The sequence below is a fragment of the Oncorhynchus masou genome, chromosome 8 (genome assembly GCF_036934945.1).
Source record: "Oncorhynchus masou masou isolate Uvic2021 chromosome 8, UVic_Omas_1.1, whole genome shotgun sequence".
Lineage (NCBI taxonomy): Eukaryota > Metazoa > Chordata > Actinopteri > Salmoniformes > Salmonidae > Oncorhynchus > Oncorhynchus masou.
The window spans coordinates 1,011,855-1,156,033 of NC_088219.1; the positions used below are offsets into that span (position 1 = coordinate 1,011,855).

Genomic DNA, 144,179 nt, shown 5'->3' on the forward strand with positions numbered 1-144,179 from the left:
GTTATTGAGTCAATCTGTCAGCCAGTCATTCAACCATTCAGTCATTCAGTCATTATGTAATTTTGTCAGTTAGACAGTCAGTCATTCAGTCAGCCAGTCAGCAGTCAGCCAGTCAGTCAGAAAACCAATCAGTCAGCCAACCAGCCACCCAGTCAGTCAGCCACTCAGTCATTCATTGAGCCAGTCAGTCATGCAGTCAGTCAGTCAACCAGCCATTCAAGCAGCCAGTCAATCAGTCATTCAGTCAGCCAAGCAACAGCCAGTCAAGCAGTCAGTCAGCCAATCATTCAGTCATTCAGTCAGCCAGACAGTCATTCATCGAGCCAGTCTGTCATTCAGTCAGCCAGTCAGTCAGTCAGCCATTCGGTCAGCCAGTCAGTCAAGCAGCCAGTCCGTTTCTGAATTAATCAGTCAGCCAGTCGGTCATTCAGCCAGCCAGTCAATATCTCATTCGGTCAGTTAGACAGTCAGTCATTCAGTCAGACAGTCAGCCAGTCAGTCAGAAAACCAATCAGTAATTCATGCATTTATTTAGTCAGTCAGTCAGTCAATCAGTTAGTCAGTCAGTCAGTCAGTAAATCAGTCTGTCAGCAGGTGAGCCAGCGAGTCATTCAGTCAGCCAGTCATTCATTCAGCCAGCCAGTCATTCAGTCAGTCAGTTAGCCAGTCAGTCAGTCATTCAGCCAGTCAACCATCGGTCATTCAGTCACCCATCTAGCCAAGCAGCCAGTCAGTAAGTCATTCAGTCAGCCAGCAAGCCAGTCAGCCAGCAAGCCAGTTAAGCAGTCAGCCAGTCAGTAAGTCATTCCGTCAGCCAGCCAAGCAGCCAGTCAGCCACTCAGTCAGTATGTCATTCAGCCAGCCAAGCAGTCAGCCAGCCAGCCAAGCAACCAGTCATGCAGCCAGCCAGCCAAGCAACCAGTCATGCAGCCAGCCAGCCAAGCAGTCAGCCTGTCAGCCAGTCATCCAGCCATCCAGGCAGCCAAGCAGTCAGTTAGCCAGCCAAGTAGTCAGCCAGTCTGCTAGCCAAGCATTCAGTCAGCCAGCCAGCCAGCCAAGCAGTCAGTTAGCCAGCCAAGTAGTCAGCCAGTCTGCCAGCCAAGCAGTCAGTCAGTCAGTCAGTCAGCCAGCCAGCCAGCCAGCCAAGCAGTCAGTCAGCCAGCCAGCCAGCCAGCCAGCCAGTCTGCCAGCCAAGCATTCATTCAGCCAGCCAGCCAGCCAACCAGCCAGCCAAGCAGTCAGTCAGTCAGTCCTTCTATGAGATAATACTGCAGCTTTCTAACAACAGCCAAGCAACCAGTCATGCAGCCAGCCAGCCAAGCAGTCAGTTAGCCAGCCAAGTAGTCAGCCAGTCTGCCAGCCAAGCATTCAGTCATCCAGCCAGCCAGCCAGCCAAGCAGTCAGTTAGCCAGCCAAGCAGTCAGCCAGTCTGCTAGCCAAGCATTCAGTCAGCCAGCCAGCCAGCCAGCCAAGCAGTCAGTTAGCCAGCCAAGTAGTCAGCCAGTCTGCCAGCCAAGCATTCAGTCAGTCAGTCAGTCAGCCAGCCAGCCAAGCAGTCAGTCAGTCAGCCAGCCAGTCTGCCAGCCAAGCAGTCAGTCAGTCAGTCCTTCTATGAGATAATACTGCAGCTTTCTAACAACTAAGAAATGTTTCTGTTGAGAGAGTGACACAGAGATAGAGACTGATATATACAGTTGAAGTCAGAAGTTTACAGCTAAGAAATGTTTCTGTTGAGAGAGACACAGAGATAGAGACTGATATATACAGTTGAAGTCAGAAGTTTACAGCTAAGAAATTTTTCTGTTCAAAGAGAGAGACAGAGATAGAGACCGATATATACAGTTGAAGTCAGAAGTTTACAACTAAGAAATGTTTCTGTTGAGAGAGTGACATAGAGATAGAGACTGATATATACAGTTGAAGTCAGAAGTTTACAGCTAAGAAATGTTTCTGTTCAAAGAGAGAGACAGAGATAGAGACTGATATATACAGTTGAAGTCAGAAGTTTACAGCTAAGAAATTTTTCTGTTCAAAGAGAGAGACAGAGATAGAGACCGATATATACAGTTGAAATCAGAAGTTTACAACTAAGAAATGTTTCTGTTCAAAGAGAGACAGAGATAGAGACCGATATATACAGTTGAAGTCAGAAGTTAACAACTAAGAAATTATTTTATTTCTTTCATCACATTCCCAGTGGGTCAGAAGTTTACATACACTCAATTAGTATTTGGTAGCATTACCTTGAGTTGTTTAACTTGGGTCAAACGTTTCAGGTAGCCTTCCACCAGCTTCCCACAATAATTTGGGTGAATTTTGGCCCATTCCTCCTGACAGAGCTGGTGTAACTGAGTCAGGTATGTAGGCCTCCTTGCTCGCACACACTTTTTCAGTTCTGCCCACAGATTTTCGAAAGGATTGAGGTCAGGGCTTTGTGATGGCCACTCCAATACCTTGACATTGTTGTCCTTAAGCAATTTCGCCACAACTTTGGAAGTATGCTTGGGGTCATTGTCCATTTGGAAGACCCATTTGCAACCAAACCTTAACTTCCTGACTGATGTCTTGAGATGTTGCTTCAATATATCCACATCATTTTCCTGCCTCATAATTCCATCTATTTTGTGAAGTGCACCAGTCCCTCTTGCAGCAAAGCACCCCCACAACATGATGCTGCCACCCCCGTGCTTCACTGTTGGGATGGTGTTCTTCGGCTTGCAAGCCTCCCCCTTTTTCCTCCAAACATAACGATGGTCATTATGGCCAAACACTTCTATTTTTGTTCCATCAGAGCAGAGCACATTTCTCCAAAAAGTACAATCTTTGTCCCCATGTGCAGTTGCAAACCATAGTCTGTTTTTTTATGGCAGTTTTGGAGCAGTGGCTTCTTCCTTGCTGAGTGGCCTATCAGGTCATGTCAATATAGGACTCGTTTTACTGTGGATATAGATACCTTTGTACCTGTTTCCTCCAGCATCTTCATAAGGTCCTCTGCTGTTGTTCTGGGATTGATTTGCACTTTTCGCACCAAAGTACGTTCATCTCTAGGAGACAGAACGCGTCTCCTTCCTGAGCGGTATGACGGCTGCGTAATCCCATGGTGTTTATACTTGCGTACTATTGTTTGTACAGATGAACTTGGTACCTTCAGGCGATTGGAAATTGCTCCCAAGGATGAACCAGACTTGTGGAGGTCTACAATTTTTTCTGAGGTCTTGGCTGATTTCTTTTGATTTTCCCATGATGTCAAGCAAAAAGGCACTGAGTTTGAAGGTCGGCCTTGGAATACATCCACAGGTACACCTACAATTGACTTAAATTGACTCAATTAGCCTATCAGAAGCTTCATACTGCATCCAGACATCAAAGCTCACCTGGACCTACTGCATCCAGACATCAAAGCTCACCTGGACCTACTGCATCCAGGCATCAAAGCTCACCTGGACCTACTGCATCCAGACATCAAAGCTCACCTGGACCTACTGCATCCAGACATCAAAGCTCACCTGGACCTACTGCATCCAGACATCAAAGCTCACCTGGACCTACTGCATCCAGACATCAAAGCTCACCTGGACCTACTGCATCCAGACATCAAAGCATGGGTGGAACGGAGGCAGGAGAAACAAAAAGAGAGACATGATCACATGACCACCACACAAGAGAGACAGTTAAAATCCACAACTTCACAAGCTGCCACTCACAGTCAGTCAGTGAGGTAGTAAGGCAGCCAGTTATTCAGCTAGTCAGCTAACCAGTCAGTCAGTCAGTCAGCCATTCAGTCAGTCAGCTAGTCAGCCAGTCAGTCACTCATTCATGTATTTATTAATTCAGTCAGCCAGTCTGTCATTTCATCAGCCAGTCAGTAGGTAATTCAGTCAGTCAGCCAGTCAGTCAGTCATTGATTCAGCCAGTCAGTCAGTAATTAAGTCAGCTAACCAGTCAGTCACCAGTCATTCAGTCAGTCAGCCAGTCATTCAGTCAGTCAGTCAGTTATCCATTCATTGAGTCAGCCAGTCCGTCATTGAGTCAGTAAGTCATTCAGTCAGTAAGCAAGTCAGCCATGCAGTCAGTCAGCCGGTAGATTCAGTCAGTCAATCTGTCAGTTTGTCAGCCAGTCAGCTAGTCATTAATTAATTCAGTCAGCCACTCAGTCAATCATTCAACGAGCCAGTCATTCAGTAAGTCGGTTATTCAGTCAGACAGCCAGCCAGTCAGTCCACAAGTCAGCCAGTCAGTAAGTAATTCAGTCAGCTAGTAAATCATTCAGTCATTCATTCAGTTAGTCAGGTAGTCAGCTAGCCAGCCATTCAGCCAGTCAATCATTCATTCATTCAGCCAGTCAGTCAGTCATTAATTTGGCTTTTTATTTTCAACCAGTCAGTCAGTCAGCCAGTTAGTCAGCCAGTCAGTCACCCAGCCAGTTAGTAGGTCAGCCAATCAGTAATTTAGGCAGCCAGTCAGTAAGTCCTTCAGTCAGTCATTCGGTCAGCTAGTTAGCCGGTCAGCCAGTCAGTCATTCAGTCACCCACCAGCCAAGCAGCCATTAAGCCAGTCATGCAGTCAGTCAATTAACAGCCAGTCAAGCAGTCACTCAGCCAGTAATTCAGTCAGCCAGTCAGTCAGTCAGTCAGTCACTCAGTCAGCTAGTCAACCAGCCAGCCAACCAGTCAGTTATTGAGTCAGTCATTCAACCATTCAGTCATTCAGTCATTATGTAATTTTGTCAGTTAGACAGTCAGTCATTCAGTCAGCCAGTCAGCAGTCAGCCAGTCAGTCAGAAAACCAATCAGTCAGCCAACCAGCCACCCAGTCAGTCAGCCACTCAGTCATTCATTGAGCCAGTCAGTCATGCAGTCAGTCAGTCAACCAGCCATTCAAGCAGCCAGTCAATCAGTCATTCAGTCAGCCAAGCAACAGCCAGTCAAGCAGTCAGTCAGCCAATCATTCAGTCATTCAGTCAGCCAGACAGTCATTCATCGAGCCAGTCTGTCATTCAGTCAGCCAGTCAGTCAGTCAGCCATTCGGTCAGCCAGTCAGTCAAGCAGCCAGTCCGTTTCTGAATTAATCAGTCAGCCAGTCGGTCATTCAGCCAGCCAGTCAATATCTCATTCGGTCAGTTAGACAGTCAGCCAGTCAGTCAGAAAACCAATCAGTAATTCATGCATTTATTTAGTCGGTCAGTCAGTCAATCAGTTAGTCAGTCAGTCAGTCAGTAAATCAGTCTGTCAGCAGGTGAGCCAGCGAGTCATTCAGTCAGCCAGTCATTCATTCAGCCAGCCAGTCATTCAGTCAGTCAGTTAGCCAGTCAGTCAGTCATTCAGCCAGTCAACCATCAGTCATTCAGTCACCCATCTAGCCAAGCAGCCAGTCAGTAAGTCATTCAGTCAGCCAGCAAGCCAGTCAGCCAGCAAGCCAGTTAAGCAGTCAGTCAGTCAGTAAGTCATTCAGTCAGCTAGCCAAGCAGCCAGTCAGCCACTCAGTCAGTATGTCATTCAGCCAGCCAAGCAGTCAGCCAGCCAGCCAAGCAACCAGTCATGCAGCCAGCCAGCCAAGCAGTCAGCCTGTCAGCCAGTCATCCAGCCATCCAGCCAGCCAAGCAGTCAGTTAGCCAGCCAAGTAGTCAGCCAGTCTGCCAGCCAAGCATTCAGTCAGTCAGTCAGCCAGCCAGCCAAGCAGTCAGTCAGTCAGCCAGCCAGTCTGCCAGCCAAGCAGTCAGTCAGTCCTTCTATGAGATAATACTGCAGCTTTCTAACAACTAAGAAATGTTTCTGTTGAGAGAGACACAGAGATAGAGACTGATATATACAGTTGAAGTCAGAAGTTTACAGCTAAGAAATGTTTCTGTTGAGAGAGAGACACAGAGATAGAGACTGATATATACAGTTGAAGTCAGAAGTTTACAGCTAAGAAATGTTTCTGTTCAAAGAGAGAGACAGAGATAGAGACCGATATATACAGTTGAAGTCAGAAGTTAACAACTAAGAAATTATTTTATTTCTTTCATCACATTCCCAGTGGGTCAGAAGTTTACATACACTCAATTAGTATTTGGTAGCATTACCTTCGAGTTGTTTAACTTGGGTCAAACGTTTCAGGTAGCCTTCCACCAGCTTCCCACAATACGTTGGGGGAATTTTGACCCATTCCTTCTGACAGAGCTGGTGTAACTGAGTCAGGTTTGTAGGCCTCCTTGCTCGCACACTCTTTTTCAGCTCTGCCCACAAATTTTCGAAAGGATTGAGGTCAGGGCTTTGTGATGGCCACTCCAATACCTTGACATTGTTGTCCTTAAGCCATTTCGCCACAACTTTGGAAGTATGCTTGGGGTCATTGTCCATTTGGAAGACCCATTTGCAACCAAACCTTAACTTCCTGACTGATGTCTTGAGATGTTGCTTCAATATATCCACATCATTTTCCTGCCTCATGATGCCATCTATTTTGTGAAGTGCAACAGTCCCTCCTGCAGCAAAGCACCCCCACAACATGATGCTGCCACCCCCACAACATGATGCTGCCACCCCCGTGCTTCACTGTTGGGATGGTGTTCTTCGGCTTGCAAGCCTCCCCCTTTTTCCTCCAAACATAACGATGGTCATTATGGCCAAACTCTTCTATTTTTGTTCCATCAGACCAGAGCACATTTCTCCAAAAAGTACAATCTTTGTCCCCATGTGCAGTTGCAAACCATAGTCTGGTTTTTTTATGGCAGTTTTGGAGCAGTGGCTTCTTCCTTGCTGAGTGGCCTATCAGGTCATGTCAATATAGGACTCGTTTTACTGTGGATATAGATACCTTTGTACCTGTTTCCTCCAGCATCTTCACAAGGTCCTCTGCTGTTGTTCTGGGATTGATTTGCACTTTTCGCACCAAAGTACGTTCATCTCTAGGAGACAGAACGCGTCTCCTTCCTGAGCGGTATGATGGCTGCGTGGTCCCATGGTGTTTATACTTGCGTACTATTGTTTGTACAGATGAACTTGGTACCTTCAGGCATTTGGAAATTGCTCCCAAGGATGAACCAGACTTGTGGAGGTCTACAATTTTTTCTGAGGTCTTGGCTGATTTCTTTTGATTTCCCCATGATGTCAAGCAAAAAGGCACTGAGTTTGAAGGTCGGCCTTGAAATACATCCACAGGTACACCTACAATTGACTTAAATTGACTCAATTAGCCTATCAGAAGCTTCTAAAGCCATGACATCATTTTCTGGAATTTTCCAAGCTGCTTAAAGGTACAGATAACTTAGTGAATGTAAACTTCTGACCCCACTGGAATTGTGATACAGTGAATTATAAGTGAAATAATCTGTCTGTAAACAATTGTTGGAAAAATTACTTGTGTCATGGACAAAGTAACCGACTAACCTAACCGACTTGCCAAAACTAGTTGGTTAACAACAAATTTGTGGTTGAAAAATGACTCCAACATAAGTGTATGTAAATTTCCGACTTCAACTGTATATACATAATATTTGTAATGTCTTTATTCTTTTGGAACTTCTGTGAGCGTAATGTTTACTGTTCATTTTTATTGTTTATTTCACTTGCTTTGACAATGTTAACGTTTCCCATGCCAATAAATTGAATTGAATTGACAGAGAGAGACAGACAGAGAAAGTAGAGAGAGAGAAAGTAGGTAGAGAGAGACAGAGTGAGACAGAGAGAAAGAGAAAGTAGAGAAAGAGAGAGATCAAGAGAGAGATTGTTAAAACACTGTGTATATATATATATATTATGACATTTGTAATGTCTTTATTGTTTTGAAACTTCTGTATGTGTAATGTTTACTGTTAATTGTTATCGTTTATTTCACTTTATATATCCACTTTATATATTATCTACCTCACTTGCTTCGGCAATGTTAACACGCTTCCCATGCCAATAAAGCCCTTGAATTGAATTGAATTGAATTGAGAGAGAGAGAGAGAGAGAGAGAGAGAGAGAGAGAGACTAACTGCTTGGCTAATAAATGCTACAGATGGAAGGAAAATAGTGTGGAAATCTACCAAAAAACAATTAAGCAATAATAAATTCAATCTCTTCTAGACAATTTCCTGGACAAAAGGTTTCACTGTAATAGTGAAGGTGTAAACTTGGCAGTAGTAAACCTAAACAGTGTATTTGACCACTCAGCTTCCCTATCAAACCTAAAAACTTCAAGCAGACAACCTAAGAAAATGATCAACATTGACAAATGGTTTGATGAAGAGGGCGGCTGGTAGCCTAGTGGTTAGAGAGTTGGACTAGTTCCCGAACGCACGAAAGTGCTGTTTGAATGAATGCTTACGAGCCTGCTGCTGCCTACCATCGCTCAGTCAGAATGCTCTATCAAATCATAGACTTAGTTATAACATAATAACACACAGAAATACGAGCCTTTGGTCATTAATATGGTCGAATCCGGAAACCATCATCTCGAAAACAAGACGTTTATTCTTTCAGTGAAATACGGAACCGTTCTTTATTTTATCTAACGGGTGGCATCCCTAAGTCTAAATATTGCTGTTACATTGCACAACCTTCAATGTTATGTCATAATTACGTAAATTTCTGGTAAATTAGGCAGCCCAAACGGTTGCATATACACTCTGCGCGCAATGAACGCAAGAGAAGTGACACAATTTCACCTGGTTAATATTGCTCGCTAGCCTGGATTTGTTTTAGCTAAATATGCAGGTTTAAAAATATTGTGTATTGATTTTAAGAAAGGCATTGATGTTTATGGTTAGGTACACAGTGGAGCAACGATAGGCACCGCATTGATTATATGCAACGCAGGACATGCTAGATAACCTAGTAATATCATCAACCATGTGTAGTTAACTAGTGATGATGATTGATTGATTGTTGTTATAAGATAAGTTTAATGATAGCTGGCAACTTACCTTGGCTTACTGCATTCGCGTAACAGGCAGGCTCCTCGTGCAGTGCAATGTAATCAGGTGGTTAGAGCGTTGGACTAGTTAACTGAAAGGTTGCTAGATCGAATCCCCGAGCTGACACGGTGAAAATCTGTCGTTCTGCCCCTGAACAGGCAGTTAATAACCTACTGTTCCTAGGCCGTCATTGAAAATAAGAATGTGTTCTTAAGTACACCACCTATTCAGTAGGAATGATTTACATAGTGACCACACTATAACGTTATTGTCACGCCCTGGTCGAAGTATATTGTGTTTGTCTTCATTTATTTGGTCAGGCCAGGGTGTGGCATGGGTTTTTGTATGTTGTGTGTCTGTATTGGGATTGTAGCTTAGTGGGGTGTTCTAGTTAAGTCTATGGCTGTCTGAAGTGGTTCTCAATCAGAGGCAGGTGTTTATCGTTGTCTGTGATTGGGAACCATATTTAGGCAGCCATATTCTTTGAGTGTTTCGTGGGTGATTGTCCTTGGTGTCCTGATGTCCTTGTTCTGTGTTTATTTACAACAGTATAGGCTGTTTCGGTTTTCGTTATGTTCTTTGTTTTGTAGTGTTTGTAATTGATTCGTGTTTTACGTTTGCTTATTAAACATGGATCGCAATCTACACGCCGCATTTTGGTCCGACTCTCCTTCCCACCTAGAAAGCCGTAACAGTTATAGTTATATAAATCCAGACACATAACTTTTGAAAGAATGGGTCCAGAAGACCCACAGCGGTGTCTGTCGGCTCAATCGGAAACCACCTTTACATTTCTATCACACAATCTGCATTGTTTCAGCGACCCAGACTGAATAGAGCCCTGAGCCCACTGAACTCTTCATAAGATATATAGAGATATGAACACTGAACTCTTCATAAGATATATAGAGATATGGACACTGAATTCTTCATAAGATATATAGAGATATGAACACTGAATTCACATACATGGTTATGGGCTGAAACAACAAGAAGACACCTGTACCATGTCAGATATAGAGTTGAAATGTTTTCAATTTCGAGTTTGCATCTCAATATTACACTTATATATCCCAGAATCCCAATATATCACAGAAGACTGAAATATAACAAAAATGTTTGAAACACCAGATTTTCTGTCATGTCTTGTTATGTCTGTTCCTGTCCTTTCTCTTCACTCTGTCTCTCTCTGCTGGTCTTTTTAGGTTACCTTCTCTGTCTCTCATTCTTCAGCTGTTCTACATCTCCCCTAACTAGCTCATTCACTCTTTCACACCTGTTCTCTCTTCCCCCTCTGATTAGGTCTCTATTTCTCTCTCTGTTCCTGCTACTTTCAGTGTCTGATTCTTGTTTGTGTTTTTGATGCCAGAAGCAAGCTGTCGTCTCGTTTGCTTCCACCTTGTCCTATCCTGTCGGAGTCTGCCTGGCAGGTGCATCCTGCACTATACTACGTTCTTTTTGTTCCATTGTCAACGTTGGAAGAGGATTTATGCCATTCCTGTTTTTCATTAAAGAACTCTGTTTTCTGTTAAAACCGCTTTTGGGTCTTCACTCAAGTACATAACAGAAGAATCAGACCAAGAATGGACCCAGCGGCTCCGGACCCTTTTCACTCCGCCGTCGAGATCCAGGGAGCGATGCTAGGCAGACACGAGGAGGAATTGTCTGCTGCTCGACATGCCGTTGAGACCCTGGCCGTCCAAGTCTCCGACCTCACAAGACAGGTTCACCAACTCCACCTCGATCCACCGCCCACTTCCAGGGTTTCCGAGTCTCCGGAGCCCAGGATCAACAACCCGCCCTGTTACTCTGGGGAGCCCACTGAGTGCCGCTCATTCCTCACTCAGTGTGATGTGGTGTTCTCTCTCCAGCCCAACACTTACTCCAGGAGCGCAGCCCGCATCGCCTACGTCATTTCTCTCCTTACCGGACGGGGCGCGTGAGTGGGGCACGGCAATCTGGGAGGCGAGGGCTGAGTGTATTAACCAGTTTCAGGACTTTAAGGAGGAGATGATACGGGTTTTTGACCGTTCTGTTTTTGGGGAGGAGGCTTCCAGGGCCCTGTCTTCCCTATGTCAGGGGAATCGATCCATAACGGATTATTCTATTGAGTTTCGCACTCTCGCTGCCTCTAGTGACTGGAACGAGCCGGCTTTGCTCGCTCGTTTTCTGGAGGGTCTCCTCGTCGAGTTAAGGATGAGATCCTCTCCCGGGAGGTTCCTTCCAGTCTGGACTCCTTAATAGCCCTCGCTATTCGCATAGAGCGACGGTTTGATCTTCGTCGCCGAGCTCGTGGAAAGGAGCTCGCGTTCTCCGTTGCTCCCTCTCCACATCACTGCCACCTGCCGCATCACTGCCACCCTCCTCCGCCGGCTCGGATGCTGAGCCTATGCAGCTGGGGGTATCCGCATCTCGGCCAAGGAGAAGGAACGGAGAATCACCAATCGCCTCTGTCTCTACTGCGGCTCCGCTGGTCATTTTGTCACCTCATGTCCAGTAAAAGCCAGAGCTCATCAGTAAGGGGAGGGCTACTGGTGAGCGCAACTACTCAGGCCTCTCCTTCTGGATCACGCACTACCTTTCCGGTCCATCTCCGCTGGCCCGGTTCATCTGCTTCCTGCAGTGCCTTGATAGACTCTGGGGCGGAGGGCTGTTTTATGGACGAGACCTGGGCTCGGGAACATGACATTCCTCTCAGACAGTTAGGGAGCCCACGGCCTTGTTCGCTTTAGATGGTAGTTCTCTCCCCAAGATTCAGCGTGAGACGCTGCCTTTAACCCTCACTGTCTCTGGTAATCATAGCGAAACCATTTCTTTTTTAATTTTTCGTTCACCTTTTACACCTGTTGTTTTGGGTCATCCCTGGCTAGTGCGCCATAACCCTTCTATTAATTGGTCTAGTAATACTATCCTATCCTGGAATGTTTCTTGTCATGTGACCTGTTTAATGTCTGCTATCCCTCCTGTTTCCTCTGTCTCTTCTTCACAGGAGGAGCCTGGCGATTTGACAGGGGTGCCGGAGGAGTATCACGATCTGCGCACGGTGTTCAGTCGTTCCAAGGCCACTTCTCTCCCTCCACACCGGTCGTATGACTGTAGTATTGATCTCCTTCCGGGAACTACTCCCCCGGGGTAGATTATACTCTCTGTCGGCTCCCGAACGTAAGGCTCTCGAGGATTATTTGTCGGTTTCGCTCGACGCCGGTACCATAGTCTCCTCCTCCTCTCCCGCCGGAGCGGGGTTTTTTTTGTTCAGAAGAAGGACGGGTCCCTGCGCCCATGCGTGGATTATCGAGGCTGAATGACATAACAGTTAAGAATCGTTATCCGCTTCCTCTTATGTCTTCAGCCTTCGAGATCCTGCAGGGAGCCAGGTTTTTCACCAAATTGGACCTTCGTAACGCCTACCATCTCGTGCGCATCAGGGAGGGGGACGAGTGGAAGACGGCGTTTAACACTCCGTTAGGGCACTTTGAATACCGGGTTCTTCCTTTCGGCCTCGTTAACGCTCCAGCTGTCTTTCAGGCACTAGTTAACGACGTCCTGAGAGACATGCTGAAAATTTTTGTTTTCGTTTACATGGACGATATCCTGATTTTTTCACCGTCTCTCTCGATTCATGTTCAGCACGTGCGTCGCGTCCTCCAGCGCCTTTTGGAGAACTGTCTTTATGTGAAGGCTGAGAAGTGCACTTTTCATGCCGCCTCTGTCCCTTTTCTCGGTTCCATTATTTCCGCTGAGGGCATTGGGATGGGTCCCGCTGAGGTCCGGGCTGTCGTTGATTGGCCCGTTCCTGGGTCGCGCGTCGAGCTGCAGCGCTTTCTGGGCTTCGCTGGTTTCTATCGTCGTTTCATCCGTGGTTTCGGTCGGGTGGCGGCTCCCCTCACAGCCCTTACTTCTGTTGGGACGTGCTTTGGGTGGTCCGTTTCCGCCCGGGGAGCTTTTGATCTTCTTAAGAATCGTTTTACATCCGCACCTATTCTTCTTGCACCTGACATCTCTAGTCAGTTTGTTGTTGGGGTTGACGCGTCGGAGGTGGGCGTGGGAGCCATTCTTTCTCGGCGCTCTCTCTCTGACGGCAGGGTCCATCCTTGCGCGTTTTCTCTCATCGCTTATCACCGTCAGAACGTAACTATGATGTTGGTAATCGCGAACTGCTCGCCATCCGCTTAGCCCTAGGCGAATGGCGACAGTGGTTGGAGGGCGACCGTTCCTTTTGTCGTTTGGACTGACCATAGGAACCTTGAGTACATCCGTTCAGCCAAACGACTTAATGCGCGTCAGGCTCGTTGGGCTCTGTTTTTCGCTCGTTTCGAGTTTGTTATTTCTTATCGTCCGGGCTCAAAAACACCAAGCCTGATGCTTTATCTCGTCTCTTCAGTTCTTCTGAGGTCTCCACCGACCCCGAGGGATTCTCCCTGAGGGGCGTGTTGTCGGGTTGACTGTCTGGGGAATTGAGAGGCAGGTAAAGCAAGCACTCGCTCACACTCCGTCGCCGCGAGCTTGTCCTAGGAACCTTCTGTTCGTTCCCGTTCCTACTCGTCCGGCCGTTCTTCAGTGGGCCCACTCTGCCAAGTTAGCCGGCCACCCCGGCGTTCGGGTGCGCTCGCTTCCATTCGCCAGCGTTTCTGGTGGCCCACTCGGGAACGTGACGCGCGTCGATTTGTCGCCGCTTGTTCGGTCTGCGCGCAGACTAAATCTGGGAACTCTCCTCCTGCCGGCCGTCTCAGACCGCTTCCCATTCCCTCTCGACCGTGGTCTCACATCGCTTTAGATTTCATCACCGGACTGCCTTCATCAGCGGGGAAGACAGTTATTCTTACGGTTGTCGATAGATTCTCTAAGGCGGCTCATTTCATTCCTCTCGCTAAGCTCCCTTCTGCTAAGGAGACGGCTCAGATCATTATCGAGAATGTTTTCCGAATTCATGGCCTTCCGTTTGACGTCGTTTCCGACAGAGGCCCGCAGTTCACGTCTCAATTTTGGAGGGAGTTTTGCCGTTTGATTGGGGCTTCCGTCAGTCTCTCGTCCGGCTTTCATCCCCAGTCTAACGGTCAAGCCGAACGGGCCAATCAGACTGTTGGTCGCATTTTTTACGCAGTCTTTCTTTTCGTAACCCTGCGTCTTGGTCAGAACAGCTCCCCTGGGCAGAGTACGCCCACAACTCGCTTCCCTCGTCTGCTACCGGTCTATCTCCTTTTCAGAGTAGCCTCGGGTACCAGCCTCCGCTGTTCTCATCTCAGCTCGCCGAGTCCTGCGTCCCCTCCGCTCAGGCTTTTGTCCAGCGTTGCGAGCGCACCTGGAAGGGGTCAGGTCGGCACTTTGCCGTAATAGGGCGCAGACTGTGAGGGCCGCTAATAGCGTAGGACCAAGAGTCCTAGATATTGTTGCGGTCAGAGAGTATGGCTCTCCACTCAGAACCTTCCCCTTAAGACAGCTTCTCGCAAGTTGGCCCCGCGGTTCATTGGTCCGTTCCGTATTTCCCAGGTCATTAATCCTGTCGCAGTGCGACTTCTTCTCCAGCTATCTTCGTCGCGTTCACCCGGTCTTCCATGTCTCCTGTGTTAAGCCCATTCTTCGCGCCCCGCTCGTCCCTCCCCCCATCCTTGTCGAGGGCGCACCCATCTACAGGGTTCGTAAGATTTTGGACATGCGCCCTCGGGGCCGTGGTCATCAGTACCTAGTGGATTGGGAGGGGTACGGTCCTGAGGAGAGGAGTTGGGTTCCCTCTCGGGACGTGCTGGACCGTTCGCTGATCGATGATTTCCTCCGTTGCCGCCAGGTTTCCTCCTCGAGTGCGCCAGGAGGCGCTCGGTGAGTGGGGGGTACTGTCATGTCTTGTTATGTCTGTTCCTGTCCTTTCTCTTCACTCTGTCTCTCTCTGCTGGTCTTTTTAGGTTACCTTCTCTGTCTCTCATTCTTCAGCTGTTCTACATCTCCCCTAACTAGCTCATTCACTCTTTCACACCTGTTCTCTCTTCCCCTCTGATTAGGTCTCTATTTCTCTCTCTGTTCCTGCTACTTTCAGTGTCTGATTCTTGTTTGTGTTTTTGATGCCAGAAGCAAGCTGTCGTCTCGTTTGCTTCCACCTTGTCCTATCCTGTCGGAGTCTGCCTGGCAGGTGCATCCTGCACTATACTACGTTCTTTTTGTTCCATTGTCAACGTTGGAAGAGGATTTATGCCATTCCTGTTTTTCATTAAAGAACTCTGTTTTCTGTTAAAACCGCTTTTGGGTCTTCACTCAAGTACATAACATTTTCAGCGTTCAATTCTTTTCATTTTTTATGTTTATTTAATTATGCAATTATGACAAAAAACTAACATTCCACCCATGAGGCTACTGGGTAATTTGACTGCAGGAAATGGCTACTTTAAAATCTAGACTGGGCGAACATACACGACCATTCAAAAGTTTGTGGTCACGTGAGAAATGTCCTTGTTTTTTGAACGAAAAGCAAAAAATTTTTTTGTCCATTATAATAACATAGAATTGATCAGAAATACAGTGTAGACACTGTTAATGTTGTAAATGACTATTGTAGCTGGAAACAGCTGATTTTTAATGGAATATCTACATAGGAGTACAGAGGCTCATTATCAGCAACCATCACTCCTGTGTTTCAATGGCACGTTGTGTTAGCTAATATAAAGTTTCTCATTTTGAAAGGCTAATTCATCATTAGAAAACCCTTTCGCAATTATGTTAGCACAGCTGAAAACTGTTGTCATGATTAAAGAAGCAATAAAACTGGCCTCTTTTAGACTAGTTGAGTATCTGGAGCATCAGCATTTGTGGGTTCGATTACAGACTCAAAATGGCCAGAAACACAGACTTTTCTTCTGAAACTCATCAGTCTATTCTTGTTCTGAGAAAAGAAAGCAATTCCAAGCTAGAAATGTCCAAAAAACATAAGATCTCGTACAATGTTGTGTACTATTCCCTTCACAGAATAGCGCAAATTGGCCCGAGCCAGAATAGAAAGAGGAGTGGGAGGCCCCGGTTGCCACATCTGCTCCTGCTACGCCCTCTGGTTTTCATCAGGTTACTCCCTCTCCCTCTCTGTGTGGTTGGAGACAGGTGTGCTGGAGTCAGAGCAGATCCCTACCAGCTGCAACTTGTTCCATAATCAAGACCTCTACAAAAACTCAGTCCTGCCACTTCCATCTCTGCTCAGCCAGTTCATGATTTTAGCCATTTATGATTTTCAAGATTCTGTAACTCTGCTGTGCATGTTTCCCTGCCTGACACCATTTATCCTCTCATTGTAGTCTGTCTCTGGCTCCTGTCTCCTGTTCCACATCTCACCACCACCACCTTGGATTCTCCTCAGGGCCTGTTTACCCTGTTCTACTGAGCCAACTCCAACCTCAGTCTCCACACCTCACCACCATTACCTTGGATTCTCCTCAGGACCTGTTTACCCTGTTCTACTCAGACAACTCAACCTCAGTCTCCACATCTCACCACCACCACCTTGGATTCTCCTCAGGGCCTGTTTACCCTGTTCTACTCAGCCAACTCCAACCTCAGTCTCCACATCTCACCACCACCACCTTGGATTCTCCTCAGGGCCTGTTTACCCTGTTCTACTCAGCCAACTCCAACCTCAGTCTCCACACCTCACCACCACTACCTTGGATTCTCCTGGGAACCTGTTTACCCTGTTCTACTCAGCCAACTCCAACCTCAGTCTCCACATCTCACCACCACAACCTTGGATTCTCCTCAGGGCCTGTTTACCCTGTTCTACTCAGCCAACTCCAACCTCAGTCTCCACATCTCACCACCACAACCTTGGATTCTCCTCAGGGCCTGTTTACCCTGTTCTACTCAGCCAACTCCAACCTCAGTCTCCACATCTCACCACCACAACATTGGATTCTCCTCAGGGCCTGTTTACCCTGTTCTACTCAGACAACTCAACCTCAGTCTCCACATCTAGTTTTTCTGCAACTCATCTGAGCTTCCCCGGATCTGCACTCCATATCTCCCCGTGTAACAATAAATATTTTGGTTAATTCATCCCTGTTTCCTCATCTGAGTCTGCTCTTAGGTTCCACCGTGTCGCTCAGCTTAACACCGGTGCATAACTGAGCAAGACAAGTACATTAGTGTCTAGTTTGAGAAACAGACGCCTCACAAGTCCTCAACTGACAGGTTCATTAAATAGAGTTCCTCTGTCCAGTGTCTGTGTTCTTTTGCACATCTTAATATTTTATTTTTATTGGTCATTCTGAGATAAGGCTTTTCTTTGCAACTCTGCCTAGAAGGCCAGCATCATGGAATCGAACCCACAAATGCTGATGCTCCAGATACTCAACTAGTCTAAAGAAGGCCAGTTTTATTGCTTCTTTAATCATGACAACAGTTTTCAGCTGTGATAACATAATTGCAAAAGAGTTTTCAAATAATCAATTAGCCTTTTAAAATTATAAACTTGGATTGGCAAGCAGAACTGGAACACAGGAGTGATGGTTGCTGATAATGGGCCTATATAGATATTCCATAAGAAATCAGCCATTTCCAGCTACAATAGTCATTTACGACATTAACAATGTCTACACTGCATTTGATAAATTTTGTTATTTTAATGGACAAAAAAACAAGGACATTTCTACGTGACACCAAACTTTTGAACGGTAGTGTTCATGTATTTCCTATGTTTTCTTAGGAAAGTCTAATTCGTAACCAGGATCAGGTCACATTGAAGAGATGAATCACCATATAATCATCATAACATGATGTAGAAACATAACATCACAAACACCTGAGGGGATATTCAGTAGACAGCTTTACAGGGCCTAGAGATCAAGAACTAGAGGTCAAGGGTTAGAGGTCAAGGGGCTAGAGGTCAGAGGCTAGAGGTCAGGTACTAGAGGTCAGGAACTAGAGGTCAGGAACTAGAGGTCAGGGGCTAAGAGGTCAGGGGCTAAGAGGTCAGGGGCTAAGAGGTCAGGGGCTAAGAGGTCAGGGACTAAGAGGTCAGGGGTTTAAAGTGCTAAATTCCTCTCCCTGTACTCCAGACAGATACCATCATTCTAAACAATTATAAATCATTAGTCATCAATTATTTACCATGTATCAATACAACTATCAGTTCCACCACCTTTATGTCTGTCAACAACTGCGTGACTATCATTTACAGCAACATCCACACATATATATATATATATATATATATATATATATACACACACACACACACACACACACACACACACACACACACACACACATACATACACACATACATACATACATACATACATACATACATACATGTTTACAACAACACCCACACATAATATATATATATATATGTTTACAACAACACCCACACATAAATATATATCTATATGTTTACAACAACACCCACACATAAATATATATCTATATGTTTACAACAACACCCACACATAATATATATCTATATGTTTACAACAACACCCACACATAATATATATCTATATGTTTACAATAACACCCACACATAAATATATATATCTATATGTTTACAACAACACCCACACATAAATATATATCTATATGTTTACAACAACACCCACACATAATATATATCTATATGTTTACAACAACACCCACATATAATATATATCTATATGTTTACAACAACACCCACACATAAATATATATCTATATGTTTACAACAACACCCACACATAAATATATATCTATATGTTTACAACAACACCCACACATAAATATATATCTATATGTTTACAACAACACCCACACATAAATATATATCTATATGTTTACAACAACACCCACACATAAATATATATCTATATGTTTACAACAACACCCACACATAAATATATATCTATATGTTTACAAACAACACCCACAGATAAATATATATCTATATGTTTACAACAACACCCACACATAAATATATATCTGCAATATGACCAGACAGCAGTATAAAAGTGGGATGACAGAACAGAAGAGACTTGGCTGTTCAACAATCAGATGGCATCCTCTTGGATCCCTATGTACTGTAGTGCACTACTTTAGACCAGATGGCATCCTATTCCCTATGTACTGTAGTGCACTACTTTAGACCAGATGGCATCCTATTCCCTATGTACTGTAGTGCACTACTTTAGACCAGATGGCACCAAATGATGCCATTTCTAGGCACTTTCCCCAAGGTACAGATCTAGGATCAGATTCCTCTAGTTCTAGGGTCAGTCCCCAAGGTACAACTCTAGGATCAGTTTCCCCAAGGTACAGATCTTGGATCAGTTTCCTCTAGGTACAGATCTTGGATCAGTTTCCTCCCTAGGTACAGATCTAGGGCCTCTCCTCCCTCTCCTCCCCCTACCTCTCCTCCCTCTACCTCTCCCCCTCCCTCTCCCCCCTCTCTCCCTCTCTCCTCCCCTCCTCCCTCCCCCCTACCTCGCCTCCCTCTCTCCTCCCCCTACCTCTCCTCCCCCTACCTCTCCTCCCCCCTCTCCCCCCTCCCCCTCCCCTCTCCCCCTCTCCTCCCTCCTCCCCTCTCTCTCCCCCCTCCTCCCCCCTCTCCCCCCCCTACCTCTCCTCACCCTCCTCCCCCTCCCCCTACCTCTCCTCACCCTCTCTCCTCACCCCTCTCCCCCTCCTCCCCCTCTCTCCTCCCTCTCCCCCCCTACCTCTCCCCCCTCTCTCCCTCTCCTCCCCTCACCCTCTCCCTCCCCCTACCTTCTCCTCCCCCCCCTCTCTCCCCCCCTCCCCCCCTCTCCTCCCTCTCCCCCCCCCCTCATCTCCCCCTCACCCTCTCTCCTCCCTCTCTCCTCCCTCCCCCCTACCTCTCCTCTCCCTCTCTCCCCCTCCCCCTCTCCCTCCCCCTCCCTCCCCTCTCCCCCCCTCCTCTCCCTCTCTCCTCCCCCTCCTCCCCCCCTCCTCCCCCTCTCTCCCCCCCCCTCTGCTCCCCCTCTCCCCCTCCCCTCCCTCTCTCCTCCCTCTCCCCCTCCCTCCCTCTCTCCTCCCCTCCCCCCCTCCCTCCTCCCTCTCTCCCCCTCCCTCTCTCCTCCCTCTCTCCTCCCCCTCTCTCCTCCCTCTCTCCTCCCTCTCTCCTCCCTCTCTCCTCCCTCTAGAGGAGGCCTTCAGGTTTGCCAGACCCGTGGATCTTGAGGTATATCTTGGAGTCCTGGTCTCTGTCCTGTATCTGGCGGTGCAGTGTGCGTCTGAAACACACCAGGTACAGAGGCAGCAGGAAGCCCAGCATACTGACCCCCAACAGGCCTACATTCACCCAGAGTGGGTCTCCCTTCAGAGGGCCCATCATGGCCATGAAGAGCGGCTGCTGGAACAGAGCAAACAGAGCAGACACCAGAGACTGCATCCCCGTCAGACTGCCAAACTGAGACGACGGGTACCTAGAGAGATACAGAAAACACACATCAATATACACACACACACTGTGTGACATTATAGAAGTACTCACACAGCAGCATAGAGACCTCCGGTAGCAGAGTGGATTATAGAAGTACTCACACAGCAGCATAGAGACCTCCGGTAGCAGAGTGGATTATAGAAGTACTCACACAGCAGCATAGAGACCTCCGATAGCAGAGTGGATTATAGAAGTACTCACACAGCAGCATAGAGACCTCCGATAGCAGAGTGGATTATAGAAGTACTCACACAGCAGCATAGAGACCTCCGATAGCAGAGTGGATTATAGAAGTACTCACACAGCAGCATAGAGACCTCCGGTAGCAGAGTGGATTATAGAAGTACTCACACAGCAGCATAGAGACCTCCGGTAGCAAAGTGGATTATAGAAGTACTCACACAGCAGCATAGAGACCTCCGATAGCAGAGTGGATTATAGAAGTACTCACACAGCAGCATAGAGACCTCCGGTAGCAGAGTGGATTATAGAAGTACTCACACAGCAGCATAGAGACCTCCGGTAGCAGAGTGGATTATAGAAGTACTCACACAGCAGCATAGAGACCTCCGGTAGCAGAGTGGATTATAGAAGTACTCACACAGCAGCATAGAGACCTCCGGTAGCAGAGTGGATTATAGAAGTACTCACACAGCAGCATAGAGACCTCCGGTAGCAGAGTGGATGAACCCTCTCACAACAGTGTGGAGGACAAATGACAAGATCTGAGGAGAGAAGGAATAAATCAGATGACAGTCAGTCTGGTACCCAAAATGGATACAGGGGTGTCGAGGGAGTAGGGGCTAGGGTGTAGGGGGCTAGGGTGTAGGGGCTAGGGTGTATGGGATAGGGTGTACGGGATAGGGAGTAGGGGCTAGGGTGTAGGGGCTAGGGAGTAGGGGCAGGGTGTAGGGGCTAGGGTGTAGGGGCTAGGGTGTAGGGGCTAGGGTGTAGCGGCTACGGTATAGGGTGTGTAGGGGCTAGGGTATAGGGTGTAGGGGCTAGGGTGTAACGGCTAAGGTGTAGGGGCTAGGGGATAGCGGCTATGGTGTAGGGGCTAGGGTATAGCAGCTATGGTGTAGGGGCTAGGGTATAGGGGCTAGGGTGTAGGGGCTAGGGTGTAGGGCTAGGGTGTAGGGGCTAGGGTGTAACAGCTACGGTATAGGGGCTAGGCTGTAGGGACTAGGCTGTGTAGGGGATAGGCTGTAGGGGATAGGCTGTAGGGGCTATAGGGTGTAGGGGCTAGGGTGTAGGGGCTACGGTGTAGGGGCTAGGGTATAGGGTGTAGGGGCTCGGGTGTAGGGGCTCGGGTGTAGGGGCTCGGGTGTAGGGGCTCGGGTGTAGGGGCTCGGGTGTAGGGCCCGGGTGTAGGGCTCGGGTGTAGGGGCTAGGGTGTAGAGGCTAGGGTGTAGAGGCTAGGGTATAGGGACTAGGGTATAGGACAGGGCTCTCCCACCCTGTTCCTGGAGAGCTACCCTCCTGTCAGTGGAGGCTGCTGAGGGGAGGACGGCTCATAATAATGGCTGGAAAGGAGCGAATGGAATGGTATTAAACACATGGAAACCATAGAAACCATCATGTATTTGACACCCATCCACTTATTTTGCTCCAGCCAATGCCGCTAAGCCCGTCCTCCCCAATTAGGGAGTCATCAACCTCATGTGCCTCCTGTAGGTTTTCACTCCGACCCTAGATGTAACTAACCTTCAGCTTATCAACCAGTTAGTTATTATAATCAGGTATGCTAGGGTTGGAATGAAAACCTACAGGAGGGTCTCTCTCCAGGAACAGGGTTGGAATGAAAACCTACAGGAGGGTTTCTCTCCAGGAACAGGGTTGGAGTTAAAATCCTACAGGAGGGTAGATCTCCAGGAACAGGGTTGGAATGAGAACCTACAGGAGAGTAGATCTCCAGGAACAGGGTTGGAGTTAAAACCTACAGGAGGGTAGATCTCCAGGAACAGGGTTGGAGTTAAAACCTACAGGAGGGTAGATCTCCAGGAACAGGGTTGGAGTTAAAACCTACAGGAGGGTCTCTCTCCTGGAACAGGGTTAGAGTTAAAACCTACAGGAGGGTCTCTCTCCTGGAACCCTGGGTTAGGAGGGCTGCTGTAGTTAAAACCTACAGGAGGGTCTCTCTCCAGGAACAGGGTTGGAACAGTTAAAACCTACAGGAGAGTAGATCTCCAGGAACAGGGTTGGAGTTAAAACCTACAGGAGGGTCTCTCTCCAGGAACAGGGTTGGAAAAACCTGGAAAACCTACAGGAGGGTAGATCTCCAGGAACAGGGTTGGAATGAAAACCTACAGGAGGTTTCTCTCCTAGGAACAGGGTTGGAATGAAAACCTACAGGAGGGTTTCTCTCCAGGAACAGGGTTGGAGTTAAAACCTACAGGAGGGTTTCTCTCCAGGAACAGGGTTGGAGTTAAAACCTACAGGAGAGTAGATCTCCAGGAACAGGGTTGGAGTTAAAACCTACAGGAGGGTTTCTCTCCAGGAACAGGGTTGGAGTTAAAACCTACAGGAGGGTTGGAGTTAAAACTAAGAGTGGAGTCCAGGAACAGGGTTGGAGAGCCCTGGGATGTATTGTCTCGAAGCTGATACTGCCCACTCCAGGGAGAACAGGCCATGTCTAGCTGTAGTTCTACTGTAAAGCCTATAGGGGGAGACAGAGCACTGCTCTCTTCTCATTCCCATATCAGCTGTCACTGACACTGGTCCTGGAAAACTGCTGCTCATTGGCCAAAAGGTGGTGAGGAGGCGGGGTGTAGTTTGAGTGACAGTTGGACGGAGCACTCACCTGCAGAGGGAGGTTGGGCACCAGGCAGGTGATGCCAAATCCCACCAATAGGACGTTGGTCAGGATGAATGCTCGCATGGCATTGGTCACCTTCTGGATCTGTCTGTCTCTACGCTTGGGCTGATCCCTGGGGGGGAGAGGGAGGGGATATGAGAGGGGACATAAGAGTGGAGGGGATGAGAGGGGACATAAGAGTGGAGGTGGAGGGGATGAGAGGGGACATAAGAGTGGAGGTGGAGGGGATGAGAGGGGACATAAGAGTGGAGGTGGAGGGGATGAGAGGGGACATAAGAGTGGAGGTGGAGGGGATGAGAGGGGACATAAGAGTGGAGGTGGAGGGGATGAGAGGGGACATAAGAGTGGAGGGGAACCTGATTCCCAACATAAGAGATGGTTATCCAGAACAACTGATCAGTACATTCATCTCCAGATGGAGGTGGAGGGGTCATAGTCAGTACATTCATCTCCAGATAGCTAGGTGGACATCAGAGTGGTGGTTCATCTCCAGATAGCTAGGTGGACATCATAGTCAGTGGATTGGATCTCCAGATAGCTAGGTGGACAGTCATAGTCAGTACATTCATCTGGAGATGAGAGGGGACATAAGGTGGACCATGAGAGTCAGACATTCATCTCCAGATAGCTAGGTGGACCAGTCATAGTCAGTACATTCATCTCCAGGATAGCTAGGTGGACCAGTCATAGTGGAGGTGGAGGGGATCTGCAGATAGCATAAGAGTGGACCAGTCATAGTCAGTACATTCATCTGCAGATAGAGGTGGACCAGTCATAGTCAGGGGACATTCATCTTCAGATAGAGGTGGACCAGTCATGAGAAGGGACATAGATGGAGGTGGACCAGTCATGAGTCAGTACATTCATCTGATGGCTAGGGGATGAGTCATAGTCAGACATTCATCTCCAGATGGAGGTGGACCAGTCATGAGTCAGGGGATTTGACTTAAACAAAGTGGAGTTATCAGCAAAGGGGACATAAGAGTGGTGGTGAAGGGGATAACCCCTAGGAACTAACCCCTGGAGGGGATGGGGGGACATAACCCCTAGCCTCTAGGAACTAACCCCCAGCCTGGAGGAACTAACCCCCAGCCTCTAGGAACATAACCCCCAGCCTCTAGGAACTGACCCCCAGCCTCTAGGAACTAACCCCTGGACTCTAGGAACTGAACCCAGATAGATGGGACCTAAGAACTAACCCCTTGCCTCTAGGAACTAACCCACCAGGAACATAACCCCTAGCCAGGGGATGACCCATCATAGGAACATAACCCCTAGGAGGTAGGAACTAACCCCTAGCCACTCCAGAGGAACTAACCCCTGGAACCAACCACTAGGGGACATAACCCCAGATAGCCCCTAGGAACTATCCTCTAGGAACTGAGCCTCTAGGAACTAACCACTAGACTCTAGGAACTGACCCAGGGGACATAACCCCTGGAGGTAGAGGGGATAACCCATAGCCCCTAGGAACTCAAGGGGATGAGAGGGGACCATAAGAGTGGCCCCTGGAACTAACCCCATAGGGACATAACCCAGATAGGAACTAACCCCTAGGAACTAACGGTAACCATAGAAGGTAAGGGACTTAAGTGACTTGACTTGGCTAGGGTGAGAGGGGACATAGAGGGGCCAGGTGTTAGGGGATGAGCTAGGGGACATAAGAGTGGAGGTCGGAGCTCGGGGACCATGGACTAGTGTCTTACTTGAGGAGGTGGAACCTATCCTCCTCTCCATCTTCACAGTCCTTCAACTTCCAGTCCATAATTTGACCAATTACAGTCATTCATCTCCAGACAGCTAGGTAGCTGCAGCATGGAAGATAGAGGAGTCAGTCATAGTCATACATTCATCTCCAGATAGCTAGGGAGGACCAGTCATAGTGGAGGACATTCATCTGGAGATAGCTAGGTGGACCAGGATGGACATTCAGGGGAGATGGGAGGGATGGAGTACATTGGGATCTGGAGATAGGGAGGTGGACCAGTCATAGTCAGTACATTCATCTCCAGGGGAGGAGGGGGAGGGGTGGACCAGTCATAGAGGAGTAAGGGGTGGAGGAGGAGATAGCTTGGTGGACCAGTAATAGGTAATTCATCTGGAGGAGGACCAGTCAGGAGTCAGTACATTCATCTCAGATAGCTAGGTGGACCAGTCAGGGAGTCAGTACATTGGAGGAGGAGGGATAGGGAGGGGGTGGACCAGGAGGGAGTCAGTACATTCATCTCCAGAGGAGCTAAGTTGTGGGGAGTACAGAAGAATAAGCAGTACATTATTAGACAGTGTAATAAATAACTAGTCCATGTCAATAATACACAGCCATTGTTTAATATTCAGTTAGCTAGATTAACCCCTAGCTCAGAGCAGGGACAGTCTAAGGACTGGACCCCGAGCTCAGGAGCAACAGTCTAAGGACTGGACCCCTTAGCTCAGAGCAGGGACAGTCTAAGGACTGGACTGGGTAGCCCAGAGGAACTAACCCAGGACTGGACTAGGAAGCTCAGAGCAGGGACAGTCTAAGGACTGGACCCCTAGCTCAGAGCAGGGACAGTCTAAGGACTGGACTAGGAAGCTCAGAGCAGGGACAGTCTAAGGACTGGACTGGGTTAGCCTCAGAACTAGGGACAGTCCAGGACTAACCACTAGAGTTAGCTCAGAACTAACAGTCTAAGGACTGGACCCTGGGAACTAGAGCCCTGGACAGTCCTAGGACTGGAACTGGGTTAGCCTCTAGGAACAGTCCCTAGGACTGGACTGGGAACTCAGAGCAGGGACAGTCTAGGACTGGACTGGGTTAGCTCGGAACTAACCCCTAGGACTGGACCCATTAGCTCAGAGAGGGAAGTCCAAGGACTGGACTGGGTTAGCTCAGAGCAGGGACAGTCTAAGGACTGGACTGGGTTTAGCTCAGAGCAGGGAAAGTCTCAGGACTGGACTAGTTGTCTCAGAGCAGGGACAGTCCAAGGACTGGACTGGGTTAGCTCAGAGCAGGGACAGTCCAAGGACTGGACTGGGTTAGCTCAGAGCAGGGACAGTCCAAAGACTGGACTGGGTTAGCTCAGAGGAGGGACAGTCTAAGGACTGGAGCTGGGTTAGCTCAGAGCAGGGACAGTCCAGAGGACTGGACTGGGTTAGCTCGGAGCAGGGACAGTCTAAGGACTGGACTGGGTTAGCTCGGAGCTGGGACAGTCCAAGGACTGGACTGGGTTAGCTTCACAGCAGGGACAGTCTAAGGACTGGACTGGAGCTCAGAGCAGGGACAGTCCAAGGACTGGACTGGAGTTAGCTCAGAGCAGGGACAGTCCAAGGACTGGACTGGGTTAGGGGAGGAGGGAGAGCAGGGACAGGGGAGGAGGGAGGACTGGACTGGGTTAGCTCAGAGGAGGGACAGTCCAGGACTGGACTGGGTTAGCTCAGAGCAGGGACAGTCTAAGGACTGGGAGGGTTAGGGAGGAGGGACAGTCCAAGGACTGGACTGGGTTAGCTCAGAGCAGGGACAGTCCAGGACTGGACTGGGTTAGCTCAGAGCAGGGACAGTCTAAGGACTGGACTGGGTTAGCTCAGAGCAGGGACAGTCTAAGGACTGGACTGGGTTAGCTCAGAGCAGGGACAGTCCAAGGACTGGACTGGGTTAGCTCAGAGCAGGGACAGTCCAAGGACTGGACTGGGTTAGCTCAGAGCAGGGACAGTCTAAGGACTGGACTGGGTTAGGGAAAGAGGGAGGAGGGACAGTCCAAGGACTGGACTGGGTTAGCTCAGAGCAGGGACAGTCTAAGGACTGGACTGGGTTAGCTCAGAGCAGGGACAGTCTAAGGACTGGACTGGGTTAGCTCAGAGCAGGGACAGTCTAAGGACTGGACTGGGTTAGCTCAGAGCAGGGACAGTCTAAGGACTGGACTGGGTTAGCTCAGAGCAGGGACAGTCCAAGGACTGGACTGGGTTAGCTCAGAGCAGGGACAGTCTAAGGACTGGACTGGGTTAGCTCAGAGCAGGGACAGTCCAAGGACTGGACTGGGTTAGCTCAGAGCAGGGACAGTCCAAGGACTGGACTGGGTTAGCTCAGAGCAGGGACAGTCTAAGGACTGGACTGGGTTAGCTCAGAGCAGGGACAGTCCAAGGACTGGACTGGGTTAGCTCAGAGCAGGGACAGTCTAAGGACTGGACTGGGTTAGCTCAGAGCAGGGACAGTCTAAGGACTGGACTGGGTTAGCTCAGAGCAGGGACAGTCCAAGGACTGGACTGGGTTAGCTCAGAGCAGGGACAGTCCAAGGACTGGACTGGGTTAGCTCAGAGCAGGGACAGTCTAAGGACTGGACTGGGTTAGCTCAGAGCAGGGACAGTCCAAGGACTGGACTGGGTTAGCTCAGAGCAGGGACAGTCTAAGGACTGGACTGGGTTAGCTCAGAGCAGGGACAGTCCAAGGACTGGACTGGGTTAGCTCAGAGCAGGGACAGTCCAAGGACTGGACTGGGTTAGCTCAGAGCAGGGACAGTCCAAGGACTGGACTGGGTTAGCTCAGAGCAGGGACAGTCTAAGGACTGGACTGGGTTAGCTCAGAGCAGGGACAGTCCAAGGACTGGACTGGGTTAGCTCAGAGCAGGGACAGTCCAAGGACTGGACTGGGTTAGCTCAGAGCAGGGACAGTCTAAGGACTGGACTGGGTTAGCTCAGAGCAGGGACAGTCCAAGGACTGGACTGGGTTAGCTCAGAGCAGGGACAGTCCAAGGACTGGACTGGGTTAGCTCAGAGCAGGGACAGTCCAAGGACTGGACTGGGTTAGCTCAGAGCAGGGACAGTCCAAGGACTGGACTGGGTTAGCTCGGAGCAGGGACAGTCTAAGGACTGGACTGGGTTAGCTCAGAGCAGGGACAGTCCAAGGACTGGACTGGGTTAGCTCAGAGCAGGGACAGTCCAAGGACTGGACTGGGTTAGCTCAGAGCAGGGACAGTCCAAGGACTGGACTGGGTTAGCTCAGAGCAGGGACAGTCCAAGGACTGGACTGGGTTAGCTCAGAGCAGGGACAGTCCAAGGACTGGACTGGGTTAGCTCAGAGCAGGGACAGTCCAAGGACTGGACTGGGTTAGCTCAGAGCAGGGACAGTCCAAGGACTGGACTGGGTTAGCTCAGAGCAGGGACAGTCCAAGGACTGGACTGGGTTAGCTCAGAGCAGGGACAGTCCAAGGACTGGACTGGGTTAGCTCAGAGCAGGGACAGTCCAAGGACTGGACTGGGTTAGCTCAGAGCAGGGACAGTCCAAGGACTGGACTGGGTTAGCTCAGAGCAGGGACAGTCTAAGGACTGGACTGGGTTAGCTCAGAGCAGGGACAGTCTAAGGACTGGACTGGGTTAGCTCAGAGCTGGGACAGTCCACGGACTGGACTGGGTTAGCTCAGAGCAGGCACAGTCCAAGGACTGGACTGGGTTAGCTCAGAGCAGGGACAGTCCAAGGACTGGACTGGGTTAGCTCAGAGCAGGCACAGTCCAAGGATTGTGCAAATTCCTTACTGGATGTAAAGCATTTGGCCTTGAATTTGAATGCAAACTGTGTTTTAAACCAATCAAATAATTTAAACTCGATACATTACTGTATATGCATTATTTTTGTAATGTTTTAAGGTTAGGTTGTTCTGGTCCAATAAAATGGATTGTTCAACCAAATGACAAATTGGTGTCCTTAACCAGTCTTATTCTGTATTGTTTCATGTTTCCATCCAAAGACACTTACAGTCAAACATGTATTTTACACAAGGGTGGTATTGGGAATCAAACCCACTATCTTAGAGTTGTAAGAGCCATGCTCTACCAACTGAGCGGAGCACGGAGCACATTAGGATTAAGTGCCTTTGCTCGAGGGCACATCAGATGTTTTCCCTTGTTGGCTATTGGAACCATTTAAACTGGAACAACCACCTCAGTAAATCCAACGACCCACAGTTTAGATTAGTATAGACAAAAATGGATGCTAATTATCTTTGAAAAATCACCCAATCAATATACGTGCAAAAAAAGACAGATATTGAAATAAAAGATTTCCACAAAAAAAGGAAACTGCCATAGAGCATGCTGGGAAATATGATAATGATGGGTGTGGTTTTGAGTCAGTGGTTTACTCTACCCAGAGTACAAATGACACAAATCACACTCACCTCTGCTTAGCAACACTGGTTCTTACACCACCAAGTGTTCATTTACAGTGCCTTACGAAAGTATTAAAATAATGTAATGTAATAATAATGTAAGTCCTGAATTAATTAATAATTAACAAACATTATTAGAGAGTCTACCTTTAGTGTTATTGTTTCATTAGGACAGATATGGCCAAAAGTATATGGACACCCTTCAACTTAGTGGATTCGGGCCACACCCGTATATCATTTAGTGACTTTCAACATGGCACCATCACAGGATGCCACCTTTCCAACAAGTCAGTTAGTCAGATTTCTGCCCTGCTAGAGCTGCCCCCTGTCAAGTGTAAGTGCTGTTATTGTGAAGTGGACACGTGTAGGAGCAACAACGGCTCAGCCATGAAGTGGTAGGCCACACAAGCTCACAGAACGGGACAGCAGAGTGCTGAAGTGCGTAGTGAGTAAAAATTGTCTGTCCTCAGTTGCAACACTCACTACCGGGTTCCAAACTGCCTCTGGAAGCAACGTCAGCACAAGAACTGTTCATCGGGAGCTTCATGAAATGGGTTTCCATGGTCGAGCAGCCGCACACAAGCCTAAGATCACCATGCGCAGTGCCAAGCTTTGGCAGGACAGGTGTGAAGCTCGCCGACATTGGACTCTGAAGCAGTAGAAACGAGCTCTCTGGAGTGATGAATCACAACTCACCATTTGACAGTCCGATGGACGAGTCTGGGTTTGGTGGATGCCAGGAGAACGCTACCAGCCCCAATGCATAGTGCCAACTGTAAAGTTTGGTGGAGGAGGAAAAATGGTCTGAGGCTGTTTTGCAATACTACAGCATACAATGACATTCTAGATGATTCTGTGCTTACTACTTTGTGGCAACAGTTTGGGAAGGCCCTTTCCTGGAAAGCCTTCCCAGAAGAGTGGAGGCTGTTATAGCAGCAATGTTCCAACATCTAGTGGAAAGCCTTCCCAGAAGAGTGGAGGCTGTTATAGCAGCAATGTTCCAACATCTAGTGGAAAACCTTCCCAGAAGAGTGGAGGCTGTTATAGCAGCAATGTTCCAACATCTAGTGGAAAGCCTTCCCAGAAGAGTGGAGGCTGTTATAGCAGCAATGTTCCAACATCTAGTGGAAAACCTTCCCAGAAGAGTGGAGGCTGTTATAGCAGCAATGTTCCAACATCTAGTGGAAAGCCTCCCAGAAGAGTGGAGGCTGTTATAGCAGCAATGTTCCAACATCTAGTATAAAGCCTCCCAGAAGAGTGGAGGCTGTTACAGCAGCAATGTTCTAACATCTAGGGACCAACTCAGCAATATTAACATCCCCGTGATTTTGGAATGAGATGTGTCGACCAACAGGTGTCCACATACTTTTGGTCAAATCAAAATCAAATTTTATTTGTCACATGAGCCAAATACAACAGGTGTAGACCGTGAAATGCAGAATACAACAGGTGTAGACCGTGAAATGCAGAATACAACAGGTGTAGACCGTGAAATGCAGAATACAACAGGTGTAGACCGTGAAATGCTGAATACAACAGGTGTAGACCGTGAAATGCTGAATACAACAGGTGTAGACCGTGAAATGCTGAATACAACAGGTGTAGACCGTGAAATGCAAATACAATAGGTGTAGACTGTGAAATGCTGAATACAACAGGTGTAGACCGTGAAATGCTGAATACAACAGGTGTAGACCGTGAAATGCAGAATACAACAGGTGTAGACCGTGAAATGCTGAATACAACAGGTGTAGACCGTGAAATGCTGAATACAACAGGTGTAGACCGTGAAATGCTGAATACAACAGGTGTAGACCGTGAAATGCTGAATACAACAGGTGTAGACCGTGAAATGCTGAATACAACAGGTGTAGACCGTGAAATGCTGAATACAACAGGTGTAGACCGTGAAATGCAGAATACAACAGGTGTAGACCGTGAAATGCAGAATACAACAGGTGTAGACCGTGAAATGCAAATACAACAGCTGAATACAACAGGTGTAGACCGTGAAATGCAGACAACAGGTGTAAAAATGCTGAATACAACAGGTGTAGACCGTGAAATGCTGAATACAACAGGTGTAGACCGTGAAATGCTGAATACAACAGGTGTAGACCGTGAAATGCTGAATACAACAGGTGTGCTGAATACAACAGGTGAAATGCTGAATACAACAGGTGTAGACCGTGAAATGCTGAATACAACAGGTGTAGACCGTGAAATGCTGAATACAACAGGTGTAGACCGTGAAATGCTGAATACAACAGGTGTAGACCGTGAAATGCTGAATACAATAGGTGTAGACCGTGAAATGCAAATACAACAGGTGTAGACCGTGAAATGCTGAATACAACAGGTGTAGACTGTGAAATGCTGAATACAACAGGTGTAGACCGTGAAATGCTGAATACAACAGGTGTAGACCGTGAAATGCAGAATACAACAGGTGTAGACCGTGAAATGCTACAACAGGTGTAATAAATGCAACAACAGGTGTAGACCAACAGTGTAGAAATGCTGGTGTAATACAAATACAACAGGTGCAGAATACAACAGGTGTACCGTGAAATGCTGAATACAACAGGTGTAGACCGTGAAATGCTGTAGAATACAACAGGTGTAGACCGTGAAATGCTGAATACAACAGGTGTAGACCGTGAAATGCAGAATACAACAGGTGTAGACCGTGAAATGCTGAATACAACAGGTGTAGACCGTGAAATGCTGATACAACAGGTGTAGACCGTGAAATGCTGAATACAATAGGTGTAGACCGTGAAATGCTGAATACAACAGGTGTAGACTGTGAAATGCTGAATACAACAGGTGTAGACCGTGAAATGCTGAATACAACAGGTGTAGACCGTGAAATGCTGAATACAACAGGTGTAGACCGTGAAATGCTGAATACAACTATGCAGTTTTTTTTTTTTTTTTACGTGTTATTTCTTACATTAGTACCCCAGGTCATCTTACGTTTCATTACATACAGTCGAGAAGAATTACTGAATATACAGTGCCTTGCGAAAGTATTCGGCCCCCTTGAACTTTGCGACCTTTTGCATTTCAGGCTTCAAACATAAAGATATAAAACTGTATTTTTTTGTGAAGAATCAACAACAAGTGGGACACAATCATGAAGTGGAACGACATTTATTGGATATTTCAAACTTTTTTAACAAATCAAAAACTGAAAAATTGGGCGTGCAAAATTATTCAGCCCCCTTAAGTTAATACTTTGTAGCGCCACCTTTTGATGCGATAACAGCTGTAAGTCGCTTGGGGTATGTCTCTATCAGTTTTGCACATCGAGAGACTGACATTTTTTCCCATTCCTCCTTGCAAAACAGCTCGAGCTCAGTGAGGTTGGATGGAGAGCATTTGTGAACAGCAGTTTTCAGTTCTTTCCACAGATTCTCGATTGGATTTAGGTCTGGACTTTGACTTGGCCATTCTAACACCTGGATATGTTTATTTTTGAACCATTCCATTGTAGATTTTGCTTTATGTTTTGGATCATTGTCTTGTTGGAAGACAAATCTCCGTCCCAGTCTCAGGTCTTTTGCAGACTCCATCAGGTTTTCTTCCAGAATGGTCCTGTATTTGGCTCCATCCATCTTCCCATCAATTTTAACCAACCTCCCTGTCCCTGCTGAAGAAAAGCAGGCCCAAACCATGATGCTGCCACCACCATGTTTGACAGTGGGGATGGTGTGTTCAGGGTGATGAGCTGTGTTGCTTTTATGCCAAACATAACGTTTTGCATTGTTGCTAAAAAGTTCAATATACGTTTGATTGTTTCTCCAAGCATCGCGCCGACAGAAACAAACACCTTTCTGGTAAGAAGAGGGGCGGGGGAGTATGCCTTATGGCTAACGAGACATGGTGTGATCACAGAAGCATACAGGAACTCAAATCCTTCTGTTCACCTGATTTAGAATTCCTCACAATCAAATGCAGACCGCATTATCTACCAAGAGAATTCTCTTCGATTATAATCACAGCCGTATATATATATTCGCAAGCAGACACATCGCTCTGAACAAACTTTATTTGACTCTTTGCAAACTGGAATCCATACATCCTGAGGCTGCATTCATTGTAGCTGGGGATTTTAACAAGGCTAATCTGAAAACAAGACTCCCTAAAATGTATCAGCATTTCGATTGCGCCACCAGGGCTGGCAAAACCTTGGATCACTGTTATTCTAACTTCCGCGACGCAAATAAGGCCCTGCCCCGCCCCCCTTTCGGAAAAGCTGACCACGACTCCATTTTGCTGATACCTGCCTACAGACAGAAACTGAAACAAGAAGCTCCCACGCTGAGGTCTGTCCAACGCTGGTCCGACCAAGCTGACTCCACACTCCAAGACTGCTTCCATCACGTGGACTGGGACATGTTTCGTATTGCGTCAGGCAACAACATTGACGAATACGCTGATTCGGTGTGCGAGTTCATTAGAATGTGCGTTGAAGATGTCGTTCCCATAGCAACGATTACAACATTCCCTAACCAGAAACCGTGGATTGATGGCAGCATTCGCGTGAAACTGAAAGCGTGAACCACTGCTTTTAATCAGGGCAAGGTGACTGGTAATATGACCGAATACAAACAGTGCAGCTATTCCCTCCGTAAGGCTATCAAACAAGCTAAGCGTCAGCATAGAGACAAAGTAGAATCTCAATTCAACGGCTCAGACACAAGAGGTATGTGGCAGGGTCTACAGTCAATCACCGACTATAAGAAGAAATCCAGCTCAGTCACGGACCAGGATGTCTTGCTCCCAGGCAGACTAAATAACTTTTTTGCCCGCTTTGAGGACAATACAGTGCCACTGACATGGCCTGCAACGGAAACATGCGCTCTGCCCTTCACTGCAGCCGAGGTGAGGAAAACATTTAAACGTGTTAACCCTCGCAAGGCTGCAGGCCAAGACGGCATCCCCAGCCGCGCCCTCAGAGCATGCGCAGACCAGCTGGCTGGTGTGTTTACGGACATATTCAATCAATCCCTATACCAGTCTGCTGTTCCCACCAGGGCCACCATTGTTCCTGTTCCCAAGAAAGCTAAGGTAACTGAGTTAAATGACTACCGCCCCGTAGCACTCACTTCCGTCATCATGAAGCGCTTTGAGAGACTAGTCAAGGACCATATCACCTTCACCCTACCTGACACCCTAGACCCACTCCAATTTGCTTACCGCCCAAATAGGTCCACAGACGACGCAATCTCAACCACACTGCACACTGCACACTGCCCTAACTCATCTGGACAAGAGGAATACCTATGTGAGAATGTTGTTCATCGACTACAGCTCGGCATTTAACACCATAGTACCCTCCAAGCTCGTCATCAAGCTCGAGACCCTGGGTCTCGACCCCGCCCTGTGCAACTGGGTACTGGACTTCCTGATGGGCCGCCCCCATGTGGTGTGGGTAGGCAACAACATCTCCACTCCGTTGATCCTCAACACTGGGGCCCCACAAGGGTGCGTTCTGAGCCCTCTCCTGTACTCAATGTGGTACCGGTACTGAGTCAATGTGGTACCGGTACTGAGTCAATGAGGTACCGGTACTGAGTCAATGTGGTACAGGTACTGAGTCAATGAGGTACCGGTACTGAGTCAATGTGGTACCGGTACTGAGTCAATGAGGTACCGGTACTGAGTCAATGTGGTACCGGTACTGAGTCAATGTGCGGGGATACAGGTTAGTCGAGGTCATTTGTACATGTAGGTAGGGGTAAAGTGACTATGCATAGATAACAGCAAGTAGCAGCAGTGTACAAAACAAAATGGAGGGAGGGGGTCAATGTAACAGTCCGGTGAACCATTTGATTGGATGTTCAACAGTCTGATGCCCTGGGGGTAGAAGCTGTTCAGCAGTCTAATGGCTTGGGGATAGAAGCTGTTCAGCAGTCTGATGGCTTGGGGGTAGAAGCTGTTCAGCAGTCTGATGGCTTGGGGGTAGAAGCTGTTCAGCAGTCTGATGGCTTGGGGGTAGAAGCTGTTCAGCAGTCTGATGGCTTGGGGGTAGAAGCTGTTCAGCAGTCTGATGGCTTGGGGGTAGAAGCTGTTCAGCAGTCTTATGGCTTGGGGTAGAAGCTGTTCAGCAGTCTGATGGCTTGGGGATAGAAGCTGTTCAGCAGTCTGATGGCTTGGGGTAGAAGCTGTTCAGCAGTCTGATGGCTTGGGGGTAGAAGCTGTTCAGGGGGTAGAAGCTGTTCAGCAGTCTGAGTCTGATGGCTTGGGGGTAGAAGCTGTTCAGCAGTCTGATGGCTTGGGGTAGAAGCTGTTCAGCAGTCTGATGGCTTGGGGGCTAGAAGCTGTTCAGCAGTCTGATGGCTTGGGGGTAGAAGCTGTTCAGCAGTCTGATGGCTTGGGGGTAGAATCTGTTCAGCAGTCTGATGGCTTGGGGGTAGAAGCTGTTCAGCAGTCTGATGGCTTGGGGGTAGAAGCTGTTCAGCAGTCTGATGGCTTGGGGGTAGAAGCTGTTCAGCAGTCTGATGGCTTGGGGGTAGAAGCTGTTCAGCAGTCTGATGGCTTGGGGTAGAAGCTGTTCAGCAGTCAGCAGTCTGATGGCTTGGGGGTAGAAGCTATTCAGCAGTCTAATGACTTGGGGGTAGAAGCTGTTCAGCAGTCTAATGGCTTGGGGTAGAAGCTGTTCAGCAGTCTGGTGGCTTGGGGGTAGAAGCTGTTCAGCAGTCTGATGGCTTGGGGGTAGAAGCTGTTCAGCAGTCTGATGGCTTGGGGGTAGAAGCTGTTCAGCAGTCTGATGGCTTGGGGATAGAAGCTGTTCAGCAGTCTGATGGCCTTGGGGGTAGAAGCTGTTCAGCAGTCTGATGGCTTGGGGGTAGAAGCTGTTCAGCAGTCTGATGGCTTGGGGGTAGAAGCTGTTCAGCAGTCTGATGGCTTGGGGGTAGAAGCTGTTCAGCAGTCTGATGGCTTGGGGGTAGAAGCTGTTCAGCAGTCTGATGGCTTGGGGGTAGAAGCTGTTCAACAGTCTGATGGCTTGGGGGTAGAAGCTGTTCAGCAGTCTGATGGCCTGGTGGTAGAAGCTGTTCAGCAGTCTGATGGCTTGGGGGTAGAAGCTGTTCAGCAGTCTGATGGCCTTGGGGTAGAAGCTGTTCAGCAGTCTGATGGCCCCGGTTGGGGTAGCAGAGAGGACTGTCTATGACTTGGGCTGTTCAGCAGTCTGATGGCTTGGGTCCTGGATGGCAGAAGCTGTTCAGCAGTCTGATGGCTTGGGGCAGTGATGCAAGCTGTTCAGCAGTCTGATGGCTTGGGGGATCATGTAGAAGCTGTTCAGCAGTCTGATGGCTTGCCCTAAGCTGTTCAGCAGTCTGATGGCTTGGGAGCTTGCTGTAGAATGACCACAGCTGTTATTATGAATCTTATTTAATAAATTATATATTTAAGCAAATTGATGTGTAAATGTCTAAAGATTTTGTTTGAATATTTTAAAAAATAAAATGGTAGCAAAGGTGTTTTAGATATTTAGTTAGTTCAGCAGTCTGATGGCTTGGGAAAGAAGTGACAGGAGTAACATGTTCAGCAGTCTTGATGGCAGAATATTACATTAGGAATTGTGGTTTTGAATTGACTGTTCAATTTGAGATGTCTGATGGCTTGGGGGTTTTGTAGTTAAGAATTGAAGTAAATTGCTGTCCACACAGGATCTGATGGCTTGTTGGGTCTCCAGAATGCATGTTCAGCAGTCCCACCAGTGATGAGGTCTCCAGGATGGTTCAGAAGCTGTTACAGGAGCCTTTTTCATGGCTCACCTAGACTTGTGTGAGGTCCCAGGATGTTGTTCATGGCTACCACTTGCCCCACCAGTGTGAGGTCTCCAGGATAGCAGAGAGGACTGTCTATGATGTTGTTCATGGTGACTGGAGTACCTGACAATTTTTCATGGGCCTTCCTCTGATGTTGTTCACCGCCTGGTACATGAGGTCCTGGATGGCAGGAATCTTGGCCCTAGTAATCTATTCCAGGATGTTGTTCATGGCTCACCCAGCCCTAGCAGCAGTACCCTCTGTTGTTCAGCGCATTACGGCCCTCAGAGTACCCACCAGTGAGGGCCGGATGTTGTTCATGGCTTGCCATACCAGTGGGGATGATGGCTCACCCACCAGTAGCAGCAGTCCCAGGATGATCTCCAGGATGGTGCAGCTGTAGAACCCACCAGTGTTTGAGGATCTGCCCTAGGCACCCATGCCAAATCTTTTCAGTCACCTGAAGGGCAGTAACCAGTGTTGGGCGGATGTTGTTCATGGCTCACCCAGCCCTCAGCAGTACCCACCAGTCTTGGTGTTTTTGGATCATGTATATCATGGCTAAGCCCTGCACAGTACCCAGGTCTCCGGATGTTGTTCATGGCTCAAGCCCTAGCACACATCAGCTTGCTGCTAGGTCTCCAGGATGTTGTTCATGGCTCACCCAGCCCTGACCCCACAGTTTGAGGTCTCCAGGATGTTGTTCATGGCTCACCCAGCCCTAGCAGCAGTACCCATTGTTATTATGAATCTTATTTAATAAAATATATATTTAAGCAATGTTGTTCATTGCCCTATGTGTAAATGCTACATAAAGTGTTGTTTTGTTTGAATATTTTGAAATGTTGTTCATAAAATGTGTAGCAAATGGTGTTTTAGATATTTGAGTTCCAGTTAAAGCCCTAGCAGTAACCAGTGTGGCATTCTGGCCGTGAGCCCTGGCAGTAGTTGGCTTGGATGTTGAAATGAAGCCCTGCAGCAGTAAGTAACTAACATTCAGGGAATTGGTCTCCAGATGTTGTTCATGGCTCAAGCCCTAGCAGCAGTAATTATGTGATTGTTCATGGCTCAGCCCTAATATTACATTAGGAATTGTGGTTTTGAATTGACTGAGATTTGGAATTTGAGATGGAATTTAATTGTTGTTGAACTGTTGAGGAAAACCCAGCCCTATTACCCATGTTGAGGTTTGTGTAGTTAAGCAATTTGAGGTAGGATGTTGACTCCAGCCCTGACATCCCACCACAGGATGTTGTTCATGGCTCACCCAGCCCTAGCAGCAGTACCCACCAGTGTTGAGGTCTCCAGGATGTTGTTCATGGCTCACCCAGCCCTAGCAGCAGTACCCACCAGTGTTGAGGTCTCCAGGATGTTGTTCATGGCTCACCCAGCCCTAGCAGCAGTACCCACCAGTGTTGAGGTCTCCAGGATGTTGTTCATGGCTCACCCAGCCCTAGCAGCAGTACCCACCAGTGTTGAGGTCTCCAGGATGTTGTTCATGGCTCACCCAGCCCTAGCAGCAGTACCCACCAGTGTTGAGGTCTCCAGGATGTTGTTCATGGCTCACCCAGCCCTAGCAGCAGTACCCACCAGTGTTGAGGTCTCCAGGATGTTGTTCATGGCTCACCCAGCCCTAGCAGCAGTACCCACCAGTGTTGAGGTCTCCAGGATGTTGTTCATGGCTCACCCAGCCCTAGCAGCAGTACCCACCAGTGTTGAGGTCTCCAGGATGTTGTTCATGGCTCACCCAGCCCTAGCAGCAGTACCCACCAGTGTTGAGGTCTCCAGGATGTTGTTCATGGCTCACCCAGCCCTAGCAGCAGTACCCACCAGTGTTGAGGTCTCCAGGATGTTGTTCATGGCTCACCCAGCCCTAGCAGCAGTACCCACCAGTGTTGAGGTCTCCAGGATGTTGTTCATGGCTCACCCAGCCCTAGCAGCAGTACCCACCAGTGTTGAGGTCTCCAGGATGTTGTTCATGGCTCACCCAGCCCTAGCAGCAGTACCCACCAGTGTTGAGGTCTCCAGGATGTTGTTCATGGCTCACCCAGCCCTAGCAGCAGTACCCACCAGTGTTGAGGTCTCCAGGATGTTGTTCATGGCTCACCCAGCCCTACCCACCAGTGTTGAGGTCTCCTGGATGTTGTTCATGGCTCACCCAGCCCTAGCAGCAGTACCACCAGTGTTGAGGTCTCCAGGATGTTGTTCATGGCTCACCCAGCCCTAGCAGCAGTACCCACCAGTGTTGAGGTCTCCAGGATGTTGTTCATGGCTCACCCAGCCCTAGCAGCAGTACCCACCAGTGTTGAGGTCTCCAGGATGTTGTTCATGGCTCACCCAGCCCTAGCAGCAGTACCCACCAGTGTTGAGGTCTCCAGGATGTTGTTCATGGCTCACCCAGCCCTAGCAGCAGTACCCACCAGTGTTGAGGTCTCCAGGATGTTGTTCATGGCTCACCCAGCCCTAGCAGCAGTACCCACCAGTGTTGAGGTCTCCAGGATGTTGTTCATGGCTCACCCAGCCCTAGCAGCAGTACCCACCAGTGTTAAGGTCTCCAGGATGTTGTTCATCCTCAGCAGTACCCACCAGTGTTAGGTCTCCATGCCTCCAGGATGTTGTTCATGGCTCCCATGTAGAAGATGAGACGGAGCTGAGTGATGGACATGGTGACCAGAGAGAGGATGAAGAGAGGGCTGCTGATGCTCTGCATGAACGACTGGGCTGCAAGAGAGAAAGGGTTCGGAATGAGAGAGAGAGAGAGGGGGGAGAGAGAGGTGATTCCAAAAGCCATATGTAGCTATGGAAGGTTTTTCACATGGCTGAAGTCATCTGTGTAAATGGTGGGCCTGTATGTAATGAGAGCACAAATAAAAACACCGGAACTAATTTAGGCTTTCCTCAACCAAGGGGCTGAATACTTAAGCAATGACTATATATGTATATTTATACTTTTTGTTATCTTCAAATGTTGGAATTTGTCTTCCAGTTTGACAGTACAAAGTATTTTGGGTAAAAAATAAAGACAATTAAATACATTTTAATTCCACTTTTTTTTATTTTTTATATAGGCCTATTGGAAATGTGTTTTATTTTTGCGTCGCCTTCTAACTTTAATGTTATTTCGACAGAGGCAATGACCTGTCCATCGATTAAACAGGACCATGTTTGAAACACAAGTGGTTCTGAGCTTATGTCAATAGTTACACAGGTGATAATTGGGGTGAGCATATTTTCTTTGTTTAATGTGCTGTATGTATACTGTGTTATATTGCAAGTAATCTGTGTTGCGTTATGTTGACAGGAAGTTGGTTGAAGTTTGTCGAGTTGTCAGAACATTGTGTAATGTTGTATGAATCTTCAGTGAAGGTTGTCTGAACGTTGGGTCCTTACATTCCTCCTTGGGTTTTCTGCTGACCTCCAGGTCCATGGTTGAGAGACAGAGTTTGTGTCCTTCCTTAGTGGCCAGCTCTCTCTGCTTCAGACTGTTGCCCACACTCAGACGCTTCCCCACCGTGGTCACCTGATGGTAGAACTGCTTCCCTGTGATCTTATGGTCAAAACCCAGCCAACTGAACTTTACCTTCACACTAGGGAGGAAGAGGGGGACAGGGAGAGGGGAGGGAGAAAGGATGAAGGGGAGGTGGTGAGAGAGAGAGAGGGAGGGGTTCATGTAACACAGTAACAGAGAGGGGTTCATGTAACAGAGAGGGGTTCATGTAACACAGTAACAGAGGGGTTCATGTAACAGAGAGGGGTTCATGTAACACAGTAACAGAGGGGGGGTCATGTAACAGAGAGGGGTTCATGTAACACAGTAACAGAGAGGGGTTCATGTAACAGAGAGGGGTTCATGTAACACAGTAACAGAGAGGGGTTCATGTAACAGAGAGGGGTTCATGTAACACAGTAACAGAGAGGGGTTCATGTAACAGAGAGGGGTTCATGTAACACAGTAACAGAGGGGGGGTCATGTAACAGAGAGGGGTTCATGTAACAGAGAGGGGTTCATGTGACAGAGAGGGGTTCATGTAACAGAGAGGGGTTCATGTAACACAGTAACAGAGAGGGGTTCATGTAACAGAGAGGGGTTCATGTAACACAGTAACAGAGAGGGGTTCATGTAACAGAGAGGGGTTCATGTAACAGAGAGGGGTTCATGTAACACAGTAACAGAGAGGGGTTCATGTAACACAGTAACAGAGAGGGGTTCATGTAACACAGTAACAGAGAGGGGTTCATGTAACAGAGAGGGGTTCATGTAACAGAGAGGGGTTCATGTAACAGAGAGGGGTTCATGTAACAGAGAGGGGTTCATGTAACAGAGAGGGGTTCATGTAACAGAGAGGGGTTCATGTAACACAGTAACACAGCTGGTTGTCCGTACAGTTAAACATTCCTGATCTTTGACCTATGACCTTTAACCTGGTGGAAACTAGATGTGTGCGGTGTGCACCTGTAGTCCATGTCCTCGGGGCCAGGGAAGGGTTCCAGGGGCCAGTTGAAGAAGCAGTTGAAGAAGACGAGGCCAGAACACGCTGCCCAGACAACCATGATGGTGATGAAGGTCACACCAAGGTCATAGATCACCTAGGACACAACAACAAAGATGATCAACTACATTACAGTTTCTTAAAGATGTTTCAGATACTTTTGGTGCGTGTGTGTAAACGTGCCTGTGTGTGTTACCTTGACTCCAGGGAAGGTGACAGCAGAGGAGGCATAGGAGCCGATCATCAGAGCAATGAATGTAGAACGCAGATTACCAAACATGTTAGGGAGCTGGAGAGAGAGAGAGACAGAGAGAGAGAGAGACAGAGACAGAGAGAGAGAGACAAGAATGAAACTGATGGCTATCGTTATTCAGATGCAAAGTCAAGTTTCTTTGAGGCGTTACTATTACATCTACCAACCAGGGATCACAAATCAACTTTTTGATACATTTTTAGGACTACAAATGTACAGGCTGAGAATGTAACACTTTGTATACCACATTAGGAGAATTCAGTGAGAGAGACAGAGAGAGAGAGACAGAGAGAGAGAGAGACAGAGAGAGAGAGAGACAGAGAGAGAGAGACAGAGAGAGAGACAGAGAGACAGAGAGACAGAGAGACAGAGAGACAGAGAGAGAGAGAGAGAGAGAGAGAGACAGAGAGAGAGACAGAGAGAGAGACAGAGAGAGAGAGAGAGAGACAGAGAGAGAGAGAGAGACAGAGAGAGAGAGAGAGAGACAGAGAGAGAGAGAGAGAGAGAGAGAGAGAGAGAGAGACAGAGAGAGAGAGACAGAGAGAGACAGAGACAGAGAGAGAGAGAGAGAGACAGAGAGAGAGAGACAGAGAGAGAGAGTCAATTTAAACGAATAACTTTATTTTTCCAGTCTTTTGGGTTGTGAAAGACTCCTGTCTAAACTGGTCTCTCTGAGGGTCCGAAAGAAACGCAAGGAAAAAGAGTCCATATTTTGTTTTTTAAACAAATACTGGGACTATATTCTTGGTGCTGTGAAAGACGATAGGAGGAGCAAGAGGCGGTGGATCTCTAGTGACACAGTGTTGACAGATCTCTAGTAATGTAACACAGAGTTGACAGATCTCTAGTAATGTAACACAGCGTTGACAGATCTCTAGTGATGTAACACAGCGTTGACAGATCTCTAGTGATGTAACACAGCTTTGACAGACCTCTAGTGATGTAACACAGCGTTGACAGATCTCTAGTAATGTAACACAGCGTTGACAGATCTCTAGTGATGTAACACAGTGTTGACAGATCTCTAGTGATGTAACACAGCGTTGACAGATCTCTAGTGATGTAACACAGCGTTGACAGATCTCTAGTGATGTAACACAGCGTTGACAGACCTCTAGTGATGTAACACAGAGTTGACAGATCTCTAGTAATGCAACACAGCGTTGACAGATCTCTAGTGATGTAACACAGCGTTGACAGTTCTCTAGTAATGTAACACAGCGTTGACAGACCTCTAGTGATGTAACACAGAGTTGACAGATCTCTAGTGATGTAACACAGCGTTGACAGATCTCTAGTGATGTAACACAGCGTTGACAGATCTCTAGTGATGTAACACAGCGTTGACAGATCTCTAGTGATGTAACACAGCGTTGACAGACCTCTAGTGATGTAACACAGAGTTGACAGATCTCTAGTAATGCAACACAGCGTTGACAGATCTCTAGTGATGTAACACAGCGTTGACAGTTCTCTAGTAATGTAACACAGCGTTGACAGACCTCTAGTGAAGTAACACAGAGTTGACAGATCTCTAGTGATGTAACACAGCGTTGACAGACCTCTAGTGATGTAACACAGAGTTGACAGATCTCTAGTAATGCAACACAGCGTTGACAGATCTCTAGTGATGTAACACAGCGTTGACAGATCTCTAGTAATGTAACACAGCGTTGACAGACCTCTAGTGATGTAACACAGCGTTGACAGATCTCTAGATAGATCTCTAGGACTCTGTTGTTTATGCCTAAAACACCCTTTCAAAAATAAACATGCAGTAACTGCAGTTGAGTAAAATATTTTCCAATATTGTTTTGTAAGGGCAGTCTGAATTAGTCAATATTGTTTTGTACGGGCAGTCTGAATTAGTCAATATTGGTTTGTACGGGCAGTCTGAATTAGTCAATATTGTTGTGTACGGGCAGTCTGAATTAGTCAATATTGTTTTGTAAGGGCAGTCTGAATTAGTCAATATTGTTGTGTACGGGCAGTGTGAATTAGTCAATATTGTTGTGTACGGGCAGTCTGAATTAGTCAATATTGTTTTGTAAGGGCAGTCTGAATTAGTCAATATTGTTTTGTAAGGGCAGTCTGAATTAGTCAATACTTGTTTTGTAAGGGCAGTCTGAATTAGTCAACGCTAATACATAAATCTGTAAATAATGTGGACATTTTTTGATGAGACAATCCATTTGACATCCCACTATACTTAACAGAAACTAAAGGGATGCTGCTAACCAGCTAACCAGTGCAGCACAAACAATTATGAATTATTCCACCAAAAGCTAGTTGGCTACTGTAGCTAAATTACAGTGGCCTTCAGAAAGTATTCATACCCCTTGACATGTTGTTGTGTTACAGCCTGAATTTAACATGGATTAAATACCCCATAATGAATTTAACATGGATTAAATACCCCATAATGAATTTAACATGGATTAAATACCCCATAATGAATTTAACATGGATTAAATACCCCATAATGAATTTAACATGGATTAAATACCCCATAATGAATTTAACATGGATTAAATACCCTTAATGAATTTAACATGGATTAAATACCCCATAATGAATTTAACATGGATTAAATACCCCATAATGAATTTAACATGGATTAAATACCCCATAATGAATTTAACATGGATTAAATACCCCATAATGAATTTAACAAGGATTAAATACCCCATGATGAATTTAACATGGATTAAATACCCCATGATGAATTTAACATGGATTAAATACCCCATGATGAATTTAACATGGATTAAATACCCCATGATGAATTTAACATGGATTAAATACCCCATAATGAATATAACATGGATTAAATACCCCATAATGAATATAACATGGATTAAATACCCCATAATGAATTTAACATGGATTAAATACCCCATAATGAATTTAACAAGGATTAAATACCCCATAATGAATTTAACATGGATTAAATACCCCATGATGAATTTAACATGGATTAAATACCCCATGATGAATTTAACATGGATTAAATACCCCATGATGAATTTAACATGGATTAAATACCCCATAATGAATATAACATGGATTAAATACCCCATAATGAATATAACATGGATTAAATACCCCATAATGAATTTAACATGGATTAAATACCCCATAATGAATTTAACATGGATTAAATACCCCATAATGAATTTAACATGGATTAAATACACCATAATGAATTTAACATGGATTAAATACCCCATAATGAATTTAACATGGATTAAATACCCCATAATGAATTTAACATGGATTAAATACCCCATAATGAATATAACATGGATTAAATACCCCATAATGAATATAACATGGATTAAATACCCCATAATGAATTTAACATGGATTAAAGACCCCATAATGAATTTAACATGGATTACATTGAGATGTTGTGTCACTGGCCTCTCTACACACAATACCCCATAATGTCAAGGTGGAATTATGTTTTTATTTGTTTTAATTACAAATTAATTTAAAAAATGTAAAGCTGAAATGTCTTGAGTTAATATGTATTCAAACCCTTTGTTATGGCAAATCTAAATAAGTTCAGGAGTAAACATTTGCTTAACAAGTCACATAATAAGTTGCATGGAGTCACTCTGTGTTCAATAATCATGTTTATCATGATTTCTGAATGACTACCTCATCTCTGTACCCCACACATACAGATAATTGTAAGGTCCCTCAGTCAAGCAGTGAATTTCAAACACAGATTCAACCACAAACACCAGGGAGGTTTTCCAATGCCTTGCAAAGAAGGGCACCTATTGGTAGATGGGTAAAATAAAAAGCAGACATTGAACATCCCTTTGAACATGGTGAAGTCATTCATTACACTTTGGATGGTGTATCAATACATCCAGTCACTACAAAGATACAGGCTTCCTTCCTAACTCAGTTGCCAGGGAGGAAGGAAATCACACGGGATTTCACCATGAGGCCAATGGTGACTTTAAAACAGTTAAAACTGAGGATGGGATCAACAACTGTCACGCCCTGACCACTAACACCTCTCTCAGAGCCTTCACAGTCAGCCCACTAACACCTCTCTAAGAGCCTTCACAGTCAGCCCACTAACACCTCTCTCAGAGCCTTCACAGTCAGCCCACTAACACCTCTCTCAGAGCCTTCAGTCAGCCCACTAACACCTCTCTCAGAGCCTTCACAGTCAGCCCACTAACACCTCTCTCAGAGCCTTCACAGTCAGCCCACTAACACCTCTCTGAGCCTTCACAGTCAGCCCACTAACACCTCTCTCAGAGCCTTCACAGTCAGCCCACTAACACCTCTCTCAGAGCCTTCACAGTCAGCCCACTAACACCTCTCTCAGAGCCTTCACAGTCAGCCCACTAACACAGTCAGCCCAACCCAACCTTGAAGCATCACGGCCCAATAAATTACATGGTACAAAACAGGCCTATCAAAAAGCAATTAGTAGCCAAAAAATACAATCTTTCCTGGACAACTTTTTAGCCTTAACATTCTCCTTCAGCAACGAAGGTGTAAATTTGGCCATTTGGAACATAAACTTTATATTTGACAAATTAGCCTCCTTGGCTAATCTAAAGAAGCATAAGAGCAAACCAGAAATAACAGATAATGAAAAATGGTTTGATAATGATTGCAAAAATCTAAGAAAGTAATTGAAAAAGATATGTAATCAAAAACACAGAGAACCAGACAACACAAATATACACCTTTAATATGGGGAAACACTGAACCAATACAAACACACCCTGAGAACAAAAAAGGAACAGCACATCAGAAATCAGCTGGATGGAATTGAGGAATCCATAGAATCAAACCACTTCTGGGAGAATTGGAATACATTAAACAAACAAATACGTGGATAAATCACTTTGCAAACCTCTTCGGCAATATAACAAAGAGCCCAGAACAAAAAGATATACAAGAAAAATTACAAATCCTTGAATCAGCAGTCAAAGACTATCAGAATCCTGTGGATACACCAATACAGTCCGGGTGTCAGGGTGTGACAGATACCCCAATACAGTCCGGGTGTCAGGGTGTGACAGATACCCCAATACAGAAGAAGAATTATTGGAGAAACGATGCACTCTACAACCCAAAAAGGCCTGTGGTGCTGATGGTATTTTAAATGAAATGATCAAATATACAGACCACAAATTCAAATTGGCTATACTCAAACTCTTCAACATTATCCTCACTGCAGGTATTTTCCCTGATATTTTGAACCAGGGATTGATCACACCAATCTATAAAAATGGAGACAAATTTGACCCAAATAATTACAGAGGAATTTGCATTAACAGCAACTTGGGGAAAATTCTCTGCAGTATTATAAATAGCAGACTACATCATTTCCTTGACACAACGTCCTGAGCAGAAGCCAGATTGAATTTCTAAAAAGTTATCGTACAACAGACCACATTTTCAACCTCCAAACTCTAATTGATAAACAAGTAAACCAAAACAAAGGCAAAATCTACTCGTGATTTGTAGATTTCAAGAAAGCATTTGATTCAATTTGGCACGAAGGTCTTTTTTATAAACTAATAGAAAGTGGTATTGGAGGGAAAACGTGATTTTATTAAATCAATGTACACTAAAAACAAATGTGCAGTTAAAATTGGCAACAAGCAAACAGACTTCTTCTCTCGGGGACGGGGAGTGAAACAGGGCTGCCCAATAAGTCCAACACTATTTAACATCTACATTAATGAATTGGCAAAAACATTAGAAGAATCGGCAGCACCTGGTATCACCCACCCTACACAACACTGAAATCAAGTGTCTGCTGTACGCAGATGACCTGGTGCTGCTGTCTCCCACTAAAGAGGGGTTACAGCAGCACCTCGATCGTCTTCACAGGTTCTGTCTGTAACGGCAGATTTCCTCCTCTTCATCTGAACCAAGATGCGGCGTGGTAAGTGTTCATGATGTTTATTTTAAAGACAAACTGAGCACTACAATACAAAAGCAATAATCGTGAACAAACAGAAAAAGTACCGTGTGGCGACAAACACAGACATGGAAACAAACACCCACAAACCAAAAGTGAAACCCAGGCTACCTAAGTATGATTCTCAATCAGAGACAACTAACGACACCTGCCTCTGATTGAGAACCATACTAGGCCGAAACAGAAACCAAACATAGAAACACAAAACATAGACTGCCCACCCCAACTCACGCCCTGACCATACTAAATAAAGACAAAACAAAGGAAAATATAGGTCAGAATGTGACATTACCCCCCTTCAAGGTGCGGACACCGGCCGCAAAACCTGAACCTATAGGGGAGGGTCTGGGTGGGCGTCTGTCCGCGGAGGCAGTTCTGGCGCAGGACGTGGACCCCACTTCACCAAAGTTCTGGTGCGCCTCTTCACCCGCCTCCGTGGCCTCTTTAAAGCGGCGACCCTCGCCACCGACCTTGGACTGGGAACCCTAGACATGGGTCCCGAATGGACGGGGGAATCCAGCAGCGCCGGACAGACGGGAGACTCCAGCAGCTCCGGAGTGAAGGGCGATTCTGGCATTGCCTGGCTGACTGATGGCTCTGGCGGATCCTGGCTGGCGGCTCTGGCAACTCCTGGCTGGCTGGCGGCTCTGGGAGGTCCTGACTGACTGACGGCTCTGGCAGGTCATGGCTGACTGACGGCTCTGGCAGGTCATGGCTGACTGACGGCTCTGGCAGGTCATGGCTGACTGACGGCTCAGGACAGACTTGCGGCTCTAGCAGCTCTGGACAGACGGGAGGCTCTAGCAGCTCTGGACAGACGGGAGGCTCTAGCAGCTCTGGACAGACGGGAGGCTCTAGCAGCACTGGACAGACGGGAGGCTCTAGCAGCTCAGGACAGACGGGAGGCTCTAGCAGCTCAGGACAGACGGGAGGCTCTAGCAGCTCAGGACAGACGGGAGGCTCTAGCAGCTCAGGACAGACGGGAGGCTCTAGCAGCTCAGGACAGACGGGAGGCTCTAGCAGCTCAGGACAGACGGGAGGCTCTAGCAGCTCAGGACAGACGGGAGGCTCTAGCAGCTCAGGACAGACGGGAGGCTCTAGCAGCTCTGGACAGACGGGAGGCTCTAGCAGCTCAGGACAGACGGGAGGCTCTAGCAGCTCAGGACAGACGGGAGGCTCTAGCAGCTCAGGACAGACGGGAGGCTCTAGCAGCTCAGGACAGACGGGAGGCTCTAGCAGCTCAGGACAGACGGGAGGCTCTAGCAGCTCTGGACAGATGGGAGGCTCTAGCAGCTCAGGACAGATGGGAGGCTCTAGCAGCTCAGGACAGATGGGAGGCTCTAGCAGCTCTGGACAGATGGGAGGCTCTAGCTGCTCAGGACAGACGGGAGGCTCTAGCAGCTCTGGACAGACGGGAGGCTCTAGCAGCTCTGGACAGACGGGAGGCTCTAGCAGCTCTGGACAGATGGGAGGCTCTAGCAGCTCAGGACAGATGGGAGGCTCTAGCAGCTCAGGACAGATGGGAGGCTCTAGCAGCTCTGGACAGATGGGAGGCTCTAGCAGCTCTGGACAGATGGGAGGATATAGCAGATCTGGACAGGCGGAAGACCCTGTAGGCAGAAGACGGAGAGACAGCCTGGTGCGGGGGTTGCCACCGGAGGGCTGGTGCGTGGAGGTGGCACTGGATAGACCGGACCGTGCAGGCACACTGGAGCTCTTGAGCACCAAGCCTGCCCAACCTTACCTGGTTGAATGCTCCCGGTAGCCAGGCCAGGGCGGCGAGGTGGAATAGCCCGCACTGGGGTATGCAGGCGAACCGGGGACACCATGCGTAAGGCTGGTGACGCCGGCCCAAGGAGACGCACTGGAGACCAGATGCATAGAGCTGGCTTCAAGGCACCTGGCTCGATGCCCACTCTAGCCCGGCCGATACGATGAGCTGGAATGTACCGCACCGGGCTATGCACCCGCACCGGGGACACCATGCGCTCCACAGCATAACACGGTGCCTGCCCGGTCTCTGTCGCTCTCCGGTAAGCACAGGAAGTTGGCGCAGGTCTCCTACCTGGCTTCGCCATACTCCCTGTGTGCCCTCCCCCCAATACATTTTTGGGGCTGCCTCTCGGGCTTCCTTGCCAGCAGTGCTCCCTCATATCGCTGGTTCCTCTCTCTGGCTGCCTCTGCTCTCCTAGCTGCCTCCACCTGTTCCCATGGGAGTTGATCCCTTCCAGCCAGGAAATCATGATGACAAATATAAATTCTATTTGGACACAGTTCTATTAGAACACACCAAAAACTACACATATTTAGGACTAAATATGACCAAAAGAGGTAGCTTTCACATGGCTGTGAATGAGTTGAGAGACAAAGCAAGAAGAGCATTCTATGCCATTAAAAGGAACATCAAAATAGAAATTCCAATTAGAATCTGGCTCAAAATTGTTCAATCAGTTATAGAACCAATTGCTCTATAGGGCAGTGAAGTATGAGGTCCAATCTCTAACAATGAATTCACCAAATGGGACAAACATCCAATTGAAATACTGCATGCAGAGTTTTGCAAGACTTTATTGCAAGTACAAAGAACAACTCCAAATAAGGCATGTAGAGCAGAATGGGGCCAAAACCCTACTCATTCAGATAGAAGAGCCATCACATTTTACAACCATCTAAAAACAATTGACCCCAAAACATGCCATCACACAGCTCTACAATGTCAAGAGATGAAACAAGAGAAGAGTCCCCTCAGTCAGCTGGTTCTGAGGCTCAGTTCACCAACCCAAACCAACCCCATAGAGACTCAGGAACGTACTCAGCCAGCTGGTTCTGAGGCTCAGTTTACCAACCCAAACCAACCCCATAGAGACTCAGGACAGCACTCAGCCAGCTGGTTCTGAGGCTCAGTTTACCAACCCAAACCAACCCCATAGAGCCCCAGGACAGCACTCAACCAGCTGGTTTTGAGGCTCAGTTCACCAACCCAAACCAACCCCATAGAGCCTCAGGACAGCCAGCTGGTTCTGAGGCTCAGTTCACCAACCCAAACCAACCCCATAGAGCCTCAGGACAGCCAGCTGGTTCTGAGGCTCAGTTCACCAACCCAAACCAACCCCATAGAGCCTCAGGACAGAACTCAGCCAGCTGGTTCTGAGGCTCAGTTCACCAACCCAAACCAACCCCATAGAGCCTCAGGACAGCCAGCTGGTTCTGAGGCTCAGTTCACCAACCCAAACCAACCCCATAGAGCCTCAGGACAGAACTCAGCCAGCTGGTTCTGAGGCTCAGTTCACCAACCCAAACCAACCCCATAGAGCCTCAGGACAGCACTCAGCCAGCTGGTTCTGAGGCTCAGTTCACCAACCCAAACCAACCCCATAGCGCCTCAGGACAGCACTCAGCCAGCTGGTTCTGAGGCTCAGTTCACCAACCCAAACCAACCCCATAGAGCCTCAGGACAGAACTCAGCCAGCTGGTTCTGAGGCTCAGTTCACTAACCCAAACCAACCCCATAGAGCCTCAGGACAGCACTCAGCCAGCTGGTTCTGAGGCTCAGTTCACCAACCCAAACCAACCCCATAGAGCCTCAGGACAGCACTCAGCCAGCTGGTTCTGAGGCTCAGTTCACCAACCCAAACCAACCCCATAGCGCCTCAGGACAGCACTCAGCCAGCTGGTTCTGAGGCTCAGTTCACCAACCCAAACCAACCCCATAGAGCCTCAGGACAGAACTCAGCCAGCTGGTTCTGAGGCTCAGTTCACCAACCCAAACCAACCCCATAGAGCCTCAGGACAGCACTCAGCCAGCTGGTTCTGAGGCTCAGTTCACCAACCCAAACCAACCCCATAGAGACTCAGGACATCACTCAGAAAATCTGGCCCAACCAAATCATCACAAAACAAAAAGAAGAATATATCACCTACTGGAAAGACACCACAAAAAATCTAAGTAAACTTCAATGCTATTTGTCTCTAAACAGACAGTACATGGTGGCAGACTATCTGACCACTGTGACTGATAGAAAACTGAGGAAAACATTGACGAGGTACAGACTCAGTGAGGACAGTCTGGCAATAGATACCTGTCGTCACAGACCAACCTGTCTGCCCAGAGAGGACAGGCTGTGCTCACTCTGCTCCAGGGGAGAGGTAGAGACAGAGCTGCATTTCTTATTACACTGTGACAAATACTCCGACCAAAGAGAATATTTTTTCCCGAAAATTATAATTCAATACAAAGAATTTGAAATGATAAAAGATGAAGAAAAAAATCAAATATTTATTGGGTGAAAAGCCAATATGTACAGTTTTGGCAGCCAAATATGTGTCCTCCTGCCACAACCTGAGGGACAGCCAGTGAAAAGTGCAAAGTAATGTCGATAATATTTCCCATCTTGTTTTGTGTTTCATACCAGGTCATGTGTCTTCTCAGTCAGGATGAGACTGGTCTACTACCAGGTCATGTGTCTTCTCAGTCATGTTGACACTGGTCTACTACCAGGTCATGTGTCTTCTCAGTCAGGATGAGACTGGTCTACTACCAGGTCATGTGTCTTCTCAGTCAGGAAGAGACTGGTCTACTACCAGGTCATGTGTCTCTCAGTCATGTTGACACTGGTCCACTACCATTGCTTTAATGTAGTGTTGTTCTCATTAATATTGTTGTTGTAGTTGTTGTTAATGTTTATCCCATGTCCACTATTATTATTGCTGTTGGTCACACCATTTATTTATATATAAATATATATTTTTCGATATGTATACTTTTACAATGTAAGTAATAATGAACTTGCCATGTCAATTAAGTCAATTGAATTGAAAGAGACAGAGAGAGAGAGACAGAGAGAGAGAGAGACAGAGACAGAGACAGAGAGAGACATACAGAGAGAGACATACAGAGACATACAGAGAGAGACATAGACATACAGAGAGAGACAGAGAGAAACAGAGACAGAGACAGAGACAGAGAGAGACAGAGAGAGACAGAGAGAGACAGAGAGTCACGCCCTGACCTGAGAGAGCCTTTTATGTCTCTATTTTGGTTTGGTCAGGGTGTGATTTGGGTGGGTATTCTATGTTCTGTTTTCTATGTTTCTTTATTTCTATGTTTTGGCTGGGTATGGTTCTCAATCAAGGACAGCTGTCTATCGTTGTCTCTGATTGGGGACCATACTTAGGTAGCCCTTTTCCCCTCCTTTCAGTGTAGTTAGTTGACTTTGTTAGAAGCATTATAGCCGAAGTTCAGCTTCACGGTCTGTAGTGGCTTCCTTTCGCCTTTACCATAGCCACTGCCCAAGCCTGAAGCGGGGTTGTTTGGTACGCATACAGTCCACACTCAAGGTTTGCCAAACGGCCAAACATTCGATGACATCCAGGGATATGGTGCAACAAAAATGTTTATTCTTCTTATATCTAACAAATAAATTATTCTCCAATCAACTTAAAGCAGAGAATACTTGATATGGAAAATACATATTATGACCTGTCTGTTTGTATGTATGTATGTATGGATGGATGTATGGATGTATGGTCAAAAAACTATACCGCTCCCGCATCTAGCAAGGACTCCCCCTCCCGAAGGCCCAACTTCCTGCCTTTATCCTAACACACTTACCACAATACAATGAATAGGCAAGAGGGGGGGACAAAAACTGAGTTACACAAACAACAAATGAATATATCTCAAATCAGGTAAATATAAATCATAATGGTACGTACCTAATATTTCATCATTTACATTAATATTTAATATATTTACACAAATATACATGGAGCTCCATATGTTCAGTCTTTTACGCAAATATGTCCAAATTGGCTCTAACATACCGGCCCCTAATTGTTGACTGCCTGAATGCACAACAATTACTTCATATTCAGACATAGAGCCAATACACAAAACATTCTATACCAGAGCACTATTACAGTTCATAGCTATATACAAATATACAAGGTGCCATGTAGAAAAATAGTCCATAGATCTCAGTCTGAGTTGAAGTGTAAAGGTGTTCAACTTCCAAAAATGTCAAGAGTTTGACGTCCAAAAATGTATGACATCAAAGAATGTAAGAGTACGACATCAAGAATCAGAGGTGCACGTGATTCTAAGATGGAGCACTGTGTGTGTGTGTGTGTGTGTTTCACTCAGTCGCCTCAAGGAGCAGACAGAGTTTATTGATAGGTCTCTGTAAGATATTGGTCTTAGTCTTAACCGTGACATTCCGGACAAGACCTTTGGCCCCTGGCAAGGCCTCCACCACACGCCCCATTAGCCAGGAGTTCCTTGGGGCGGTGTCATCGACGATGACCACGAGGTCACCAGGACTGAAGTTTCTCTTAGTTTTGTTCCACTTGTTCCGCTCCTGCATAAGTGGAAGATACTCCCTGATCCATCTCTTCCAGAAGAGGTCAGTGATATGTTGTACTTGCTTCCATCTCCTTCGTGTGTATAGGTCGCTTCTCTGGAATAGTCCTGGTGGCAGGACTGGCTTAGCTTTCAGATGAAGCAGATGGTTCGGAGTCAGGGGTTCTAAATCATTAGGGTCATTTGTTACAGTAGTGATTGGTCTGTCGTTCATAATCGCCTCAACTTCACACAAGGCGGTCTGCAAAGCCTCATCATCCAGTACTTGCTCTTTAAGGACTGAATAGAGGATCTTTTTCACCAGTCGGATCAACCTCTCCCATGGTGGGCTCCAGAGGGAGGGTTGAATGACCATGTCACTCCTTCCTTCAGTAATTCATTTTGAATCTTGCTGTGATCCAGCTCTTTCATAGCTTCTTCTAGCTCTCTGTGTGTTCCAACAAAGTTGGTGCCATTGTCTGTTCTGATACTTGTTACTGGGCCCCTTCGACAGATGAACCTGCGCAGGGCATTGATGCAGGAATCAGTATCCAGATAACTAGCAACTTCTAGATGGACAGCTCGACTCACAAGGCAAGTAAAGATCACACCATACCGCTTCACATGAACGCGGCCTCGCTTCACCTCTATGGGGCCGAAGTAATCTATGCCCACATGGGTGAAAGGCGGGAAAACAGGTGACACCCGATCTTCTGGAAGGTCGGCCATCTTCTGTTCTCCAGCTCTAGCTTGCATCCGCCTGCAAAAGACACAGCTCTTAAGGATCTTCCTTGCTAAAGAGTTGGCACAGGGTATCCAATATCGCTGGCGAAGTCTAGAAAGCATGTGACCTCTCCCAGAGTGGCCAACCTGCTCATGGATATGGAGTAAGATCAGTCTAGAGATGTAGGAGTCTTTTGGAAGGATCATAGGATTCTTTAGTTCCGTAGGCATAGCAGCTTTGCTTAACCTTCCTCCTACTCTCAGAATGCCATTGTCAACAATTGGATCAAGCTTACAGATTGAGCCACTTCTCTTGGCACATTGTTTTCCTTTCACAACTAGTGCAATTTCTTGTTTAAAGTGCTGTCGTTGTTCAAATCGGATGATGACCTTTTCTGCTTCATCTAGGTCATCCACAGACAGACTTTCTTTTCCAAACGTCAGTTTGAACTTGTCAATTTGTTCCTTCAGTGAGTTTGTCAGACCCTGATCTGGATCAGTTTGAGAGAGAATTTTCCTTTTCTGGCTTAACTGTAGAAGACGTTTCTTCAGTTTCAGCATCCAGGCAACTGCTTTCTTCAAGCTGTTCCATGTTGAATAGTACTCAATCAGTTTGCTGGTTGGACTCTTTTCTTCCACACTTGTACTGTTTACGATTACGTCTTCCCTCACCTCTGGATCATCCGGAGGGATGGAGTTAAGCTCCTCGGGGACTTTCGGCCATTGAGTTTCTGGTTTCTCCAGGAATTCTGGTCCATTGCGCCATCTCTTTGAGTTCAGGAACATTTCAACATGTAATCCTCTTGAGGCATCATCGGCTGGGTTGTGTTTGGAGTTCAAATACCTCCACTGTTTTGCTTTCGATAGGTCACGGATCATAGCAACCCTATTAGCCACAAAGGTATGGAATCTTTTGGTATCATTGCGGATGTATTTTAGCACAGACTGGCTGTCAGTCCAAAAAGTTGACTCCTCAAGTTCAATCTGGAGCTCCAACCTTAACATCCTGTCCACTCGCTGCTGCCAATGTTGCTGCAGCAAGTTCCAGTCTGGGGATTGTCATCTGCTTGAGTGGAGTCACCCTTGATTTCCCCAGTATGAATGCAATGTGAACCTTTTCCGTACCGTTTGTGAACCTGAGGTAGCTTGCCGTGCCATAACCTTGTTCACTTGCATCACCGAAGTGATGCAGCTGTGCCGTCATGACTTGACCAAAGTTCTCAGGCTTCATACACCTGTCTATCTGGAATCTGGAGAGCTGGTCCAGCTCTGAGAGCCATCTCTGCCATGAAATAGAGTGTTCTTCAGGGATGACTTCGTCCCATCCACACTTTAGCTTGCAGAGCACTTGAAGAATTTGCTTTGCCTTTAATACAAATGGGGCGAGGAAACCTAATGGATCATAAATAGAGCTGACAGTTGAGAGAATACCTCTTCTTGTAAGGGGTCTGTTCTTGACAGTGACTCTGAAGGTAAACGCATCACTTTCAATGTTCCATCGGATTCCAAGTGCTCTTTCAACAGGCAGCTTTTCTCTGTCCAGGTCCAATTCCTTTATCTGCTTGGCTATGTGTTCATCAGGGATAGAAGCCAGCACAGTGCGGCTGTTGCTGACCCACTTGGTCAATTTGAACCCACCCTGAGAGCACACAACCCTGAGGTTTTTTGTGAGGGCTATGGCTTGTTCTTCTGTGGCCACTGACTTGAGGCAGTCATCACCATAGAAGTTGGACTTGACTGTTTGGATCACCTCTTCATTGTACCTCTCACAGTTGTCTTCTGCAGTCTTTTGCAGTGCAAAGTTTGCACAACTTGGAGAGGATATAGCACCGAAAAGATGAACCTTCATTCTGTACTCCTCCAATCTTTTGTTAGTATCACCGTCCGGCCACCATAGGAATCGCAGGAAGTCTAAGTAATCTTCATGGACACGTACTTGATGGAACATTCCTTCGATGTCTGCCATCATGGCAATGTGCTCTTGCCGAAATCTTAGCAAGACTCCTATAAGCGTGTTTGCCAGGTCAGGGCCTTGAAGGAGTTCACTGTTAAGAGATGTACCTTTATAGGATGATGAACAGTCAAACACTACTCGTATCGTTCCTTTGCGCTTATGGTGAACGCCGTGGTGTGGTATATACCATACCTTGCCTTTCTCTCTGAGGAGCTGTTCTTGTGGTACCTTCTCGGCGTAACCTTTTGTTATCATCTCTTCCATGAAGCCTTTGTACTCTGCAGCGTAACCTTTGTCCTTCTTGAACTTCCTGATAATATTTAGAGCCCGCTGCTTTGCCATGTCTCGATTGTTTGGCAGGACTACATCTTTTTTGCGAAAGGGCAACGGTAAGTAGTAGTGATGGTCTTTGAGGGTTATGGAGCTTGATACGATCTCCATAAACCTACGATCCTCAGCTGACATCTCACTTTTCTCTTCATACCCTCTCTCAGGGAAGTCATGGTTGTACTGATTTACAAGAAGAACCCCCAGGTCGGCCATTGAGATACGATTGGCCATCACCGTAGGATGCCCAGATTCTTCTGCCATGGTACAATTGTTAAGAGGACCGTTCATCACCCATCCAAAGAGGGTTTTCACTGCATACGGTCCGTTGCCTTGACTATTTATGATTTTCCAGGGTTCCATTGCCTTTGGAGCATTTACGCCAATCAGGAGTTCGACGTCGGCGTCAATTTCCTTCAACTGAACCTCTTTCAGGTATGGCCACCTTTTGAGATCTTTCTGAGTGGGAATATTTTCTCTTGTCACTGGGATCGTATTTTGGGTGTAGACCTTTGGTAATGCAAGAAATGTGTCACCTTCCACATTGCCAATCTCTACTTGAACTGGCACAATCGCAAGTGCACAATCTGTACCGGCCCCGGTATCTTCACCAGCTTCCAGTGAAACAAGAGCACTGCTGACAGTCTCCTCCCGCTTTTAGTATGGGTGATGAACGGTCCTCTTAACAATTGTACCATGGCAGAAGAATCTGGGCATCCTACGGTGATGGCCAATCGTATCTCAATGGCCGACCTGGGGGTTCTTCTTGTAAATCAGTACAACCATGACTTCCCTGAGAGAGGGTATGAAGAGAAAAGTGAGATGTCAGCTGAGGATCGTAGGTTTATGGAGATCGTATCAAGCTCCATAACCCTCAAAGACCATCACTACTACTTACCGTTGCCCTTTCGCAAAAGATGTAGTCCTGCCAAACAATCGAGACATGGCAAAGCAGCGGGCTCTAAATATTATCAGGAAGTTCAAGAAGGACAAAGGTTACGCTGCAGAGTACAAAGGCTTCATGGAAGAGATGATAACAAAAGGTTACGCCGAGAAGGTACCACAAGAACAGCTCCTCAGAGAGAAAGGCAAGGTATGGTACATACCACACCACGGCGTTCACCATAAGCGCAAAGGAACGATACGAGTAGTGTTTGACTGTTCATCATCCTATAAAGGTACATCTCTTAACAGTGAACTCCTTCAAGGCCCTGACCTGGCAAACACGCTTATAGGAGTCTTGCTAAGATTTCGGCAAGAGCACATTGCCATGATGGCAGACATCGAAGGAATGTTCCATCAAGTACGTGTCCATGAAGATTACTTAGACTTCCTGCGATTCCTATGGTGGCCGGACGGTGATACTAACAAAAGATTGGAGGAGTACAGAATGAAGGTTCATCTTTTCGGTGCTATATCCTCTCCAAGTTGTGCAAACTTTGCACTGCAAAAGACTGCAGAAGACAACTGTGAGAGGTACAATGAAGAGGTGATCCAAACAGTCAAGTCCAACTTCTATGGTGATGACTGCCTCAAGTCAGTGGCCACAGAAGAACAAGCCATAGCCCTCACAAAAACCTCAGGGTTGTGTGCTCTCAGGGTGGGTTCAAATTGACCAAGTGGGTCAGCAACAGCCGCACTGTGCTGGCTTCTATCCCTGATGAACACATAGCCAAGCAGATAAAGGAATTGGACCTGGACAGAGAAAAGCTGCCTGTTGAAAGAGCACTTGGAATCCGATGGAATATTGAAAGTGATGCGTTTACCTTCAGAGTCACTGTCAAGAACAGACCCCTTACAAGAAGAGGTATTCTCTCAACTGTCAGCTCTATTTATGATCCATTAGGTTTCCTCGCCCCATTTGTATTAAAGGCAAAGCAAATTCTTCAAGTGCTCTGCAAGCTAAAGTGTGGATGGGACGAAGTCATCCCTGAAGAACACTCTATTTCATGGCAGAGATGGCTCTCAGAGCTGGACCAGCTCTCCAGATTCCAGATAGACAGGTGTATGAAGCCTGAGAACTTTGGTCAAGTCATGACGGCACAGCTGCATCACTTCGGTGATGCAAGTGAACAAGGTTATGGCACGGCAAGCTACCTCAGGTTCACAAACGGTACGGAAAAGGTTCACATTGCATTCATACTGGGGAAATCAAGGGTGACTCCACTCAAGCAGATGACAATCCCCAGACTGGAACTTGCTGCAGCAACATTGGCAGCGAGTGGACAGGATGTTAAGGTTGGAGCTCCAGATTGAACTTGAGGAGTCAACTTTTGGACTGACAGCCAGTCTGTGCTAAAATACATCCGCAATGATACCAAAAGATTCCATACCTTTGTGGCTAATAGGGTTGCTATGATCCGTGACCTATCGAAAGCAAAACAGTGGAGGTATTTGAACTCCAAACACAACCCAGCCGATGATGCCTCAAGAGGATTACATGTTGAAATGTTCCTGAACTCAAAGAGATGGCGCAATGGACCAGAATTCCTGGAGAAACCAGAAACTCAATGGCCGAAAGTCCCCGAGGAGCTTAACTCCATCCCTCCGGATGATCCAGAGGTGAGGGAAGACGTAATCGTAAACAGTACAAGTGTGGAAGAAAAGAGTCCAACCAGCAAACTGATTGAGTACTATTCAACATGGAACAGCTTGAAGAAAGCAGTTGCCTGGATGCTGAAACTGAAGAAACGTCTTCTACAGTTAAGCCAGAAAAGGAAAATTCTCTCTCAAACTGATCCAGATCAGGGTCTGACAAACTCACTGAAGGAACAAATTGACAAGTTCAAACTGACGTTTGGAAAAGAAAGTCTGTCTGTGGATGACCTAGATGAAGCAGAAAAGGTCATCATCCGATTTGAACAACGACAGCACTTTAAACAAGAAATTGCACTAGTTGTGAAAGGAAAACAATGTGCCAAGAGAAGTGGCTCAATCTGTAAGCTTGATCCAATTGTTGACAATGGCATTCTGAGAGTAGGAGGAAGGTTAAGCAAAGCTGCTATGCCTACGGAACTAAAGAATCCTATGATACTTCCAAAAGACTCCTACATCTCTAGACTGATCTTACTCCATATCCATGAGCAGGTTGGCCACTCTGGGAGAGGTCACATGCTTTCTAGACTTCGCCAGCGATATTGGATACCCTGTGCCAACTCTTTAGCAAGGAAGATCCTTAAGAGCTGTGTCTTTTGCAGGCGGATGCAAGTTAGAGCTGGTCACAGAGGAGGAACACGAACAGGAGAGCATTAACTATTATCAACCAAGAATGAGAACTTATGAACATTTCCTGAAAGAGGTGGAAATATGGAAAAAAACTGAAATTGAGCCACAAACGCTCATTGAACCACATGACAGCATTTCCAATGTGTCAAAAACATCAAGTAAAACAAAGTGTTCTAAGACTGCTTCCTCAGTGTCCTCTGCACGCCTAAAAGCTGAAGCAGAACGAGCAGCTCTACTAGCTCGCCAAGCATCATTACAGGACAAGCATGCATTGGAACTGGAGAAAGCTCAACTGGAACAACAGAAAGCTCAACTGGAACAACAGAAAGCTCAACTGAATGTTAGGATGGAAAAAATGGCACTGGAAACGGACATAGCAGCATATAATGCCAAACTGAAGGTCCTGCAAGATTCATGTTTGTATGTATGTATGTATGGATGGATGTATGGTCAAAAAACTATACCGCTCCCGCATCTAGCAAGGACTCCCCCTCCCGAAGGCCCAACTTCCTGCCTTTATCCTAACACACTTACCACAATACAATGAATAGGCAAGAGGGGGGGACAAAAACTGAGTTACACAAACAACAAATGAATATATCTCAAATCAGGTAAATATAAATCATAATGGTACGTACCTAATATTTCATCATTTACATTAATATTTAATATATTTACACAAATACATGGAGCTCCATATGTTCAGTCTTTTACGCAAATATGTCCAAATTGGCTCTAACACGGTCGTTTTGTTGGCTACGTTTTCGATAAATGACGAGAATATGTACGCTCACCAAGCTGCACATTGATCCTCTTCTTATGGCGCCGTGACAGAACTACCCACCACCAAAGGACCAAGCAGCGTGGTCAGGAGAGGCAGCCCCCAAAAAAACTTGGGGGGCACACAAGACCGAGGATGGAACAAGAGCCAGTCGGGGTGAACTTGGAGTGGAGTGAAGAGAGTGAAGCTGAGACAGTGAAGGAGTTGCAGGGGAGATTGGAGGAGAGAGCTATGAGAGAGTGTTAGAGGAATTTAATTCCTATATGTTTGTTAACCAATTAAATTATAACAAAGCAAAACCCTTTGTCCGTTTCTTGGAATTTATAAGGCTCTTATTTGCACAAAATAGACAAAGATCAGTCTCAAAACGAATCAATAGCGTTTATTCTCGAGAGCTCTGGTCATAATACCATGTACATTGGTTTATATACCTCACATTTCGTCATAAATGCCCCTCCTCCTCTCAGATACAATTGTAATATAGTTCACAAGCATTCTCACATTGTTTAACAGGTGGCAGACAATCTACTACAAGCCCAAGGTCTCTCCCCCCCCCTGGGTGGGGACAGAATGTCCTGTAAGGAACACAGTATTCCAGCTGGTCTGACGATAGCTCCATTCGTTTCTAACAAGGAACAGAAAGTCCTTGTTCAAATTATAATTTTATAACTTTTTCTCCCCAATTTCGTGGTATCCAATTGTTAGTAGCACTATTTTGTCTCATCGCTACAACTCGTACAGGTTCGGGAGAGACGAAGGCTGAAAGTCATGTGTCCTCCGATACACAACCCAACCAAGCCGCACTGCTTCTTAACACAACCCAACCAAGCCGCACTGCTTCTTAACACAACCCAACCAAGCCGCACTGCTTCTTAACACAGCACCAACCAAGCCGCACTGCTTCTTAACACAGCACCAACCAAGCCGCACTGCTTCTTAACACAGCACCAACCAAGCCACACTGCTTCTCAACACAGCACCAACCAAGCCTCACTGCTTCTTAACACAGCACCAACCAAGCCTCACTGCTTCTTAACACAGCACCAACCAAGCCACACTGCTTCTTAACACAGCACCAACCAAGCCACACTGCTTCTTAACACAGCACCAACCAAGCCACACTGCTTCTTAACACAGCACCAACCAAGCCACACTGCTTCTTAACACAGCACCAACCAAGCCACACTGCTTCTTAACACAGCACCAACCAGGCCACACTGCTTCTTAACACAGCACCAACCAAGCCACACTGCTTCTTAACACAGCACCAACCAAGCCACACTGCTTCTTAACACAGCACCAACCAAGCCACACTGCTTCTTAACACAGCACCAACCAAGCCACACTGCTTCTTAACACAGCACCAACCAAGCCACACTGCTTAACACAGCACCAACCAAGCCACACTGCTTCTTAACACAGCACCAACCAAGCCACACTGCTTCTTAACACAGCACCAACCAAGCCACACTGCTTCTTAACACAGTACCAACCAAGCCGCACTGCTTCTTAACACAGCGCACATCCAACCCGGAAGCCAGCCTCACCAATGTGTCGGAGGAAACACCTAGCGACCTGGTTAGCGCGCACTGCGCCCGGCCTGCCACAGGAGTCGCTGGTGCGCGATGAGACAAGGATTTCCCTACCGGGCCAAACCCTCCCGAACCCGGACAACAGCTAGGCCAATTATGCGGCGCCTCCCGGTCGTGGCCGGTTACGACAGAGCACTGGGCGCGAACCCAGAGTCCCTGGTGGCACAGCTGGCGCGGCCCCCTTGTTCTAATTCTTGACTAAAACTACGCACCTTATATTCAGTATTATGATTATAAGATGATATAAGATGATAAGATTCATACATTCATACAGTAACAGTAGTATTCTGTTTAGTTATAACTCTAAGCTAAATGTATACATAATTTAGTCATTATTCATAAAAATCCCATAACAGAGAGCTGCTGTGTTGGTGCATGAGGCATGACGCCCTACGGAGTGTGTCCTCGGTTTAGTGTCCCCTGAGTCTCCATACTGAGGTGCGTGCTTGCCGTCTGGTGAAGCGCGGAGAGTCCTACGCTGGCTCTACGCACGGTTTCCCCCGTTCGCCAGGAGAATCCTGTGCGGCCTGTTCCAGCTCCCCATACGTGCCGGGCTAAAGTGGGCATGCAGCCAAGAGGAGCAGTGTAAGTGCTAAGCACCAGATCTCCTGTGCTCCCCCCTGCCGGTTCATCCTGTGCCTCCTCCACGAACCAGTCTTCCCAGCCTGGTGAGTCCGGTGCCTGCTCCACGGGCCTGTCCGGGGCCCGCAACGAGGTTGCCAAGTCCGGCGCCCGCAACGAGGGTCCCCAGCCCGGGGTCGCAGCGAGGGTCCCCACACCAGAGGCGCTACCAAAGTGAGGTGAGCCAGAGGTGGAGCGGGGTCTACGTCCCGCACCAGAGCCACTACTGGAGCGGCAGGGTAGCCTAGTGGTTAGAGCGTTGGACTAGTAACCAAAAGGTTGCAAGGTCAAATCCCCGAGCTGACAAGGTACAAATCTGTCATTCTGCCCCTGAACAGGCAGTTAACCCACTGTTCCTAGGCCGTCATTGAAAATAAGAATTTGTTCTTAACTGACTTGCCTTGTAAAATAAAGGTAAAATTAAAAAAAAATAAACGCAGACAGATGCCCACCCGGACCCTCCCTTATAGGTTCAGGTTTTGCGGCCGGAGTCCACACCTTTGGGCGGGGGGTACTGTCTATTTTGGTTTGGTCAGGGTGTGATTTGGGTGGGTATTCTATGTTCTGTTTTCTATGTTTCTTTATTTCTATGTTTTGGCTGGGTATGGTTCTCAATCAGGGACAGCTGTCTATCGTTGTCTCTGATTGGGGACCATACTTAGGTAGCCCTTTTTCCCTCCTTTCTTTGTGGGAAGTTGACTTTTTTAGTGGCATTATAGCCGAAGTTAAGCTTCACGGTCGTGTTCTTGTTGGCTACATTTTCTATAAAATGAAGGGAATATGTACGCTCACCACGCTGCACCTTGGTCCACTTTTTACGACGCCGTGACACAGAGAGACAGGGAGAGAACAGGAGGGTTTGTGAAGTCAATGAAAATAAAGTAAATCACCCGGACAGACATTTAATAGATTAATGATTAGTAATAAAGTCGTTCCAGTGCCATGTGTGAAGAAATCACACAATGTTCTCTACACAGAGATTATGCAACACACACGTCACTGACACACATTCTCTTTTGGATCATAAGGGAAAATGGTGAAATCACAAATAAATACGGAGAAATCTGACCTGAACACACACACACACACACACTCACAGAGGCACGTACACACACACTCACAGAGGCACGTACACACACACACTCACAGGGACATACCACACACTCACAGAGGCACGTACACACACGCGCTCACAGAGGCACGTACACACACGCGCTCACAGAGGCACGTACACACACACGCTCACAGAGGCACGTGCACACACACGCTCACAGAGGCACGTGCACACACTCTCTTACCGTTAGGGAGGTGAAGGTCATGCACATGCCTCCGAAGCCGTTGAACGTCAGAGCGATGAAGATGAGTACAGACAGCTCTGTGGAGGAAGGTGGAGATATTGTCAGATCCAAAAGCACTTGTTTGTGTAACAACCAAAAACTAGTGGCAACATGACAAAGAGCAAAACCCTATTAAACATTTTATTTATTACACAATGTTAAAATGAAGTGCTCGGTAACACCAACAACTCATGGCAACTGATCTGTCACCAACGTGAAGGAGAGAAACCATGAACGTTGCTGGAGTATTGAAACATCATCACTGTGTTCTTCTGGACCTTCAATGTTGCAGAAATGTTTTGGTACCCTTCCCCAAATCTGTGCCTCGACACAATCCTGTCTCTGAGCTTTATGGACAATTCCTTCAACCTCATTGCTTGGTTTTTGCTCTGACATGCACTGTCAACTGTGGGACCTTTATATAGACAGGTGTGTGCCTTCCCAAATCATGTCCAATCCATTGCATTTACCACAGGTGGACTCCAATCAAGTTGTACAAATATTTAAATGGCAACAGAATTCACCTGAGCTCAATTTCAAGTCTCATAGCAAAGGTTCTGAATACTTATGTAAATAAGGATGTTCTGTTTTAAATGTTGAAAACTTGTTATGGCTGCACAATCAATACAACTACCAGTGAAAATAGAGCGCCAAATTCAAACCACAGAATCTCATAATTACAATTCCTAAAACATACATGTATTATATCATTTTAAAGGTAATCTTGTTGTTAATCCCACCACAGTGTCCGATTTCAAATAGGCTTTACAGCGAAAGCACCACAAATGATTGTTAGGTCACCACCAAACCACAATAAGCACAGCCATTTTCCAGGGAAATAGAGCATTCACAAAAAGCAGAAATAAAGATAAAATGAATCACTAACCTTGAATTATCTTCATCAGATGACACTCATAGGACTTCATGTTACACAATACATGCATGGGTTGTTTGATAAAGTTCATATTTATATAAAAAAATCGGAGTTTACATTTGCGCGTTAGATTCACTAGTTCCAAAAACATCAAGTGATTTTGCATAGCCACATCGTTTCAACAGAAATACTCATCATAAATGTAGATGATAATACAAGTTATACACATGGAATTATAGATATACCTCTTCTTAATGCAACTGCTGTGTCAGATTTCAAAAAACGTTTACGTGAAAAGCAACCCATGCAATAATCTGAGACGGAGCTCAGAACAGAGGCCAAATCAGCCACCATGTTGGAGTCAACAGAAACCAGAAAATACATGATAAATGTTTCCTTACCTTTGATGAACTTCATCAGAATGCAGTCCTAGGAATCCCAGATCCACAACAAATGCTTGATTTGTTCGAAAATGTCCGTTATCTATGTCCAATTAGCTACTTTGGTTAGCGCGTTTGGTAAACAATTTCAACGTCACAAAGCGCGTCCAAAATAACGTGACGAAATGTCCAAAAGTTCCGTAACAGAGAGTAAAAACATGTCAAACGATGTACTGAATCAATCTTTAGAATGTTGGTTACATAAATCTTGAATAACATTCCAACCGGAGAATTAGAATGACTTCAGATGACCGGTGGAACGCAGGTCCTTCCCCTGTGAACACGCATGGTGAAAGCATGGTCAACTCGTGGCTATTTCCTGTCTCATTCGACCCCCCTTCACATTAGAGTCAGACAAAGTTCTATTGACATCTAGTGGAAGGCGTAGGAAGTGAAAACTCATCCATATCTCGCTGTAATTTCAATGAGAGCTTGGTTGAAGATCTGCCACCCCCAGAAAAAAATACAAACAGGAAGTGGAATTTCTAAGGCTTTTGCCTGCTATATGAGTTGTTATACTCAGACATAATTCAAACAGTTTTAGAAACTTCAGAGTGTTTTCTATCCAATACTAACAATATGCAAATATTAGCAACTATGACTGATGAGCAGGCCGTTCGATATGGGCACCTTTCATCCAAGCTACTCAATACTGCCCCTGCAGCCATAAAACCTTAATATATTTGCAAAAAAATATATTTAAAAAAAATCTGTTTTTGCCTTGTCATTATGGGGTAATTTTATAAATTTAAGAATACAGCTGTAACGTAACAAAATCAAGGGTCTGAATACTTTGAATGCTAGATGATACTGTGTCAGTTTATCCCATTCTGGCAGGTATTGTTTTAGCACATTTCTCAAGCCTCCAGCAGTGACTAGAGGTTTTACAGTAAGCATGGCATGATAGTGCATTTGCCTCTACTATTGAAAGCTGGAAATGATCTCGTCATTGAACACCATTCTGCTTGATGGTTTTAATCTGCGTTCTTCATGAGCCGCTACACCTACACTATACTTTCACTATACTTTCCGTTCTTCAAAACATGCATAAAACATTGTGTAAAATATTCATCAAGTCTAAAATTGTTGCATTACCCACCATCCTCTGAAGACGAGGTGCAAGGAGATTGAACTCATCGGAAGTTTGGTTTTAATCAATCAATTTTCTCTATATTTGGTCATAAAGTCATAAATAATCATAAAATATATTGACGTTACATTTTGAGCAACATATTAAGTTGGATTAATTCTTTAAAAAATGTTGGTGATTAAAGTTTTTTTTTGGTTAATTTAATTTCTCCCCCAGAATAATTATTTACACTGTGAGTGTGTAAAATTACTATGAAATGTACCATTTTATTGCCCAAGACGTTGTCCCTCCAGGACACCAAGATAATCAACGACACCTACAGTACGACACCAAGACAATCAAGGACCTCAGCCACGATAGCCTGTTCTACCCCCAGACCATCGGGCTGCTGAATAGCTAGTAAGCTACCTACACATGGGCACTTGTACTCTGCTATTACATCATGTGTCTAATACCCGAATCTAATCAACATATCACAGCTACTCACCATCAGGATTGTATGCACCGTAGGAGATGAGGAGACAGGAAAAGGAGAAACAGGCACTGGAATACACAAACACTTCAAAACATTACACAATACATGAATATATTACACAATACATCAAAACATTACATCAAAACATAAGACAATATATTAGACAATTCATCAAAACATTACACAATACATGAATATATTATACAATACATCAATTCATTACACAATACATCAATTCATTACATCAAAACATAAGACAATATATTAGACAATTCATCAATTCATTAGACAATTCATCAATTCATTAGACAATTCATCAATACATTACACAATACATGAATATTACACAACACACAGACAATACATCAATTCATTACACAATACATCAAAACATTAGATAATTCATTACACCATTCATCAATTCATTACACAATACATTAATATTACACAACACACAGACAATACATCAATTCATTACATCAAAACATAAGACAATACATTATACACTACATTAGACAATACATTATACACTACATTAGACAATTCATTATACACTACATTAGACAATTCATTATACACTACATTAGACAATTCATTATACACTACATTAGACACTACATTATACACTACATTAGACACTACATTACACAATTCATTATACACTACATTAGACAATTCATTATACACTACATTAGACAATTCATTATACACTACATTAGACAATTCATTATACACTACATTAGACAATTCATTATACACTACATTAGACAATTCATTATACACTACATTAGACAATTCATTATACACTACATTCCACAATTCATTATACACTACATTAGACAATTCATTATACACTACATTCCACAATTCATTATACACTACATTACACAATTCATTATACACTACATTACACAATTCATTATACACTACATTAGACAATTCATTATACACCACATTAGACAATTCATTATACACTACATTACACAATTCATTATACACCACATTAGACAATACATCGATACATTGGACAATACATCAATACATTGGACAATTCAATACATTGGACCAGGTATTCCCAAACCCCAGGGGTACGTGCAATACCGTCGGGGGTATGCCAAATTAAACCATCTAGTGTTCAGTGAAATAACACCACAATGTCAAATACAGGACGCCTAGTCAAATAATTAACATCCAATCACATTAACCGGTACTCTGAGGGAATCCCACTAACGGTCTGTAGCCCAACGTTACTCTGAGGGAATCCCACTAACGGTCTGGAGCCCAACGTTACTCTGAGGGAATCCCACTAACGGTCTGTAGCCCAACGTTACTCTGAGGGAATCCCACTAACGGTCCATATGTAGCCCAACGTTACTCTGAGGGAATCCCACTAACGGTCTGTATGTAGCCCAACGTTACTCTGAGGGAATCCCACTAACGGTCTGTATGTAGCCCAACGTTACTCTGAGGGAATCCCACTAACGGTATGTAGCCCAACGTTACTCTGAGGGAATCCCAGTAACGGTCTGTAGCCCAACGTTACTCTGAGGGAATCCCACTAACGGTCTGTAGCCCAACGTTACTCTGAGGGAATCCCACTAACGGTCTGTATGTAGCCCAACGTTACTCTGAGGGAATCCCACTAACGGTCTGTAGCCCAACGTTACTCTGAGGGAATCCCACTAACGGTCTGTATGTAGCCCAACGTTACTCTGAGGGAATCCCACTAACGGTCTGTAGCCCAACGTTACTCTGAGGGAATCCCACTAACGGTCTGTAGCCCAACGTTACTCTGAGGGAATCCCACTAACGGTCTGTAGCCCAACGTTACTCTGAGGGAATCCCACTAACGGTCTGTAGCCCAACGTTACTCTGAGGGAATCCCACTAACGGTCTGTAGCCCAACGTTACTCTGAGGGAATCCCACTAACGGTCTGTATGTAGCCCAACGTTACTCTGAGGGAATCCCAGTAACGGTCTGTAGCCCAACATTACTCTGAGGGAATCCCACTAACGGTCTGTAGCCCAACGTTACTCTGAGGGAATCCCACTAACGGTCTGTAGCCCAACGTTACTCTGAGGGAATCCCACTAACGGTCTGTAGCCCAACGTTACTCTGAGGGAATCCCACTAACGGTCTGTAGCCCAACGTTACTCTGAGGGAATCCCACTAACGGTCTGTATGTAGCCCAACGTTACTCTGAGGGAAAACATGAGTTTGTTGAGCGAGAATAAAGCTTTTTAGAGTAGAAAGACCGGTATAATAAATATGGGGCGGCAGGTGTGTAGCCTAGTGGTTAGAGTGGAGGGGTGGCGTGTAGCCTAGTGGTTAGAGTGGAGGGTGGCGTGTAGCCTAGTGGTTAGAGTGGCGTGTAGCCTAGTGGTTAGAGTGGAGGGGTGGCGTGTAGCCTAGTGGTTAGAGTGGCGGGGTGGCGTGTAGCCTAGTGGTTAGAGTGGAGGGGTGGCGTGTAGCCTAGTGTAGCCTAGTGGTTAGAGTTGAGGGGTGGCGTGTAGCCTAGTGGTTAGAGTGGAGGGGTGGCGTGTAGCCTAGTGTAGCCTAGTGGTTAGAGTGGGGGGTGGCGTGTAGCCTAGTGGTTAGAGTGGAGGGGTGGCGTGTAGCCTAGTGTAGCCTAGTGGTTAGAGTGGAGGGGCGGCGGGTAGCCTAGTGGTTAGAGTGGAGGGGCGGCAGGGTAGCCTAGTGGTTAGAGTGGAGGGGCGGCAGGGTAGCCTAGTGGTTAGAGTGGAGTGGACGGGCGGCAGGGTAGCCTAGTGGCTAGAGTGGAGGGGCGGCAGGGTAGCCTAGTGGTTAGAGTGGAGGGGCGGCAGGAAGCCTAGTGGTTAGAGTGGCGGGGTGGCGTGTAGCCTAGTGGTTAGAGTGGAGGGGCGGCAGGTAGCCTAGTGGTTAGAGTGGAGGGGCGGCAGGGTAGCCTAGTGGTTAGAGTGGAGGGGCGGCAGGTAGCCTAGTGATTAGAGTGGAGGGGCGGCAGGTAGTCTAGTGGTTAGAGTGGAGGGGCGGCAGGTAGCCTAGTGGTTAGAGTGGAGGGGTGGCGTGTAGCCTAGTGTAGCCTAGTGGTTAGAGTGGAGGGGCGGCAGGGTAGCCTTGTGGTTAGAGTGGAGGGGCGGCAGGTAGCCTCGTGGTTAGAGTGGAGGGGCGGCAGGTAGCCTAGTGGTTAGAGTGGAGGGGCGGCAGGTAGCCTAGTGGTTAGAGTGGAGGGGTGGCGTGTAGCCTAGTGGTTAGAGTGGAGGGGTGGCGTGTAGCCTAGTGGTTAGAGTGGCGGGGTGGCAGTTAACCCACTGTTCCCTGGTAGGATGTCATTGTAAATAAGCATTTGTTCTTAAATTACTTTCCTAGTTAAATAAAGGTTACATTAAAAGCAACAGATACCATTCATCAGAAGGGTCTAGAAGCATCTTATATGGTGAGCCACCGGGTGGCTTGGACTGGCAAGCGCCATACTATTGTGGAGGACTTCATTCTTCCTGCTGCCGCGGATATGGATGGGACAATGCTGGCGGGAAAGGCCCAAAAAACTATACAGACAATGACTTCATCAATCAACACTGTTTCACAACGCATCAGTAACATGGCAGGAGATGTTCTGAAACAATTACTGCTTCGCATACAAGCCAGTGAATTCTGTGTTACAGCTGGATGAGTCAACAGACGTGGAGGGCCTGGCACAGCTCCTGGTATATATCTGTTACAGCTGGATGAGTCAACAGACGTGGCGGGCCTGGCACAGCTCCTGGTATATATCTGTTACAGCTGGATGACTCAACAGACGTGGTGGGCCTGGCACAGCTCCTGGTATATGTCTGTTACAGCTGGATGAGTCAACAGACGTGGGGGGCCTGGCACAGCTCCTGGTATATGTCCGTTACAGCTGGATGAGTCAACAGACGTGGTGGGCCTGGCTCAGCTCCTGGTATATGTCCGTTACAGCTGGATGAGTCAACAGACGTGGTGGGCCTGGCACAGCTCCTGGTATATGTCTGTTACAGCTGGATGAGTCAACAGATGTGGTGGGCCTGGCACAGCTCCTGGTATATGTCCGTTACAGCTGGATGAGTCAACAGACGTGGTGGGCCTGGCTCAGCTCCTGGTATATGTCCGTTACAGCTGGATGAGTCAACAGACGTGGTGGGCCTGGCACAGCTCCTGGTATATGTCCGTTACAGCTGGATGAGTCAACAGACGTGGTGGGCCTGGCTCAGCTCCTGGTATATGTCCGTTACAGCTGGATGAGTCAACAGACGTGGTGGGCCTGGCACAGCTCCTGGTATATGTCTGTTACAGCTGGATGAGTCAACAGACGTGGTGGGCCTGGCTCAGCTCCTGGTATATGTCCGTTACAGCTGGATGAGTCAACAGACGTGGTGGGCCTGGCACAGCTCCTGGTATATGTCTGTTACAGCTGGATGAGTCAACAGACGTGGGGGGCCTGGCACAGCTCCTGGTATATGTCCGTTACAGCTGGATGAGTCAACAGACGTGGCGGGCCTGGCACAGCTCCTGGTATATGTCCATTACGTTTATGGGGGGTCAATTGAGGAAGACATCCTCTTCTGCAAACCACTGGAAACCAGGACAACAGGAGAGGATCTTTTTTAAGTATTGGACAGCTTTGTGACATGAAATGGACTTTGGTGGTCAAGATGTGTTGGTATTTGTACTGATGGCGCAAAAGCCATGACAGGGAGACATAGTGGAGTGGTGACGTGCAAGCAGTTGCTCCCGACGCCACTTGGGTCCACTGCAGCATCCACCTAGAGGCTCTTAGGTCCACTGCAGCATCCACCTAGAGGCTCTTAGGTCCACTACAGCATCCACCTAGAGGCTCTTTGGTCCACTACAGCATCCACCGAGAGGCTCTTAGGTACACTGCAGCATCCACCGAGAGGCTCTTAGGTACACTGCAGCATCCACCGAGAGGCTCTTAGGTACACTGCAGCATCCACCGAGAGGCTCTTAGGTACACTGCAGCATCCACCGAGAGGCTCTTAGGTACACTGCAGCATCCACCGAGAGGCTCTTAGGTACACTGCAGCATCCACCGAGAGGCTCTTAGGTACACTGCAGCATCCACCTAGAGGCTCTTGGGTACACTGCAGCATCCACAGAGAAGCTCTTGCTGCCAAGAGAATGCCTGACAGCTTGAAAGATGTTTTGGACTCTACAGTGAAAATGGTTAACTTTGTTAAAGCAAGGCCCCTGAACTCTCGTGTATTTTCTGCATTATGCAATGATATGGACAGCGACCCTGTAACGCTTCTACAACATACAGAAGTGGTTATCAAGGGGCAAAGTATTGACATGTTTTTTTAAATTGAGAGACAAGCTTAAAGTTCTTAACAGACCATAATATTCACTTGTCTGACTTCTTGCATGATGACGAGTTTCTCACATGACTGGCCTGTCTGGGTGATGTTTTTTCTCCATATATTAGACAAGTAATCCATACATTAGACAATACATTAGATCATTAATCAATACATTAGACAATGCATTAGACAATTAAATACATTAGACAATACATTAGATAATTAATCAATACATTAGACAATACATTCTATAAGTAATCAATACATTAGACAATACATTAGACAATACATTAGATAAGTAATCAATGCATTAGACAAGTAATCAATACATTAGACAAGTAATCAATGCATTAGATAATTAATCAATGCATTAGACAATACATTAGATAAGTAATCAATGCATTAGACAAGTAATCAATACATTAGACAAGTAATCAATGCATTAGATAATTAATCAATGCATTAGATAATTAATCAATACATTAGACAATACATTAGACAATACATTAGATAAGTAATCAATGCATTAGACAAGTAATCAATACATTAGACAAGTAATCAATGCATTAGACAAGTAATCAATGCATTAGACAATACATCAGACAAGTAATCAATACATTAGACAATACATTAGACAAGTAATCAATACATTAGACAATGCATTAGACAATTAAATACATTAGACAATATATTAGATAATTAATCAATACATTAGACAATACATTAGACAATTAATCAATACATTAGACAATACATTCTATAAGTAATCAATGCATTAGACAAGTAATCAATGCATTAGACAATGCATCAATACATTAGACAATGCATCAATACATTAGACAATGCATCAATACATTAGACAATGCATCAATACATTAGACAATTCATCAATACATTAGACAATTCATCAATACATTAGACAATTCATCAATACATTAGACAATTCATCAATACATTAGACAAACCATTAGACAATTCATCAATACATTAGACAAGTAATCAATACATTAGACAATACATTACACAATACATCAACACACTAGACAATACATTAGACAATTCATAAATACATTAGACAAGTCATCAATACATTAGACAATACATCAACACACTAGACAATACATTAGACAACACAAATCATGCAAATCAGGCCAACAGACCAACTACACACACTGAGACTATACACACAGACACATCCCTCTCCTACCTGCCCAGTAGTCGTAGGTTACGTGGTCCATATTTGTCCATGACGATGCCCAGCGGCAGAGTGATGGCTGAGAGGAGAAATGATCCCACGGTGAAGGCCAGGTTCAACATCTCATCCTGGTCCTTACAGATGAGCCAGCCATTCATCCTCATGGGTCCGTCATGGTCCTGGGGAGCCAGAGGCCTCATCTCTACTCCATCCCCCAGCCCCACCACACCCTCCTCCGAGTAGTAATCACTGTATTCATCATCCACCCCTGGTGGGGGGCGGGGGACAGACAGGTTGGGGGAGGAGGTGTGGTTACCTAGAGAGAAGAGATGTGTCAGTATAGGATTCTTAAAAGGGATGTGTCAGTATAGGATTCTTAAAGGGGATGTGTCAGTATAGGATTCTTAAAGGGGATGTGTCAGTACAGGATTCTTAAAAGGGATGTGTCAGTATAGGTTTCTTAAAGGGGATGTGTCAGTATAGGATTCTTAAATGGGGATGTGTCAGTACATGATTCTTAAAAGGGGATGTGTCAGTATAGGATTCTTAAAGGGGATGTGTCAGTATAGGATTCTTAAAGGGGATGTGTCAGTATAGGATTCTTAAAAGGGATGTGTCAGTATAGGTTTCTTAAAGGGGATGTGTCAGTATAGGATTCTTAAATGGGGATGTGTCAGTACATGATTCTTAAAAGGGGATGTGTCAGTATAGGTTTCTTAAAGGGGATGTGTCAGTATAGGATTCTTAAATGGGGATGTGTCAGTACATGATTGTTAAAAGGGGATGTGTCAGTATAGGATTCTTAAATGGGATGTGTCAGTACATGATTCTTAAAAGGGGATGTGTCAGTATAGGATTCTTAAAGGGGATGTGTCAGTATAGGATTCTTAAATGGGATGTGTCAGTACATGATTCTTAAAAGGGGATGTGTCAGTATAGGTTTCTTAAAGGGGATGTGTCAGTATAGGATTCTTAAATGGGATGTGTCAGTACATGATTCTTAAAAGGGGATGTGTCAGTATAGGATTCTTAAAAGGGGATGTGTCAGTATAGGATTCTTAAAAGGGGATGTGTCAGTACAGGATTCTTAAAAGGGGATGTGTCAGTATAGGATTCTTAAAGGCGATGTGTCAGTATAGGATTCTTAAAGGCGATGTGTCAGTATAGGATTCTTAGAAGGGGATGTGTCAGTATAGGATTCTTAAAGGGGATGTGGGGCCTCCGAGACAGTTAATGTTACTAGGCTCCTCCCTCCTAGACAGTTAATGTTCTTGGGCTCCTCCCTCCTAGACAGCTAATGTTCTTGGGCTCCTCCCTCCTAGACAGCTAATGTTACTAGGCTCCTCCCTCCTAGACAGCTAATGTTCTTGGGCTCCTCCCTCCTAGACAGCTAATGTTCTTGGGCTCCTCCCTCCTTGGCAGATTATGTTCTTGGGCTCCTCCCTCATAGACAGCTAATGTTACTAGGCTCCTCCCTCCTAGACAGCTAATGTTCTTGGGGTCTCCCTCCGAGACAGACAATGTTCCACCCCCACCCCTCACTATCAGTTTGAAATATCCAATAAATGTCGTTCCACTTCATGAGTGTGTCCCACTTGTTGTTGATTCTTCACAAAAAAATACAGTTTTATATCTTTATGTTTGAAGCCTGAAATGTGGCAAAAGGTCGCAAAGTTCAAGGGGGCCGAATACTTTCGCAAGGCACTGTAAAGATGGTGGTCTTACCTTCTCCATTGCACATGTAGGAGTAGTAGCCTTCAGACTTGAGCATGATGAGTAGTGATCCCCAGCCCAGCAGGACAGCCGAGAAAAACAGGTTCTCTATGACGGCTGTCAACGCCATCCACCACCGCCTGGCGAATGCTGTGGCCAGGGACGGAGCCATGACCAGACGAGGGGGTGGGGAGCAGAAAATGTTCTAGACAGAATATAGTGAGGCCCTCTGCCAGTATCTCTAGAGGTCAGGGTTCACAGGTCTGTTGAAAACACAGAGGTTATTTCAGCAGCTATCCACTCTGGTTGTATTGAATATAATATCATATGACCAGTTACTTTATATTGCTCAGAAACCTTCTGAATGTTGCTGATCACCATAGGAACCAACAACCCCCACCCACCCAACCAAATCTCACAACTCTTTTATGTGACCACGTGATCCTTTGACCTTCAAGGTGATTCCTATGCAACTCTCTCTTCGCCTCTGTTCTGGGTCCATGAGAGTCATTTCCTCCCCCACTCCCCCTCCCTGTTACTTCTCAACTTCTCCCACCTTCCCGCTATAGGACACATGGACGCGCACATACACTCGGGTGTTATTACCTAGCAGTGTGACAGTGACACGTCTTAATAACTGAAATCTACAGTACCGGTGCGTGTTCTACCGGTGTCCAGCTACAACAGCAACGTTTCAGAGAGGGGCTGAAGGTGGCGGGGGAGTCAATTACGCGCTGGAGGCAATGACGGACTTCTGTTCCGTACCTGGTGCGGAAACTGATGATGAATGACTAACCGGTCCGAACTGGACTTGCCTGCCGCCTCTCTCCCTCTCTCCCTCTCTCAACTCATTCGCAACACATTAGCGCAGCAAACAGACGCCAACAAACTAACTGAGTTCATCTAATCATAACTCTGGAGCGAGAGACAAAACCACTTCAGGGAATAACGATAGGCCAAACCACTAGCTAATAAATGGGTAGTTAGTTAATGGATACTGGATTCACCAGGTTTATAAAACAGGTGCGCCAACAATTTCTCACATGTTGCCCAGATTATTCTATAGAATCCCTGCCTCTCCACATTACTGAATCCCAGAGGAATGAATGAATGGAATCACTGTTTTTTCACCGCGACACTAACATTATAGATAAACTTTAATGCTTACTCTTAACTTGGGAGAAATACATGGTAACGCTAATTACAACATGTAAACCTATTGCAATCAATTTAGCACAGCACGTTTGTAATAAAAGTATCCTGGGTGAAGGCAGGTATGACTCCATTTAGGCATATTCCAGATTCATTGCATACCTGTGAGTCCCAGACACAGACAGCCGAGACAGAAGTCCAGAGTTTTTAAAGAATTCTTCTTCTTTTGATATGTTCCTCGGAGATATCAACCCTCCAGCTTCTTTCTTTCTTTCTTTCTTTCTTTCTTTCTTTCTTTCTTTCTTTCTTTCTTTCTTTCTTTCTTTCTTTCTTTCTTTCTTTCTTTCTTTCTTTCTTTCTTTCTTTCTTTCTTTCTTTCTTTCTTTCTTTCTTTCTTTCAATAACCTACATCTGCACAGAGCAGCTTTTATACGCGCCCCTGTCTTCCTATTGGCTGCAGGAGGTGCCGCTAGAACACTGCTACAGCCAATCAGAGCACCCCCACAGTCGTCCACCGAGACAGAGAGAGAGAGAGAGAGAGAGAGAGAAGGAAGCAAGGAAGAGGAAATAATATAGGCCTGTCCTACTGACAAAGATGGCGTTTTGATTAAGTGAGCTTTTGATTAAGATAGATAGATTAAGTGATTTGGAACTAGATGTTAATAATATTAAAGTCATTTCATTTTATTTGTTCATCAGATTACAGATTCTCTCTGTCTCTCTCCCTCTGTCTCTTTGTCTGTCTCTCTGCCCCTCTCTCTGTCTCTGTGCTATCTCTCTCTCACACTCTTTCTCTGTCTCTCTGCCCCCTCTGTCTCTCTCTCTCTCTCTCTCTCTCTGTCTCTCTCTCTGTGTCTGTCTTTCTGCCCCCCCTCTCTCACACTCTCTCTCTCTCTATCTCTGTGTTTGTCTATCACTCAAACACACAACACTGTGAATTTGACAGTAACTTACAAGCAACTCGGTGGTAAGGACAATGCTGTATATCATATTACAGTCAAAAACAACCTAATCCTCCGTGACCACAGCAGGTTAACTCTGCTTTCGATTGTTGTGACGTGGCCCTGTAACTGAAAACTGTAAACTATACAGTAAACTTTTATATTATCAAAAGGAAAATACTCAAACGTTTTACTGTAAATGATTGTGCGTTGTGAGAAAATGTTTTTGGCGGGGAAATAATTGCTGTATTTTGAATGGTACTGTAATTCCATCTCCCAGAATACAGTACCATACTGTATCTTTGTATCTATACTGTGAAATACAAACCCCTCCCACTCAATTACTTTAATTCATTCATTCATTGCTATTACGTTAGCATTGCCATCTTTACAGTACAATGCAATCCATTTTACGGTATTTTACTGTGTGTCATTACACAGTACTTGCTTTGATACCATATGTATATACAGTAGGTGTACCAATCCGTTACAGCCTAACCACCATATACAACTGTATGAATTAAACCTGGCCCTGATTTAACAGGGAGTTTGATCTTTTGGGACTATTCCATTGGTTCCATTTTTTTCTGGGTCCTAGAAAGTCCACAGTCTTTACCCCAGGTTACACCTAGTGGGATGATATCAGGCTACACTAACAACAGTATTAATCAAATGGGTTAGTGGGCGGGGGTGGGGCGGTGGGAGGGGTGGGGCGGTGGGAGGGTTAGTGGGCGGGGGTGGGGCGGTGGGAGGGGTGGGGCGGTGGGAGGGTTCGTGGGCGGGGGTGTCAGGGGTGGGGTGGTGGGTGCTCACCCATTTGGGTCCATGGGGACAAGATTGTTTTTGTTGTCAATAGTTTGTCAGTGTAATTTTTTTTGTATTGTATGAATTTGTTGTTTGACTTCCACTTAAAAACTTCCACCTCTATTTTTGAAAGAGAGAATGTCGTCAATGAGTCAAGGAGTGTTTGATCAGGCAGTTTAATTGACAGTCACACACCTGAACTGGACAGACACATCAAGGTGCCAAGGCTACAGGTGCCAGACACATCAAGTTGCCAGACACATCAAGGTGCCAGACACATCAAGGTGCCAGACACATCACGGTGCCAAGGCTAAAGGTGACAGACACATCAAGGTGCCAAGGCTACAGGTGACAGACACATCAAGGTGCCACGGCTACAGGTGACAGACACATCAAGGTGCCACGGCTACAGGTGCCAGACACATCAAGGTGCCACGGCTAAAGGTGACAGACACATCAAGGTGCCAAGGCTACAGGTGACAGACACATCAAGGTGCCACGGCTACAGGTGACAGACATCAAGGTGCCAAGGCTACAGGTGACAGACACATCAAGGTGCCATGGCTACAGGTGACAGACACATCAAGGTGCCATGGCTACAGGTGACAGACAGATCAAGGTGCCACGGCTACAGGTGACAGACACATCAAGGTGCCACGGCGACAGGTGACAGACACATCAAGGTGCCAAGGCTACAGGTGACAGACACATCAAGGTGCCACGGCTACAGGTGACAGACACATCAAGGTGCCACGGCTACAGGTGACAGACACATCAAGGTGCCACGGCTAAAGGTGACAGACACATCAAGGTGCCAAGGCTACAGGTGACAGACACATCAAGGTGCCACGGCTACAGGTGACAGACATCAAGGTGCCAAGGCTACAGGTGACAGACACATCAAGGTGCCATGGCTACAGGTGACAGACAGATCAAGGTGCCACGGCTACAGGTGACAGACACATCAAGGTGCCACGGCGACAGGTGACAGACACATCAAGGTGCCAAGGCTACAGGTGACAGACACATCAAGGTGCCACGGCTACAGGTGACAGACACATCAAGGTGCCACGGCTACAGGTGACAGACACATCAAGGTGCCACGGCTACAGGTGACAGACATCAAGGTGCCACGGCTACAGGTGACAGACATCAAGGTGCCAAGGCTACAGGTGACAGACACATCAAGGTGCCATGGCTACAGGTGACAGACAGATCAAGGTGCCACGGCTACAGGTGACAGACACATCAAGGTGCCACGGCGACAGGTGACAGACACATCAAGGTGCCAAGGCTACAGGTGACAGACACATCAAGGTGCCACGGCTACAGGTGACAGACACATCAAGGTGCCACGGCTACAGGTGACAGACACATCAAGGTGCCACGGCTACAGGTGACAGACACATCAAGGTGCCACGGCTACAGGTGACAGACACAACTGCGACCTGGCCAAGATAAAGCAAAGCAGTTCGACACATACAACGACACAGAGTTACACATGGAGTAAAACAAACATACAGTCAATAATACAGTATAAACAAGTCTATATACGATGTGAGCAAATGACGTGAGATAAGGGAGGTAAAGGCAAAAAAAAGGCCATGGTGGCAAAGTAAATACAATATAGCAAGTAAAACACTGGAATGGTAGATTTGCAGTGGAAGAATGTGCAAAGTAGAAATAAAAATAATGGGGAGCAAAATAAATAAATAAATAAAATAAATACAGTAGGGAAAGAGGTAGTTGTTTGGGCTAAATTATAGATGGGCTATGTACAGGTGCAGTAATCTGTGAGCTGCTCTGACAGTTGGTGCTTAAAGCTAGTGAGGGAGATAAGTGTTTCCAGTTTCAGAGATTTTTGTAGTTCCTTCCAGTCATTGGCAGCAGAGAACTGGAAGGAGAGGCGGCCAAAGAAAGAATTGGTTTTGGGGGTGACTAGAGAGATATACCTGCTGGAGCGTGTGCTACAGGTGGGAGATGCTATGGTGACCAGCGAGCTGAGATAAGGGGGACTTTACCTAGCAGGGTCTTGTAGATGACATGGAGCCAGTGGGTTTGGCGATGAGTATGAAGCAAGGGCCAGCCAACGAGAGCATACAGGTCGCAATGGTGTGTAGTATATGGGGCTTTGGTGACAAAACAAATTGCACTGTGATAGACTGCATCCAATTTGTTGAGTAGGGTATTGGAGGCTATTTTGTAAATGACATCGCCAAAGTCGAGGATTGGTAGGATGGTCAGTTTTACAAGGGTATGTTTGGCAGCATGAGTGAAGGATGCTTTGTTGCGAAATAGGAAGCCAATTCTAGATTTAACTTTGGATTGGAGATGTTTGATGTGGGTCGTAACTAGCAAAGGATCATGGTCGATGTAGTCATTTTCATCCTGACTGAGAGTCAACCGGAGCCTCCTCGTAGCCTCCTCCTCCTCGTAGCCTGACCTGTGATTGGTCTGTGTCAGCACGTGGCCATGCGTGACGACAAATGTAGTAGTCAGAATGAATAACGATTAATTAAATATCTTGATTTGTAGCTAACGGAATCGAAGTTGATCAGAATAAACATGTGTTAGGGCCTAAAAAGGCTGTCTAAAAAAAATCTAGTTAACAGCGATGCAATCTCCATAGACAAACAAACATTGGCAGTAGAATGACCCGTACTGAAGAGCTCAGTGACTTTCAACCGTCATAGGATGCCACCTTTCCAACAAGTCAGTTCGTCAAATTTCTTCCCTGCTAGAGCTGCCCCCCTGTCGACTGTAAGTGCTGTTATTGTGAGGTGGAAACGTCAAGAGGAAACAACGGGTTAGCGTTACTACTGGTTAGGGTTACCATGGTTACCACATATAGCCTTGGGGTTAGGGTTACCATGGTTACTACCTATAGCCTTGGGGTTAGCGTTACTACCGGTTAGGGTTACCATGGTTACCACCTATAGCCTTGGGGTTAGCGTTTCTACCGGTTAGGGTTATTATGGTTACGACCTGTAGTCTAGCAGGTTATGGTTACCATGGTTACCACCTTGGGGTTAGGGTTACCATGGTTACCACCTGTAGCCTTGGGGTTAGCGTTACTACCGGTTAGGGTTATTATGGTTACGACCTGTAGTCTAGCAGGTTATGGTTACCATGGTTACTACCTGTAGTCTTGGGGGTTATTACAGTCAGGTGTTTAACACCCCTTTTACAAACAACACACTTTTAATACAAACTCAACATTGAAACATTATTGTATGTTATCGAAGCAGTTTTTATTGTACACAGATTTAAACAAAATATATTTGGTACAGTAGTCATTTTTACATTCTATTTCCTCTTCGTTGCAAAGGACAACGAGTGCAACCAATCAAACAGAGCAGCAGTATATATTCAAGTTTGGACAGTATACAGTAGACAGGTTCTGAAGCAGACTATTGAACAGTTAGAATGACTTGGGGAATAAAACCACAGGGATTCTATTCAATTTCCAAAGGGGCTATGTCATAAAGCCCTCAAAGTTCCAGAATGCGGTGAAGATGGCAGCCATGTTGGTCAGGGAGAAATCCAAAGTACTTCTAATTGTAATGTCATGGCAGTAGAGGCATAATCTTGATTTTAATTATGCAGGAACATAAAAGTAAGGCATGTGATATATCAGAAATTGTGTAATAGAATTATTGTCAACCTAAAACAGTTTACAGGTTTTTATACCAATTCACTGTATAAATAGCCTCTAAAATATATGTAAAGAGAACATAAATGTCTTAATTGTTGTTTTTTTGGAAATCTGTAAGTGGTATATGATACAATACTTGTCTAACTCCTATCAACAACTGATTTCAGCCAGTGTCTGGCTGTGGATTGACTGAGTAGATTGAATGGAATGTTGGCGTGAGTATTGGCAGTTAACTAGAAAAGTTAATGGAATCATTCCTGTACAACTGGCTAGCTAGCGCGCTAACACATACAGTTAATGGAATCATTACTGTACAACTGGCTAGCTAGCGCGCTAACACATACAGTTAATGGAATCATTACTGTACAACTGGCTAGCTAGCGCGCTAACACATACAGTTAATGGAATCATTACTGTACAACTGGCTAGCTAGCGCGCTAACACATACAGTTAATGGAATCATTCCTGTACAACTGGCTAGCTAGCGCGCTAACACATACAGTTAATGGAATCATTCCTGTACAAATGGTTAGCTAGCGAGCTAACACATACAGTTAATGGAATCATTCCTGTACAAATGGTTAGCTAGCGAGCTAACACATACAGTTAATGGAATCATTCCTGTACAAATGGCTAGCTAGCGAGCTAACACATACAGTTAATGGAATCATTACTGTACAACTGGCTAGCTAGCGCGCTAACACATACAGTTAATGGAATCATTCCTGTACAAATGGTTAGCTAGCGAGCTAACACATACAGTTAATGGAATCATTCCTGTACAAATGGTTAGCTAGCGAGCTAACACATACAGTTAATGGAATCATTCCTGTACAAATGGCTAGCTAGCGAGCTAACACATACAGTTAATGGAATCATTACTGTACAACTGGCTAGCTAGCGCGCTAACACATACAGTTAATGGAATCATTACTGTACAACTGGCTAGCTAGCGCGCTAACACATACAGTTAATGGAATCATTCCTGTACAACTGGCTAGCTAGCAAGCTAACACATACAGTTAATGGAATCATTCCTGTACAAATGGCTAGCTAGCGAGCTAACACATACAGTTAATGGAATCATTCCTGTACAACTGGCTAGCTAGTGCGCTAACACATACAGTTAATGGAATCATTCCTGTACAACTGGCTAGCTAGTGCGCTAACACATACAGTTAATGGAATCATTCCTGTACAACTGGCTAGCTAGTGCGCTAACACTTACAGTTAATGGAATCATTCCTGTACAACTGGCTAGCTAGCGCGCTAACACATACAGTTAATGGAATCATTCCTGTACAAATGGCTAGCTAGCGCGCTAACACATACAGTTAATGGAATCATTCCTGTACAACTGGCTAGCTAGCGCGCTAACACATACAGTTAATGGAATCATTCCTGTACAACTGGCTAGCTAGTGCGCTAACACATACAGTTAATGGAATCATTCCTGTACAACTGGCTAGCTAGCTGTACAACTGGCTAGCTAACACATACAGTTAATGGAATCATTACTGTACAACTGGCTAGCTAGCGCGCTAACACATACAGTTAATGGAATCATTACTGTACAACTGGCTAGCTAGCGCTAACACATACAGTTAATGGAATCATTCCTGCACAACTGGCTAGCTAGCGCGCTAACACATACAGTTAATGGAATCATTACTGTACAACTGGCTAGCTAGCGCGCTAACACATACAGTTAATGGAATCATTCCTGTACAAATGGTTAGCTAGCGAGCTAACACATACAGTTAATGGAATCATTCCTGTACAAATGGTTAGCTAGCGAGCTAACACATACAGTTAATGGAATCATTCCTGTACAACTGGCTAGCTAGCGCGCTAACACATACAGTTAATGGAATCATTCCTGTACAGCTGGCTAGCTAGCATGCTAACACATACAGTTAATGGAATCATTCCTGTACAACTGGCTAGCTAGTGCGCTAACACATACAGTGCATTCAGAAAGTATTCAGACTCTTTTCACTTTTTCCAATTTTATTTTACATTACAGCCCTATTCTAAAATTGATAAAGGTTTTTAGGTGTTTGCAAATATATTAAAAATAAAAAACATAAAATACCTTATTTACATTAGTATTCAGACCCTTTGCTATGAGACTCGAAATTGAGCTCAGGTCCATCCTGTTTCCATTGATCATCCTTGAGATGTTTCTACAACTTGATTGGAGTCCACCCGTGGTAAATTCAATTGATTGGACATGATTTGGAAAGGCACACACCTGTCTATATAAGGTCCCACAGTTGACAATGCATGTTTACATTTACATTTAAGTCATTTAGCAGACGCTCTTATCCAGAGCGACTTACAAATTGGTGAATTCACCTTCTGACATCCAGTGGAACAGCCACTTTACAATAGTGCATCTAAATCATTTAAGGGGGGGTGAGAAGGATTACTTATCCTATCCTAGGTATTCCTTGAAGAGGTGGGGTTTCAGGTGTCTCCGGAAGGTGGTGATTGACTCCGCTGTCCTGGCGTCGTGAGGGAGTTTGTTCCACCATTGGGGGGCCAGAGCAGCGAACAGTTTTGACTGGGCTGAGCGGGAACTGTACTTCCTCAGTGGTAGGGAGGCGAGCAGGCCAGAGGTGGATGAACGCAGTGCCCTTGTTTGGGTGTAGGGCCTGATCAGAGCCTGGAGGTACTGCGGTGCCGTTCCCCTCACAGCTCCGTAGGCAAGCACCATGGTCTTGTAGCGGATGCGAGCTTCAACTGGAAGCCAGTGGAGAGAGCGGAGGAGCGGGGTGACGTGAGAGAACTTGGGAAGGTTGAACACCAGACGGGCTGCGGCGTTCTGGATGAGTTGTAGGGGTTTAATGGCACAGGCAGGGAGCCCAGCCAACAGCGAGTTGCAGTAATCCAGACGGGAGATGACAAGTGCCTGGATTAGGACCTGCGCCGCTTCTTGTGTGAGGCAGGGTCGTACTCTGCGGATGTTGTAGAGCATGAACCTACAGGAACGGGCCACCGCCATGATGTTAGTTGAGAACGACAGGGTGTTGTCCAGGATCACGCCAAGGTTCTTAGCGCTCTGGGAGGAGGACACAATGGAGTTGTCAACCGTGATGGCGAGATCATGGAACGGGCAGTCCTTCCCCGTCAGAGCAAAAACCAAGCCATGAGGTCGAAGGAATTTAGAGCAACAAGACAGGATTGTGTTGAGGCACAAATCTAGGGAAGGGTACCAAAACATTGAAGGTCCCCAAGAACACAGTGGCCCCCATCATTCTTAAATGGAAAAAGTTTGGAACCACCAAGACTCTTCCTAGAGCTGGCGGCCAGGTCAAACTGAGCAATCGGGGGACAAGAGCCTTGGTCATGGAGGTGACGAAAAACCGATGGTCACTCTGACAGAGCCCCAGAGTTCCTCTGTGGAGATGGGAGAACCTTCCAGAAGGACAAACATCTCTGCAGCACTCCACCAATCAGGCCTTTATGATAGAGTGGCCAGACAGAGTTGGAGTTTGCCAAAAGGCAGTTGAAGGACTAAAGAAACAAGATTCTCTGGTCAGATGCAACCATGGTTGAACTCTTTGACCTGAATAGCAAGCGTCATGTCTGGAGGAAACCTGGCACCATCCCTACGGCGAAGCATGGTGGAGGCAGGATCCACCATCCCTACGGCGAAGCATGGTGGAGGCAGCATCATGCTGAGGGGATGTTTTTCAGCAACATGGACTGGGAGACGAGTCAGGATCGAGGGAATGATTAACGAAGAAAAGTACAGAGAGATCCTTGATGAAAATCTGCTAGAGCGCTCAGGATTTCAGACTGGGTCGAAGGTTCACCTTCCAACAGGACAACGACCCTAAGCACACAGCCAAGAAGCAGGAGTGGCTCGGGACAAGCCTCTGAATGTCCTTGAGTGGCCCAGCCAGAGCCCAGACTTGAACCCGATTGAACATCTGAAAATAGCTGTGCAGCGACGCTCCCCATCCAACCTGACAGAGCTTGAGAGGATCTGCAGAGAAGAATGGGAGAAACTCCTCAAATACAAATGTGCCCAGCTGATAGAGGCATTCCCAAGACGACTCAAGGCTGTAATCGCTGCCAAAAGTGCTTCAAATAAGTACTGAGTAAAGGGTCTGTATTTTTTTTATATACATTTGCAAACATTCCTAAAAAACAGATTTCGCTTTGTCATTATGAGGCATTGTGTGTAGATTGATGAGGGGAAAAACATTTTTTTTTAAACAACTTAAGAACAAGTCTGTAACGTAAAAATGTTTTGGTGGAAAAAGTCAAGGGGTCTGAATACTTTCCGAATGCACTGTATACAATGCAAATTCTTCAAATTCATTGCTTTACAAATTATAACAGCACTGGCAAACCACGGTTGCAAACCACCCTGTCCAACATGGCTGACCTTTTATGCCATCATAAGAAGGTTCATGTCCATTCTAGGATTCTAGTGGAGAACGGCCAGTAATAGTGGCAGTAGCAGAGTAGAGATGGAACCTCCGATACCAGGTGCTATAGGAGAGGGGGAGAAACTATTTTAATGTTGTTCATGCCTAGTCATTCTAATCTGGTTCATGTTTATTCATGTCTAGTCATTCTAATCTGGACCATGTTTATTCATGTGGTTCATGTTTATTAATGTCTAGTCATTCAAATCTGGTTCATGTTTATTCATGTCTAGTCATTCTAATCTGTTTCATGTTTATTCATGTCTAGTCATTCTAATTTGGTTCATGTTTATTCATGTCTAGTCATTCTTAATCTGGTTCATGTTTATTCATGTCTCGCCATTCTAATCTGGTTCATGTTTATTCATGTCTAGTCATTCTAATTTGGTTCATGTTTATTCATGTATAGTCATTCTTAATCTGGTTCATGTTTATTCATGTCTCGCCATTCTAATCTGGTTCATGTTTATTCATGTCTAGTCATTCTAATTTGGTTCATGTTTATTCATGTCTAGTCATTCTAATCTGGTTCATGTTTATTAATGTCTAGTCATTCTAATCTGGTTCATGTTTATTAATGTCTAGTCAGTCTAATCTGTTTCATGTTTATTCATGTCTAGTCATTCTAATCTGGTTCATGTTTATTAATGTCTTGACATTCTAATCTGGTTCATGTTTATTCATGTCTCGCCATTCTAATCTGGTCCATGTTTATTCATGTCTCGCCATTCTAATCTGGTTCATGTTTATTCATGTCTAGTCATTCTAATCTGGTTCATGTTTATTCATGTCTAGTCATTCTAATCTGGTCCATGTTTATTCATGTCTAGTCATTCTAATCTGGTTCATGTTTATTCATGTCTCGCCATTCTAATCTGGACCATGTTTATTCATGTGGTTCATGTTTATTAATGTCTAGTAATTCTAATCTGGTTCATGTTTATTCATGCCTAGTCATTCTAATCTGGTTCATGTTTATTAATGTCTTGTCATTCTAATCTGGTTATGTTTATTCATGCCTACTCACCATGTGATGTTTTCTCTGGAATAAAAGATAAACAAGAGACTTGATGTTAGACAATGTTGACGTCATAACAGTCTGTCACTCTGTCTGTCATTCTTTGTCACTCTGTCTGTCACCCTGTCTGTCACTCTCTGTCTGCATTCTCTGTCTGTCACTCTGTCTGTCATTCTCTGCCACTCTCTCTGTCACTCTGTCTGTCACTCTGTCTGTCACTCTCTGTGTCACTCTCTGTGTCACTCTCTGTGTCACTCTGTCTGTCACTCTCTGTTTGTCACTCTCTGTTTGTCACTCTGTCTGTCACTCTGTCTGTCACTCTGTGTCACTCTCTGTGTGTCACTCTGTCTGTCACTCTGTCTGTCACTCTCTGTTTGTCACTCTGTCTGTCACTCTGTCTGTCACTCTGTCTGTCATTCTCTGTCTGTCACTCTCTGTCTGTCACTGTCTGTCACTCTGTCTGTCATTCTCTGTCTGTCATTCTCTGTCTGTGTCACTCTCTGTGTCAGTCTCTGTGTCACTCTCTGTGTCACTCTCTGTGTCACTCTGTCTGTCACTCTCTGTCTGTCACACTGTCTGTCATTCTCTGTCTGTCACTCTGTCTGTGTCACTCTCTGTGTCACTCTCTGTGTCACTCTCTGTCTGTCATTCTCTGTCTGTCATTCTCTGTCTGTCATTCTCTGTCTGTCACTCTCTGTCACTCTCTGTCACTCTGTCTGTCATTCTCTGTCTGTCACTCTGTCTGTCATTCTCTGTCACTCTCTGTCTGTCACTCTCTGTCTGTCACTCTCTGTGTCACTCTCTGTCTGTCATTCTCTGTCACTCTCTGTCTGTCACTCTCTGTCTGTCACTCTCTCTCTCTCTCACCGACACACACCGACACCGACACACACGCGGTCTTGGTTTCAAGAGGTCTAGGTATGGGTCCTGTGATGCTGAAGGTGGTCTCCATGGTTACCCGTGATGGTGAAAGTAGTCTCCATTCCAGCGTGGATGTGGTCGGCAACGTGGCAGTGCAACAGCCATGTCCCAGGGTTCCCTGCAGTCATCTGGACCGTCTGAAACGTCCCCGGGAACAGGTCAAACACATCCGCGCGGTGCACACTGTCCACCTGACACACACACACACACACACACACACACACACACACCAGGGGAGAGAGAGGAGGACTTGGGAACAGGTCAAACACATCCGCGCGGTGCACACTGTCCACCTGACACACACACACACACACACACACACTAGGGGAGAGAGAGGAGGACTTGGGAACAGGTCAAACACATCCGCGCGGTGCACACTGTCCACCTGACACACACACACACACACACACACACACACACACACACACACACACACACACACACACACACACACACACACACACACACACACACACACACAGAGAGAGCACACACACTTGGGAACAGTTGTCGGTCTCAGGATCATACATACATGTACTCTATTATCATATATATATTTATACCGTGGCATCGTTGAATACTCCTTTCTGATTGGCTTGAAGGGCATTCTAGAGTGTGCATTATTTCTCTATAACGGCATGGTATATTTGCCAAGAGTGTGCAAAGCTGTCATCAAGGCAAAAGGGTGGCTACTTTGAAGAATCTAAAATATATTTTGAGTTGATTGTTTGTTGAACACTTTTTTTGGTTACTACATGATTCCATATGTGTTATTTCATAGTTTTGATGTCTTCACTATTATTCTACAATGTAGAAAATAGTAAAAATAAAGAAAACCCCCTAAATGAGTGTCCAAACTTTTGACTGGTGCTGTACACTGAACAAAAATATAAACGCAACATGTAAAATGTTGGTCCCATGTTTCATGAGCTGAAATAAAAGATCACAGAAATGTTCTATATACGCACAAACAGCTGATTTCTTTCAACTGTTGTGCACAAATGTGTTTACATCCCTGTTAGTGAGCATTTCTCCTTTGCCAAGATAATCCATCCATCTGCCAAGTGTGGCATAACAAAAAACTAAACAGCATAATCATTACACAGGTGCACTTTGTGCTGGGGACAATAAAAGGCCACTCTAAAATGTGCAGTTTTGTCACACAACACAATGCCACAGATGTGTCAAGTTTTTGATGGAGTGTGCAATTGGCACGCTGACTGCAGGAATGTCCACCAGAGTTGTTGCCAGAGAATTTAATTTAATTTAATTTCTCTACATTAACCCGTCTCCAACATCGATTTAGAGAATTTGGCAGCAAGTCCAACTGACCTCATAACCGCAGACCACGTGTAACCACGGCAACTGAGGACCTCCGCATCCGGCTTCTTCAATTGAAGGATGGTCTGAGACCAGCCACCTGGACAATGTAACTGAGGAGCATTTCTGTCTGTAAAAAAGCCCTTTTGTGGGGAAAAACTCATTCTGATTGGCTGGAGTCTCCCTAGTGGGTGGGCCTGGCTCCCTAGTGGGTGGGCCTGTCTCCCTAGTGGGTGGGCCTGTCTCCCTAGTGGGTGGGCCTGTCTCCCTAGTGGGTGGGCCTGCCTCCCTAGTGGGTGGGCCTGTCTCCCTAGTGGGTGGGCCTGCCTCCCTAGTGGGTGGGCCTGTCTCCCTAGTGGGTGGGCCTGTCTCCCTAGTGGGTGGGTCTGTCTCCCTAGTGGGTGGACCTGTCATCCTAGTGGGTGGGTCTGTCTCCCTAGTGGGTGGACCTGTCTCCCTAGTGGGTGGGTCTGTCTCCCTAGTGGGTGGGTCTGTCTCCCTAGTGGGTGGGCCTGTCTCCCTAGTGGGTGGGTCTGTCTCCCTAGTGGGTGGGCCTGTCTCCCTAGTGGGTGGGCCTGTCTCCCTAGTGGGTGGGTCTGTCTCCCTAGTGGGTGGGTCTGCCTCCCTAGTGGGTGGGTCTGTCTCCCTAGTGGGTGGGCCTGTCTCCCTAGTGGGTGGGCCTGGCTCCCTAGTGGGTGGGCCTGGCTCCCTAGTGGGTGGGTCTGCCTCCCTAGTGGGTGGGTCTGTCTCCCTAGTGGGTGGGCCTGGATCCCTAGTGGGTGGGCCTGTCTCCCTAGTGGGTGGGCCTGTCTCCCCAGTGGGTGGGCCTGTCTCCCCAGTGGGTGGGTCTATGCCCTCCCAGCCCCACCCATGACTGCGCCACTGCCCTGTCATGTGGTATCCATAGATTAGAGGCTAATTTATTTATTTTAATTGACTGATTTCCTCATATGTACTTTAACTCAGTAAAATCTTTAAAATTGTTGTATGTTGCGTTTATATTTTTGTTCAGTATATATTTCAACATTTGAGGTAGACTACGTGATCATACCGGTAACAGATCTGTTGTTGTATTACTTATGAGGCACAGCTGAATGACATTTAAAAAAGTTGTTTATTTTTATTTTACTGTGCCTGCATCTGATGGTCAGTCTCTGCGGAGAGAGAGCAGCAGATTGAGATCAGTCTCTCAACAACAACATCTCTCCTCCACTGACCAAAAAGGGACACCGTCTCTCAGCTGATGGTGAAACACCAGCCGCACTCCATTATTTCTGGCCTCGTGCACAAATTCATGTTGTTACTCCTATGAACAGAGAATGTGAAATATTTGCAGTACTTGTTGTAGCGCTGAGTGGAAACAGGAAGTGCTAAAGATGTTGACAGTGGTGAGTAAGAACTTAAACCAACTCGTAAAAACGGCCGTCTCTTCACTGTATTCGTTGACCGTCTCTCTCCAGTCGTGGTTTTAAACGTTTTGAAATCTCACAGTTTCAACTTTGCTGTAGCTTTCTTTTATGACTGCAGACGCGGTCATCTGAGCCATCCGATTGGCCAGCGGAGGCCTGTAATGCACTTGATTTGGGCAGCAGAGTACCTTCAGACACATGAAAAGGTTCAAAATGTGTCACGATCGTTAAATAATATAAATCAATAATTAGACACCGTGTGAATAGAGTTCCACATTTTTAATTGAATTTACTTTTTTAATTAGTGAAACGCATCAAAACAACAAAGATATAAGGATGTGATGTACGTAGAGCACATGAGAAACAATATCCCACATCCCAGGTGGGAAAAAGGCCAAACTAAGTATGATCCTCGATTAGAGGCAACGATATTCAGCTGCCTCCAATTGGGAACCATACACACACACCAACATAGAAATGTAATACCTAGAAACACCCCTAGTCACGCTCTGACCTATTACACCATAGAGAACCCCGAGGGCTCTCTATGGTCAGGGCGTGACAAAATGGCAACAGTTGGCCTACTACCCCGCGCTCAGAGCCGTTGAATCTGGTGCACCTACCACCAACAACCCGAGACAAATAAAAATAAATAGGAACACAAGGCTTTATAGTTTACAGAAATGTTTGGAGATAGACTAGGTGTCAGGACCCGGTTTTGAACCTGGGTCTCCGGAGTGAGAAACAGTCACTTAACCAACTGAGCCACGAATAGACAGCAGAACCCAGAAGATGAGGCAGACACAGCAGTACTTAAGACGGTGTATTTAATAAAGAAAAATCCTAAAATACAAAAAATGGCAAATCCAAAAGGTGGTAGGTAAAACACAAAAAGACCTCAAAAGAAACTCACCAAAAATAAACAAAAACAAAAAAAAGAATACCACAAGAACGTCACCCGGAATCGACAAGAGCACACAGAACACTAGGGCAGGGTGCTAACATACAAACACAGAGCACAGAACTGAGGGAAACAAAGGGTTTAAATACAATCAGGGGAAACGAGACACAGGTGCAAATAATAATGGGGATCAAGGGAAAAACATAGGGACAAAAAGCACAATGGGGGCATCTACTGACCAAAACCCGGAACAACCCAGGCCAAATCCTGACACTAGGAATGCCTTGGAGATCGTTGACCGGTTGGTCACTCTAGAAAGCTCTAGAAAGTTGAGTGAAGGTCAATCTCGTGCTTCTCTATGTGGGCTTCTTTTGGTCTGGCTCCTGGGGGAGCTTAGAGGGAACATTCCTCACCAGTCACGTCACCCATTGAGCATGTTTGGAATGCTCTGGATCGACATGTGCAACACAGTGTTGCAGTTCAAATAACCAGCAGCATCGGACAGCCATTGAAGAGGAGTGGGACAACCTTCCACAGGCCACACGCAACAGCCTGACTAACTATATGTAAGGAGATATGAATCAACAGATTCATATCTGTATTCCAGGTCATGTGAATGAAAATCTTTGAAATTGTTGCATGCTTCTGTTTATATTTTTGTTCAGTGTACAGTATATATACATATAATATCTATTGATCACCAGCCATTTAGTTGAAATATTGCCTTTCGGTTTCTCTATAAAAGTGAGGAGGGAACAGAATTAAGACAATGTACTGGAAAACTGACTCCAGTGATCATGATTATGATGAATAATAATAAGACGCCGAACGAGGAGAGGAAGAAGAAGAGGAGGAGGAAGAAGAAGAGGTAGAGGAAGAAGAAGAAGAAGAAGAGAAGGATAAGAAGGAGAAGAAGAGAATGAAAAGAAGATGACGAACGAGGAGAAGAAGGGGAAGATGAAGAAGAAGAAAAGGAGAAGAAAAATGGAGAAGAAGAGGAGAAGAAGAAAAGGAGAAGAAGAAAAGGAGAAGAAGAAAAGGAGAAGAAGAAAAGGAGAAGAAGAAAAGGAGAAGAAGAAAAGGAGAAGAAGAAAAGGAGAAGAAGAAAAGGAGAAGAAGAAGAGGAGAAGAAGAAAAGGAGAAGAAGAAGAGGAGAAGAAGAAAAGGAGAAGAAGAAAAGGAGAAGAAGAAGAGGAGAAGAAGAAAAGGAGAAGAAGAGAAGAAGAGGAGAAGAAGAAAAGGAGAAGAAGAAAAGGAGAAGAAGAAGAAGAGAAGAAGAAGAGGAGAAGAAGAAAAGGAGAAGAAGAAAAGGAGAAGAAGAAAAGGAGAAGAAGAAGAGGAGAAGAAGAAAAGGAGAAGAAGAAAAGGAGAAGAAGAAGAGGAGAAGAAGAAGAGGAGGTTTGTCTTACTTTATAAGTGAAGGTCTCAGCGTGGAAGTGGACGGTGTGAATGTCGACCTCGTTGCCCATCCCCAGTAGATACCAGTCCACTGTCTGGCCATTAGACATGGTCAGACCATGAAGGTTTCCATACAGCTTACCATTTATACCTACACAGACACACAGACACAGACGCACACACACACACACACACACACACACACAGACACAGACGCACACACACACACACACACACACAATAATACTCCTTAATACCATCACAGTCAACATGATCACTCTCAGCCTCCTGTCTGTATATTAATACAGGTGTCAGTACTACATCAGTCAACATGATCTCCCTCTCAGCCTCTTGTCTGTATATTAATACAGGTGTCAGTACTACATCAGTCAACATGATCTCCCTCTCTCAGCCTCTTGTCTGTATATTAATACAGGTGTCAGTGCTACATCAGTCAACATGATCTCCCTCAGCCTCTTGTCTGTATATTAATACAGGTGTCAGTACTACATCAGTCAACATGATCTCTCTCAGCCTCTTGTCTGTATATTAATACAGGTGTCAGTGCTACATCAGTCAACATGATCACTCTCAGCCTCTTGTCTGTATATTAATACAGGTGTCAGTACTACATCAGTCAACATGATCTCCCTCTCTCAGCCTCTTGTCTGTATATTAATACAGGTGTCAGTGCTACATCAGTCAACATGATCTCTCTCTCAGCCTCTTGTCTGTATATTAATACAGGTGTCAGTACTACATCAGTCAACATGATCTCTCTCAGCCTCTTGTCTGTATATTAATACAGGTGTCAGTACTACATCAGTCAACATGATCTCTCTCAGCCTCTTGTCTGTATATTAATACAGGTGTCAGTACTACATCAGTCAACATGATCTCTCTCTCTCAGCCTCTTGTCTGTATATTAATACAGGTGTCAGTACTACATCAGTCAACATGATCTCTCTCTCTCAGCCTCTTGTCTGTATATTAATACAGGTGTCAGTACTACATCAGTCAACATGATCTCTCTCTCTCAGCCTCTTGTCTGTATATTAATACAGGTGTCAGTACTACATCAGTCAACATGATCTCTCCCTCTCAGCCTCTTGTCTGTATATTAATACAGGTGTCAGTACTACATCAGTCAACATGATCTCTCTCTCTCAGCCTCTTGTCTGTATATTAATACAGGTGTCAGTACTACATCAGTCAACATGATCTCCCTCTCTCAGCCTCTTGTCTGTATATTAATACAGGTGTCAGTACTACATCAGTCAACATGATCTCCCTCTCTCAGCCTCTTGTCTGTATATTAATACAGGTGTCAGTACTACATCAGTCAACATGATCTCTCTCTCTCAGCCTCTTGTCTGTATATTAATACAGGTGTCAGTACTACATCAGTCAACATGATCTCCCTCTCTCAGCCTCTTGTCTGTATATTAATACAGGTGTCAGTACTACATCAGTCAACATGATCTCCCTCAGCCTCTTGTCTGTATATTAATACAGGTGTCAGTGCTACATCAGTCAACATGATCTCCCTCTCTCAGCCTCTTGTCTGTATATTAATACAGGTGTCAGTACTACATCAGACAACATGATCTCCCTCTCTCAGCCTCTTGTCTGTATATTAATACAGGTGTCAGTACTACATCAGTCAACATGATCTCTCTCAGCCTCCTGTCTGTATATTAATACAGGTGTCAGTACTACATCAGTCAACATGATCTCTCTCAGCCTCTTGTCTGTATATTAATACAGGTGTCAGTACTACATCAGTCAACATGATCACTCTCAGCCTCTTGTCTGTATATTAATACAGGTGTCAGTACTACATCAGTCAACATGATCACTCTCAGCCTCTTGTCTGTATATTAATACAGGTGTCAGTACTACATCAGTCAACATGATCTCCCTCTCTCAGCCTCTTGTCTGTATATTAATACAGGTGTCAGTACTACATCAGTCAACATGATCTCCCTCTCTCAGCCTCTTGTCTGTATATTAATACAGGTGTCAGTACTACATCAGTCAACATGATCTCTCTCTCTCAGCCTCTTGTCTGTATATTAATACAGGTGTCAGTACTACATCAGTCAACATGATCTCACTCTCTCAGCCTCTTGTCTGTATATTAATACAGGTGTCAGTACTACATCAGTCAACATGATCTCTCTCAGCCTCTGTCTTCGTTGGTTCCCAATCACACTCTGTATCTTTCCTTCTGAAGTTTCTTTCCTCCACAAATATAAAAGCAATAGTGTGGGAATGGGCTAGAAGGACTTTCCAAATACTGTCATTTCCTTTCAAATCCATGAAGGGAAGTGCAAATCTAGGGAGGAAGGAGAGAATATTGGGACACACTCACTCTCTTTTCTATAAGCTTGGCTCTTCTTCTCCCTCCCGCTCCCCCTCCTCTTCTCACCCCCCCTCCTCCCTCTCTCCTCCTCACCCTCCCTCCTCCTCTCCCTCCCTCTTCTCCTCCTCTCCCCCTCCTCTCCTCCTCCTCCTCTCCCCCTCCTCTCCTACTCCTCCTCTCCCTCCCTCTTCTCCTCCTCTCCTTCCCTCTCCTCTCAATCTCTCTCCTTACATCCCTCCCTCTCCCCCTCCTCTCCCTCTCCCCTCCCTCTCCTCCTCCTCCTCTCCCTCCCTCTCCCCCTCCTCTCCTCCTCCCACTCCTCCTCTCCTTCCCTCTCCTCTCAATCTCTCTCCTTACATCCCTCCCTCTCCCCATCCTCCCCTCTCCCCCTCCCCTCCTCTCCCTCCCTCTTCTCCTCCTCTCCCCCTCCTCTCCTCCCTCCCTCTTCTCCTCCTCTCCCCCTTCCCTCTCCTCTCAATCTATCTCCTTACATCCCTCCCTCTCCCCCTCCTCTCCTCCTCCTCTCCCTCCCCCTCTCTCTCCTCACCGTGCATCTTGTTGCTCTCTATAAAGTTGTCGTCCACGGTGAAGTTACTGGGGTCGGTGTGGAGGTAAGTTCTGATGTTGTCTTCCAGGTACCAGGACTCATTCTCATCAAACACCATGAAGAGCAGAGCAAACTCCCTCTCCACGTCCCTCCTCTTCCTCGTCCCCTCCTCAGCTCCACGCTGCAGTACTCCCTGTCGGCAGACCACCAGGGGACCCAAGAGACCGCTGAACACGTCCTGAAGGACAGACAGAGAGGCTTACTGGATACAGTCCTGAAGGACAGACAGAGAGGCTTACTGGATACAGTCCTGAAGGACAGACAGAGAGGCTTACTGGATACAGTCCTGAAGGACAGACAGAGAGGCTTACTGGATACAGTCCTGAAGGACAGATAGAGGGGCTTACTGGATACAGTCCTGAAGGACAGACAGAGGGGCTTACTGGATACAGTCCTGAAGGACAGACAGAGAGGCTTACTGGATACAGTCCTGAAGGACAGACAGAGAGGCTTACTGGATACAGTCCTGAAGGACAGACAGAGGGCTTACTGGATACAGTCCTGAAGGACAGACAGAGAGGCTTACTGGATACAGTCCTGAAGGACAGACAGAGAGGCTTACTGGATACAGTCCTGAAGGACAGACAGAGAGGCTTACTGGATACAGTCCTGAAGGACAGACAGAGAGGCTTACTGGATACAGTCCTGAAGGACAGACAGAGAGGCTTACTGGATACAGTCCTGAAGGACAGACAGAGAGGCTTACTGGATACAGTCCTGAAGGACAGACAGAGAGGCTTACTGGATACAGTCCTGAAGGACAGACAGAGAGGCTTACTGGATACAGTCCTGAAGGACAGACAGAGAGGCTTACTGGATACAGGCAGACACACACATTCTCAGCAGTTCTATAGGGAAACACACACACCTTCACGAAGTCAACAGTAGAGTAGTACGCGTAGGAGATACAGTTAGGATCAGACACTCCTGGACCAGAGCTCTCTGGGACCTCCCATCTGAACTCTGTCATATAACCTGGGGATGAGAGAATAAAGGGAGAGGAGAGGAGGAGAGAGATGGAGAGGGGAAAAGGAGAGGAGGAGAGCGGAAAAGGAGAGGAGAGGAGGGATGAGAGAGGAGGAGGAGAGGAGGATAGAGGGAGGGGAGGGGGAGAGGGAGAAGAGAAGAGGAGAGAGATAAGGAAAAGAGTGATAGGAGAAGAGGAGAGGAGGAGATAAAAGTGGAGGATCACACACACATTAACATGGACCTTTGTTGGTTGGACAGGTGTGTCTGTGTCTGTGATGTCCACTCTGTGTGTTTGTGTGTGTGTTTTACCTGGTTGGACAGGTGTGTCTGTGATGTCCACTCTGTGTGTTTGTGTGTGTGTTTTACCTGGTTGGACAGGTGTGTGTGTGTCGGTAGTGACCACTCCGTGAGCGTGTATAGAGTACGGACGGCTGGCTCTGTTCTTAAAGGTGATCAGAACCTCCTCTCCCACCTCCACCCTGATGATAGGACCTGTAGGAACGACACACAAACACTCCAGTAACCTACCAATCCCAGCTAGCGCATAAACATTCTGAGAACCATGTGTTTCTTAGAGCTTGGTGAGAGCATGGTTGTCCTACACGGTTATTTAGCCTACAACCTTCCCACAACGTTCTGGGAACGTTGCTTGGCTTTGGAACATTCTCAGCATATTTAAGGAACTTGACAATAAAACGCTATTTTCTTTTTGTATTTCGTTCCTTTTAACAGAACGTTTGGTTACATTTAATTAACATTTATGGAAAAGGTTCTAGGAATGTTCTCCAACTGGTTTGACATTGGGAAAGTTCTCAAATAGTTCAGAGGACGTTAAAAAACGATGCTTTTCTGTGGGTAATTTCAGTGGCATCATCACGCTAAAGGGCATGAATGTAGATGAGTGAAGTTCCATCTCATGCTTCTCTGCGCTGATATTTCATCTGCAGTGTGAGGGGAGGTGGCAGTGTGTGAGGGGAGGTGGCACCAAAACGTATAGTGTGATCAGTATCACATAGAGCGTTGTGGTATAATCAGTGTGGCATAGAGGTTTAACAAAATGCTTCAAAATGCACCACCGTCAATACACCGGAAGCCGTCATATTGGACCTCCACAGAGAGAGAGGAAGGGTTAACTGGACCTCCACAGAGAGAGAGAGAGAGAGAGAGAGAGGAAGGGTGAACAGGACCTCCACAGAGAGAGAGGAAGGGTGAACTGGACCTCCACAGAGAGAGAGGAAGGGTGAACTGGACCTCCACAGAGAGAGAGGAAGGGTGAACTGGACCTCCACAGAGAGAGAGGAAGGGTGAACTGGACCTCCACAGAGAGAGAGGAAGGGTGAACTGGACCTCCACAGAGAGAGAGAGAGAGAGAGAGGAAGGGTGAACTGGACCTCCACAGAGAGAGAGAAGGGTTAACAGGACCTCCACAGAGAGAGAGGAAGGGTGAACAGGACCTCCACAGAGAGAGAGGAAGGGTGAACTGGACCTCCACAGAGAGAGAGGAAGGGTGAACAGGACCTCCACAGAGAGAGGAAGGGTGAACTGGACCTCCACAGAGAGAGAGGAAGGGTGAACTGGACCTCCACAGAGAGAAGAGAGACCTCCACAGAGAGAGAGAGGAAGGGTGAACAGGACCTCCACAGAGAGAGAGAGTTTGTTTGGGAGCGCGGATCCCAGACCCACCCTCTCCGTGGCCAATTATGTGTGAAACACCTCACTGACCTAGAAATCCCTTGGACATGATGAAAACAAACCCCGGTGTCTCCTTTAAGGAAGTTATTCAAAAACCTCCAAATAACCTATCATGACCATTCTCAGAGCGTAAATAAAACCTCCCAGGAAAACGTTCTCGGGAACCTAAGAATAAACGTTCCCAGAAAAGGAAAAATGTTCAGTTGGTTTCTCGGAACGTTTTAAAAACGTTCCGTTTTAAACGACCAACATGAAACCAAAAAACATACGTTCCCACAACTTCCAAGGAACCAAATGTGCTAGCTGGGAATTGATGTGCTGCCAGAATGGCATATGGTTAATTGTTTCAGTGACTGCTTTAAAGAGACGTTATAAGTCTCACTAATCCTGCCTACTTCTCCTCTACTTCCCTTCATGGATTTGAAAGGAAATGACTGATATATAGAAACTCAGTGAAGCCTATGTCTTCACCAATCCAATGCTTTTAGATTTGCTGAAAGTAGTGAACAGGTGCAAACATCAGGAGGGAGAAGATATTATTGGGACCCCCACCCTACCCAGAATGCCGAGGTGCAGTTGTTCAGGTTGCAGTTCCGTCTGTGTCCTGAAGGTGTCATCAGTGTACTGTCTATACACCGCCTTCTTATAGCGTGGACCAATACGATTCTCTCCCCTGCCCACGAATATACTGCCTGGACTGGGACACGGACACACAAAATTATGAATGAATGAATCACACACACACACACACACACACACACACACACACACACACACACACACACACACACACACACACACACACACACACACACACACACACACACACACACACACAAGCATTTTGCTACACTGGCAATAGCATCTGCCTAATCCTGCTTATGTGACCCTGTGGTTGGATTTGACACACAGAAACACCTCCTCCTCCTCTCTCTACCTGTCCTCCTCTGTAGCGTGATGTTTCTCTAGTTCCCAGGCCCGGTCAGGTGAGTAGTCCCACTCCACCTCCTCTGCGCTGACGTAGTAGCGAACCACGGACGAGGCACGCGAGTGTGTGTACTGTTTCATCCCTCCATTATGAGCAGGGCTTCACCTCAGAGTACTAGCTGTCTCATCAGGGACAGTGGTTAACATTAGAGTGGTCAGTCACTCTGCAGCTCACCTCAAATACCCTAGAGACACAAGGGGTTAGAGGTCAGGGGTCAGAGGTCAGGGACAGTGGTTAACATTAGAGTGGTCAGTCACTCTGCAGCTCACCTCAAATACACCTAGAGACACAAGGGGTTAGAGGTCAGGGGTCAGAGGTCAGGGACAGTGGTTAACATTAGAGTGGTCAGTCACTCTGCAGCTCACCTCAAATACACCTAGAGACACAAGGGGTTAGAGGTCAGGGGTCAGAGGTCAGGGACAGTGGTTAACATTAGAGTGGTCAGTCACTCTGCAGCTCACCTCAAATACACCTAGAGACACAAGGGGTTAGAGGTCAGGGGTCAGAGGTCAGGGACAGTGGTTAACATTAGAGTGGTCAGTCACTCTGCAGCTCACCTCAAATACACCTAGAGACACAAGGGGTTAGAGGTCAGGGGTCAGAGGTCAGGGACAGTGGTTAACATTAGAGTGGTCAGTCACTCTGCAGCTCACCTCAAATACACCTAGAGACACAAGGGGTTAGAGGTCAGGGGTCAGAGGTCAGGGACAGTGGTTAACATTAGAGTGGTCAGTCACTCTGCAGCTCACCTCAAATACACCTAGAGACACAAGGGGTTAGAGGTCAGGGTCAGAGGTCAGGGACAGTGGTTAACATTAGAGTGGTCAGTCACTCTGCAGCTCACCTCAAATACACCTAGAGACACAAGGGTTAGAGGTCAGGGGTCAGAGGTCAGGGACAGTGGTTAACATTAGAGTGGTCAGTCACTCTGCAGCTCACCTCAAATACACCTAGAGACACAAGGGGTTAGAGGTCAGGGGTCAGAGGTCAGGGACAGTGGTTAACATTAGAGTGGTCAGTCACTCTGCAGCTCACCTCAAATACACCTAGAGACACAGGGGTTACAGGTCAGGGTTAGAGGTCAGGGGTAAGAGGTCAGGGTTAGAAGTCAGGGGTAGAGATCAGGGGTAGAGGTCAGGGGTAGTCAGGATTGGAGATCAGGGTTAGAGGTCAGGGTTAGAGATCAGGGTTAGAGGTCAGGGGTAAGAGGTCAGGGGTAGAGGTCAGGGTTAGAGGTCAGGAGTAAGAGTTGTGAAAAACAAATGAATCATTTCCATGTAGACATGCAGGGTTTCCACCGTCAGCAGCATCACGGAGTGTAAATCTGAAACAAGTCATTTCTGAATAGACATGACAGTTGTCTGTCTGACTCAGTGATCCTGCTGTTGTTATACACCTCCCTGTTAATCTTAATGTTGACCGGTGTCGCATTCAAACTCCTTCAGGGGGGACCCCATTTATTTCCACATCAATTTCTCACCACATTTCTGTATGTTAATCTCCATTCAAAAAGAAAAACATATATATATATACATTCAGTAAATAAAATGTTCTTTTTTCAAACTATCTTTCTCAAAAACGCTTGCATGTATCATCTGTACTCTTAAATGTTTTGTTCCGACATTTTAGAGATTTTTTGCAGTTCCGGGGTTCGTGTGTTTATTATGGATCCCCATTAGTTCCTGTCGAGGCAGCAGCTACTCTTCCTGGGGTTTATTATGGATCCCCATTAGTTCCTTTCAAGGCAGCAGCTACTCTTCCTGGGGTTTATTATGGATCCCCATTAGTTCCTTTCAAGGCAGCAGCTACTCTTCCTGGGGTTTATTATGGATCCCCATTAGTTCCTGCCAAGGCAGCAGCTACTCTTCCTGGGGTTTATTATGGATCCCCATTAGTTCCTGCCAAGGCAGCAGCTACTCTTCCTGGGGTTTATTATGGATCCCCATTAGTTCCTTCCAAGGCAGCAGCTACTCTTCCTGGGGTTTATTATGGATCCCCATTAGTTCCTGCCAAGGCAGCAGCTACTCTTCCTGGGGTTTATTATGGATCCCCATTAGTTCCTTCCAAGACAGCAGCTACTCTTCCTGGGGTTTATTATGGATCCCCATTAGTTCCTGCCAAGGCAGCAGCTACTCTTCCTGGGGTTTATTATGGATCCCCATTAGTTCCTTCCAAGGCAGCAGCTACTCTTCCTGGGGTTTATTATGGATCCCCATTAGTTCCTGCCAAGGCAGCAGCTACTCTTCCTGGGGTTTATTATGGATCCCCATTAGTTCCTGCCAAGGCAGCAGCTACTCTTCCTGGGGTTTATTATGGATCCCCATTAGTTCCTGCCAAGGCAGCAGCTACTCTTCCTGGGGTTTATTATGGATCCCCATTAGTTCCTTCCAAGGCAGCAGCTACTCTTCCTGGGGTTTATTATGGATCCCCATTAGTTCCTGCCAAGGCAGCAGCTACTCTTCCTGGGGTTTATTATGGATCCCCATTAGTTCCTGCCAAGGCAGCAGCTACTCTTCCTGGGGTTTGTTATGGATCCCCATTAGTTCCTGCCAAGGCAGCAGCTACTCTTCCTGGGGTTTATTATGGATCCCCATTAGTTCCTTCAAGGCAGCAGCTACTCTTCCTGAGGTTTATTATGGATCCCCATTAGTTCCTTCCAAGGCAGCAGCTACTCTTCCTGGGGTTTATTATGGATCCCCATTAGTTCCTGCCAAGGCAGCAGCTGCTCTTCCTGGGGTTTATTGTGGATCCCCATTAGTTCCTGCCAAGGCAGCAGCTACTCTTCCTGGGGTTTATTATGGATCCCCATTAGTTCCTTCCAAGGCAGCAGCTACTCTTCCTGGGGTTTATTATGGATCCCCATTAGTTCCTGTCAAGGCAGCAGCTACTCTTCCTGGGGTTTATTATGGATCCCCATTAGTTCCTGCCAAGGCAGCAGCTACTCTTCCTGGGGTTTATTATGGATCCCCATTAGTTCCTTCCAAGGCAGCAGCTACTCTTCCTGGGGTTTATTATGGATCCCCATTAGTTCCTGTCAAGGCAGCAGCTACTCTTCCTGGGGTTTATTATGGATCCCCATTAGTGATAGTGTTGTTAAGAAGGTAGAAACTAGAACCTGCCTTGTTGATAGTGTTGTTAAGAAGGTAGAAACTAGAACCTGCCTTGTTGATAGTGCTGCAAAGAAGATAGATACTAGAACCTGCCTTGTTGAAAGTGTTGTTAAGAAGGTAGAAACTAGAACCTGCCTTGTTGATAGTGCTGTAAAGAAGGTAGAAACTAGGACCTGCCTTGTTGATAGTGTTGTTAAGAAGGTAGAAACTAGGACCTGCCTTGTTGATAGTGTTGTTAAGAAGGTAGAAACTAGAAACTGCCTTGTTGATAGTGTTGTTAAGAAGGTAGAAACTAGAAACTGCCTTGTTGATAGTGTTGTTAAGAAGGTAGAAACTAGAACCTGCCTTGTTGATAGTGTTGTTAAGAAGGTAGAAACTAGAACCTGCCTTGTTGATAGTGTTGTTAAGAAGGTAGAAACTAGAACCTGCCTTGTTGATAGTGTTGTTAAGAAGGTAGAAACTAGAACCTGCCTTGTTGATAGTGTTGTTAAGAAGGTAGAAACTAGAACCTGCCTTGTTGATAGTGTTGTTAAGAAGGTAGAAACTAGAACCTGCCTTGTTGATAGTGTTGTTAAGAAGGTAGAAACTAGAGCCTGCCTTGTTGATAGTGTTGTAAAGAAGGTAGAAACTAGAACCTGCCTTGTTGATAGTGTTGTTAAGAAGGTAGAGCACTGCCTTATTTTTTTTTAACCATTTAAGTCAGTTAAGAACAAATTCTTATTTCCAATGGGGGTAGAACAACAGATTTGTACTTTGTCAGTTGGGGATTCGATCCAACAACCTTTCAGTTTACACTCTGGCTTTACTCTGGCGTTCCCGCTCAGCCCAGTCAAAACTGTTCGCTGCTCTGGCCCCCCAATGGTGGAACAAACTCCCTCACGACGCCAGGACAGCGGAGTCAATCACCACCTTCCGGAGACACCTAAAACCCCACCTCTTTAAGGAATACCTAGGATAGGATAAAGTAATCCTTCTCACCCCCCCCTCCTTAAATGATTTAGATGCACTATTGTAAAGTGGCTGTTCCACTGGATGTCAGAAGGTGAATTCACCAATTTGTAAGTCGCTCTGGATAAGAGCGTCTGCTAAATGACTTAAATGTAAATGTACTCAAAGCCAGTGGCATATTGTTAGTAAAATTGGAAGATTAGTGTTGTGCTTGTTGAATGTCCTTCCCTATAAGCATGCTGAAATTCTGTCAATTTGTGTACTGTAAAATAGCATTGTATCTGATCAAACGCCATTTTTTCCAAAGGTTTACTAAGGGTTGGTAACAGGCTGATTGGTCGGCTATTTGAGCCAGTAAAGGGGGCTTTACTATTTTTGGGTAGCGGAGGGACTTCAGCTTCCCTCCAGGAAGTACTCATATAGGAGCAACAATATAGTGTCATTTTGGTTTATGTTCAAATCTCCAATTTAGATGTTCCTACTTCCTTTGATCAAGTGTTCTTAAGGTCACAGGAAGTGGGCTGTGAGGTCAAGTCAGTGAGGTCATCCATTAAAAATAACAGGAACTCTCTGTCACAGCCAACAGTCTGGCGTGAACACCGCCGTGTGTGTGTGTGTGTGTGTGTGTGTGTGTGTGTGTGTGTGTGTGTGTGTGTGTGTGTGTGTGTGTGTGTGTGTGTGTGTACATACCAGGTGTGTGTGTGTGTGTGTGTACATACCAGGTGTGTGTGTGTGTGTGTGTGTGTGTGTGTGTGTGTGTGTGTGTGTGTGTGTGTGTGTGTGTGTGTGTGTGTGTGTGTGTGTGTGTGTGTGTGTGTGTGTGTGTGTGTGTGTGTGTGTGTGTCTGTGTGTGTGTGTACATACCAGGTGTGTGTGTGTGTGTGTACATACCAGGTGTGTGTGTGTGTGTGTGTGTGTGTGTGTGTGTGTGTGTGTGTGTGTGTGTGTGTCTGTGTGTGTACATACCAGGTGTGTGTGTGTGTGTACATACACCAGGTGTGTGTGTGTGTGTGTACATACCAGGTGTGTGTGTGTGTGTGTGTGTGTGTGTGTGTGTGTGTGTGTGTGTGTGTGTGTGTGTGTGTGTGTGTGTGTGTGTACATACCAGGTGTGTGTGTGTGTCTGTGTGTGTGTGTCAGTGTGTCAGTGTGTGTGTGTGTGTGTGTGTGTGTGTGTGTGTGTGTGTGTGTGTGTGTGTGTGTACATACCAGGTGTGTGTGGCAGCATGCTGACTGCAGCGGTGGTGTGAGGGAACAGGCTGAGTGTATCTCTGGTAGTACCGTGTCTCTGGAAGGTGTTCCCCTCCCAGTACACCCCATGGATGTCCACCTCCGTACCCAGCCCAAAGGTGTACCAAAAAACCCTGTCCCCGGAACACATATCCAGGCCTGGAAGGTTTCCGTACATGAAGCCATTCACCGCTGAGAGAGAAGGAGGGAGAGATGATATCAACAACTACACCACTGTGCGAGAAGGAGAGAATTGGGAGGAGGGGAGAGAGAGGAAAAGGGAGGAGAGAGGAGAAGGGAGGAGAGAGGAGAGAGAGGAGAGGAAGGGGGAGAGGAAGAGAGAAGGGAGGAGAGTGGATAGGAAAGAAGGGGAGAGAGGAGAGAGGAGGAGAGAGGAGGAGAAAGAGGAGAAAGGAGGGGGAGAGAGGAGGGCAGGGGAGAGAGGAGGGGAGAGAGGCGAGAAAGGAGAGGAGGGGAGAGGATGGGCGAGAGGAGAAAGGAAGAGGGGAGAGAGGAGGAGGGAAGAGCGGGGAGAGAAAATATCAACAACTACACTCAGAGGAGATATAGAAAGTAGTGAAAAGTTGACTGCAATGATAACAAAATAGTCGACGAATGGAAAAGACAGTTCTGCATACTAAGTATCCAGTTCGTGGGTCAGTTCAGGACACGGCGGTGGGTATCATACCGTGCATGTTGTTGCTCTCCTGAAAGTCCTGGCTGTCTGGGTCTGACCGGTCCGATCCATAGGTCTCTATGTTCCTCTGAAGGTACCAGCTCAGGTTCTCATCCATTACAGAGAACAGCAGGAACAACTCCCTGTCCACGTCCCTCTGCACCACACACACACGCGCGCGCACGCGCACACACGCACGCACGCACACACACCACACACGCACGCACGCGCGCACGCGCACACACACACACACACACACACACACACACACGTAGATAAGATGATAAGAGCAATGCTGTGATGTGTGGTTGTGGGGTTGTATCTATGTCATGTATGTTACAGTTAAAGTCAGAAGTTTCACCAAAATAATACTAATACATTTAAAAGTACATTTAAACTCAGTTTTTCACAATTGCTGACATTTCATCCTAGTAAAAAATTCCACCGTTTTAGGTCAGTTAGGATCACCACTTTATTTTAAGAATGTGAAATGTCAGAATAATAGTAGAGAGAATGATTTATTTCAGCTTTTATTTCTTTCATCAAATTCCCAGTGGGTCGGATGTTTACATACACTCAATTAGTATTTGGTAGCATTGCCTTTAAATTGTTTAAACTTGGGTTAAACGTTTTGGGTAGCCTTCCACAAGCTTCCCACAATAAGGTGTGTGAATTTTGGCCCATTCTTCCTGACAGAGGTGGTGGAACTGAGTCAGGTTTGTAGGCCTCCTTGCTCGCACACACTTTTCCAGTTCTGCCCATAATTTTTCTATAGGATGGAGGTCAGGGCTTTGTGATGGCCACTCCAATACCTTGACTTTGTTGTCCTTAATTAAGCCATTTTGTCACAACTTTGGAAGTATGCTTGGGGTCATTGTCCGTTTGGAAGACCCATTTGTGACCAAGCTTTAACTTCCTGACTGATGTCTTGAGATGTTGCTTCAATATATCCACATAATTTTCACCTCCTCATGATGCCATCTATTCTGTGAAGTGCACCAGTCCCTCCTGCAGCAAAGCACCCCCACAACATGATGCTGCCACCCCCGTGCTTCATGGTTGGGATGGTGTTCTTCGGCTTGCAAGCCTCCCCCTTTTTTCTCCAAACATAACGATGGTCATTATGGCCAAACAGTTCTATTTTTGTTTCATCAGACCAGAGGGCATTTCTCCAAAAAGCACAATCTTTGTCCCCATGTGCAGTTGCAAACCGTAGTCTGTTTTTTTTATGGCGGTTTTGGAGCAGTGGCTTCTTCCTTGCTGAGCGGCCTTTCAGGTTATGTCGATATAGGATTATATAGGATTTAGGAATCGTTTTACTCTGGATATAGATACTTTTGTACCTGTTTCTGTCAGGATTTGGCCAGGGTTGTTCCGGGTTTTGGTCAGTAGATGCCCCCATTGTGCTTTTTGTCCCTATGTTTTTCCCTTGATCCCCATTATTATTTGCACCTGTGTCTCGTTTTCACCTGATTGTATTTAAACCCTTTGTTTCCCTCAGTTCTGTGCTCTGTGTTTGTATGTTAGCACCCTGCCCTAGTGTTCTGTGTGCTCTTGTCGATTCCGGGTGACGTTCTTGTGGTATTCTGTTTTTTGTTTTTGTTTATTTTTGGTGAGTTTCTTTTGAGGTCTTTTTGTGTTTTACCTACCACCTTTTGGATTTGCCATTTTTTGTATTTTAGGATTTTTTCTTTATTAAATACACCGTCTTAAGTACTGCTGTGTCTGCCTCATCTTCTGGGTTCTGCTGTCTATTCGTGGCTCAGTTGGTTAAGTGACTGTTTCTCACTCCGGAGACCCAGGTTCGAAACCGGGTCCTGACAGAAACACAGAGCCAAAAATGAACCCAGAGGCAGCCAGTTCCCAGGACCTTTTTGCCACGCTGTCCCACCACCAGGAGACTGTCCAACGCCACGAAGCCGCCCTGGTTCAGCAAGAGGCCTTAATGGCTAGACATTCTCATCTTCTGTCGGAGATGCTGACTTCCATTAAGCAAATATCTGATCGACTTACCCCGGCAACAGTTCCCGTCCCAGTACCTCAAGTTCACGTACCCATGGCAGTTAACCCCCTGGCTGAACCTCGTCTTCCACCTCCCCAACGGTTCTCAGGTGATCCAAGTGCTTGTAAAGGGTTTCTCACTCAATGTTCTCTCTCCTTTGAGCTGCAACCCTCGTCGTTTCCCACCGACCGGTCTAAGATCGCATATATCATCACCCTGCTGTCGGAAAAGCCCTGGCCTGGGCTACTGCTGTGTGGGATGCCCATAGTTCCTGCTGTGCCAGCTACTCTGCCTTTGCTGAGGAATTCAAACGAGTGTTTCAAGGCCCAAGCAGTGGTTCTGACTCAGCCAAACAGCTCCTGACTCTCCATCAAGGTTGGCGCAGCGTGACGGACTATGCCATCCAGTTCCGCACGGTGGCAGCAGCGAGTGGCTGGAACAACGAGGCGCTCACGGTGTGCTTTCTGAAAGGCCTTTCCGACACTATCCAAGATGAACTGGCCACTCGGGAACCACCGGACAATCTCGAGTCCCTGATCAAGTTGGCCTCACGCATTGACCAGCGTCTGAGAGAGAGAGAACTCAACCGTAGACCTCTAGCCCCTATCAGTCCCAGCTCCGAGTCCCCACCTTTATCATCGCTGGCTCCACCGGAACCCATGCAGATTGGACGCATCTCCCAGGCTGAGAGAGACCGCCGGATGAGGAGCGACGCTGTCTATATTGCGGCAAACCGGGCCATTTCCGTTCCACGTGTCCCGGGCTCCAGGGAAACGCTCTGTCCCGTACAGACCGGGGGAACTGTAACGGGAAACATAACCTCCTCCCATCCGTCCAACTCCGTCTGCTCATTCCAGTCACCCTCTCCTGGGACAACCACAAGCTTCACCTTCAAGCCTTGGTAGACTCTGGAGCCGCAAGTAACTTCATGGATGGTGTCTGGGCGAAGGAGAATGGCGTTCCCTCTGAACCTCTAAGTGACCCCATGAGGGTTACTACATTGGATGGAAGCCCTTTGGGATCTGGACTTGTCACTCATGTCACTACCTCCTTGAGACTTTCAGTTTCACAACACCAGGAATTGATGAACTTTCATTTGATCTCCTGTTCCGAGTTCCCTCTCGTCCTTGGATACCCCTGGCTTCACAGCCATAACCCTCACATCGACTGGTCTGTGGGCACTATCAAGCAGTGGGGTCCTACGTGCCAAGCTACTTGTATTTTCCAGAATTCCCCGAGTTCTACTCCCGAGTCTTTAGAATCCATCGACCTGACCCGAGTTCCCGAGTGTTACCATGACCTCAAACTGGTGTTTAGCAAACAGAGGGCCACCATGCTACCACCCCATAGACCTTACGATTGCCCCATCGACCTGTTTCCGGGCACTTGCCCCCCAGGGGTCGGATCTTTCCCTATCTCCACCCGAACGAGCTGCTATGGATACCTACATCAGGGACGCTCTGGAAGCAGGCCTCATGCGTCCATCCACCTCCCGGCGGGAGCAGGGTTTTTCTTTGTGGCCAAGAAAGACGGTGGGTTACGTCCTTGCATCGACTACCGGGGACTCAATGACATAACCGTCCGTAACCGTTACCCGCTACCCCTTATGGCCACAGCCTTCGAGCTGCTCCAGGAAGCAGTTGTTTTCACTAAGCTTGACCTGCGGAACGCATACCATCTTGTGCGGATCAGACCTGGTGACGAGTGGAAGACCGCTTTCAACACGCCTACTGGTCACTATGAATACTTGGTGATGCCCTTCGGCCTGACCAACGCCCCAGCGGTGTTCCAAGCGCTCATAAACGATGTGCTTAGGGATATGCTTAACATATTTGTGTTCGTTTACTTGGATGACATCCTCATCTTTTCGAGCTCCCTTCAAGAACACACTAAGCATGTCAGACAAGTACTCAAACGCCTCCTGGACAGCCATCTGTACGTTAAGCCGGAAAAATGTGAATTCCATTCATCCCGAGTACAATTCCTGGGATTTGTAGTGGAGCCCGGTCGAATCCAAATGGACCCTAGGAAGGTAGGGGCGGTAGCGGATTGGCCCACCCCAAATCCGTTAAGGATGTTCAGCGTTTCCTGGGCTTCACAAACTTTTACCGCAAGTTCATCAAGAACTTCAGTTTGGTGGCAGCTCCTCTCAGCTTTAACCAAAGGTGGCAATGCAAGGTTTTTTGGGGAAGAGAAGCTGAGACGGCCTTCCAAGGACTCAAGCAGCGCATCCTCTCTGCTCCCATCCTGATACTACCGACTACGGATGAACCATTTGTGGTGGAGGTAGACGCATCAGAGGTTGGTGTTGGAGCTGTCCTGTCTCAGAGGGGTGAAGACAAGAAGCTTCATCCGTGCGCTTTCTTCTCACACCGGCTTACCCCGACTGAGAGGAACTACGATGTGGGGGATCGTGAACTCCTAGCGGTTAAGATGGCATTGAAGGAATGGAGACACTGGCTCGAGGGGTCTTCTCACCCGTTTCAAGTGCTTACGGACCACAAAAATCTGGAGTATATCCAGCAGGCGAAGCGATTGAACTCTAGACAAGCTAGATGGTCTCTTTTCTTCAATCGATTCCAGTTTATCCTCACCTATCGGCCCGGGTCGAAGAATCTCAAACCGGATGCCCTGTCCCGAGTCTACGCTCCTGCCATTCGAGATGACACGGACATGCCTGTCCTTCCTGCTGCTAAGATTGTGGCTCCGATCTCGTGGCAAGTTGAGGATACCGTGAGACGTGCTCAAGCTAGCGAACCGGACCCTAAAGGAGGCCCTGCCAATCGGTTGTTTGTCCCCAAGGCAGTGAGGACTCAGGTCCTTCTGTGGGGGCACTCCTCTCGCCTCACCTGTCATCCGGGCGTAGGGTCGCACCTTGGAGTTCATCCAGCGTAAGTTCTGGTGGCCTACCATAAGAGAAGACGTTGCCACTTTCGTCAATGCCTGCCCCGTGTGCTGCCAGGGCAAATCTTCTCACCTCCGCCCTCAAGGACTCCTTCACCCTTTACCTGTTCCCCACAGACCCTGGTCCCATATCTCATTGGACTTTATTACTGGACTTCCTCCATCCCATGGCAATACTACTATCCTAGTCATAATCGACAGGTTTTCAAAGGCGGCCAGGTTCGTCCCTCTGACTAAGTTACCTTCTGCCAAGGAAACGGCTGAGTTGGTAATTAATCATGTGTTCCGAGTCTTCGGCATTCCTCAAGATGTGGTTTCTGACAGAGGTCCCCAGTTCGCCTCAAGGTTTTGGAAGGCCTTCTGCCAACTCATGGGGGCTTCTGCCAGTCTATCTTCAGGGTACCATCCGGAGTCCAACGGCCAAACAGAGAGGATGAATCAAGAGCTGGAAACCACCCTCCGATGTATGACTCGTGACAACCCGTCCACATGGTCATCCTTTATTGTTTGGGCCGAATACGCGCACAACACCTTGCGCTCCTCCTCCACTGGTATGTCCCCGCACGAGTGTCAGTTTGGCTATGCTCCTCCATTGTTCCCGGACCAGGAGGCAGAAGTCAGAGTGCCTTCAGCCTTGAGGTTCGTCAGACGCTGTCGGCTTATGTGGAGGAAGACCCGTCTTAATCTGATGCGTTCCTCACAGAGGTATCAACAACAAGCCAACAGACGTCGCCGTCCCGGGCCTACCCTGCGCCCCGGCCAGAGAGTCTGGCTCTCCACAAGAGACTTACCTCTACGGGTGGAGTCTCGCAAGCTGTCCCAAAAATACATCGGTCCCTTCAAGGTTGCCAGGAGAGTTAACCCAGTTTCTTATCGCCTACACTTACCCAGATCCCTTAAGATTAATCCCACATTTCATGTGTCATTGTTAAAACCTGCTGTTTTTTCTCCCCTTGTCCCGGCAGACAGACCTCCCCTCCGCCTCGTGTCATTGGAGGCCAGCCGAAACTTATACCGTCCACCGGATACTGGATTCCCGCCGGGTGCAGCGGTCCTGGCAGTATCTGGTGGACTGGGAAGGCTACGGTCCTGAGGAGCGCTCCTGGGTTCCTGCCAAAGACATCCTGGACCCTGACCTCATTCGTCAGTTCAGGGTCCTCCACCCTGAGAGAGCTGGTAGGAACGTCAGGAGCCGTTCCTAGGGGGATTCTGTCAGGATTTGGCCAGGGTTGTTCCGGGTTTTGGTCAGTAGATGCCCCCATTGTGCTTTTTGTCCCTATGTTTTTCCCTTGATCCCCATTATTATTTGCACCTGTGTCTCGTTTCCCCTGATTGTATTTAAACCCTTTGTTTCCCTCAGTTCTGTGCTCTGTGTTTGTATGTTAGCACCCTGCCCTAGTGTTCTGTGTGCTCTTGTCGATTCCGGGTGACGTTCTTGTGGTATTCTGTTTTTTGTTTTTGTTTATTTTTGGTGAGTTTCTTTTGAGGTCTTTTTGTGTTTTACCTACCACCTTTTGGATTTGCCATTTTTTGTATTTTAGGATTTTTTCTTTATTAAATACACCGTCTTAAGTACTGCTGTGTCTGCCTCATCTTCTGGGTTCTGCTGTCTATTCGTGGCTCAGTTGGTTAAGTGACTGTTTCTCACTCCGGAGACCCAGGTTCGAAACCGGGTCCTGACAGTTTCCTCCAGAATCTTCACACTTTTGCTGTTGTTCTGGGATTGATTTGCACTTTTCGCACCAAAGTACGTTCATCTCTAGGAGACAGAACGCGTCTCCTTCCTGAGCGGTATGATGGCTGCGTGGTCCCATGGTGTTTATACTTGCGTACTATTGTTTGTACAGATGAATGTGGTACCTTCAGGCATTTGGAAATTGCTCCCAAGGATGAATCAGACTTGTGGAGGTATACAATTTTTTCAGAGGTCTTGACTGATTTCTTTGGATTTACCCATGATGTCAAGCCAAGAGGCACTGAGTTTGAAGGTATGGTAACACACATGGTAACACACATGGTAACACACATGGTAACATACATGGTAACATGGTAACACACATGGTAACACACATGGTAACACACATGGTAACATACATGGTAACATACATGGTAACATGGTAACACACATGGTAACATACATGGTAACACACATGGTAACACACATGGTAACATACATGGTAACATGGTAACACACATGGTAACATACATGGTAACATGGTAACACACATGGTAACACACATGGTAACATACATGGTAACATGGTAACACACATGGTAACATACATGGTAACATGGTAACACACATGGTAACATACATGGTAACATACATGGTAACACACATGGTAACATACATGGTAACATACATGGTAACATGGTAACACACATGGTAACATACATGGTAACATACATGGTAACACACATGGTAACATACATGGTAACACACATGGTAACACACATGGTAACACACATGGTAACATACATGGTAACACACATGGTAACATACATGGTAACACACATGGTAACACACATGGTAACATACATGGTAACATGGTAACACACATGGTAACACACATGGTAACACACATGGTAACATACATGGTAACATGGTAACACACATGGTAACATACATGGTAACATACATGGTAACACACATGGTAACATACATGGTAACATACATGGTAACACACATGGTAACACACATGGTAACATGGTAACAAGCATGGTAACATGGTAACACACATGGTAACACACATGGTAACATGGTAACACACATGGTAACACACATGGTAACACACATGGTAACACGCATGGTAACATACATGGTAACATACATGGTAACACGCATGGTATCATGGTAACATACATGGTAACACACTTGGTAACACACATGGTAACATGGTAACACACATGGTAACATGGTAACAAACATGGTAACACACATGGTAACATACATGGTAACACACATGGTAACACACATGGTAACACATGGTAACATGGTAACACACATGATAACACACATGGTAACACACATGGTAACATGTTCACATGGTAACACACATGGTAACATGTTCACATGGTAACACACATGGTAACATGTTCACATGGTAACACACATGGTAACATGTTCACATGGTAACACACATGGTAACACACATGGTAACACACATGGTAACATGTTACCATGATAACACACATGGTAACACACATGGTAACAGGTTAGCATGGTAACATGGTAACACACAAGGTAACACACATGGTAACATGGTAACACACATGGTAACATGGTAACACACATGGTAACACACATGGTAACATGGTAACACACATGGTAACATACATGGTAACATACATGGTAACACACATGGTAACACACATGGTAACATTGTAACACACATGGTAACATACATGGTAACATGGTAACATACATGGTAACACACATGGTAACATACATGGTAACATGGTAACATACATGGTAACACACATGGTAACACACATGGTAACACACATGGTAACATGGTAACACACATGGTAACACACATGGTAACACACATGGTAACACGCATGGTAACATACATGGTAACATACATGGTAACACGCATGGTATCATGGTAACATACATGGTAACACACTTGGTAACACACATGGTAACATGGTAACACACATGGTAACATGGTAACATACATGGTAACATGGTAACACACATGGTAACATACATGGTAACACACATGGTAACACACATGGTAACACATGGTAACATGGTAACACACATGATAACACACATGGTAACACACATGGTAACATGTTCCCACACATGGTAACATGTTCACATGGTAACACACATGGTAACATGTTTACATGGTAACACACATGGTAACATGTTCACATGGTAACACAATGGTAACACACATGGTAACACATGTAACATGTTACCATGATAACACACATGGTAACACACATGGTAACAGGTTAGCATGGTAACATGGTAACACACAAGGTAACACACATGGTAACATGGTAACACTAATGGTAACATGGTAACACACATGGTAACACACATGGTAACATGGTAACACACATGGTAACATACATGGTAACATTACATGGTAACACACATGGTAACACACATGGTAACATTGTAACACACATGGTAACATACATGGTAACATGGTAACATACATGGTAACACACATGGTAACATTGGTAACATGGTAACATACATGGTAACACACATGGTAACACACATGGTAACAGGTTAGCATGGTAACACACATGGTAACAGGTTAACATGGTAACACACATGGTAACAGGTTAACATGGTAACTGAAGGTAAAGTTATTAGCTGGTACTAGTGGTGTGACTTGGTATTTACAGAGTTATTAGCTGGTACTAGTGGTGTGACTAGGTATTTACAGAGTTATTAGCTGGTACTAGTGGTGTGACTAGGTATTTACAGAGTTATTAGCTGGTACTAGTGGTGTGACTAGGTATTTACAGAGTTATTAGCTGGTACTAGTAGTGTGACTAGGTATTTACAGAGTTATTAGCTGGTACTAGTAGTGTGACTAGGTATTTACAGAGTTATTAGCTGGTACTAGTGGAGTGACTAGGTATTTACAGAGTTATTAGCTGGTACTAGTGGTGTGACTAGGTATTTACAGAGTTATTAGCTGGTACTAGTGGAGTGACTAGGTATTTATCTAGTACTTATTGTACCTTCTTACTTACTTGTACTTACCTTGACAGCGTCTACCAGCAAGCCATGAGACTGCTGAACAATTCATCAAAATGACCACCAGGAAATTTTGTGACTGTGTATTTACTTGCTTTGTTACTCGTAAGTACATTTAAGCAGTGGTTGGAACCAAAATAATTTTCCAATCATTTCGTTCTGAACAAAATAATTTTTTTTGTTGTTCTGTTGCACTGACCTGCAAAATAAGGTTCTGAACCGGTTCAAACCGCAAAAAGTACTGGTTTATATAGTTCCTTTCTGTTCCTTCTCAACCCAGTCACAGTGAGAACAACGTCCTCTATCCACTTCCTGATGAACCCAGTCACAGTAGGAACAACGTCCTCTATCCACTTCCTGATGAACCCAGTCACAGTGGGAACAACGTCCTCTATCCACTTCCTGATGAACCCAGTCACAGTGGGAACAACGTCCTCTATCCACTTCCTGATGAACCCAGTCACCGAGTCAGTGTATACGTCGATTCCCAGAGGTTGAACAGTCCTGAACAGTCCAGACCAACATTGAACAGTCCTTACCACAGGGGCTTCCTGCTTAAGTTTTTGCATATAGGCGGGGAGGAGCAGTATGAATGTGTGGTCAGGTTTCCAGAAGGGAAGGCGGGGGGAGGTCCTTGTAGCCATCCCAGAAGGAAGAGTAGCAATAGTTAAGAATGCTCTTGCCGCGAGTAGCAAATGAGATGTGTTGATAGAATTTCCAGAGTGTTTTCCTCAGATTTACTTTATTAAAGTGAAAACGTACAATAAATTGTGTGTAGTTCCAATTCCAGTGTAGTTCCTTGAGAGCTGTTGTTGTGTCAGCCTGAGGGGGAATGCGGTCGGCATTTGTTGGTGAGATATTCAGATTGGGAGAACAAAAGGGCTTGAGTTCCTGTACGTCAATCACACCATGAGATGTTAATCATGAGACACGTCCATATATCCCTTTGTTTCCCTGAGAGGTATTTTGTTCCTGTCCGCGTGATGGATGGAGAACCTCGCTGGTTGAATGGACAGGGGGCAATATATCCAGAGAAACCTCGCGTTTCCATAAAAGCAGATTGTTTGTCTCTTATGTCTCTTTGGAAGGACATCCTCGCCCTGAGCTCATCTATTTTATTGCCCAAAGGACTGAATGGCGCTAATAATATACAGTGCATGACTAAGATCCCACTCAACCTTAGCAACGTTTTGGGCCTGGGATGGATGGGGCTGTCCTCGGGTAGCAACGTTTTGGACCTGGGATGGATGGGGCTGTCCTCGGGTAGCAACGTTTTGGACCTGGGATGGATGGGGCTGTCCTCGGGTAGCAACGTTTTCGAGTATCACTTGGGGTGGATGGGGCTGTCCTCGGGTAGCAATGTTTTGGACCTGGGATGGATGGGGCTGTCCTCGGGTAGCAACGTTTTGGACCTGGGATGGATGGGGCTGTCCTCGGGTAGCAACGTTTCGGACCTGGGATGGATGGAACTGTCCTCGGGTAGCAACGTTTTGGACCTGGGATGGATGGGACTGTCCTCGGGTAGCAACGTTTTGGACCTAGGATGGAAGGGGCTGTCCTCGGGTAGCAAAGTTTTGGACCTGGGATGGATGGGGCTGTCCTCGGGTAGCAACGTTTTGGACCTGGGAAGGATGGGGCTGTCCTCGGGTAGCAACGTTTTGGACCTGGGATGGATGGAACTGTCCTCGGGTAGCAATGTTTTCGAGTATCACTTGGGGTGGATGTGGCTGTCCTCGGGTAGCAACGTTTTGGACCTGGGATGGATGGGGCTGTCCTCGGGTAGCAACGTTTTGGACCTGGGATGGATGGGGCTGTCCTCGGGTAGCAACGTTTTGAACCTGGGATGAGGCTGTCCTGGGTAGTCCAAACAAAGGGTCCAGGTCCAGGAGGTCAATTTTCTGGTGACCTGGGAAGGATGGGGACTGTCTTGTACCTCTTGCCGCGGTCCCCCAGTGCTCCAGGCCTACAGACCAGTAGTGGTCCAGAGAGGCCTGGGATCCACAGGGGAGGAGCCAGAGTAGTACAGGTAGGACAAACAGGGAGGGTCAGAGAGGGAGGGACCATCCAACACCTGCCAGGTATAGGTGAACCTGGAGCCTGGAGACACAGCTGACCCTGGCTTCTCTGCACCTGGGAAAACATTAGATAACACAGCCAGTCAGAAGAACGAGGCATCATAACTGATGTACGCCTTGCACTAGTGAGAGTGTGTGTGTGTCTCACCGTCTTGGTAACTGGTTCCCTGGTATTGTTTGTCGAAGTGGAGGCCGGAGGCTGGATACTGTAGTTCCTGTCTGCCTTGTTCAGAAACGCCACCTGTAGGATGTCCCCTACTTCAGCCCTCAGCACCGGGCCTAAAGAGAGAGGGGATGAGAGAGAGAAAGACAGAGAGATCATTTTTGCCATTTAGCAGACACTTTTATCAAAAGCAGTTGACAGTCATGCGTGCGTACATTTTAAGTATGGGTGGTCTCGGAATCAAACCCACTACCCTGGTTTTATAAGCTCCATGTCCTCTGAGCTACAACGGGCTCCAATGAGATGAGAGAGCTGGAGAAGCAGAGAGAGGGAGTGACAGCAGGCTCTTACCCAGTATTCCCAGGTGTTGTGTTTCAGGGGTGAGAGGTTGTCTGGTAGTGAAGGTGTCATCTGTGTAGCCCCGATACACCACCTTCATATAGCGGCCGCCTATCCTGCCATCACCACTACCGAAGAACACTGAGGGACTGGGAGGAGGAGGTCCTCGGAAGAGGAGAGGGGGATGGAAGGGATGAGACAGAGAGGAGAGGGGGATGACAGAGTGATTTCTCCAGCTTTGTTTTGATGACCTGTAGAGCTAATGGAGAAGACTGGGCTGGAGACTGGACCTGTTCAGGAGTGGAATAAACAGTAGAGCTGGAGACTGGACCTGTTCAGGTGGAATAAACAGTAGAGCTGGGGACTGGACCTGTTCAGAGTGGAATAAACAGTTGGAGACTGGACCTGTTCAGAGTGGAATAAACAGTAGAGCTGGAGACTGGACCTGTTCAGAGTGGAATAAACAGTAGAGCTGGTGGACTGGACCTGTTCCTGGAATAAACAGTAGAGCTGGAGACTGGACCTGTTCAGAGTGGAATAAACAGTAGAGCTGGAGACTGGACCTGTTCAGAGTGGAATAAACAGTAGAGCTGGAGACTGGACCTGTTCAGAGTGGAATAAACAGTAGAGCTGGTGGACTGGACCTGTTCAGAGTGGAATAAACAGTAGAGCTGGAGACTGGACCTGTTCAGAGTGGAATAAACAGTAGAGCTGGAGACTGGACCTGTTCAGAGTGGAATAAACAGTGGGATGGAGAGCTGGTGGAGACTGGACCTGTTCAGAGATGGAATAAACAGTAGAGCTGGAGACTGGACCTGGGAGTGGAATAAACAGTAGAGCTGGTGGACTGGACCTGTTCAGCGTGTGGAATAAACAGTAGAGCTGGAGACTGGACCTGTTCAGGTGGAATAAACAGTAGAGCTGGAGACTGGACCTGTTTGGGAGACTGGACCTAAACAGTAGAGCTGGAGGACTGGACCTGTTCAGGGTGGAATAAACAGTAGAGCTGGAGACTGGACCTGTTCACTGGACCTGTTCAGAGTGGAATAAACAGTAGAGCTGGAGACTGGACCTGTTCAGAGTGGAATAAACAGTAGAGCTGGTGGACTGGACCTGTTCAGAGTGGAATAAACAGTAGAGCTGGAGACTGGACCTGTTCAGAGTGGAATAAACAGTAGAGCTGGAGACTGGACCTGTTCAGAGTGGAATAAACAGTAGAGCTGGAGACTGGACCTGTTCAGAGTGGAATAAACAGTAGAGCTGGAGACTGGACCTGTTCAGAGTGGAATAAACAGTAGAGCTGGAGACTGGACCTGTTCAGAGTGGAATAAACAGTAGAGCTGGTGGACTGGACCTGTTCAGAGTGGAATAAACAGTAGAGCTGGAGACTGGACCTGTTCAGAGTGGAATAAACAGGAGCTGGAGACTAAGAGTGGAATAAACAGAGCTGGAGACTGGACCTGTTCAGAGTGGAATAAACAGTAGAGCTGGTGGACTGGACCTGTTCAGAGTGGAATAAACAGTAGAGCTGGAGACTGGACCTGTTCAGAGTGGAATAAACAGTAGAGCTGGAGACTGGACCTGTTCAGAGTGGAATAAACAGTAGAGCTGGAGTGGACCTGTTCAGAGTGGAATAAACAGTAGAGCTGGAGACTGGACCTGTTCAGAGTGGAATAAACAGTAGAGCTGGAGACTGGACCTGTTCAGAGACCTGGAGACTGGACCTGTTCAGAGTGGAATAAACAGTAGAGCTGGAGACTGGACCTGTTCAGAGTGGAATAAACAGTAGAGCTGGAGACTGGACCTGTTCAGAGTGGAATAAACAGTAGAGCTGGAGACTGGACCTGTTCAGAGTGGAATAAACAGTAGAGCTGGAGACTGGACCTGTTCAGAGTGGAATAAACAGTAGAGCTGGAGACTGGACCTGTTCAGAGTGGAATAAACAGTTCAGAGGGAATAGAGCTGGACTGACCTGTTCAGAGTGGAATAAACAGTAGAGCTGGAGACTGACCTGTTCAGAGTGGAATAAACAGTAGAGCTGGAGACTGGACCTGTTCAGAGTGGAATAAACAGTAGAGCTGGAGACTGGACCTGTTCAGAGTGGAATAAACAGTAGAGCTGGTGACTGGACCTGTTCAGAGTGGAATAAACAGTAGAGCTGGAGACTGGACCTGTTCAGAGTGGAATAAACAGTAGAGCTGGAGACTGGACCTGTTCAGAGTGGAATAAACAGTAGAGCTGGAGGACTGGACCTGTTCAGAGTGGAATAAACAGTAGAGCTGGAGACTGGACCTGTTCAGAGTGGAATAAACAGTAGAGCTGGACTGGAATAAACAGTGGACTGTTCAGAGTGGAATAAACAGTAGAGCTGGACCTGTTCAGAGTGGAATAAACAGTAGAGCTGGAGACTGGACCTGTTCAGAGTGGAATAAACAGTAGAGCTGGAGACTGGACCTGTTCAGAGTGGAATAAACAGTAGAGCTGGAGACTGGACCTGTTCAGAGTGGAATAAACAGTAGAGCTGGACCTGTTCAGAATAAACTGAGCTGACCCTGTTCAGAGTGGAATAAACAGTAGAGCTGGAGACTGGACCTGTTCAGAGTGGAATAAACAGTAGAGCTGGAGACTGGACCTGTTCAGAGTGGAATAAACAGTAGAGCTGGAGACTGGACCTGTTCAGAGTGGAATAAACAGTAGAGCTGGAGACTGGACCTGTTCAGAGTGGAATAAACAGTAGAGCTGGAGACTGGACCTGTTCAGAGTGGAATAAACAGTAGAGCTGGAGACTGGACCTGTTCAGAGTGGAATAAACAGTAGAGCTGGAGACTGGACCTGTTCAGAGTGGAATAAACAGTAGAGCTGGAGACTGGACCTGTTCAGAGTGGAATAAACAGTAGAGCTGGAGACTGGACACCTGTGGACCTGTTCAGAGTGGAATAAACAGTAGAGCTGGAGACTGGACCTGTTCAGAGTGGAATAAACAGTAGAGCTGGAGACTGGACCTGTTCAGGCCTGGAATAAACAGTAGAGCTGGAGACTGGACCTGTTCAGAGTGGAATAAACAGTAGAGCTGGAGACTGGACCTGTTCAGAGTGGAATAAACAGTAGAGCTGGTGGACTGGACCTGTTCAGAGTGGAATAAACAGTAGAGCTGGAGACTGGACCTGTTCAGAGTGGAATAAACAGTAGAGCTGGAGACTGGACCTGTTCAGAGTGGAATAAAGAATAGAGCTGGAGAGCTGGAGACTGGACCTGTTCAGAGTGGAATAAACAGTAGAGCTGGTGAGACTGGACCTGTTCAGAGTGGAATAAACAGTAGAGCTGGAGACCAGTAGAGCTGCTGGACCTGTTCAGAGTGGAATAAACAGTAGAGCTGGTGGACTGGACCTGTTCAGAGTGGAATAAACAGTAGAGCTGGAGACTGGACCTGTTCAGAGTGGAATAAACAGTAGAGCTGGAGACTGGACCTGTTCAGAGTGGAATAAACAGTAGAGCTGGAGACTGGACCTGTTCAGAGTGGAATAAACAGTAGAGCTGGAGACTGGACCTGTTCAGAGTGGAATAAACAGTAGAGCTGGAGACTGGACCTGTTCAGAGTGGAATAAACAGTAGAGCTGGAGACTGGACCTGTTCAGAGTGGAATAAACAGTAGAGCTGGAGACTGGACCTGTTCAGAGTGGAATAAACAGTAGAGCTGGAGACTGGACCTGTTCAGAGTGGAATAAACAGTAGAGCTGGAGACTGGACCTGTTCAGAGTGGAATAAACCTGTGGACCTGAGTGGAATAAACAGTAGAGCTGGAGACTGGACCTGTTCAGAGTGGAATAAACAGTAGAGCTGGAGACTGGACCTGTTCAGAGTGGAATAAACAGTAGAGCTGGAGACTGGACCTGTTCAGAGTGGAATAAACAGTAGAGCTGGAGACTGGACCTGTTCAGAGTGGAATAAACAGTAGAGCTGGAGACTGGACCTGTTCAGAGTGGAATAAACAGTAGAGCTGGAGACTGGACCTGTTCAGAGTGGAATAAACAGTAGAGCTGGAGACTGGACCTGTTCAGAGTGGAATAAACAGTAGAGCTGGAGACTGGACCTGTTCAGAGTGGAATAAACAGTAGAGCTGGAGACTGGACCTGTTCAGAGTGGAATAAACTGGAGTTCAGAGCTGAGCTGAGACTGGACCTGTTCAGAGTGGAATAAACAGTAGAGCTGGAGACTGGACCTGTTCAGAGTGGAATAAACAGCAGAGCTGGAGACTGTTCAGACCTGGAGACTGGACCTGTTCAGAGTGGAATAAACAGTAGAGCTGAGACTGGACCTGTTCAGAGTGGAATAAACAGTAGAGCTGGAGACTGGACCTGTTCAGAGTGGAATAAACAGTAGAGCTGGAGACTGGACCTGTTCAGAGTGGAATAAACAGTAGAGCTGGAGACTGGACCTGTTCAGAGTGGAATAAACAGTAGAGCTGGAGACTGGACCTGTTCAGAGTGGAATAAACAGTAGAGCTGGAGACTGGACCTGTTCAGAGTGGAATAAACAGTAGAGCTGGAGACTGGACCTGTTCAGAGTGGAATAAACAGTAGAGCTGGAGACTGGACCTGTTCAGAATGGAATAAACAGTAGAGCTGTTGGACTGGACCTGTTCAGGGTGGAATAAACAGTAGAGCTGGAGACTGGACCTGTTCAGGGTGGTGGAATAAACAGTAGAGCTGGAGACTGGACCTGTTCAGAGTGGAATAAACAGTAGAGCTGGTGGACTGGACCTGTTCAGAGTGGAATAAACAGTAGAGCTGGAGACAGTACCTGTTCAGAGTGGAATAAACAGTAGAGCTGGAGACTGGACCTGTTCAGGGTGGTGGAATAAACAGTAGAGCTGGAGACTGGACCTGTTCAGAGTGGAATAAACAGTAGAGCTGGTGGACTGGACCTGTTCAGAGTGGAATAAACAGTAGAGCTGGAGACTGGACCTGTTCAGAGTGGAATAAACAGTAGAGCTGGTGGACTGGACCTGTTCCGAGTGGAATAAACAGTAGAGCTGGAGACTGGACCCGTTCAGGGTGGTGGAATAAACAGTAGAGCTGGAGACTGGACCTGTTCAGAGTGGAATAAACAGTAGAGCTGGAGACTGGACCTGTTCAGAGTGGAATAAACAGTAGAGCTGGAGACTGGACCTGTTCAGAGTGGAATAAACAGTAGAGCTGGTGGACTGGACCTGTTCAGAGTGGAATAAACAGTAGAGCTGGAGACTGGACCTGTTCAGAGTGGAATAAACAGTAGAGCTGGAGACTGGACCTGTTCAGAGTGGTGGAATAAACAGTAGAGCTGGAGACTGGACCTGTTCAGAGTGGAATAAACAGTAGAGCTGGAGACTGGACCTGTTCAGAGTGGAATAAACAGTAGAGCTGGTGGACTGGACCTGTTCAGAGTGGAATAAACAGTAGAGCTGGAGACTGGACCTGTTCAGAGTGGAATAAACAGTAGAGCTGGTGGACTGGACCTGTTCAGAGTGGAATAAACAGTAGAGCTGGAGACTGGACCTGTTCAGAGTGGAATAAACAGTAGAGCTGGAGACTGGACCTGTTCAGGGTGGAATAAACAGTAGAGCTGGTGGACTGGACCTGTTCAGGGTGGAATAAACAGTAGAGCTGGAGACTGGACCTGTTCAGAGTGGAATAAACAGTAGAGCTGGAGACTGGACCTGTTCAGAGTGGAATAAACAGTAGAGCTGGAGACTGGACCTGTTCAGAGTGGAATAAACAGTAGAGCTGGAGACTGGACCTGTTCAGAGTGGAATAAACAGTAGAGCTGGAGACTGGACCTGTTCAGAGTGGAATAAACAGTAGAGCTGGAGACTGGACCTGTTCAGAGTGGAATAAACAGTAGAGCTGGTGGAGTGGGACTGTTCAGAGTGGAATAAACAGTAGAGCTGGAGACTGGACCTGTCCAGAGTGGAATAAACAGTAGAGCTGGAGACTGGACCTGTTCAGGGTGGAATAAACAGTAGAGCTGGAGACTGGACCTGTTCAGGGTGGAATAAACAGTAGAGCTGGTGGAGTGGACCTGTTCAGAGTGGAATAAACAGTAGAGCTGGAGACTGGACCTGTTCAGAGTGGAATAAACAGTAGAGCTGGAGACTGGACCTGTTCAGAGTGGAATAAACAGTAGAGCTGGTGGACTGGACCTGTTCAGAGTGGAATAAACAGTAGAGCTGGAGACTGGACCTGTTCAGAGTGGAATAAACAGTAGAGCTGGAGACTGGACCTGTTCAGAGTGGAATAAACAGTAGAGCTGGAGACTGGACCTGTTCAGAGTGGAATAAACAGTAGAGCTGGAGACTGGACCTGTTCAGAGTGGTGGAGTGCTGAGTACACACGACAAACACTACAGCCTCTCACACACACACACACACACACACACACACACACACACACACACACACACACACACACACACACACACTGAGGGAGGACGTCATTATAATGGCTGGAACGGAGACAACGGATGGCTTCCATGGGTGATACCACTCCATCGACTCCATTCCAGCCATCACTAACAACCGTCCTCCCCTCTGCAGCCTCCACTGACAGGCATGTACACTGTACAGAGGTTGGTGTGTGTGTTATCTGCCAGACAGTGTGAGGGACAGGTTGGTGTGTGTGTTACCTGTCGGACAGTGTGAGGGACAGGTTGGTGTGTGTGTTACCTGCCGGGCAGTGTGAGGGAGAGGTTGGTGTGTGTGTTACCTGTCAGACAGTGTGAGGGAGAGGTTGGTGTGTGTGTCACCTGTCAGACAGTGTGAGGGACAGGTTGGTGTGTGTGTTACCTGTCGGGCAGTGTGAGGGACAGGTTGGTGTGTGTGTTACCTGCTGGGCAGTGTGAGGGACAGGTTGGTGTGTGTGTTACCTGTCAGACAGTGTGAGGGACAAGTTGGTGTGTGTGTTACCTGCCGGGCAGTGTGAGGGACAGGTTGGTGTGTGTGTTACCTGCCGGGCAGTGTGAGGGACAGGTTGGTGTGTGTGTTACCTGTCAGACAGTGTGAGGGAGAGGTTGGTGTGTGTGTTACCTGCCAGACAGTGTGAGGGACAGGTTGGTGTGTGTGTGTGTTACCTGTCGGGCAGTGTGAGGGACAGGTTGGTGTGTGTGTGTGTTACCTGTCAGCCAGTATGAGGGAGAGGTTGGTGTGTGTGTTACCTGTCAGACAGTGTGAGGGACAGGTTGGTGTGTGTGTTACCTGTCAGGCAGTGTGAGGGACAGGTTGGTGTGTGTGTTACCTGCCGGGCAGTGTGAGGGAGAGGTTGGTGTGTGTTACCTGCCGGGCAGTGTGAGGGACAGGTTGGTGTGTGTGTTACCTGTCAGACAGTATGAGGGACAGGTTGGTGTGTGTGTTACCTGCCGGGCAGTGTGAGGGAGAGGTTGGTGTGTGTTACCTGTCAGGCAGTGTGAGGGAGAGGTTGGTGTGTGTGTGTGTTACCTGTCGGGCAGTGTGAGGGACAGGTTGGTGTGTGTGTTACCTGTCAGACAGTATGAGGGACAGGTTGGTGTGTGTGTTACCTGCCGGGCAGTGTGAGGGACAGGTTGGTGTGTGTGTTACCTGCCAGACAGTGTGAGGGAGAGGTTGGTGTGTGTGTTACCTGCCGGGCAGTGTGAGGGACAGGTTGGTGTGTGTGTTACCTGCCAGACAGTGTGAGGGACAGGTTGGTGTGTGTGTTACCTGTCAGACAGTGTGAGGGACAGGTTGGTGTGTGTGTTACCTGCCAGACAGTGTGAGGGACAGGTTGGTGTGTGTGTGTGTTACCTGTCGGGCAGTGTGAGGGACAGGTTGGTGTGTGTGTTACCTGTCAGACAGTATGAGGGACAGGTTGGTGTGTGTGTTACCTGCCGGGCAGTGTGAGGGACAGGTTGGTGTGTGTGTCCATCCCGGTAGGAGCATAGTCCCAGGTAACGGTCTCTGCTGCCAGGTAGTACTTCCTGACTGGGCCAGCAGGGGGGGCTACTGAGGGGCTGACATCATCATCACAGGAAACCACCTCATACAGAGCCTGCATACCGGCTGATACACACACACACACACACACACACACACACACACACACACACACACACACACACACACACACACACACACACACACACGCAGAAAGGTAAGGACAGGACAGAGTGAGAGCAGGCCAGAGTTATACAGGCTGTAATTAAGAACCACATAGTGAACTGAATTACCCCTGAAGGAAAGCTTACTGGTTAGAACCTACTCTCATATCTAACGAGGTCTAGTGTGGCCAGATACTGGTTGGAACTACTGTCCTATCTAACGAGGTCTAGTGTGGCCAGATACTGGTTGGAACCTACTCTCATATCTAACGAGGTCTAGTGTGGCCAGATACTGGTTGGAACCTACTCTCATATCTAACGAGGTCTAGTGTGGCCAGATACTGGTTGGAACTACTGTCCTATCTAACGAGGTCTAGTGTGGTCAGATACTGGTTGGAACTACTGTCCTATCTAACGAGGTCTAGTGTGGCCAGATACTGGTTGGAACTACTGTCCTATCTAACGAGGTCTAGTGTGGCCAGATACTGGTTGGAACTACTGTCCTATCTAACGAGGTCTAGTGTGGCCAGATACTGGTTGGAACTACTGTCCTATCTAACGAGGTCTAGTGTGGTCAGATACTGGTTGGAACTACTGTCCTATCTAACGAGGTCTAGTGTGGCCAGATACTGGTTGGAACTACTGTCCTATCTAACGAGGTCTAGTGTGGTCAGATACTGGTTGGAACTACTGTCCTATCTAACGAGGTCTAGTGTGGCCAGATACTGGTTGGAACCTACTGTCCTATCTAACGAGGTCTAGTGTGGCCAGATACTGGTTGGAACTACTGTCCTATCTAACGAGGTCTAGTGTGGTCAGATACTGGTTGAAACTACTGTCCTATCTATCGAGGTCTAGTGTGGCCAGATACTGGTTGGAACTACTGTCCTATCTAACGAGGTCTAGTGTGGCCAGATACTGGTTGGAACTACTGTCCTATCTAACGAGGTCTAGTGTGGCCAGATACTGGTTGGAACTACTGTCCTATCTAACGAGGTCTAGTGTGGCCAGATACTGGTTGGAACTACTGTCCTATCTAACGAGGTCTAGTGTGGCCAGATACTGGTTGGAACTACTGTCCTATCTAACGAGGTCTAGTGTGGCCAGATACTGGTTGGAACTACTGTCCTATCTAACGAGGTCTAGTGTGGCCAGATACTGGTTGGAACTACTGTCCTATCTAACGAGGTCTAGTGTGGCCAGATACTGGTTGGAACTACTGTCCTATCTAACGAGGTCTAGTGTGGCCAGATACTGGTTGGAACTACTGTCCTATCTAACGAGGTCTAGTGTGGCCAGATACTGGTTGGAACTACTGTCCTATCTAACGAGGTCTAGTGTGGTCAGATACTGGTTGGAACTACTGTCCTATCTAACGAGGTCTAGTGTGGCCAGATACTGGTTGGAACTACTGTCCTATCTAACGAGGTCTAGTGTGGCCAGATACTGGTTGGAACTACTGTCCTATCTAACGAGGTCTAGTGTGGTCAGATACTGGTTGGAACTACTGTCCTATCTAACGAGGTCTAGTGTGGCCAGATACTGGTTGGAACTACTGTCCTATCTAACGAGGTCTAGTGTGGTCAGATACTGGTTGGAACTACTGTCCTATCTAACGAGGTCTAGTGTGGCCAGATACTGGTTGGAACCTACTGTCCTATCTAACGAGGTCTAGTGTGGCCAGATACTGGTTGGAACTACTGTCCTATCTAACGAGGTCTAGTGTGGTCAGATACTGGTTGAAACTACTGTCCTATCTATCGAGGTCTAGTGTGGCCAGATACTGGTTGGAACTACTGTCCTATCTAACGAGGTCTAGTGTGGCCAGATACTGGTTGGAACTACTGTCCTATCTAACGAGGTCTAGTGTGGCCAGATACTGGTTGGAACTACTGTCCTATCTAACGAGGTCTAGTGTGGCCAGATACTGGTTGGAACTACTGTCCTATCTAACGAGGTCTAGTGTGGCCAGATACTGGTTGGAACTACTGTCCTATCTAACGAGGTCTAGTGTGGCCAGATACTGGTTGGAACTACTGTCCTATCTAACGAGGTCTAGTGTGGCCAGATACTGGTTGGAACTACTGTCCTATCTAACGAGGTCTAGTGTGGCCAGATACTGGTTGGAACTACTGTCCTATCTAACGAGGTCTAGTGTGGCCAGATACTGGTTGGAACTACTGTCCTATCTAACGAGGTCTAGTGTGGCCAGATACTGGTTGGAACTACTGTCCTATCTAACGAGGTCTAGTGTGGCCAGATACTGGTTGGAACTACTGTCCTATCTAACGAGGTCTAGTGTGGCCAGATACTGGTTGGAACTACTGTCCTATCTAACGAGGTCTAGTGTGGCCAGATACTGGTTGGAACTACTGTCCTATCTATCGAGGTCTAGTGTGGCCAGATAATGGTTGTGCAGGTTTTTGCTCCATTCCTGCTTTAACACAGCTTATTCAGCTACGCTAGTGGCCACACGAGTCCATGTCTACCTCTGGAGGTTGTCACGCAGATCAGATTACAATCAACGATACGTGATTAGTGGTCAATGATAGGTTAGTGGTTGGTAGGTCAGGGGTCAGAGGTCAGGTGTTTGGGGTCAGATGACTTACCCTGTAGATGGTCGTTGACCTGACAGCTCAGCAGCCATTTCCCGGTCGCCAAGGGAACCATCGCCGCGGTGACGAAGGTTGCCGGGAACAGGCTGAGTGTGTCGGCACGGTGACCACGGTCCAATAGGGTGTTGCCCTGGAAGTATGCGGAGTGTATGTCCACCTCGTTGCCCATCCCAAACAGGTGCCATGCCACCCTGCGCCCCTGGCACAGCTTCATGTCAAGCAGGTTACCATACATATACCCATTTATGGCTGAGGAGAGGAAGAGGAGAGGATGAGGAGAGGAAGAGGAGAGGATGAGGAGAGGAGGATGAGGAGAGGAGGAGAGGAGAGGATGATGAGGAGAGGAGGAGAGGAGAGGATGAGGAGAGGAGGAGAGGATGAGGAGAGGAGGATGAGGAGAGGAGGAAGAGATTAGAGGAGGAGAGGATGAGGAGAGGAGGATGAGGAGAGGAGGAAGAGATTAGAGGAGGAGAGGAGGAAGATTAGAGGAGGAGAGGAGGAAGAGATTAGAGGAGGAGAGGATGAGGAGAGCATGAGGAGGAGAGGAGGCGAGGATGATGAGGATAGGATGAGAGGATGAGGAGGAGAGGTTGAGGAGAGGAGAGGATGAGGAGAGGAGGACGAGAGGAGAAGATGAAGAGATGATGAGGAGAGAATGAGGAGAGGAAGAGGAGAAGATGAGGAGGAGGAGAGGAGGAGGATGAGGAGAAGATGAGGAGAGGGGAGGATGAGGAGATGATGAGGAGAGGATGAGGAGAGGAGGATGAGGAGAGGAGGACGAGAGGAGAAGATGAAGAGATGATGAGGAGAGGATGAGGAGAAGATGAGAATGAGGAGAGGGGAGGATGAGGATGGGAGGAGAGGAGGAGAGGATGTGGAGAGGAGGACGAGAGGAGAAGATGAAGAGAGGATGAGGAGAGAATGAGGAGAGGAAGAGGAGAAGATGAGTAGGAGGAGAGGATGAGGAGAAGATGAGGATGAGGAGAGGGGAGGATGAGGAGAGGAGGAGAAGAGGATGAGGAGAAGATGAGGAGAGGGGAGCAGAGAAGAGATACAGATAGATTTGAGTCACCCCCTGCCCAGGATACAACAGGTGTAAAACAATACAGTGACATTCTTACCTTGAGACCTCTTTCCCCCCAATGCACAAATAAACAACACCACAGAACTACGATGAGAGTTAAAGTATATACAGGTCAGAACCTTATTCAATGTCCAGGATCCTGGAGTGGTTGTATATACAGGTCAGAACCTTATTCAATGTCCAGGGTTCTGGAGTGGTTGTATATACAGGTCAGAACCAGAACCTTATTCAATGTCCAGGGTCCTGGAGTGGTTGTATATACAGGTCAGTACCAGAACCTTATTCAATGTCCAGGGTTCTGGAGTGGTTGTATATACAGGTCAGTACCAAAACCTTATTCAATGTCCAGGGTCCTGGAGTGGTTGTATAGACAGGTCAGTACCTTATTCAATGTCCAGGGTCCTGGAGTGGTTGTATATACAGGTCAGAACCAGAACCTTATTCAATGTCCAGGGTCCAGGAGTGGTTGTATATACAGGTCAGAACCAGAACCTTATTCAATGTCCAGGGTCCTGGAGTGGTTGTATATACAGGTCAGTACCAGAACCTTATTCAATGTCCAGGGTTCTGGAGTGGTTGTATATACAGGTCAGAACCAGAACCTTATTCAATGTCCAGGGTCCAGGAGTGGTTGTATATACAGGTCAGAACCTTATTCAATGTCCAGGGTCCTGGAGTGGTTGTATAGACAGGTCAGAACCTTATTCAATGTCCAGGGTTCTGGAGTGGTTGTATATACAGGTCAGAACCAGAACCTTATTCAATGTCCAGGGTCCTGGAGTGGTTGTATATACAGGTCAGAACCAGAACCTTATTCAATGTCCAGGGTCCTGGAGTGGTTGTATATACAGGTCAGAACCTTATTCAATGTCAAGGGTCCTGGAGTGGTTGTATATACAGGTCAGTACCAGAACCTTATTCAATGTCCAGGGTCCTGGAGTGGTTGTATATACAGGTCAGTACCAGAACCTTATTCAATGTCCAGGGTTCTGGAGTGGTTGTATATACAGGTCAGAACCTTATTCAATGTCCAGGGTCCTGGAGTGGTTGTATATACAGGTCAGTACCAGAACCTTATTCAATGTCCAGGGTCCTGGAGTGGTTGTATATACAGGTCAGTACCAGAACCTTATTAAATGTCCAGGGTTCTGGAGTGGTTGTATATACAGAACCTTATTCAATGTCAGGGTCCTGGGTGGTTGTTATTCAGGTCAGAACCAGAACCTTATTCAATGTCCAGGGTTCTGGAGTGGTTGTATATACAGGTCAGAACCAGAACCTTATTCAATGTCCAGGGTCCTGGAGTGGTTATATACAGGTCAGAACCTTATTCAATGTCCAGGGTCCTGGAGTGGTTGTATATACAGGTCAGTACCAGAACCTTATTCAATGTCCAGGGTCCTGGAGTGGTTGTATATACAGGTCAGTACCTTATTCAATGTCCAGGGTCCTGGAGTGGTTGTATATACAGGTCAGAACCCTTATTCAATGTCCAGGGTCCTGGAGTGGTTGTATATACAGGTCAGAACCTTATTCAATGTCCAGGGTTCTGGAGTGGTTGTATATACAGGTCAGAACCAGAACCTTATTCAATGTCCAGGGTCCTGGAGTGGTTATATATACAGGTCAGAACCTTATTCAATGTCCAGGGTCCTGGAGTGGTTGTATATACAGGTCAGAACCAGAACCTTATTCAATGTCCAGGGTCCTGGAGTGGTTATATATACAGGTCAGAACCAGAACCTTATTCAATGTCCTGGGTCCTGGAGTGGTTGTATATACAGGTCAGTACCAGAACCTTATTCAATGTCCAGGGTCCTGGAGTGGTTGTATATACAGGTCAGTACCAGAACCTTATTCAATGTCCTGGGTTCTGGAGTGGTTGTATATACAGGTCAGTACCTTATTCAATGTCCAGGGTTCTGGAGTGGTTATATATACAGGTCAGAACCTTATTCAATGTCCAGGGTCCTGGAGTGGTTGTATATACAGGTCAGAACCTTATTCAATGTCCAGGGTTCTGGAGTGGTTGTATATACAGGTCAGAACCAGAACCTTATTCAATGTCCAGGGTCCTGGAGTGGTTATATATACAGGTCAGAACCTTATTCAATGTCCAGGGTCCTGGAGTGGTTGTATATACAGGTCAGAACCAGAACCTTATTCAATGTCCAGGGTCCTGGAGTGGTTATATATACAGGTCAGAACCAGAACCTTATTCAATGTCCTGGGTCCTGGAGTGGTTGTATATACAGGTCAGTACCAGAACCTTATTCAATGTCCAGGGTCCTGGAGTGGTTGTATATACAGGTCAGTACCAGAACCTTATTCAATGTCCTGGGTTCTGGAGTGGTTGTATATACAGGTCAGTACCTTATTCAATGTCCAGGGTTCTGGAGTGGTTATATATACAGGTCAGAACCTTATTCAATGTCCAGGGTCCTGGAGTGGTTGTATACAGGTCAGTACCTTATTCAATGTCCAGGGTTCTGGAGTGGTTGTATATACAGGTCTGTACCTTATTCAATGTCCAGGGTCCTGGAGTGGTTGTATATACAGGTCAGTACCAGAACCTTATTCAATGTCCAGGGTCCTGGAGTGGTTGTATATACAGGTCAGTACCAGAACCTTATTCAATGTCCAGGGTTCTGGAGTGGTTGTATATACAGGTCAGTACCAGAACCTTATTCAATGTCCAGGGTTCTGGAGTGGTTGTATATACAGGTCAGTACCTTATTCAATGTCAGGGTCCTGGAACCAGTACCAGAACCTTATTCAATGTCCAGGGTCCTGGAGTGGTTGTATATACAGGTCAGTACCAGAACCTTATTCAATGTCCAGGGTTCTGGAGTGGTTATATATACTCAGTACCTTATTCAATGTCCAGGGTCCTGGAGTGGTTGTATATACAGGTCAGTAACCTTATTCAATGTCCAGGGTTCTGGAGTGGTTGTATATACAGGTCAGTACCAGAACCTTATTCAATGTCCAGGGTCCTGGAGTGGTTGTATATACAGGTCAGAACCAGAACCTTATTCAATGTCCAGGGTTCTGGAGTGGTTGTATATACAGGTCAGAACCAGAACCTTATTCAATGTCCAGGGTCCTGGAGTGGTTGTATATACAGGTCAGTACCAGAACCTTATTCAATGTCCAGGGTTCTGGAGTGGTTGTATATACAGGTCAGAACCAGAACCTTATTCAATGTCCAGGGTCCTGGAGTGGTTGTATATACAGGTCAGAACCTTATTCAATGTCCAGGGTTCTGGAGTGGTTGTATATACAGGTCAGAACCAGAACCTTATTCAATGTCCAGGGTCCTGGAGTGGTTATATATACAGGTCAGAACCTTATTCAATGTCCAGGGTCCTGGAGTGGTTGTATATACAGGTCAGAACCAGAACCTTATTCAATGTCCAGGGTCCTGGAGTGGTTATATATACAGGTCAGAACCAGAACCTTATTCAATGTCCTGGGTCCTGGAGTGGTTGTATATACAGGTCAGTACCAGAACCTTATTCAATGTCCAGGGTCCTGGAGTGGTTGTATATACAGGTCAGTACCAGAACCTTATTCAATGTCCTGGGTTCTGGAGTGGTTGTATATACAGGTCAGTACCTTATTCAATGTCCAGGGTTCTGGAGTGGTTATATATACAGGTCAGAACCTTATTCAATGTCCAGGGTCCTGGAGTGGTTGTATATACAGGTCAGAACCTTATTCAATGTCCAGGGTTCTGGAGTGGTTGTAGTACAGAACCTTATTCAATGTCCAGGGTCCTGGAGTGGTTATATATACAGGTCAGAACCTTATTCAATGTCCAGGGTCCTGGAGTGGTTGTATATACAGGTCAGTACCAGAACCTTATTCAATGTCCAGGGTCCTGGAGTGGTTGTATAGACAGGTCAGTACCAGAACCTTATTCAATGTCCAGGGTCCTGGAGTGGTTGTATAGACAGGTCAGTACCTTATTCAATGTCCAGGGTCCTGGAGTGGTTGTATATACAGGTCAGAACCAGAACCTTATTCAATGTCCAGGGTCCTGGAGTGGTTGTATATACAGGTCAGAACCTTATTCAATGTCCAGGGTTCTGGAGTGGTTGTATATACAGGTCAGAACCAGAACCTTATTCAATGTCCAGGGTCCTGGAGTGGTTATATATACAGGTCAGAACCTTATTCAATGTCCAGGGTCCTGGAGTGGTTGTATATACAGGTCAGAACCAGAACCTTATTCAATGTCCAGGGTCCTGGAGTGGTTATATATACAGGTCAGAACCAGAACCTTATTCAATGTCCTGGGTCCTGGAGTGGTTGTATATACCTACCAGAACCTTATTCAATGTCCAGGGTCCTGGAGTGGTTGTATATACAGGTCAGTACCAGAACCTTATTCAATGTCCTGGGTTCTGGAGTGGTTGTATATACAGGTCAGTACCTTATTCAATGTCCAGGGTTCTGGAGTGGTTATATATACAGGTCAGAACCTTATTCAATGTCCAGGGTCCTGGAGTGGTTGTATATACAGGTCAGTACCTTATTCAATGTCCAGGGTTCTGGAGTGGTTGTATATACAGGTCAGAACCTTATTCAATGTCCAGGGTCCTGGAGTGGTTGTATATACAGGTCAGTACCAGAACCTTATTCAATGTCCAGGGTCCTGGAGTGGTTGTATATACAGGTCAGTACCAGAACCTTATTCAATGTCCAGGGTTCTGGAGTGGTTGTATATACAGGTCAGTACCAGAACCTTATTCAATGTCCAGGGTTCTGGAGTGGTTATATATACAGGTCAGTACCTTATTCAATGTCCAGGGTCCTGGAGTGGTTGTATATCAGTACCAGAACCTTATTCAATGGTCCTGGAGTGGTTGTATATACAGGTCAGTACCAGAACCTTATTCAATGTCCAGGGTTCTGGAGTGGTTATATATACAGGTCAGTACCTTATTCAATGTCCAGGGTCCTGGAGTGGTTGTATATACAGGTCAGTACCAGAACCTTATTCAATGTCCAGGGTTCTGGAGTGGTTGTATATACAGGTCAGTACCAGAACCTTATTCAATGTCCAGGGTCCTGGAGTGGTTGTATATACAGGTCAGAACCAGAACCTTATTCAATGTCCAGGGTTCTGGAGTGGTTGTATATACAGGTCAGAACCAGAACCTTATTCAATGTCCAGGGTCCTGGAGTGGTTGTATATACAGGTCAGTACAGAACCTTATTCAATGTCCAGGGTTCTGGAGTGGTTATATATACAGGTCAGTACCTTATTCAATGTCCAGGGTCCTGGAGTGGTTGTATATACAGGTCAGAACCTTATTCAATGTCCAGGGTCCTGGAGTGGTTGTATATACAGGTCAGTACCAGAACCTTATTCAATGTCCAGGGTTCTGGAGTGGTTATATATACAGGTCAGTACCTTATTCAATGTCCAGGGTCCTGGAGTGGTTGTATATACAGGTCAGAACCTTATTCAATGTCCAGGGTCCTGGAGTGGTTGTATATACAGGTCAGAACCTTATTCAATGTCCAGGGTTCTGGAGTGGTTATATATACAGGTCAGAACCTTATTCAATGTCCAGGGTCCTGGAGTGGTTGTATAGACAGGTCAGAACCTTATTCAATGTCCAGGGTTCTGGAGTGGTTGTATAGACAGGTCAGAACCTTATTCAATGTCCAGGGTTCTGGAGTGGTTGTATATACAGGTCAGAACCTTATTCAATGTCCAGGGTCCTGGAGTGGTTGTATAGACAGGTCAGAACCTTATTCAATGTCCAGGGTTCTGGAGTGGTTGTATATACAGGTCAGAACCTTATTCAATGTCCAGGGTTCTGGAGTGGTTGTATATACAGGTCAGAACCTTATTCAATGTCCAGGTTACTGGAGTGGCTGTGAACCCTGTGGAAATACCTGGATTTCTGCATCAATTGGTCATCACATTTGATCTAATCTTCATCTGAGACAGAACAATAGACAAACACAGTCTGCTTAAACTAATAACACAGAAATTATTGTATTTTTTTTCTTGTCTATATTGAATACATAATTTAAACATTCAGAGTGTAGTTTGGAAAAAGTATGTGAACCCCCCTAGTCTAATGACTTCTCCAAAAGATAATTGGTGTCAGGAATCAGCTAACCTGGAGTCCAATCACTGAGACGAGATTGGAGATGTTGGTTAGAGCTGCCCTGCCCTATAAAAAATACTCACAAAATGTGAGTTTGCTGTTCACAAGAAGCATTGCCTGATGTGAACCATGTCTCGAACAAAAGAGATCTCAGAAGACCTAAGATGAAGAATTGTTGACTTGCATAAAGCTGGAAACAGTTACAAAGTATCTCTAAAAGCCTTGATATTCATCAGTCCACGGTAAGATAAATTGTCTATAAATGGAGAAAGTTCAGAACTGTTGCTACTCTCCCTAGGAGTGGCCGTCCTGCAAAGATGACTGCAAGAGCACAGAGCAGCTCAATGTGGTTAAGAGGAATCCTAGAGTGTCAGCTAAAGACTTACAGAAATCTCTGGAACATGCTAACATCATTGAAAGATGATGAAGATGGCAACATCGCGACTAGATCTTAGAATGAGGCTCCTTAAAGCTAGGCGTCCCGCTAGCGCGGCAACTTCCGGTGAAACTGGAGGGCGCGAAATTCAAATAAATAATCATAAACACTATGGATATTAAACATTTAGGTACATATAAGTGTCTTATATCGGCTGAAAGGTTACATTCTTGTTAATCTAACTGCACTGTCCGATTTACAGTAGCTATTAGGGCGAAAAACATGCGATTGTTTGAAGATGGCGCCCCACAAGTCTTTTTCCACCGGCACAGCTTTCATACATTCACTTATAAGTAGAAAAGTAGAGGTCGACCAATTAATCGGATTGGCCGAAGGTTGTGCAATGTAACAGGAATATTTAGACTTAGGGATGCCACCCGTTAAGATAAAATACGTAACGGTTCCGTATTTACGTAACGGTTCCGTATTTCACTGAAAGAATAAACGTTTTGTTTTCGAGATGATGGATTCCGGATTCGACCATGTTAATGACCTACGGCTCGCATTTCTGTGTGTTATTATGTTATAATTAAGTCTATGATATCATAGAGCAGTCTGACTGAGCGACGGAAGGCACCAGCAGGCTCGTAAGCATTCATTCAAACAGCACTTTTGTGAGTTTTGCCAGCAGTTGTTTATGACTTTAAGCCTATCAACTAGATTAGGCTGGTGTAACAAATGTGAAATGGCTAGCTAGTTAGCGGGGTGCGCGCTAATAGCGTTTCAAACGTCACTCACTCTGAGACTTGGAGTAGTTGTTCCCCTTGCTCTGCATGGGCAACGCTGCTTCGAGGGTGGCTGTTCGATGTGTTCCTGGTTCGAGCCCAAGTAGCGGCGAGGAGAGGGATGGAAGCTATACAGTTACACTGGCAATACTAAAGTGCCTATAAGAACATCCATTAGTCAAAGGTATATGGAATACAAATGGTATAGAGAGAAATAGTCCTATAATTCCTATAATAACTACAACCTAAAACTTCTTACCTGGGAATATTGAAGACTCATGTTAAAAGGAACCAGCAGCTTTCATATGTTCTCATGTTCTGAGCCAGAAACTTAAACGTTAGCTTTCGTACATAGCACATATTGCACTTTTACTTTCTTCTCCAACACTTTGTTTTTGCATTATTTAAACCAAATTGAACATGTTTCATTATTTATTTGAGGTTAAATTGATTTTATTGATGGATTATATTAAGTTAAAATAAGTGTTCATTCAGTATTGTTGTAATTGTCATTATTACAAATAAATGTAAAAAAAAAAAATAAGAAAAAAAAAATAAAAAAAAAAAAAATTGTCCGATTAATCGGTATCGGCTTTTTTTGGTCCTTTTTTTCAGTATCGGCGTTGAAAAATCGGTCGACCACTAGTATAAAGATGAAATATTCACTTACTTCTTGAAAATCTTCCTCTGATTTGTCATCCAAAGGGTTCCAGCTATAACACGCAGCGTCGTTTTGTTAGAAAAAATCCTTCTTTATATCCCAAAAAGTCTGTTTAGTTGGCGACATCGATTTGAGTAATCCACTTGTTCAACATGAAGAGAAAGGAATCTGAAAATCTTCCCCTAAACTTTGTTTCAACAAGTCAAATTACGTTTCTATCTACTCCTCAGGTACCCTAAAATGTAATCAAACTATAATATTTATTTCGGAAAGAAGTATGTTCAATAGGAAACCGATTTTAGCAGGTGCGTAATTTCTTCATGGCGCGCGCAAACACGGATTTCCAAGACTACTAAAACTGTTATCTGTTATTCGTTTTTGAAGTTACAAGCCTGAAACCTTGAACATAGACTGCTGACACCCTGTGGAAGCCATAGTAATTGCATCCAAGGAGCTCATTTTTAATATGACCTTTCTGTTGCATTTCTAAGAGGATGGTCTCTCAAAAAAAAAAAATCCAGTTGTTTTTTATTTGGATTTTCTCCTACCATATCTATTGTGTTACGGTCTCCTACATTGTTCTAACATTTGTACCAACTCCAAAGTGTTTCCTTTCCAATGGTACCAATTATATACATATCCAGGCTTCAGGGCCTGAGCTACAGGCAGTTTACTTTGGGCACGTCATTCAGGCGGAAATTGAGTAAAAAGGGGCTTAGGGCCTTCCTCTGATACCGCCTGGTATAGAGGTCCTGGATGGCAGGAAGCTTGGCCCCAGTGATGTACTGGGCCGTACGCTCTACCCTCTATAGGGCCTTCCTCTGATAACGCCTGGTATAGAGGTCCTGGATGGCAGGAAGCTTGGCCCCAGTGATGTACTGGGCCGTACGCTCTACCCTCTATAGGGCCTTCCTCTGATAACGCCTGGTATAGAGGTCCTGGATGGCAGGAAGCTTGGCCCCAGTGATGTACTGGGCCGTACGCTCTACCCTCTATAGGGCCTTCCTCTGATACCGCCTGGTATAGAGGTCCTGGATGGCAGGAAGCTTGGCCCCAGTGATGTACTGGGCCGTTCACACTACCCTCTGTAGTGCCTTGCAGTCGGAGGCCGAGCAGTTGCCATACCAGGCAGTGATGCAACCAGTCAGGATGCACTCGATGGTGCAGCTGTAGAACCTTTTGAGGATCTGAGGACCCATGCCAAATATTTTCTCCTGAGGTGGAATAGGTTTTGTCGTGCTCTCTTTATGACGGTCTTGATATTCTTGGACCCCAAGAGACTTGTAGCTCTCAACTTGCTCCACTACAGCTCCGTTGATGAGAATTGGGGCGTGCTCTGTCTTTTTTTTCCTGTAGTCCACAATCATCTCCTTTGTCTTGATCACGTTGAAGGAGAGATTGTTGTCCTGGAACCACACGGCCAGGTCTCTGACCTCCTCCCTATCTGTCTGCCAATTGAAGCTCAACAGAAGTTGGGTGATGCAACAGGACAATGGCCCAAAACACAGAAGTAAATCAACAACAGAAGAAAATACGCCTTCTGGAGTGGCCCAGTCAGAGTCCTGACCTCAACCTGAGTGGCCCAGTCAGAGTCCTGACCTCAACCTGAGTGGCCCAGTCAGAGTCCTGACCTCAACCTGAGTGGCCCAGTCAGAGTCCTGACCTCAACCTGAGTGGCCCAGTCAGAGTCCTGACCTCAACCTGAGTGGCCCAGTCAGAGTCCTGACCTCAACCCGAGTGGCCCAGTCAGAGTCCTGACCTCCCACCTGAGTGGCCCAGTCAGAGTCCTGACCTCAACCTGAAGATATGGCCCAGTCAGAGTCATGACCTCAACCTGAGTGGCCCAGTCAGAGTCCTGACCTCAAAACTGAGTGGCCCAGTCAGTGTCCTGATTCAACCTGAGTGGCCCAGTCAGAGTCCTGACCTGTGTTTGTCTATTGTTGTGTCTCAGATCAACCTGAGTGGCCCAGTCAGAGTCCTGACCTCAACCTGAGTGGCCCAGTCAGAGTCCTGACCTCAACCTGGGAGTTGGCCCAGTCAGAGTCCTGACCTCATCTGCTACCTGAGTGGCCCAGTCCAGAGTCCTGACCTCAACCTGAGTGGCCCGTCTCAGTAAGAGTCCTGACCTCAGGACCTGAGTGGCCCAGTCAGAGTCCTGACCTCAACCCGATTGAGGTGCTGGGCCATGACCTCGAGAGAGAGGGTTCACACCAGACATCCCAAGAATATTGCTGAACTGAAACAGTTTTTTAAAGAGGAATGGTCCAAAATTCCTCCTGACCGTTGTGGAGGTCTGATCCACAACTAAAGAAAACTTTTGTTGAAGATATTGCTGTCAAAGGAGGGGTGACCAGTTAGTAAAGGTGTTCACATACTTTTCCCACAATGCACTGTGAATGTTTACACTGTGTGTTCAATAAAATACATGAAAACTGTATAATTGTGTATAATTGTGCGTGTGTTATTAGATTAAGCAGACTGTGTTTGTCTATTGTTGTGTCTCAGATGAAGATTAGTTCAAATTTTATGACCAATTTATACAGAAATCTAGGAAATTCCACAGGGTTCACATACTGGTGTTGTCCTGAGGTGGAATGTTTACAGTATTCACGATAACAGCTGAAAACTCTCCTGGGAGGCAGAATGGACCATCAGCTATTTCAAGACGGGCGAACAATGGGCTTCTACTGCACTAGAGTCTGCATCTGCTACTGATAATCCACTAGACCAGCTGGGCAGGCAGGTTGCCAAACATGTCCCCTTTACAGGCTGCCAGGACAGACGAGAGGAGAGGGGACATTCAGGACATGGGGAGACGAGAGGAGAGGGGACACTCAGGACATGGGGAGACGAGAGGAGAGGGGACATTCTGTCTCAGTATTCAGCCTGCTACTCAGGGACACTCAGGACATGGGGAGACGGGACATTCTGTCTCAGTATTCAGCCTGCTAGTCAGGGACACTCAGGACATGGGGAGACATTCTGTCTCAGTATTCAGGAGAGGGACATTCAGGACATGGGGAGACGGGAGGAGAGGGGACATTCAGGACATGGGGAGACGAGAGGAGAGGGGACATTCAGGACATGGGGAGACAGGACATTCTGTCTCAGTATTCAGCCTGCTAGTCAGGGACATTCAGGACATGGGGAGATGAGAGGAGAGGGGACATTCAGGACATGGGGAGACAGGACATTCTGTCTCAGTATTCAGCCTGCTAGTCAGGGACATTCAGGACATGGGGAGACGGGACATTCTGTCTCAGTATTCAGCCTGCTACTCAGGGACATTCAGGACATGGGGAGACAGGACATTCTGTCTCAGTATTCAGCCTGCTAGTCAGGGACATTCAGGACATGGGGAGACGGGAGGGGGACATTCAGGACATGGGGACACTCAGGACATGGGGAGACACTCAGGACATGAGGGAACATTCAGTTTATAAATGAGATTAGAAGATCTGAGAATGTATCTCCTTGTATTACCAGTCACAAAGTATATCATGTACAAGTCCTGGCAAGAGGACAACAAGAAGATGGAAAGACACAATGGTGTTGCCCATCACTGACAAGGGGCTGTGACAATGTGAACAGACAAAACTCCCAGTCTTGCTGTGTACGTTATGAGTCTGTCATCTTCATATCTTTTCCACCATTTCACTTCAACCACTTGATTGTCTTTAATTGAATGTTTTCTTGTTAGAACAGGTTGGCTAATTGTTGGCTTCTCTCACTAATTGCCTGAACCAGACACAGGTGTGTAAATGTTTGCTGGAGAAATGCCATTAGGGAGTTGGCGCACCTCTACACCCGCAGTAGACTGAACAGATTAAACCTGCGCACACAGAGCTCTGTCCCTGTGTCTCTCCCTCCCTCTGTGTCTGTGTCTCTGTGTCTCTCTCTCTCCTCTCCTCTCTGTGTCTCTCTCTCTCTCTCTCTCTCTCTCTCTCTCTCCTCTCTCTCCTCTCTCTCTCTCTCTCTCTCTCTCTCTCTCCTCTCTCTCTCTCTCACAGCTCTGTTAACCTGCACACACAGACACACATCGACGGGGCTGTGGTGGAGCAGGTTGAGAGCTTCAAATTCCTCAGTGTCCACATCACTAAGGATCTATCATGGTCCAAATACACCACCACAGTTGTGAAGAGGGCACGACATCTCCTCTTCCCCCTCAGGAGGCTGAAAATATTTGTTATGGGCCCTCGGATCTTCAAAAAGTTCTACAGCTGCACCATCGAGAGCATCCTGACAGGCTGCATCACCGCTTGGTTCGGCAATCACAAGGCACTACGGAGGGTGATGTGTACAGCCCAGTACATCCAGGTTCTCTATGCCAGGTGGTGTCAGAGGAAGAACCCCCCCAAAAATTGTCAAAGACTCCAGGCCGTAGACGGTCCACTCTGCTACCACATGGCAAGCAGTACCAGTGCACCAAGTCTGGAACCAACAGGACACTGGACAGATTCTACCCCCAAGCCATAAGAATGCTGAACAAGAATGCTGAACAAGACAGCTGAACAAGAATGCTGAACAAGAATGCTGAACAAGAATGCTGAACAAGAATGCTGAACAAGAATGCTGAACAAGACAGCTGAACAAGAATGCTGAACAAGAATGCTGAACAAGAATGCTGAACAAGACAGCTGAACAAGAATGCTGAACAAGACAGCTGAACAAGAATGCTGAACAAGAATGCTGAACAAGAATGCTGAACAAGACAGCTGAACAAGAATGCCGAACAAGAATGCTGAACAAGACAGCTGAACAAGACAGCTGAACAAGAATGCTGAACAAGACAGCTGAACAAGAATGCTGAACAAGAATGCTGAACAAGAATGCTGAACAAGAATGCTGAACAAGACAGCTGAACAAGAATGCTGAACAAGAATGCTGAACAAGACAGCTGAACAAGAATGCTGAACAAGAATGCTGAACAAGACAGCTGAACAAGACAGCTGAACAAGAATGCTGAACAAGAATGCTGAACAAGAATGCTGAACAAGAATGCTGAACAAGACAGCTGAACAAGAATGCTGAACAAGACAGCTGAACAAGAATGCTGAACAAGAATGCTGAACAAGAATGCTGAACAAGACAGCTGAACAAGAATGCCGAACAAGAATGCTGAACAAGACAGCTGAACAAGACAGCTGAACAAGAATGCTGAACAAGACAGCTGAACAAGAATGCTGAACAAGAATGCTGAACAAGAATGCTGAACAAGAATGCTGAACAAGACAGCTGAACAAGAATGCTGAACAAGAATGCTGAACAAGACAGCTGAACAAGAATGCTGAACAAGAATGCTGAACAAGACAGCTGAACAAGACAGCTGAACAAGAATGCTGAACAAGAATGCTGAACAAGACAGCTGAACAAGAATGCTGAACAAGACAGCTGAACAAGACAGCTGAACAAGACTGCTGAACAAGACTGCTGAACAAGACAGCTGAACAAGACAGCTGAACAAGACTGCTAAACAAGACAGCTGAACAAGACAGCTGAACAAGACAGCTGAACAAGACCCTTTTTTACACTGACTCTACACACACACACTTACACTGACTATACACACACACACTTACACTGACTCTACACACACACACTTACACTGACTCTATACACACACACTTACACTGACTCTACACACACACACTTACACTGACTCTACACACACATACTTACATACATACTTACTTACTTACTTACTCATATAGAAAGTTGTGTGCCTTTCCAAATGTTTTTTTATTTTTAATTTCACCTTTATTTAACCAGGTAGGCAAGTTGAGAACAAGTTCTCATTTACAATTGCGACCTGGCCAGGATAAAGCAAAGCAGTTCGACACATGCAACGACACAGAGTTACACATGGAGTAAAATCATGTCCAATCAATTGAATTAACCACAGATGAACTCATATAAAGTTGTTGAAACCTCTCAAGGAGGATCAATGGAAACAGGAT

The 144,179-nt window shown here is 46.4% G+C and overlaps 1 protein-coding gene and 1 pseudogene across 1 annotated transcript in view; both read right to left on the reverse strand.

The window, feature by feature from the left end:
* Nucleotides 1-19,939: 19,939 nt before the first annotated feature.
* Nucleotides 19,940-77,264, reverse strand: LOC135543983 (large neutral amino acids transporter small subunit 4-like; annotated as a pseudogene).
* A 7,701-nt stretch (nt 77,265-84,965) lies between these two features.
* Nucleotides 84,966-144,179, reverse strand: part of hephl1b (hephaestin-like 1b) — a 96,102-nt gene continuing 36,888 nt past the window's right edge. The window contains 22 exon segments of the mRNA XM_064971064.1: nt 84,966-86,787; nt 87,751-87,765; nt 88,700-88,853; nt 93,702-93,841; nt 96,603-96,840; nt 97,531-97,637; nt 97,998-98,123; nt 99,881-100,020; nt 100,261-100,382; nt 100,486-100,495; nt 100,581-100,591; nt 100,677-100,687; nt 101,304-101,357; nt 105,578-105,790; nt 106,287-106,434; nt 117,844-117,904; nt 117,906-118,038; nt 118,132-118,179; nt 118,182-118,262; nt 118,498-118,634; nt 126,358-126,532; nt 129,180-129,434. Of these exon segments, the coding sequence (XP_064827136.1) occupies nt 86,723-86,787; nt 87,751-87,765; nt 88,700-88,853; nt 93,702-93,841; nt 96,603-96,840; nt 97,531-97,637; nt 97,998-98,123; nt 99,881-100,020; nt 100,261-100,382; nt 100,486-100,495; nt 100,581-100,591; nt 100,677-100,687; nt 101,304-101,357; nt 105,578-105,790; nt 106,287-106,434; nt 117,844-117,904; nt 117,906-118,038; nt 118,132-118,179; nt 118,182-118,262; nt 118,498-118,634; nt 126,358-126,532; nt 129,180-129,434 (2,444 nt within the window). The 3' untranslated portion in view covers nt 84,966-86,722.